The 144,179-nt window shown below is 37.6% G+C and overlaps 7 protein-coding genes, 2 long non-coding RNA genes and 2 pseudogenes across 18 annotated transcripts; 6 read left to right on the top strand and 5 right to left on the bottom strand.

Annotated features, from left to right (window-relative positions):
- Window positions 1–26,972: 26,972 nt before the first annotated feature.
- LOC131793346 (uncharacterized) lies at window positions 26,973–28,321 on the bottom strand (annotated as a pseudogene).
- An 8,027-nt stretch (window positions 28,322–36,348) lies between these two features.
- On the bottom strand, window positions 36,349–57,988 carry LOC131793341 (uncharacterized). 3 transcript variants are annotated; one of them, XM_066161067.1, is made up of 13 exons: window positions 57,882–57,988; window positions 57,182–57,270; window positions 54,233–55,095; window positions 53,867–54,008; window positions 53,485–53,692; window positions 52,653–52,855; window positions 51,346–51,566; window positions 50,786–50,941; window positions 49,559–49,742; window positions 44,968–45,208; window positions 44,576–44,824; window positions 43,979–44,112; window positions 36,349–42,715 (listed from the first exon to the last, which is right to left on the bottom strand). In XM_066161067.1, the coding sequence occupies exons 2-13, from the start codon at window positions 57,212–57,214 to the stop codon at window positions 41,927–41,929; spliced, it is 3,423 nt and encodes a 1,140-aa protein (XP_066017164.1). In that variant the 5' UTR covers window positions 57,215–57,270; window positions 57,882–57,988; the 3' UTR covers window positions 36,349–41,926. The 3 variants fall into 3 exon arrangements, with proteins under 3 accessions (XP_066017164.1, XP_058966732.2, XP_066017163.1); XM_059110749.2 differs by lacking the exon at window positions 57,882–57,988 and adding an exon at window positions 57,481–57,604; XM_066161066.1 differs by lacking the exon at window positions 57,882–57,988 and adding an exon at window positions 57,405–57,532.
- Window positions 46,577–49,243, top strand: LOC131793340 (arfaptin-2-like). The gene is made up of 3 exons (XM_066161224.1): window positions 46,577–46,581; window positions 47,316–48,057; window positions 48,745–49,243. The coding sequence occupies exons 1-3, from the start codon at window positions 46,577–46,579 to the stop codon at window positions 48,895–48,897; spliced, it is 900 nt and encodes a 299-aa protein (XP_066017321.1). The 3' UTR covers window positions 48,898–49,243.
- On the top strand, window positions 56,085–57,554 carry LOC136278001 (uncharacterized). Its single transcript, XR_010716146.1, has 3 exons — window positions 56,085–56,543; window positions 56,862–57,019; window positions 57,423–57,554. It is a non-coding gene; the product is annotated as an uncharacterized lncRNA (long non-coding RNA).
- Window positions 57,989–61,949: 3,961 nt separating the features above from the next.
- LOC131780777 (uncharacterized) lies at window positions 61,950–63,058 on the top strand. Its single transcript, XM_059097374.2, has one exon. It carries the CDS (start codon window positions 61,995–61,997, stop codon window positions 62,820–62,822), a length of 828 nt encoding a protein of 275 aa, XP_058953357.2. The 5' UTR covers window positions 61,950–61,994; the 3' UTR covers window positions 62,823–63,058.
- Window positions 63,059–66,861: 3,803 nt separating this feature from the next.
- Window positions 66,862–91,129, top strand: LOC131780776 (CUB domain-containing protein 2-like; annotated as a pseudogene).
- Window positions 77,480–79,159, top strand: LOC131793339 (uncharacterized). 2 transcript variants are annotated; one of them, XR_009340906.2, is made up of 3 exons: window positions 77,480–77,751; window positions 77,960–78,202; window positions 78,796–79,159. It is a non-coding gene; the product is annotated as an uncharacterized lncRNA (long non-coding RNA). The 2 variants fall into 2 exon arrangements; XR_010716231.1 differs by having other exon boundaries at window positions 77,480–77,840.
- Window positions 91,130–92,185: 1,056 nt separating the features above from the next.
- On the top strand, window positions 92,186–99,745 carry LOC131780775 (bone morphogenetic protein 1-like). The gene is made up of 5 exons (XM_059097372.2): window positions 92,186–92,354; window positions 93,071–93,103; window positions 93,447–93,821; window positions 95,546–95,890; window positions 97,305–99,745. Exons 1-5 carry the CDS (start codon window positions 92,333–92,335, stop codon window positions 97,553–97,555), a joined length of 1,026 nt encoding a protein of 341 aa, XP_058953355.2. The 5' UTR covers window positions 92,186–92,332; the 3' UTR covers window positions 97,556–99,745.
- Window positions 99,746–100,726: 981 nt separating this feature from the next.
- LOC131793343 (plasma membrane calcium-transporting ATPase 2) lies at window positions 100,727–113,282 on the bottom strand. 3 transcript variants are annotated; one of them, XM_059110753.2, is made up of 13 exons: window positions 113,134–113,282; window positions 110,969–112,374; window positions 109,944–110,325; window positions 109,545–109,633; window positions 108,641–108,811; window positions 107,864–108,263; window positions 107,467–107,552; window positions 106,685–106,861; window positions 105,511–105,708; window positions 104,832–105,023; window positions 103,879–104,319; window positions 103,078–103,317; window positions 100,727–102,074 (listed from the first exon to the last, which is right to left on the bottom strand). In XM_059110753.2, exons 2-13 carry the CDS (start codon window positions 112,325–112,327, stop codon window positions 101,970–101,972), a joined length of 3,840 nt encoding a protein of 1,279 aa, XP_058966736.2. In that variant the 5' UTR covers window positions 112,328–112,374; window positions 113,134–113,282; the 3' UTR covers window positions 100,727–101,969. The 3 variants fall into 3 exon arrangements, with proteins under 3 accessions (XP_058966736.2, XP_058966735.2, XP_058966734.2); XM_059110752.2 differs by lacking the exon at window positions 113,134–113,282 and adding an exon at window positions 112,467–112,624; XM_059110751.2 differs by lacking the exon at window positions 113,134–113,282 and having other exon boundaries at window positions 110,969–112,622.
- A 400-nt stretch (window positions 113,283–113,682) lies between these two features.
- Window positions 113,683–125,673, bottom strand: LOC131793344 (plasma membrane calcium-transporting ATPase 1-like). 3 transcript variants are annotated; one of them, XM_059110756.2, is made up of 10 exons: window positions 125,655–125,673; window positions 123,660–125,147; window positions 121,971–122,355; window positions 119,429–119,523; window positions 119,007–119,189; window positions 117,895–118,089; window positions 116,926–117,117; window positions 115,896–116,318; window positions 115,390–115,614; window positions 113,683–114,797 (listed from the first exon to the last, which is right to left on the bottom strand). In XM_059110756.2, exons 2-10 carry the CDS (start codon window positions 125,058–125,060, stop codon window positions 114,717–114,719), a joined length of 3,180 nt encoding a protein of 1,059 aa, XP_058966739.2. In that variant the 5' UTR covers window positions 125,061–125,147; window positions 125,655–125,673; the 3' UTR covers window positions 113,683–114,716. The 3 variants fall into 3 exon arrangements, with proteins under 3 accessions (XP_058966739.2, XP_058966737.2, XP_058966738.2); XM_059110754.2 differs by lacking the exon at window positions 125,655–125,673 and adding an exon at window positions 125,487–125,597; XM_059110755.2 differs by lacking the exon at window positions 125,655–125,673 and adding an exon at window positions 125,523–125,585.
- Window positions 125,674–126,269: 596 nt separating this feature from the next.
- On the bottom strand, window positions 126,270–142,587 carry LOC131793363 (plasma membrane calcium-transporting ATPase 3-like). 3 transcript variants are annotated; one of them, XR_010716119.1, is made up of 10 exons: window positions 140,374–142,587; window positions 137,422–137,827; window positions 136,708–136,817; window positions 136,089–136,268; window positions 132,107–132,301; window positions 131,018–131,209; window positions 129,939–130,364; window positions 129,270–129,530; window positions 128,077–128,517; window positions 126,270–128,027 (listed from the first exon to the last, which is right to left on the bottom strand). XR_010716119.1 is itself a non-coding variant. In XM_066160904.1 (10 exons), exons 1-10 carry the CDS (start codon window positions 141,877–141,879, stop codon window positions 127,916–127,918), a joined length of 3,456 nt encoding a protein of 1,151 aa, XP_066017001.1. In that variant the 5' UTR covers window positions 141,880–142,587; the 3' UTR covers window positions 126,270–127,915. The 3 variants fall into 3 exon arrangements, 2 of the variants coding, with proteins under 2 accessions (XP_066017001.1, XP_066017000.1); XM_066160904.1 differs by having other exon boundaries at window positions 126,270–127,919; window positions 128,342–128,517; XM_066160903.1 differs by having other exon boundaries at window positions 126,270–128,517.
- Window positions 142,588–144,179: the final 1,592 nt, after the last annotated feature.

Genomic DNA, 144,179 nt, shown 5'->3' with positions numbered 1-144,179 from the left:
TATTAACTTGGGCTGTGTTGAATATTGAAATAAACTACCAAGTCTCTTTTTGGATCATACGTGTATGTGCAGAAATAATTGTGTAATCTAGTTTAATGTTATATTGGTGGAAATTAAATGACACTTTGTTTAGATACTGCACCATAGTGGAAGAAAGGTTGTATAACCTACATCTAATTCTAAAAAAATTGTTTGAGTTCTGGACTAATTTTTTTCCACCAGAAACACTTTGCTTAAAGGCCTTCATGACATCACTTGAGCAAATCTCACCCTTCATTATCAACAGTTAACATTGAAAGTCCACAATAGCAAAACCTGTGGTCACAATCTCAAACTCTCCTAGGAATGTAAGAATCCCTGATATTCCTCTTTTTGACACAATAGGCAATGCTGTTGGGGTCCCTTTCTCTCAGGCACATCATGTAGACAAATTTGTGTTTAAACACTCTTCACCACTGTAAGCTCTTTTTGGCATTGTATTTGTTTTCCACATACTAAGCCAGCTTAACATGCTTTGCCTCTCTACCCTGCATTGAATTGAGGCCTAATCCATAGCAAAGCCTCAGATGTTAAACTTCCTGTCCAGATGTTAACCTTCGTGTCCAACTGTCCTCACAGTAGAAGTGACACCATTAAGCAACAAACAGTTGGCATTGAGAAAGTGTTGGCATGAGGTCTTTAGCTTTTCCACTTGCTCAATGTGCACCTCGACTGTAAAGTAAATAGAAACTGCGTCTCTGAATTCGACGACAACAAATGCCAGTTTGCAGTTTCACAACTGACCCCTTTGAAAGAGAGTTGATCTTCAGAAGTTCCTATATCAAAGAGGCAAAATGCCAACAAAAGTACTTTGATTCAAGCCTTGTGAATCCATATGAGAATGTAATACTTTTCTTTTGCTTCTCGGTGAACCACCGAAGAAAGGCCTTGTGTAATCTCCCATACGTGACCTTGTCTTTCAGGTACTTCAAAACTGCTAGCAGAGGTGAACTGTCTGGAAGATCGGAGACTATTGTTTCTGCCTTGAGGTGACTCTGGTTTGTGTACTGCATTACAACAGAGAGTGCAGCTGAAAACCAGTTCTGCCAAGCATTGTTTGTGCTATGTAGAGGCTCCACCTTGAGTAAATCAACATACTTCCCCGACAGAGGAACAGATTCTTGTCTCAACTTGTTTTGAGCAATAAATTTGTAATATGACTTCTTTATTTGCCCTATCTTTCCTCTGACTTTTGTACTTTCTTTGCGATGGCCAGTCTCTCGGTGTACTGCCATGATTACCATGTTGCTCTAGAGCCACCAATAAAACCATGGCTCCCCTGTGTGTTTGATTAACATTGGCAAAAGGTGGAAAGTAGGTTGCACAATTGTTTAGTTGTCGTAAGTGGGATGACATCCATTTCATGTCAGATGGTATCAGTTCAAATTTGAACCCAACCTGCTCTCCTATCTCAGTGGTCAATGTCTTCTCTTCAATCTGTTCCATTTCTTCCCTCGGGTGATTTGAGTAAGATTTCATGAATGGATGATCTTCTTCACAGTTGGCACCAAGGAGTAAATTATTATCATCACAACTTTGTACTCTGTTCAGCAGGGTTGAGAAAGCTAACTAAGTATGCAGTGACTGTGTCATCCTTGCCAAATGGCGCACCATTTGCCTCCACTGCCACATACAGTACTCCTCACTCAACCTAACCAAAAGATCACATCCATCAGAATATTTTATTTTAATCACTATCTACTTACAAAAGACCTTTATAAGGAGTTCTGTTAGTTTTTGAGGGAAACTTTTCAGAATTTGCAAAATTGCCTCTTTTTCTTTTAATAGCGTCTTCTCACTTAACATAATCCTTTATCAACCCATTAACTAGCCAGGTACTGAGAGGTTCACAATACAACGAAAGAAAGATGGTATTTTACGTGACTTATCCAGGTGCTGGGGATGCAAGAGTTGTGCCCACTTACCTACAATTTTCCTCCAGAGAATAATGGTGATTAACCTTAGAATACTCTGTCAATCTCAATCCTAAGTGACAGCCACATTGGCAACTAAACACTGGTTGATAAAGAAGAGCAGAAGATGCATTTTACATGTGCATCTTCTTAGCAATTATAGATTGCTCACTTTAGAACAAATGTGAGGGAGTTTTACCTCACTGTTATTGATACATTTCATAAGCAGACAGATACGCCCTTCATCTGCTTAACCCTCTAGAAATTCGAACAGTAAATGTGTATCAACACAATGCTTTAAAGGCTTTTAATCTACAGCACAAAGGCCCGCTTAAGTGGATGCCTTCCAAAACCATTTTCAATATTCAGGTTGAATGTAACACCAGATATACTCCCAAAAAAATTTTTTGTAAGCCTTAAGTGTGCAATAACTCTGGAAAACAAACAGTTTTCTATTCAGGAACTAATCTTTATGACTAAATCCCTCTAGACTTATTATAACTTAAAATCTTCAATTTCTCTGAGCAATACTCTGAACATTTGCCTTATAATATCTGCCTTATCATCATTATCATTATCATGATTACTATTTTCTTTTACTATACTTCGTTTCTCCCTCGTTTGTTTAATTCAAACAACTCCTGGCTCTTCATTTGTAATATTTCTCAGTATTCTAAGCAATTTGTATTTTACATTGTAATGTATGACAGTGTATTTAGTATTACACATCATGAATAAAAAGATGGTCACTGAGCCACCAGGAACTGAGACCATCAATTTCAAACCATAAACACAACTACCAGTCAGAAAAAGGAAACAAAAATTTTCTTCATAGGTAATTAAGGCAGCTATCAACAAAAGTTAGTTAATTAAAAAATTAAAAAAATTGAAATAATTAAGTGAAAAATAACTTTGTAAAAGTGAACAAAGAGAAGTAGATGCTGTGTGTCATACACTGTCAGTCATGTATATGCCCTTTGCAGATTTAAGAGATGGATATATTTGTACTATTGATAAACAAATTTGATGAAAGGGTTTTGCATCCATGACACAAAGGCCTGCTTAAGTGGATCCCTTCCAAAACCATTTTCAATATGCAAGTAGTATTCACGGATACAACAGATATGCTTCCCAGAAAAATTTATGTAAACCTTAACTTAACTCTGGAAAACAAGAAGTTGTCTATATAGGAACTATATCTTTATGACAAAATCCCTCTAAACTCATTATAACTTAAAATCTTCAATTTCTCTGAGCAACACTCTGAACATTTGCTTTAATATCTACCTCATCATTATCATCATTATCATCATTACTATTTTCTTTAAGTATGGTTCTTTTCTCCCTCATTTGATAAATTTACACAACTTAAGTGAAATGGAAGCTGACTTGAAAACTTAGCAGCTAATTAGCCTCCTGGCTCTTCATTTGTACTATTTCCCAGTGTTCTAAGTACTTTAGTATTTTAAATTTGTAATGTATGACAGTGTATAAAGTATTACACATCATGAATTTAAAAAAAATGGTCACTGAGTTACTAGGAACTGAGACCAACAATTTCAAACCTTGAATACAACTACCAGTCAGAAAAAGGAAACAAAAATTTGCTACATATGAAATTTAGCCAGCTATCTATAAAATTTAGTTAGTTAAAATAACTAAGCGAAAAAAACTTTGTAAAAGTGAAAAAGAGAACTAGATGCTGTGTGCCATACATTGTCAATCATGTATGTGCTCTTTTCAGATTTAAGAGATGGATATAGTTGTACTATTGATAAACACAATAGATGAAAAGTTTTTGTATCCATGACACAAAGGCCTGCCAGAGTGGATCCCTTCAAAAACCATTTTCAATATGCAGGTAGTTTTCATAGATACAACACCAGATTTGCTTCCCGAAAAAAATTTATGAAAACTTTAAGTGTGCAATAACTCTGGAAAACAAGCAGTTGTCTATTTAGGAACTAATTTCTATGACAAAATCCTTCTAAACTCATTATAATTTAAAATCTTCAATTTCTCTAGGCAATACTCTGAACATTTGCCTTAATATCTACCTTATTGTTATCATCATTATCATTATCATTATCATGATTACTATTTTCTTTAAGTAAATTTCTTTTCTCCCTCATTTGTTTAATTTAAGCTACTTAAGTGAACTGGAAGCTGACTTGAAAACTTAGCAGCTAATTAGCCTCCTGGCTCTTCATTTGTACTATTTCTCAGTGTTCTAAGTAATTTAATATTTTCAATTTGTAATGTACGACAATGCATAAAGTATTACACATCATGAATTTAAAAAAATGGTCATTGAGTCACTAGGAACTGACACCAACAATTTCAAACCTTAAATTTAACTACCAGTCAGAAAAGGAGAACAAAAATTTGCTTCATACGCAATTTAGGCAGCTACCTATAAAAGTTAGTAAATTGAAATAACTAAGTGAAAAAACTGACCTTAATGAAATGATAGAGAATCCTAATGAGGGACTTCAGGTTCCAGAGAACTACTTGGAAGTCTTTACTGAAAGTCCCACCACAAAACCAGAAAGGCGAGCGCCCACACAAGCAGAAATAGAAAAGTTTTATTTTACCAAAGCAAATGCAAAGCAAAGCCTGTTTTCCTAAGCATGGTACCTCTGTTTGCTGACCATTACTTGTTGCCCAGTCGCAAAATACCAATTCGCATCTTATCAAAACTTTGGGGCCAGACCACCCCTTCTGTGTTACATTATAAGGGTGGGTAGTTTTTTTCGAAATGGCGCGGAAAAAGTTGGCAAAGGCTTCTGGGTTCTGCCTTATTAGGATTTAGTCTATATATTAGCTTTTTGTTGATATATGATAAAGGCAATTGAAACTTGCATAGCTGAAAACAAAATGGCATGATAGGATGCAGAAATGCAGAGCTAAGTAATGGTGGTGAGGGCTTTAAGTAATCATCTTCAAGGACCTTTTTTTGGAGTGTAACGAGTAAGAACAATCTTATTTAGAATGTAGAATAAAATGTTTACTTCTTTATACACAGGAATCATACAGTATTTCTTTCAGCACACTGTTACTATTTGATCCCCAAGTGGTGAAACTATAGACTTCCCATACCTGCTGGCTTGTGTTCATTGGCATCAAAGTTGAATGTGTGGGAGCACTCATGCTAGTGTCAAGGATTGAAAGCATTTGTGTTGTGGCTGATTTGTACTATGATCTTAAAACTCCAAATGGTAACGAGAAAGTCATTGTAGCTGTTCCATTTGATGTTAAATTGCATGTTTAAAGATATTCTTTTCTATTTTTGGGAACTTCTCATTTGATACCCTGGTCTTAAACTTTGCACATACTTATAGGGTAAGACCTTGCTCCTCGATGATTGACTGTTTCAGTATAATTTAAGCCCAATGAGTGGTTAGCTTCGACTTTCTCTTCAAAATATCTGTCCATTATCAGTAGGTGTAGACTATTGGGCTCAAAGGGTTGAAATCTTAAGTTTTCAGTTTGTAGGTTTGACAAGTCAGCGAGTGTAGGATACCCCTTCTATCGTCCAATGTCTAATTGCACAAATTTCAGATTACAGGTCCTTAAATTTAAGGGGTCCGTCGAGGTTGTTTAATGAAAGAAGTATGAATACATCTGACTTTCTCGTCCTAAAATTACCTTATCATACTGTATGCTTTGGTCATAGCCCAACAATTTGTATTAACTCATTGTCATTGGCTGTTTATTGTTAGACGCATGTCAAGGTATTAAGGACAATAATACATTTTTTTGGTTATCGCAAGGTATTCACTCATTTTTGCCTTCTGGTACATGTGATCAGACAAATAAGGCAATCATAAAAATACCTAACTATCAGTAGCCATGCAATCGTGGATATTCTCAAATAGTTTAATTATACCCACTTCTAAAATGCCTCAAACTCTGGCAGACGTAAATGATACATCTGCTCTGCTCTGGAGCAAATGACCCAATCAACATAATGGAGCCATTTGGCACAAATGATCAAACAGGTGAAAGGGAGTCAAGTGATGTAAATTAGCATCCAGTAGTCCAAATTACCTATTTGAAGTAACAAATGACCTATTTGGCTCAAATATTCCAACCAGCATGAATAACACAAATAGCCTAGCCGATACAAAGTACCTAAATGGTCTAAATAAACCGATGACCTAACCAACAAAGATAATCCAAATGGCTGAAATTGATGAAGTGGAGAGAATGAACCAAGTGACCAAACAGCCATAATTTGCTACTGGAATGTGTAACCAACACATACACAAAAGAAAAAACAGTCAATGATGGAGATTATGGCCAGTTTGAAATATATACTGCCCAAAGTAACGTCTATGGGTTTTAAGATCTTATGTCATACCAAGTGTATCCTGTTGAGAGCTTCTTTCTAAATTTGTGAAATTACTTGTACGACAAACCTTTCACGTTGTGTATGGTCAAATATAATTTTAATTACACGCAAGGATAAGGACAAGTATGTCAAGTATAGCCTTAACCATCTAAAGCGTTATATATCAGTATATCGTTCCATATACTTTGTGTATACTGCCTCATTCTACCACCTTATATTTGACATGTCATACAATGCAATTTGCCAAATACATTGTCATAAGTAACTTCTTTGGCTATAAAAGATTATATCATACCAAATATGTCCAGTTCAGAGCTTCTCTCCAGGTATGTTAAATTACTTGTACAATTAACCTTACACTTTGTGTTACGAAAGTTTAATTTTCAGTACACACTTGGATAAGAAGGAGAGCTATACTGAAACGTATATAATCCTTATACAACAAAATCATTATACACCAGTATATTGTGTCGTCCACATATGTATCTAACTTAAATAGAATTTATTATTTGCAAAAGCCAGCTGTGTGAGAGTAAACACAAAATCGAGTACTGGAGAAAGGCGTGCAAAGCATCATTGGAAAACTATTATCAAGAACCACGCGACGTCATAGATGGCTGAAGAATGTCTCATGGTGAAGCCCGAAGAATTTCAACAACTCGTTCAATATTACAAAGGACAAATTACGGACAGTGCCTTACTAAGCAAAGCAGGTCGTGTTGCTGCCAAAGAGCATATTATTGTAAACAATCCAAAGGTGCCGGATGCCATAGCGAATCAACAGAGTAGAGAATTGTTACAAGAGCGTAGATAATTGACGAAACGATTAAGAGATATTCCATGTGTACCCACGGCCGATTTGGCAGATGTAGAGTCTGAAGAAAGTGCCATGACAGAAGAAATTGTGGAAAATTTACTCAAACGCAAGGCAAAGAAACAGAAGAAGAAACTGCAAGATGACATTGCGCCACTCAAGACACCCAAGAAAGAAATTCCCACTCCTGGAACCCCTAAAACACCAGTGTGCATGAAGAAACGAGCAAAGAAATAAGGGTTGGTCACAGGTACGGTTCTTCATTCTTCATCCAAAGGATCTGTGATTTCCTCCAAGACATTTTGTTTCATAACTTTGTAATTCAGGTACCCACTTCCGTGATAATTCAGAGTAAATCGACGTACTTTACAGCAATACAAGCCCGATACAAAGTCAGTTATGTAATCATCATCGTTCAATTCACTGGTCATATCACCAAGATAATCGCCCAATGTGATCGTGGTTTGGCCGGGTTTACATGAGAAGATGACAGAATCTGTGTCATAGTAGAGGACTTGATCTCGTAAGGGATCTAGATAACGGTATAATTTCAAGCGGGCTTGAGTGGTCGTAAAGGCGGCGATGAAAATATTGGTTTACTTACCTTTCGAAGCGTCTTCGTCCACTTCGAAGACATCTTCTGAAAAGATGCGAATCGCATGAATGACCACCAATAAATTGTATAAATATTCAAACAATTCGTGAGGCGCTGTGACTGATTCCACTACATGTTTATTGGTGGTACAATATCCACTTTGGCGATGCCATAATAATCTGATAGATCAGTGGTCTGAGGACTTGTTGGATGGATGTCCCACGGGATAAGTTCTGTATTTGTTCACCCACGGATATTCAGAAGTGACATCGATGTAATGTACTTTTTCTCCTTGGGCTTCATTGGTCTTGTGGTACAAACATGTAGCGCCGGTCCTTCCACCGTAAAATGCATGAGGCAGATCTAGGGGTTCTACAATTTCCAAGGTGTGAAGAAACTGTATCAATCGCGGGTCGTGTTTGGAGAGGTCATCCCAAAAACATTCCCACATTTTCACCTCGGTGAAACCCATCGAGTGTAACAAAGTGGTTTTGGCACAGGTCACGTCATACACTTTTTCCATGGAATGGTCTAGATGCACTTTAGAAACTAATCTGCGGTTTACACGGCAGCAAGGACAACCATGCCATACACAGCCAAGAAACTCGTACACGGTCTAGGTCACAGAGTCGAAACCATCCACGTAACACACACGCGTGGGTGTCACGATCGTGTGTTCCCCGCAATTCCCTGCATGTGTCACGCGATCTTCCCTTCTGGTGGGTAAACCACTGTCGCATTCTTCTTCTCGAAGTGTATGCTCCACCCATTTCAACCATTTCAGAGCTTTCGACAATTAATTATTACGAGCACCTCGCCATCCACCTGCTGGTTTCACAGCAATACAATTAGCACTCAGATGATGTCTTTGCCAATACAAATTACAGGCACTTGCAATCGTGATACATTGCTCCATAGGATCAAATTGCGCCTCTTGAGAAAATTCTTCTCGAAATTTTTGGCAACCCGCTTTGGATAATTTGACATCAGAAATGCAGTACTCTTCATTGCAACTGGTCTTGATACCAACCTAGAAATTCTTGGCGTTTGTCATGATTCATACTGTCAGGATCGTAAGTGTTGCTGGGTGGGATCGGTCCGACATAAGATTGGTTCTCGGGTTTGTTAAACAGATGTGGAAAAAATCCTTTTTTGAGGTCTACCAATTCAAAAGCTTTGGGAAATGAAACAAAAAGAGTCCTTGAAGGTGATAGGGCCAGTCGTGATGGACTTTGATGCCGAAACAGACTTGATTTTCCACCAGACGATGTTGATTGTACAGTTCTTGTAGGATAAACATACTTTCATAACCTTGTAGGTTTTGAAACATGACAATGACAGGTGGTTCGAATTCGTCTTCATTGATAGCCAATTGATCTAGAAATGCTAGGAAGTCTTGAGAACAGTTTTCGCCGTAAAATACATGTGTATGGTCCTCCTGACCGGTTTCGTAACATACCATAATATGTCGATGTTCACCATCAGCTGAATGCATCGCTTCGTAATCAGCATAGACAAAGATGGGTGGATCTTTAAAATCTATTTCATCAGGGTCCATCGCTGACATAGGGATGCCTTGACGCTGTAATCGTTTGATGCGAGCATTTCGTTCTTCTTTATAGTGTCGAGGTCATTCCTCTTCTTTGGCAGGTTGAATGAAACATTTGTGGGTTCTGATATCTGCGTTTTCTTGGCATACGGGACATTGAGTGACAACGCATTTGTGTTTTTTTTCCTCCTTTGTTTTTCTTCTTCCGGGGGTATTCAATGGTTTTGCAGCATTCTGTACATTTGGTGAAAATGTCACACGTGGTTTTCTTGTCTTTGTCGGATGACTTTTTGTAATGTCAATAACAATCTGCTCCGAAGAAGTCACGATGACATTTATCACAACTGAGTTCCGTTGAATTAATCTTTTCGATGATATGCATTACATTTTCGGCCTTGACAGGGATGACGTGCCAAGTCGTCATGATCAAATCCTTTTTCATAATCAAAACAGAAATAGGATTTGTTTAAAAATCCTCCATACGAAATACAGCCATGATAATGCTGATCGACCTGAATGAGTAGAATTTTCTTTTCCTTTGTAAGTGTTCATGTGTGGTTTATCTACAATTAAGACAACAATCTGGTACTCGGGACTCAAAGCTTTCTGAAACATTTCCAATTCTTGTAATCCACACGGTCCTTCGGGAACACCAGCCAAGCGATGGAGTTCTTTGGCTTGAACACCTTGCCACCTTGATAACCATCACGCAAATTTTCATACAGGTGTCTTCCATCCACATTGTCACCTTTATACAAACATGCTTTCATTGTGACGATTGCTTGCGCGCAGCATAATTCGTTTGTGTTCTTGATTTGTATGACACTATGTTTAGCTTTCAAAAACGCTTCCACATTTCTTCTCCCTACGGATCTTTCTTTTCCTCTGCCACTACCGGAGGGTGGGGTACAGATCAAAGTCAGTTCGTTTTCAAAATTGGTGTTGATGTTAAACTTTTCTCCAGAGTTTAGTTTATTTGCTAAACTTTGCAAATACGTTTGCATTCATTTACTGCCTTGCTGAAGCTCTTTCACGGAAAATGTAGTAGATTGGAATACGTGCGTGTAGCCTTCGGCCTGCATGTTAAAATGAAGTGTATGATGTGGCTGAGTATCTGGTTGGTTTTGGATTTGCTGAGCTATTGCACGTTCTAATACATGAGTGATCGAAACGCCAACATTATCATCTGGTGAAGGTTGGCGTTTTTCTTTCAAGCGTGCTGTAAACCGTTGTTTCGCTACCACATTTTTCTTCCAACGTTTTCACGGCCCCACGGTCTGAACTTGAATTCAAAGAGTGGTGATTTGATACGTTTCACAGCCTTCAACAATTCCTCATCACTCATCTCATTAACCATTTTCAACTCAATGTCTTCTACAACCTTTGATAACTCTTCATCACTCAACTCTTCAACACATTTTCTTTTTGATGATGTTCTCTAACACGCGTGTTCAAAATAAGTCGTGTGTTTAGAATGTAATGTTCTCTGTGGAGATCAAAAGTGAATACTCAGGGGGAATGGAGGGTTTCTTTTGTATTAGTTGGGCAAGTTTAAGCAAGGTAGGGCATGTCTGGATAGGATTGCGAAAATGTTTTCACTTGGAAAAATGGTTGCGAGGGGTTTACATACACAGGCATAAATGCACTCACACTCACTCAGATATTTAATCAACAATCATATTATGCACAACAAAATATTTAGCAGAGTCCAAACGTGACTGACGCTTCATACAGCTTTCTTGTTCGTTTCTTTATCAAAATAAAACTTACTTTTGAATAGCATGGACCTTTTCTTTAATCGAGTAAAAGAGGCAATATTGTTACCTTTGAATAGCATGGACCTTTGATTAAGCAAAGAGTCCGAACGTGACCGACGCTTCCTACAGCTTTTTTGCTTGTTTGTTTATCAAAATAAAACTTACCTTTGAATAGCATGGACCTTTTCCTTAATTGAGTAAAAGAGGCAATATTGTTACCTTTGAATAGCATGGACTCTTTCTTTAATTGAGTAAAAGAGGCTGTATTGATTAAGCAAAGAGTTGTTCGTTCCTTCCTCCATTACAACTTGTTGCAATGTTGAAGAAAAGAATTGTGAAAATGAATGGTACCGGTGAACTTTCAGATGGCAAGTATCTTATAGTATGTGTATCATTTTGAAGTAAGTAAAAAAGCACCAAAAAAACAAGTTTTGTTATAACAATTTCAAATATTTCTTAGTTTGTATACTGTAATGCGCTGTTCGTTTCTTCATTAACTTACCTTTGAATAGCATGGACTCTTTCTTTAACTGAGCAATCTTTCTTTAATTGAGCGAAAGACGCTGTATCGATTAAGCAGAGTTGTCCGTTCCCTCATTGTAAAGTGTATTCAAAGAACCTTACTTTTGAATAGCATGGACCTTTTCTTTAATTGAGCAAAAGAGGCTGTATTGATTAAGCAGCGTTGTTCTTTCCTTCATTGTAAAGTGTATTCAAAGCAGCAGCAGCAAAGGCACCTACGGCCTTCTTGTCCATTCTGCAGAGTAGAACCCCCGATGACAGTCTTAGAAGACTTGGCTAACAGGCCTGAAAGAGTCCCGCCACCAGAAAGGAGGTAGTTCAATTGGGTGGCAGCCCATCGCCACAATGCCTATCTCCACTACGCGTGGAATGAAAGAATCCCCGCAGAAAGAGACGCTTTCTTCCTTCAATTTATCCATGAAAGAATGCTGGAGAACGTTTTGTTGATACAAGCTTATAGTAGAATGTATCTGGTCACGAATCATCAGGATGAGAATCGTAGAGTCTCGAGATTCTTGGCCCATAACAAACGTGAAGCCATTCAAAGGTTTCGATTTGTCTTAGAAAATTTACTGGCCGTTGCTTGGGTTTTTTTTTACTTCGTTGCTCGTTGTAAATTTTGCTTTGGGTTTTTCTTTCGCCCTTGCCTTTTTCCTTACTTCTTGTAGATTTCGCTTAGGTTTTTTTTTTTCACCTTTGCCTTTTTCCTTGCAGTTTGTAAGTTTCGCTTAGGTTTTTTCTTTCGCCCTTGCTTTTTGTAATAAACTTCTTGTAATTATAAACTTCTTTGGCAATAATAAAGTTTTTGTAATAAACATGTTGAAAGTTTATTTTTTGTGTGAGAATTTATTGTTCATGTGCTTAAATGGAAAAAAAACTCTTATGGATTAGAACAAATTTTTTTAATGCGCTTTAAGGTTTTTTATTGCGCTTTAGGGTTGAAAAATTCTCTCACGACTTAAATTTTCCTTCAATTGAAAAACATACGGTTTTTTACGAATAAGATCTTTTAAATCGTACTTACATTTTCTGCACATGCGCCTTGTTTGAAAAAGACTCCCACATGGATGAAAAAATCCCTCTCAATTATATTGTATTTTCTTGGTTGCAAGACGCACCCTGAATTTCTGAACTCGTTTCATTTAAGTTGTTAAACCGAAAATTTCGCCTAAATACCTGGTTATAAGGCGTAACCTCAACCATGAGCATTGTCACTATCTTCACTTTGAAAACAATAGCGTTTTCAAAGTTCCAAGAAGATCAATATATGTTATTTGCGGGCTGGGAGGTCCGTATGTGAAAAACTGTGACCGAGGTCTTGAAAATGCAGCCCGAGGTCACAGTTTTTCACCATACGGACCTACCCTTTGCCGGTAAATAACATTTCTTTTTTTAACTGAACGAAATACATTCTGAAAGAAACCGAATGATTTAGGGATATAGATACGGCAAGATCTTCCATAAACTGAACAAATTTTGAGCAAGTAAGTGGTAGTTTAAGTAGAGGTGATACAAATTAAAGAAAGATGCTTCACTGAAACATTTTCACCTGCGTAATGATAAAGGTGATTTAAAAGGCTTCCAAACAAAGTTTGAAACATTCTTTTTACAAGTATCTGTCACAATCTGACACCTGTCAATTAGAGAGCGCGTAAGAAAAAAAAAGCGCAAGGAGATTTGAAAAACAACGGAACTAGTTTGGCAAGGACTGTCGCGACAATGTTTTCTTCAAAAACAATCAATGATATAACGGAAAGTATTATTCGCTCTCATCGACGATTCATTCATGTACGAAGATTTACCTCTATTCATTAAGTAAACGGCCAGGAAAGTAATTGTGAGTAAATTCAAATTTTTTATTTTGAAGTTGTGAGAGTTTGCTTGTTTGTTTGCTGAAACGGCGTATTTAAATCTGGTCTTTCCTCCACAAAAACTAAATTCGAACGGCACACTCCAACTAGACACAAGGGGATTTAATGCGGCCTTTTCTCAATAAATTCCTTCAGTTTCTGTTGTGCAATTTATGGTCCAAATGTCCAAATTGAACGGACTTTGAAAGACTCACCGAGAGCGTATATTTATTGTCGAACTGAAATTAAAACTTCGCTCGCTCTTTCACTACGAACAAATTGTTCGAGAAAATTCAGACATTAAATGAATGAAAGTTCCATTGTTCAGTTTACCTGTAACCAAATACCTCACGTTTTAACTTTCTGGGTACTTTTTATGAATGATTAAAATCAATTGCAGACGGTTTTTAGGCCGCTTGTCAACTAACGTAATGACACTATTGCCTATACAAATTCATTCTGAAACCAATATTTCTTTGTCAACAAAAGTGATTTGAGAGATAGAAAAGAGAGGATTCATAAGTCGCCTTGAGGTAGTGACCGATTTGTTTGCTTAAAAATACTGCCCAGCGGGAAAAACGAGGTATATTTATGAAAAATGGCAACGAAAGTTGAGATGTACTCGTCGACTCACGAGAGCGTTACCGTGGCCCGTGGGCAGAGATAGGAAAATACTGACCGGGTAAAGAACCAATCAGATTACAGGATTCGTTACCGTGCCCTCTAAAAAAAAAAATAAATGTTAACATGCAACACCTGAACGTAAAATACCTTGTGCTTTAACACTGTACTGTTCTATTTTTTGCAGGTCTCTCAGTTAATAGCGGAATGCTCCGGTTAAAGGCGAAGGAATTCAGCTCCAATCCGGAGTTCAAGGCATCTATAGGGTGGTACAGCAACTGTAAACGTCGCTACACTGTATCTATGAGAGCAAAAACAACTTTGGCGCAGCGTCTACCAGCAGACATGGAGGAGAAGATCGTCGAATTCCATCGGTTTGTGTTGAGGGCCCAGAGACGTCATGACTACCAGTTAAGCCACATCTTAGACATGGACGAAACTCCCACGCGATTTGAGCTGCCAGCCACAAGAACCCTCGAATTCACGGGCAACCGAATAGTGCCGATCTTGTCGTGCGGTGGAGACAAGCAGTTTCACAGTTGTCCTAGCAGTTAAAGCCAACGGAGAAAAACTACCGCCGAAAGTTATTTTCAAAGGCGTTCGTCAGCATGTATAATCAACCACATAATTGCATATAATTGTCATCTAATGTGATGTCAGTCCCTGGGGAATCGAAAACAATATATCTATTGTTCCATTGTCGTACTTTCTAAATTTGCCGACAACCTGCAACAATTTGAACCATTTCGCTCAAATAATTCAAGCGGTTTAAAAGTCAAACTGAGGTCAACTAAGAAAAATTGCACAATCTATCTCAGTTGCACAGAGTGCATAATATTTGTTAATTGGTTGAAGTAGTTCAAGTGGTCAAACTAGCTGATATGGCTCAACCAGATAAAAAGCATAACTATCTTAATCGGTTCAACTGCACAAACTGCACAATCTAGCCTCAATGGCTCAACTCTCAAGTAGCTAAGATGGTAATACAGCTTAGGGTTAGGATTTCATCAGATTAAAAGCATAACCAGCTTAAATAGCTTAAGTGGCGGAATAGTCAAACTAAAAAATTGCAAACGGCGGAAACAGTCAGACGGCACAAAACTCAGAAAATAGCTGAGTTGGTTTAATTGGCTCATATGGACCAAATCCATCAACAACCTAAATTGGGTCAAATGATTAAAGCAATCGAACAAGCAAAAACAGTGATGCCCAAAAAACCTGGACGAACTGACTTGTTTGCCACCGAATTACGCTTTTCTTAGTTGGATCACATCAAAGAAGTTTTTTTGCCTGTTTGCAGCTAATCACGGTGATTTTAACTGTATCTCACTAAATACAACGTTTTGGTGACTTTTGTGGCCAAGTTTTGCTTTTGTCAGCTTTTTGGCACCGAAAACATGTATTTGTTTGTTTGCAGCTAATTGGGCTGTTCTGGGCTTGATCTCATGGAAAGCACCGTTTTTCTTTTTTTATTGCTAAGTTACGCTGTTTTTAGCTTTATGACACCGAAAATATGTTTTTGTTTGTTTGTCGCTAAATTAACGCTGTTTACAGTTCGAGATCCTACTAAAGACTGAGTCTTAAGCTCCCATGCGACTTAATTACGTCTTTTTCACATTTATCTCACCAGAAACATTTTTCCACTTGTTTGCCGCTGAATTGAGTTGTTTTTAGCTTTATCACAGCCAAAAAGGTTTTCAGCCAATCACCCTAATGTTAGCCAAACAACGGTTTTTCCTTTTTCGCAGCTAAATCAAGCGGTTTTCAGCTTTCTAGAACTGAAAACGTGTTTTTTTGCTTCTTTGCTCTTGAGTTAGCTGTTTTAGCTTAAGAGAACTGAAAAGAGGTTGTGGTATCTTGCTAGCCAATCACGCTGTTTTTACATTTATCTCAATGTTAGCAACGGTTTTGCTTTTTTGTGGCTAAACTACACTGGGAAAAGCTTATCTGCCCGTTTGCAGCTAATCAAGCTAACTTCAACTTTATCTCACTCGAAATGCGAGTAAGATAAAGTGGGTGAGATGGATATAGCTAGAATCACGAAACTTTGGCTACAAAAAGGCAAAGACGCTGTGTTCCATGAGATGAGGCTCCAAGCTCTTGTTGAGATAAAGCTAAAAACTGCTTGATTCAGAGCAAACCAGGGAAAAAAACCTTTTCGGTGCGATAACGCCGACAAAAGCGTAATTTAGCAAGAAAAGAGCAAAACCGTCGTTTTCACTGAGATATAGCGACAATCAGCGTGACTAGCTGCAAACAGGCAGAAAACTTTTTTCGGTGTGATAAAGCTAAAAACAGCTTAATTCAGCGGCAAACAAGTGCAACAATGTTTTACGCGCGATAAAGCTTAAAATGGCCTAATTTAGTTGCAAACAAACGAGGACATGTTTCTGGTGCTATGGAGCTGAAAACAGGGTAATTTAGCGAGACCAAAGTAAAAACGTTTGTTTGAGTAAGATATAGCTACAATCAACGTGATTAGCTGCAACAGGCAGAAAACATTTTCCCGATGCAAAAAAAAAAGCCATAAACAGCGACAAAAGAGCAAAAACGTTGTTTTTAATGAAATAAAGCTAGAATCAGCGTGATTCGCTGCAAACAGGCAGATAAGCTTTTACCAGTGTAAAAAAGCTGGAAACAGCGTAGTTTAGCCACAAAAACACAAAACCATTGTTTGCACTAAGATAAAGCTAAATATAGTGTGATTAGCTAGCAAGATGCAAGAACCTCTTTTTAGTGCACTTAATCTGAAGACAGTGTAACTTAAGAGCAAACTAACAAAAAAGACCTTTTCGGTTTTAGAAAGCTAAAAACAGCTTGATTTAGCAGTGAAAAATGAAAAATTGTGGATGGGCTAGATATTGGGGTGATTGGCTGAAAACAGGCTTTATCACAGCCTTTTTTGGCTGTGATAAAGCTAGAAACAGCTCAATTCAGCGGCAAACAAGCGGAAAAACGTTTTCAGTGAGATAAATCTAAGAGATGTAATTTAGCTGCGTAGAAGCTTAAAACTTAGTCTTCAGTGAGATAAAACCGAAAACAGCGTAAATTTAGCGACAAACAAAGGGAAACATCTTTTTGGTGTCGTAAATCATGGTAATAGGAATAGTGGAATCCAATTAGGTCTGTAATTATAGGAGTGATTTACAAAATCGGACGACCGCAAAGAGGGAGTCCGATTTGTTTATCATGAGTATGATTACAGACAGAACTGGACGACAAGAAATCCTGTCACCAATTAATCATAACCATTTCAATTTTCGAAAAAACAAATACACCTACAACAAATATCTTCAGTGGAGAAAAAATTCCTCTATTTGAAATTGCCTAGTTTTTCTTTAGTTATTGTTATTTTCTTTGGTTAATTCGGTGATTGGTGGATTTAGCTGAGTGGACCTAGTACGATTGGCTGCTTCAACTGTCTGATTACAGGTGTCCGATTACAGCCAACTCTTTGATTACGCTGTCCAATTACAACTGCACAGGATGATAAGTAAAAAATTAAGTTGCGAAGGCACCAATAAGAATTGAAGAATTAGTAATGGTTATGATTAAGCTAAAAACAGGATAGTTTAGCGACAAAAAAGGGAAAACGTTGCTTTTCGTGAGATAAAGCCCAGAACAGCCCAATTTAGCTGCAAACAAACAAGTACATGTTTTCGGTGCGAAAAAGCTGAGAAAAGCGTAATTTGGCCACATAAATCATTAGTGAAATAAAGCTAAAATCAGCGTGGTTAGTTTCAAACAGGCAAAAGAAATTGTTTGATGCGACACAGCTAAAAAGAGCGTAATTCAGTGGCAAACAAGTCAATTCAGCTAGTTTGTTCAGTTATTTTTCCTTTCACTGTTTTCGCCTGTTTGATCACTTTCACCATTTGAACCAATTTAGCTTGTTGGTGAATTTTGTCCATGTGAGCCGATTGAACCAACTCAGTTACTTTCTGCATTTTGTGTCATTTGACTGTTTCTGCCGTTTGCAATTTTTTCAGTTTCACTGTTTCCCTGCTAGTTTGACTATTTAGCCACTTAAGTTATTTAAGCTGGTTATGCTTTTTGTTCGATAAAACCCTAACTCTAAGCGAAGTTTGACCATCACAGCTACTTGACAGTTGAACCATTGGGGCTGGATTGTGCAGTTTGTACAGTTGATGCTATCTAGCTATTTATGCATTTTCTCCAGTTAAAGCATTTAAGATAGTTTAACCATGTGAACTACTTCCACCAAAAATATAGATTGTGCAATTTGTACAGTTCAATTGAAATTAAGCTGGTTGAGCCATTTAAGCTACTTAGGTGTTTTGTCTAGTTTAACCATTTCAGCTAGCTCTGAATTTTGTCCACTCGAATAATTTCAGCTTGATTGACCATTTGAACTAGTCTAACCTGTTGACATAGATTCCGTAGACTGTGCAGGTACACTGTTTGCGATAGTTTGACTATTTTACTGTTTGAACTATTTAACCTAGTTATGCATTTTGTCCAGTTGAACCTTTTATGTTAGTTTGATCATTTGAACTGCTGCAATCAACGGAGATAGAATTGTTAAGTCTGTGTACTTAGCTATCTTTGCTGGTTTAACTATTTCATCACATAGTAAAACTTTCAAAAAGAGGTAACCTGCACAAATTGCACAATCTATCTTAACTGGTTGAACTAGTTCACATGCGCAAACTAGCTTGTATTGTTCAAGGGGACAAAATGCATAACTATGCACTTTGTCTACTTGAACAATTTAAGCTTGATTGACTATTTGAACCAGTCTAACCTGTTGAGTAAATTGTGCAGCTATACTGTTTTCCATAGTTTGATTATTTCACTGTTTGAACTATTTAACCTAGTTATGCATTTTGTCCGGTTAAGCTCCTTAAACTACTTGTGTATTTAACTATCTTCGCTGGTTTTACTATTTAAGCAGTTAGTCAAACTATCCAAATCTCTTTTCACTGATTAAAATTGTTCGAATGGTTAAACTACCTAAAATTGTTCAAAAGGACAAAATGCATAAACTACTTAATAGGTTCAACTGGACAAACTCTTCAATCAAGCTTAGTTGGTTCACTTGGTTAAGTAATCAAACTTTCAACAGTGAAACTGCAGAAATTGCACAATCTATATCGAATGGTTTAAGTCGTTAATATGGTCAAAGTAGCTGAAAATATTTAACTTGACAAAATGCACACCTAGCTTAAATAGTTTAACTGCACAACTTACCTTAGTTAGTTCAGATAGTGAAACAGTCAAAGAGGCTTACTGGGTTGTAGAACTTAATTTAATTGGTTTTAACAGTCAAACTAGTTTGAGCATTTTAACTATTTCAAGCAATTCAGCTAGATTCTGCAGTTTGTGCCGTTTATTGCGTGACGTTAATTTGACCATTTTAAGAACTTCAACCAGTGAAGACAGATTGTACAATTTTTCTCAGTTGACCTTAGTTCAACTGTTAGACCGTATTTGAGCTAAATTGTTCAAATTGTGCAGTTGAATGGATTAGGCTGGTTATGCACTTTGTTCAATAGAAAACAGTCGAACCGGACAAAGTGCATATCATAGTTACACATTTTTAGTTAAACCATTTAAGCTAGTTTGACTGTATGAACCACTTCCATAATTAAGATAGATTTTGCAATTTGTGCAGTTTTGCTCAGGTTTAATTGGTTTAGCTAGTTAAGATAATCAAACTAGATGGATTGGTTCATATGATTAAGTAGTGGTACTAGCAAAAACATTTCAACTTCACAAATAGCACAATGCATCTTTACTGGTTGAAGTAGTTTAAAATGGTCAAACTGTAATCGCTCGATTGACATTTAGCCAGTCAAACCATTAAGGCTACTTATTGATTTTGTCCAGTTTAATCAAATCACTTAGTTCTGAAATTTCTCTTGTTGACCCGTTTAAGTTAGGTGGACCATCGAATTTTTTTTAACCAATTAAGATAGATTGTGCAATTGGTTTGACCGCTTTTCCTAGTTTGCCTATTTGACCAGTGAAACCATTTCAGCTAGATTGTGCAGTTTGTGCAGTAACACCGATTTGTGCATATAACTGTCTTCGCCGGTTGGACTATTTGCTTGGTTTAACTAATTAAGCTACTTTGATCATTTAAATTCTTAAACAAATTTGGCTACATTTTGCCGTTTGTGCACTTCAAGAATTGAAGGTAGTTCGACCATTGCACTACTTCAAACAGTTTGGCTGTCTTCCCTAGTTTGACTTTTTAACCAATTCAACTATTTAAGCCAGTAATGCATTTTGTTCAGTTAAACCATTGAACCTGGTATAGCCATTCGAACAACGTTAACCAATTAAGATAGACTGTGCAATTTGTACGATTTAACTGTCTCAGCTAGTTTGACTATTTAACGAGTATATCCAATTAGGCTTGAGCTATCAAGTTAGTTATGAATCTTTTGTGGTTTAACCAATTAACGTACTTTGAGAATTTGAACTACATCGACCATTTGAGTTAGATAGTGCAATTTGTCCACTCTTACTGTTTTCGCTAGTTTAAATATTTAACCACTTTAACCAGTTCAACTAGACTGAGACGTTTGTGCAGTTCAACCTATCAAACTGGTTATGCATTTTGTCCTCTGCAACAATTGAAGCTAATCTTACCATTTAAATTAGTTCAACCAGCTGAGAAAGATAGTGAAATTTATCGACTTTAGCGGTTTAGCAGTCTTACTAACTAGTAAGAAAGTCGAACCTGCAAATATAGCAAAATACACAAATTCAACAATCTATCTCAGTTGGTTGAAGTACATCAAATGATCAAACTACCTTAATTGGTTCTACTGAAAAAAAATGCATAACTAACTGCACAATCCAGCTGAAATGGTTTAACTCGTTCAACAGTCAAAAGTCAACTGAGACAAAAATCGCACAATCTTTCTTAACTGGTTGGCGTACTTTAAATTGTCATTGAAACTAATTAGGAATGACTACAACAAAATATTTAATGAATAATTCATCACAAGTAAACTACTTGTGCTGTTGCTCGAAAACATCAACCATTGAACACATATCTATGATAATATAATCTACAGTTTTCAATTGGTCCAAATAACTCTCGTTATCAAATGACACTCCTCTCTTTTTGAAGCTCACATATAATATTTTTATATCAGTCAGATATTTTTTTATCGTCAATTGTGCATAAAGCTCAGCATTGAGAGTGTCATTATCTACACCGAGTTATATGGAATGACCGGTAAATGTTCCAAATATTCCAAAAAATGTAACATCTATCTATTTATTGTGTGTTTTGTGTAATTACATTGTATCGCTTACTAATGGATCCAGAAGTATCATATGCTTTGTAGTAGAAATGTGTTGCAGGCCCCCTTGCAACCATATCTTTAATGAAATTCATATGTTCCAACCACATCAAACGTTAATTTCTCACTGTATAGTGTGAAATGTAAATCATTGGAAACTGCATATTTTGATCTTGACTATTAGAATTTGGTTTCATTTTCATTATCATGACCCATTTCATAATTAAACAAGTATACAGGTACGAACCCAATGTTGCTGCTTATTTAACACCATCCACATATGATTTAATTGCACTATCATTACTATTCGTTGGCGTAATTAAATTGATTTTTTTATTGGACATATTAAAATCAGCGCACATTGGTTTTATTCAATCAGTTTGCAATAAATTGTTTGTTGGTGTGTCCACATATGATTTATTTAGAGCATCATTGGCATCAATTGGTGTGGCTAAATGGAGTATTTTACTATTGGCCATAATGAGATCAGTGGCCATTGCAGTCTTTCCATCAGACCAAATATCTATTCAGAGTGTTATTTCAAACTTTTTATCCCAGACACTAAATGATTAACTTGGGGAATCTGCAAATATGGACTTACTCCTTAAACTTCTCTTCTTTTTGCATCCTCTGCAGTATCTTTCGGTTGAGGTCTGTTTTCGGTTTTTTTAATATTTCAATTGACAACTGATAATCTTCTATATCAGAAATATTTTAACTGTAAAACTTACCACTGATATCCGTCGACGTGATCTTCGTTTCGAGCAGAAATAACCATATCCAGTTTGTAATTTCCACAACGAAGCGGATTGGCAGCGATCCACGCCCTTGCAACCAAGTTATCAACTCTCTTACGTCGCCGTCTGCCAGTGCTGAGATTTGCAGTAAATTCATAGCTGCCGATTGTGATCACAATATTACCGTGTAGAATGAAATTTTTGCGAGACTTTTTCAGGGGAGTGGCGTTTTCCTGAGGTTTGGGGGAACAAATTTTTGCGGTTTTCTTTTCAATTCAAGCAACACGACACCAACAAGAAAGGAAATCTAATATCTTTAGAATTTGTTCGTCACCTTGCCTGTAGCAGTCAACCTAGAAGACCTCAAAACATTTTGTCCTGAAACGGCTTCCCTCTTCGAAATGTTAGCTATCACATAAATGATGCCATCAAGAAACATCAAAGTGCGTCAAAACGAGTCAACTATATTTTTCATCATTATTTATATTATTATTTATGAGAGAAATGTTTCAAGGATAGTACGCTGGCAAGACAAGAAGATAAATGCAATAAAATACGCAGTGACATTGCAGCTGACACGGGCATTCTGCACTGGCTGGTCGATTTTATAACCACATGCAGAAAAACGTTTTGATAATGGAAAAATGTGGTATCCTTGGGGCCTTGAAATATGGTGTCCCCTTGGGTTGATGCGTTCTTGCTATATTTCTGCGAAGAAGACCGAGTTTCTTTCAGAGGATGCAGTCGATGTTTCTACAGTTGAGGGGGACGCGACGAAATGTTGTAATCAGGTTGATTATTAAGAGGTGTCTCTCCCCAGTCTGTATTCGTTTTTTTCTCCTCGCTGTTAGTGGCTTGCGTCGCAAAGGGACACCATTAACTGAGCTCATCAATTTTTGCATTTGCATGGGTAAGGTGCCTATGGCCAGGTAACACCTGTCTTCCAAGCTCACGAACACCCAGCTAAAAGAAATTATTGACCCATTTTGGTGTTACCCATCTTTGACGCAGTTTTTGGTAATTGTCTCTACCACAAACTATGGCAATAGTTTGAGGAAGACTGCTTGTAAGCCATCAAATTGCCTTACATGAGCGTCATGGAAGTGATACAGCTCTGATCGGCAATTTGAAACATTGAAAATAAAATCTTGATGGGAAGGGTTTAGTAGGTGTTGTATTGTTAGATCTCGGTGGGGCTTTCGACAGCCAACCACACGACCTTCTTCTTCTCGGTATCTCGTTGTATAGTATTTGCAAGATAAGGACCTTTTTAGATGGGTACAGACAGCGTGGTAATATTTATGATAGTTTTTCTGTCTTTGGTATCTAGAAGAGATCCGCCCAAGTCTGTTTTAGGTCCTTCCCTTCTCAAATACATCATACAACAAAGGCCCCTCCAGGTCCTTATATTTGTACCGTTTTCGGTGGACTTTAATGATGTTTCTGTCTGACGGTTTTGCCATGTCAATGAATTCACAAGTCCTCGTGTTGTGGTAAGTAAACACTACCATATCTGCTCATTCGTTGGGTGTTCTTTGTGTATTTGATGATTGCTACATCTGCTAGTTTGCCTAGGATTGATATAATTATTAATATAAATTATTGATATTATTATCATTATTATTACTTTTATTATCATTATTTGTGGCCTTTCTTCTAGGGTTTTTCACTCGAAAGAGCCGAGACGTTTCCAGTTTCCTTAAAACGTTGGGGGAGGGTGTGGTAGAAGAGGCTTCTTCTACTACTCCTCAACGCTTTTGCATCGGGCCAAGTTTTTATTTAAGTGCAATACATTTTTTATGCCAAAAGCAAAACCTGCCATAATCCGTGAGCCATTAGAGTTGATATGTATATACATATCTTATTATATATACATATAAATACAGATATATATATAGAAAGAGAGAGAGAGAGAGAGAGAGAGAGAGAGTAAAAAAATGCAAGGATGGACAACTTCTAACGTAAAAAAGATAGAAAATTTAATAAAAACGTTTCGGTCATAGACCTTCTTCATTTATTAGTAACTGGAGGAGGTCTCTGACCGAAACGTTCTTATTAAATTTTCTATCTTTTTTACATCAGAAGTTGTCCATCGTCGCATTTTCTTTTTAACTCTCGACGTTCGTGTTTGCTGTGAGATTTGGACTGCAAATCTTTATTGATCCTCCTGGTGCGGTGCACCTTTGAAGAGAACATTGTAGTGAAAGTCTTTGCCAAACTAGTCCCGTTGTTTTTTCAAAAGTGTACTTGTGCTTTTTTTTCGCACGCGCTCTCTAACTGACAGGTCTCAGATTGTAACAGATACCTGTAAAAATTATATTTCAAATTGTGTTGGAAGCCTTTTAAATCATCTTTATCATTACGCAAATGAAAATGTGAGGCATCTTTCTTTAATTTTCATTACCTTCACTTTAGCTACCATTTACTCGCTCAAAAACTGTTCAGTTTATGGAGGATCTTGCCTTAATTACAGCCGTAAATCATTGGGTTCTTTTGGAAGGAATTTCGTTAAGTTTATTGGAAAAAATTAAAATGTTATTCACCAGCCTAGGTCTGTCCGTATTGGAAAAAACTGTGCCCTCTGTCTTGAGTGCGGTACTCAAGACCTCGGGCACAGTTTTTCCAACACGGACCGATAAGTGGTTCCTTCTGCTGATCTTTCTGGTACGTAGCACACACATCACACTTGGCTATGTAGTCGTGAAGGTCAGCATTCATGCCAGGCCAGTAGACTGTTTCACGTGCACGTCGCAGGCAGCCTTTAACTCCTGTGTGGGCACCATGAAGTTGTTCGCGTATTTTGGGCCTCAAGGTAAGAGGTATTACACATCGTAAACCTTTGAAGAGGATTTCACCCTGTGCAGTAAGCTCATCTCTTACAATGAGGTAGGGATGTAATTTTGAGGGTAGGACTTCTTTCTGATCTGGCCAGCCTTGCAATATTACTTGACGTGAATGAAAGTGATCCTCGCAGTAATGTGCACTACTTATGCAGTAGTGAAAATAAGGCCTGAAAAAAATTCAGGCCTGTACGGGATTTGAACCCATGACCTTTGCGATACCGGTGCAGCGCTCTACCAACTGAGCTAACAAGCCAACTGGTAGATGGTCATGAAGTTGGTTCTAAATAAACCCGTGATGTGATGAATAAATGGTTAAGAATATATGAGTCATATATTTGAACTGCGGATAAAGACGTGAATGAAAGTGATCACTTTCATTCACGTCTTATTCACATTCATTCACGTCTTTACCCGCAGCCGTTTTTTTTTCAGGCCTTATTTTCACTACTGCCTAAGTAGTGCACATTACTGCGAGGATCACTTTCATTTACGTCTTTATCCGCAGTTCAAATATATGACTTTCATATATTCTTAACCATTTAATATTACTTGAGTAAGGCATTGTAATACTGAGTCTGCCGCGGTTTCACGCTGGATCTCAGCCAATTGTGGTTCTGAAATGGGCAAGAATTCAACTGCACGAATTCGGTCCGTCTCTTCTTGGAGAGCGGGCAGTTGTTGGTAGGTAGGCACGGGACAAAGTGTCTGCCAGATATATGTCAGGACCAGGTTTGTAACGGACCTCAACATCATATTGCTGTAATCGTAGAAGCAACCTTTGCAGACGTTTAGGGGCTGTTGCTAAGGGTTTCTTACAGATAGTTTCCAAGGGCTTATGGTCTGACCACAGCATGACTTTCTGACCATAAACATACTGATGATGACGCTCAACGCCAAAGACTTGGGCCAACAGTTCTTTTTCAATTTGGGAATAGTTCCTTTCACTTGTGGTGAGGGCTCTAGTTAAATAGGATACTGGTTAGCCATTCTGCATAAGTACAAATCCTATACCATTGGCAGAAGCATCTCCCTGGCCTTCAAAAGGTTCACTGGAGTTGAAATATCGCAGAATTGGAGCTGAAGTAACAGCTTGCTTCACGCTTCCAAAGGCTTTCTCTTGCTCTGTTGACCAGCTCCACTCAACGCCCTTGTGGGTGAGTCGTCTTAGTGGTTCACACAGCTCCGGAAGTTTGTTTAGAAACTTTGACAAACTTTTGACTGCTGCCAGATTACTGGGTCTTTCCATCTTTAGTACAGCTTCTACCTTTCTAGAGTCAGGCTTTATTCCTTCAGGTGTCAGCACGTCTGTACACTTCAGTTGTATTTTCTCTCGTTTTAGCTTCAAATTCCTCTCTTGGCGTCTCTCTAACAGCTTCAGTAAATTGGCATCATCACTTTTTACGGCTTCATCCTTGGTTGTACCACGACCTGTGATTAAGATGTCATCTACGACCTTGTAGATTCCTTTGAGACCTTCATGATTTTGATCCAACTTCCGCTGAAAACATGGAGCAGGAGAGATTCCGAAGGGCATCCGCAGATATCTGTACCGGCCCCAGGGGGTCTGGAACGTTGCTAGCTTGCCGGATCCCTGGTCTAGCTGTATCTGTAGAAATCCATCTTTGAGGTATGCTTTTGAGAATACTTTGACATCGGCTAATTCTGGGAGTGTGTCCTCGATTACTGGCAGCGGATAGTGACTTCTCTGAAGGGCCTTGTCAAGATGTTGGGGGTCGATGCACACTCTTAATTTGCCGTTCGGTTTTTCTGTTACAACAAGGCTAGACACCCAGTCTGTTGGTTCTTCTTCTCTCGTTATCACATTGGCTCTTTCTAGGTGGGCTAGCTCCTCTTTCAGCCGTTTTCTCGGGGCGAGAGGGACACGACGAGAGGGCATGATTGAAGGTGAGGCGCTCTCATCAACTTCTAGGCGAAGAACTCCTTCCATACAACCAAGACCTTGAAAGACATCGGGGTAAGTCGCAACAATTCGCTCCGTATCCAGTTCCTGATAACTATCCTTGACTTGCAAGATGTTCTCTTGTTGGACAGTTATTAGTCTCATTTGCTGTGCTGCTGAAGAGCCAAGAAGGGGAGTTTAATCTTCATCAATAACCGCAAATTCAGCACGATACTTCTTCTTGTTCTTTGGGTTTCGCAGGGATAGTTTCGCCACTCCCAGCACCTTCAAATTCGTTTTAGATTACATGCTTAGCTTCCACTTGGTCTTTTTAATTTCGGTGTCTCTTGGAAGAAACTTGAAGGGAAACACATGGCAAGAAGCTCCTGAATCGACTTGCATCTTTACTAACTCATTTCCTATATCCATGTGAGCGAAAATTTTGTTCTTGAGCTTTGACATGTCCACGGCGTTAGCGGTGTGAGCCAAAGACACAGACAAGATCTCTCCTTCTGAAGAAGAATCTGAGATGTCATCGAGCTGGTTCACTTTCTTGCGTTTAGACTTCTGTGAACACTTCTTCTTGAATTCGCGGGAATTCTTGAAACACTTTGCTGCAAAGTGGTTGGGTTTTCCACATGAAGAGCAGGTTTTTCCATATGCAGGGCACTTATCTCTTTTCCGTTCGTGCCTTTTACCGCAGTATTTGCATTCGGCACTTGGCTGATCTTTTGGACCTTTACCATTTTGTCTAGGTGCCTTCGGCGTCTTGTAATCTTCTTTTTGGCTGACCGCGTTTGCTTCTTGTTTAGTGAATTGGCTCGGCGCAAGGCCTTTAGCTGTGCTGCGGTAGCTTCATTCGCCCGACAGATGTCAACACATTTCGACAGCGTTAATCCGGACTCTTGGAGTAGTTTTCTACGTATGCCATTTTCACGGACACCACATACGATTCTATCGCGGATAAGGTCATCTTTCAAAGTTCCAAAGTCGCAAGTTTCGGCGAGCGCTCTGAGTGTAGTGATGTAAGTGTCGATTGATTCTGCCTGTTCCTGCATGCGGTTGTTAAATTTGTATCTTTCAAAGATGATGTTTGTTTTCCCGATGCAATGATTTGCCCATAACTCCAGCACTTTGTTTATGTCTGCTTTTTCTTCATCGCTTTGAAACGGCAGGCCATTGTGGACTTTGAGAGCCTCCTTGCCAATACAAGTAATTAACGTTGCTACGCGAAGGCGGCTTGTTTTCTTTCGTAATTCGGTGACTTCTTCATAGGCATCCCATACCTGTCGCCACTGTTTTCATTCTTTTGAGAGATTTACACAGCGTACCTCTAGTTTCGGGGGTAAGGAGACGTTACACGAGAATGTAGTTGTTATGTTCGTACTACTTGTCGATGGCGGAGTGGCATTTTCACCGTCGGCTGGCATTTTGACTACATGTCTTCGCTGAACAAGGCGCCTGAACGTATCGAGCTGCACGTCTCCTAACTGGAACGAAGACCGTCTTTACCAGTCGCTGCTTGAGCCGTTCACTCCTGACACCATGTATAAATCAGGACTCGTTACTTGATAAACAGTAAACTCAACGGAACTTTAATCTGGAACAAAGCAATGCCATATTGTCAAAAACGGACAACAACAACTCGAGCACATGGTCGAGCTAAATGTTGATTGGCTGATCTAGACAATTGACATATCGTCACAGTCCTGTCTCTAGTTATTTATCCTTCAGGCTGCAACTTTGAAAGTCCGGGTAATGAGTGTTTCCAAGAAAACTTCCTTCTGTATCTTTCGCAGTACTTCTGTGCCCTTGTTCCATACAATATTGTGCATCGTGACGTCTAATTTTCGCGACCCGGCCCCCGCGGACAAATCTTATGGCTGTTACACCTCATAGCCTGGAAGCTTTGTTTCAATATTTGATAGCCTTCTATTTATCTTTCTTCTCTCAGCTGTTGATCCTTGGGCAGCTCATCTCAGGTATGTAGATTTATTTGCTTTTGTGGTTGACGATGAGAGCATCCGCTCAATTGGATCTCACCTCTTGATGTTATGCATAAACGGGCACATCCCGATATGCTTTAACGCCACCCGACTCCTTCAAGGGTTCATCATCATCATTATCTTTATCGTCTTCATCTCTGTACGCACCACTTTTTATTGGTTTGCTTGTGTGTTCCTCTGAAATTGATATTGAGCGACCCTTGGGTTACTAATACTGTGGGAACGAATCTGATTTTTCACGTCAGATGTCCCCCCAACCCGTAATACCAGTATTTTCCTTCGTTTTTTTCTTGCGTTGCCATGCTGATACCCTTGCCTTCTGCTGAGTTATCCCAGAACTGGCCATGAGGGAGAAATAAGGCACAATTTCTCCATCCAAGTTCACAGTGTTAAATGAGTACCGCCAGTTGAGGCCGTCAGCAAACGAAAACAACTAAAACAAACGAGAACAACTAAAACAAACGAAAACAACTAACACAAACGAAAACAACTAAAACAAACGAAAACAACTAAAACAAACGAAAACAACTAATGAATTTACGTAACTAACAATAAACGATTACGTAACGCGACGCCGAGAACAAAAAACTACGAATAATTTAAAAAACAAACTAAACATGATAAAATAACCAGAATTTAGAAAAAATATGCGGAAAAATTTACTTCTTGTGGCTACACAGAGTTGAAAAAACAGAAGTTCCTTGGATACTAAAGAGATCAAACCAAATTTTTTTGCCCCATAAAAATTTTACTTAGGCACATGATAAAGTTGAGGCTTTGGATGCATCTCAAATGGTTTACGATAAAAGAAAAATGAAAGTATTTTTAAGTTGCTTTGGGGTAACAAGGGTGAACAAATTCAACGAACTGAAACGATAACAGATTACCAAGACTTTCGGGAATCTAAGAAAGCTTTGAAAATTACATGGATACTTAAACATATTTCTGATTGTAAATCTAAATGGAAATCCTTCTGCACTTTTTACCTATCTAAGGTCAGAGGAATACTAGTTTTTACTTGTTACTCAGCAAAAAAACATAAATCGCGACTCCTCTTCTTCACTGTCAAATATGGCTGTTTATAAATTTTGTCCAACTCATTCCTTTTGTGTATATTACGGTATGACATCGGCCATTAAATGGGCTACAAAGGCCCCAAAAATCGAGATATTGCTAGCAGAGCTAAATTCAACCAACAAACCGAGCCAACAAGATATTTATTAGTAAGAAATGTACCATTTCTGAGAAAAACCAAGAAAAATGGATTATTGACTGTGTCTGAAGATGTCGGGAGCATTGATTGGAGGTCGATTTATTTTAGTACCTAAGAAAGCGTGAAAGTCGGGTTCTTTTAGTTTAAGTTCTTTCACAAAAGAGTTGCTTCAAACTCTTCTGTTAAAAATTCATGTTTAGGACAAAGATCTTTGTTGCTTTTGTAAAAACGCCTAGGAAACGCTTATCCACCAGTTCTGGGGTTGGCCGGTAACAAATCATTTTAGGAATAGCGTGCGTCATTTCTTAATTTAGGTTAATCTGATACAAGCCTTTCATATTAAAAAAAAACTAACGGTACCGCAAACCGTGTGTGTATTGTATCGTTTTTTGTATTGTTTTTTTTCAGTGTGTGTGTCTTGCGCTTTCTAGTATCATTGATATTTAAAAAATCGTACCAGTTTATCCCATTTATTGTTTGCTGTTAAGTAACCTTTCTTGTTGAGCTGCAAGATGCTGTGTGTGTAAGAGCCTTTGACATGTTTTGAACCACAGCAATCCCGCTACGCCGGGTACATTACAAGTCGAACTCTCAATCTTTATTCCTTTTTTTTAGTGAATGCGACGTGAATTTCGAGAAACCTCGAAAAGATGAAGTTGATTTGCTTAAAGTTAAGAAACGAACTGAATGTCAAAGTAGTACGTTCAATCAATCAGTAGCGGGTGTTTTAGCGATCATCCAATCGGGAGCGAGTAATTTTGACCTCTTCAGAAACAACATTACAAAAAAAAGACCCGGCTCTTTATCGACCAGTCAGCATACAGTAGCTTTGCTCTCTTTGTCAGGTATAACCTAGGCTTCGTTTAAATGATCGGCTGACACGAGGCTGACAACGATTGAGTAAGTATACATTTTAAGACGTTTTCCATAGATTTTTAACACCCATAGGTGCGCCAAAATGAAATTTTTTTTTGTGATGAGGGTTGACATTCCTTCCCTCAGATCTGGGTAGAGCAACATGGGGGACTATGATAATAGATAGGAGGAACGGGTATCCCTTGCTTTATTAATCGGCTTGAATATCTCAGATAATCTTAATCAGAAAAGTTTCCTTACTAGCTGGAAATGTCTTCTCCATCATGGCCTTTTCGTCATATTGAAAGTTAGCATAAAAAGGAAGTTTATTGGCCAAACACAACAGAAATAATGGAAAAATATGGTAAACTTTAACACACCGAAAGAATTCAATAAAATAGCACATAATAACATGACACAAACTTTTAATATACCTTGAAGAAACTTGAAAAGACATGAAAAGTGAGTGATGGCGCGATAATAAAATTGATCAAGCAAGCGATTCAACAGTTAGTAAAGACTTGTTTTTTAGGATAGCGGCTAATTCAACTATGCGGCAATTCACTCAAAATTCTGTTCCCTCCACAAATTCTGAGGGTAATACAAAGCCATGGCCTCTTCGTTCCTTCAACTTTATGTGTCCCCGACTGATGATAACTTTCTTAGCATCGTCGCCTTTCTTTTCAATGAAAAACCTTGAAGAGATAAAAGATAAGTTTAGGCTGATGTGAGTGATTCAAATATTTGACTTGCAAATGAAACTACGGTCTATAGAAACCAGAGAGGAATCGGATGTTATTGAATGGCCTTGAACTATACTCACGCGAAAGCAATTCGTATAATTTTGATCCCTCTGTAATATTGGAGCCAAAGCTTTCCTCTTGTCAGAACAAGTCTCCATTTCCTATCAAATGCCTGCATCAGAGGAGAAGCGATGGGCCATTTCCAATCATTCGGCACCAACCAAGTCAGAACGACGGCACTTTCACTCTCTATTTCCACGTAGACTGTGGCCTATAAAAAAAATGAATAGAGAGAGTCAAGTCGATATGCGATATAGCCAAAGAAATAAATTCTTAAAATTTAAAGCCAAGCAATAGTATTGCGATTGCTTGGAAATTTGCGTGCGTCTCAACACTATTTGGGGAGCTGGCAAAGGGATATATTTCACTGTTTTAAAGTGCGCCAATTGGCTGCCAAAGAATATTCGTAGCTTGCACTGAACATCGAAGTTTTTTCCTAGCAAATTCGTTAACCATATGGTGTTACGCCAACGACAATAGAAGTTTTTATTTGTATTTTTGACTCCACAAAATTGTTAAGCTTTGGAAAAGTAACCATGCAAAAAAAATTATTTTCTTTCTAGAACGTTCGTAGCAACGAATCCGTCCTATACACTGTATGATATGTAAATTAGTTTACTATCGTTAGAAGCAATATTCTTACTTCCTTTAGAGACCATGCCTTTGTCTGCTCGTCAATGGCATATAAGTCCAAGTGTTTTCTTGCGTTGTCTCTGTTATGTACCACCATTTCTGATTGTCGGATCACATCAAGGCAACCAGGAACACCACACTGGACAATACGCTTTGGACAAGTAACTATATGAAATGGAATATCTTTTCTGTCAAAAGTCAATGGGACAATTATTTCTTCAGTTTGCCATGCTTCGGTTAGATCATACATTGAAAGTAATTACACATAGCATTGTGGTAAAACTGCATAATACTCCGCCTATTTAACTGCGTTTTCGTGAATCCTGGCACGAAATATGCATTAATAAGTCAAATGTTTAAAAGGTGTCTCAGTAGCTTCCCAAGAAGTGAAACTGTGGCGTGCGGTTCTCAGATCGAATTTTAAAAATTAACTTTTTTGGGTTCGAAATGTTAACAGGGTTTATAATAGACGAGAAACGAATATTTTACAATTTTGAAATGACGTAGTATACTATCTCACTGTCATCTGACACTCGCCAACGTCTTTTTTAAACTTTGATAAGATGACGTACGTAATATTTTTAAACAACAAGGAAATCAAGTGCCACCGATCGAGGAGTTACATGAAAATGCTGCAAAGAGACAGGAACAATTAACCTGAAAGGCTTTCCCTATAATACTTTTTAATCATCCGATGAGAGCGGCTACCATGTAGCCGCTACTTTTCAACACTGAACGTATATTAGCACCACTGGCGAGAACATTTAGTGGGGAAAACTTTCACAAAAACTTACTAACCGAGGTGGAGGTCTATTGATGCCTTACATCGGCCTAAGTGTAAAATACCGAAAAAAAAAGGACATGCAAAGTACCTCCCAAGTTCTAATCCACATGTTTAGGGACAAGAAGCGGGAAGGCAAGGACAGAGCTGTGTTCGGTGGCGATGCATTTCCACCCTCCTTGCTCTGGCTCCACACGCGCAATTAGACGTTTCCTTTGGACAGAGGTGTAAGCTTAGTTGATTCCTCGCAATCTTTTCAGGGCATGTATTGCACTGCACAGGAATTTCGCCACACCCCTTCCGGTGGGTTAAGATTTCCTCTGCTATCAGCGAACTTTTGCAATATTTACAAGTACAATTTAAAGCTCTTGCTGCATTTCTGAGAGCGATGTTCGGAATTTAACATAACAGAATAGTATTGCACACTGTACATCTTGTCGCAACTTGTTCCTCTTATCTGCTATGGCACGAACTGCAAATTGAATGGCCACACTTTGACACCAAGTAGCAAGTTATCATCAGCTCGTAACTAAAACAGTTTTTAAAACATAAGTGCGTTTGGCTGATGGATAGTGGACATGTACACTCAACTGTATCCAAACCTTATTGTGTCGCAGAGGTGTATAACCTTAACTCAAACATAAAATTTTAGAGACGGTTTTCAATAGGTCATTTACAAAGTGTGTATGGCATATTGCCCTTAATAAACACAATTCACGACAAATATTTTAAACGTAGTGGAGAAATGCCCGGAAGCTGGGAAGGTTGTAATAGAGACTAATTGCCCGGCGGTCAGAAATTTCTCTAAAATATCTACGAAATGCTCAAGTCTAATTAGTTGAAAGCATTGTAACTTCGTTTAGAATTTTCAAGCGATTCATAAAAGGAAGAGGACTTCGCAGCTGACTTTTTTGCGAGCTTGGACATAACATGAAATAACCATGTGCTCGTCACTTAAAAAAATGTTATGGCTCCGCTCACGGGGACAGTTTTAACAAGACTATAACAGTGTCACTGCCGAGAATGTCCTTGTGAGTCAAATCATCGCTTGTTGGAGCTCAACAATTCCATTAAACTTTTTGAAATCGCTCAAAAATTCTAAAAGAACATAATATGTACAGAGGTCAACACGATACTTCCCGTTTAACTTTGTTAAAAATTTGAGACTGCAGGGCACTTATGTTTCTTAAAACCGAGCATGTGAATTGACACCGCAAGATTTCACTTAAGTGTTGAGAATGATGGTGATTTCATTCTATACTAATTGGACTCGCGAATATGGTCAGCCACAAAGTAAATCGCTTGACAATTCTAAACGAAGACACAACACTCGCAAGCGATTGGAACTAAGCATTTAGTACGAATTTTATAGACATTTCTGACCACAAGCGATACATTAGGTCATATAAACCACCGCGAAATTTAAAATTAGAACAATAAAATTGAACACAACGTTAAAAAAAAACCATAAAACGTTATTTATCCAAGTAATGAATACACGTTTGGTGCTCCACTTAATGAAAATTTCAATCGTGAGGTTGAATAACTCGTTTCATCTCTGCCTGGACATTTTCTAGTATTAAGATAGCGAACCTTACCAAACTGGACATTGCAACTGATCAGGAATCGGGTTATTGAAATCGAGAATGTTGTCCATTAAAAATTTTCCGCAGGCGGTCTAGAAGCTCAAGTAGCGTATTTTTTTTTTTTTTGTAGAACAGCTGACGTGTGTTCACGGTTTCCATGAAAAAGCACCGCACATTCAATTTGACAGTATTTGACGAGTTAACTTTGCCCATTGTTTTAATTAAGATCAGAAGAACCGACCAGATCACACTTCAAAGTGAGATGAAATGTAGCATAGTATAATAGCTGTACCCCATTGTAACAATCGATCTTTCACCGTTTGCTTTCGGTCGAACTCAATAATAATTGTCTGTACGATAGCGAAATTTCTCTGATTTCGGTTGGATAACACCGGAAGTACGACAGCTAGTTCTGTGGTTAGCGAGTTAAAAATGCCAACTGTTTTGACGACAAAAAATGGAGTTTCTCGTCTTCGTGGCTGGAAATTCACTCAAAGTTTCCACTGAGTCCTTGATAGTAGCAAGCAACACTTCTTTCGCGCAACAGGAGGAGTTGAAACATCGCATTAAAAATGAAAAACAAAACGGAACAACGCTAATTAAAATAAGACGAACCGAACTACTTTCAACGTCTAAATTGGTGCCGTTCATATAACCTTTCTGATGAGCGTTCTAACACCAAAAAACCCTTGCTCTGCAGGCTATCATCTCAGCATACTCCCTTATTCAAGTGTCACCTTTGATCTATAAAAAAAGCTTGCTTTCTCTTCCAATCGCTTGCGTGAATTTCCAATTACTCTATTCCCTGGCCACACTTACCAAAAACGCTGTCAAGGTAATTAAAGTACACGCCCAAATTTAGAGCCAGTTGACATTAAATCAAACGTTCCCCGTCTCCTCATCTAATCAGTGCAAAAAGTCAGAAAAGCCGAGATTTGCTCAAAAGAAATCGAACATGTCTGAAGACCACCTCTCTGCTCCACTCGATCAATCTGAAGTAGACACACAGGCCTCAACCATGCTACAAAGGTGGCAAGATAATGTAGACAGAAACACATCTGTCACAAGAACGTTTGTTCACTTGCGGCAAGAAGCCGCAAGAAGCAGGAAAGGAGAGTAAGGAACATTCAATTTTCTACAAGACACACCTCTGGTCAAATTGCAAATCTACTGGCGACGAATATTCCAACTCTGGCGGGAGTAAACCCCACAAGGTATTTTCTTTCAGAGCGTTTTCAATGTTCACGCTTCCTATACAGGAACATTTTGATCAATACATTGAAATTGTTACAATTTTTGTCTAGTCATTTTCTGTCTCTGGATATGACAACTTTGCAAAATTGCCAGGTATCTTTCAAAGGAGCTAGATAAAGGCACGCATATTGGGTGAATCTAATTACTCGCTATGAACGTGCCGTGCTACACAGCAGCAGCACGACTTGGTTTCAAACGAAGGGAAACGAAAGGTGATTGAAATTTGGAAGCAGAAGAAGGAGAAACAAGTCAGTATTTCACAGAGTGCTCAAAGACTTCAAAACAAGACGCTGAGCCTAAAGCTTTAAAAACGTTTTGAGAATGATCTCTTTAATTTTTATTCAAAACCAGAACTAACCTGCATGCGTCTTTTATTAATGTTCACAGCATTTCTTTAGCGATGATCTACAGAATATTAACGTAACCCAGTGCCTTTTATGTTTTTGATTCTAGGATGTTATTGACTGAGAAATGTAATAATATTGATTGCTTTGCAGCATGACAATACTGAAATCTACTAGCCGGGGTTCAGAGATGGTGTATTACTTAAAGCAGCATTCAAAGTAGTCGAATTTTATTGTTTTTGACCATTTCACTTGAAATAAAGATAAACTTTGTTGAAGAGTGAATTTTTTTTTTGCAAGAACCTGATTTTTTTAAAATGTACATCCTTGAGTTGAACTGAAAAATAGTTGCCTGCTTTTTTGGGGGGCAGGTGTATGCTTCATTGTTCAGCTTAGTTTTTGTTAATTTGATGTTGCTTTTGTCTTAGTTGTAAAGGCTTTTGTTGTTTCAGCACACCTGAATCTTTTGAAAATGAAGGCTGTTTTCTTCTTTAGCTTGTTCTACCAGGGCTGTAGGTTTAGAAGGTTTGAATTTACTAAGAATCAATTATGCATCTGAAGTTAGAAATCTGTTTACTTATAATTATACCTTTATAGATATAATCTCAACCAAAGGCACAACCCTGGAAATAAGTGGGAACATCCAGTCTGTTATGGATACAAATTCACTTGATGAAAAATATTTCCCTCTATTGACACAATATACAGTACTTTCCCTTTCTTAAGTCGCTTTAAGTTTTGGAACTTTCAATAACAACATTGAAGGGTCTGTTTGGCAAGGTAGAATCTGAGCAACTTCCTATTTTGATTGGTCTCTCCCAGAAAATCTGTATTCAGACCAATCGGCAAAGATTTATCACTAAATTTTAAAAGTTATATTCAGAAAGCGAGAAAGGCTACAAGCCGCAAATGCATGAGACCCCTCAAGATAGTAGCAAATACACATTAATACTGTTCACTTGTGAACCGTGAGTGCTACAAGCTGTTGTAAGAATGCTTGTTATACATTCCTATATGGCTATTTCAATTATTTTTCTATGGCAATGTTTTTGCAACTTATATGATTTGATCCTAGATTATTACAAGATGAAGGTGATTACAATTATTGCCTTGGTTGATATCTGTTTTTCAATCTTGATAGGAGGAGAAGCAAGTTGTCAAAAAGCCATAGAGGGTGCTGAAGTCTTTGGTGAGGACATTTTAAATTTTTTTTAGTATTATAAGCTTTCTTAAAACAAATGTCACAGATGTAATTTGATCTCTTATTCGGCACTTTTTGGCATTCTATGAAACGTAGAAGCTAATTTATACCAAGTTGTCCAGCTAGCAACAATTAAATGAAACACTAGAATGGGTGTTCAGTCTGGATTTCATACACTAGTTTATCCCTCTATGAAATGGTTAGGCAATGGAGACAGGCAAGAAAGTTATCTCTATATTAGTACTAACTCTGTTAAATTATACCTTCAGAGTAATAATTGAATGTCACCATAGATCATGATTAGAGGTTGTACTCATTTGTAAAGGTCCCTGATTGACAGGTTGAAAAATTGTTTTCAGATATTGAAGAACCCTTACAGCAGGTCCAACTGCTGTAACTCCTTCTTGAGAGAAGATTAATGTGGCCCCCAGGTCCATTTACATTTGACCAGGCACGTTTTCTAGGCAACCTTTAAATTTCAATTAGAAATTATTGAAAGTGTTGATCTGTGCATGGTTGTATTTATCTTGCAGCATTCCTTTTAACCACCTTTCTTTGATTTGTTTAGGCGGTTGTACAGAGCCACCAAGACCTGACACCAATTGTGGTGGTCTTGTTTGATGAGAGTGTCAATGTCATCAGGTGGGCTAAAAAATATCAAACAAAGTAAAAAATTGTTATCAAAAGTGCCCTAAACAGAACATGCCAGAAGTACAGAAGTAAACGTAGTTATTTTTAGCTTAAATTATCAGAAAAATACTCCACCTCTTGTGAAAATTTCTATTCACAGATGAATGATGTTGATGTTTCTTTTTTTTTTCCTGCTTAAAACGCAAATTTTAGTGAGGGCTGGGCCCTTAACTGTCTCGTAATTTTCCAAATATTAATATGTACATCTCTAGTCTCGTATTGTCTCTTAGTATGGATTGAAGGATATTCCTTTTATTCCAAAGGACACTTAACGAGGATACACAACCAACAAATATGTTAGACAGCTGTTTGGTCTTTGTGGCACACAACAGATCACCCAGTCTGTCACATATGCTCGAACGTGTTGGTGAAGATCCACGTCCCCTGAGTGGTGCCCATGTCTTGATTCTGCAACAAGTTGGTGTTACCAAACGCCAAGTCATTGCTGCGTGGTTGTCTGGTATAGGTGCATGCCTCCATGTTTCGTTAGAGGAAAGTGACCAGCCTTGATACATTAATAGTCTAATTTTCTTATCACTAGGTTATAAATTAAAAGCAGAGGAGGTAATCAGACACACCACAGTGAACCTCCACCATGTAAAGGCCATCTCTCTACAAAGGTATACCTACAGTAAACTTTATATATTCTATACTTTCTTCTATGTAATTTGTTAACAAAGGAAAACAACGGGTCAAGCCTTTTCTATGCAGTAAAGTAAATGGTAGTTGTTTCTTACATAATCCTAAATATGCAGGTTGTTCTCTCATTATGGTATTTGACAGTTACAGCATTGGGTAGGGCATGCTTGCGGCAGCAGCAGCAGCAGAAGTAGAAGCAGAGGATGCGCTTTTTCCGAATGCAATCGTTCTTTTCCGCAGGTACTTAATTAAGACTAATTTATTGTCAGAGTATCACATATTTTGCATGTAAGCGTAAACTGCTGTATCTGGGTAAGATTTAAGCTTAAGGCGAGTTATGTATGGCAAAAGTTTCTTTTTTTCTGGTTTTTTTTTTTTAATTCGTGATATTATACTAAACGAAGTTTTGGATAAAACAGGACCAGACGAAGGCTAAATTGGAGTATTCGTACCAAAGTCAAATTGAGGTGGCTGCTTTAAGTTTCCAGCATTTGCGAAGTTTAAAAATTTGTCAAGAAAATTAATTAAGCGACCTGCTTGTAACAATCTAATGCTCACTGAACAATACTTTCTTTCAGAGACAAGAACACCATATCTCCGTGAAGTTGGTCAAACCCTCCGTTTGTTATACTCGATCTTGTGTATAACGAGCACGTTGTTTTTAATGTACTCGTTATACTCGATCGACCCAAAGCTGTAATTTTTATGAGTAAGGGGGGAGGGAGTAAGCAGATCCAACTCAATATATGACATCACAAAAGTAAATGAATAACATTATATATTGAAGGGAAGAAAAGACAAAAAGAGTCTATATTTCTCCCTTCTAAGCTAGCTAGGACGATATAGAGCCTTATGTGAGAAGAGAAGGGAAGTGGGAGGTGTAGGGGCGGTTAAAAGAGGGGGGAGGGGGTTGAGAGGATGACTTCTGGAAGTCTTAAAACATAGCCGGAGGTTGTCGGTCTGTCCATGAAGATCTATGTGGCCAAGCAGCTGGTCGTTTCTGCCCACTTTCCTCGCGACTTTGTTGTGCAGTTCTGTCATTTATAGGATATAGGGAATTTTGGGTAACAGATCCGCGCGAATGAGCGGCGAAGTAACGGAGGGAATGTAAAGGAATAAACTACCGCTCGGCCGCACAAATCTTCGTTGAACGACCAAAAACCTTCAGCCACGCAAGCTATAGACATACAGAAGTCCTTTTCAATTCAAGAAGTCATCCTTTCAAACCCTCTTCCCTTTACCCGCCTGGTATTTGCCCGTTTGGTATTTGGAAACAAAACATTCAATGAAGTTGGCTTATCATGTATTAACCGTTAGTTGAGTTTAACCGTCAGGGAAGTTTCTGATGACCTCTGTCGGATTGCAGGATGCCAGACATATAAACAGGCAATTGTAAGAAAAAAAAATATGACTTGATAACCTTTGACAATTTGAACTATTTGCTTAAAAGGACCAAATAAACCTCACTTTTCTGTTGTAGATATTACATCGTATTGTTGCTAACTGTAATCTCCCTAGACTATTGATTGAAAATACAGCTTTATTACTCGACAAAGGTTATGATTAGCAAGGTCAGCTGGTTGAGTGTTAATTTTTGTCAACAAACAATTTTTTTTGAAAATGTAACAGTCCAAATAATCCTGGCTTCAGATAAAACAAAGTTGATTTACCTATTATCTTGTAGCAAAATTTTTATGTAATTCTTACTGATTAAATTTGTTCAGTTAATAAAGGAAAAACATTTGAACATTGTTTTTTTTTGTTTTTGTTCTTTTACAGACTAGCGATTACTTTATACATGTACTTAGCCTTGAACACGTGGCAACACTAATGCTTTAAGGAGCCTAAGAAACAGAACGAACTTCCTTCAATGTATAGGCTACATTAACGAATAGAGCAAAATTATTTTCTTGTAAAAAAATAATGATGATAATACATGTGTAAAAATAGAAATATAACCAACCAACTCAGATGATTAATAAGTATTTGCAAGAGAATATATACCGTTTATATTCTCTTGGCCAATGACCAAAATTAAATATTCAGTTATGGTAACGCAAAACAGCCCTAACTCTTTCTTAACCCTTTCACTTCCATGAGTGACCAAGACAGAATCTCTTCTTACAACATTGATACAATATCAAGGAGACAAGTAATGAGAATAGACCAAAATTACAATTAGGGGATTATAAGTTAATCCAATAACAAATTCTCTGAAGGAACATCGAAAGAATTGCATGGCAGACAGTAGCGAGAATTTCAAATGAGATCTTGGGAGTGAAAGGATTAAATGTAGGAACGGATTCACTTTTCCTAATTAATAACAATAACTTGTTCCATAAGCATGCAACTTAAAAACGAATACCAAAATAGATTCGTTTCCGCAAAGATACCCTTCATACTTTTTTTTTTTTACATAAAAAGCTATATCTCGATTCAAGGATAATGCTAGTCTAACTAGAAATCCTGGAAAGTCTAAAAACTCCTAGAAGGGTCAAAAAGTACAATTAAGTAAAATTAAGTAGTTGTTGACATAACCAGTTAACTTACAGCAACTAGTCAGAGAACAGTTAACAATATATTACAAAAAACAAAATGTTTTAATTTTGTACTTTAAAGAAGTTTCCAGATGAAACCGTTTATCAATAGTAGCACACAGTGATGAAGATCGTAGTTAAATTGGTTAGTAAAGATTGGCCGTACATGGGAGTAGAGAAACGACGTATGATTTTACGTAATGTTTATTCCTGATAACCAGGAGACTGTCTTGCCCCCACCCCTCCCACTTCTTTTCCACCACAAGAATTCACGATCATCGTGATTTTCTCATTTCATAAATGCTCAAAAAGAGTATATTCTATTGGAATGAAATCTATGATAAAACAACCTGCCGCCTCCCCTAAACATATTTGCAAGTTGGGTTCATCTCTATCACTGGACATAAAAGCATAATGTGAGGCAGCCATGACATGAGAAAGTGGCCTTAATAGTCGTTTCATCAATGAAATAAACGAAAGAGCAGAACTATCGTTACATCAGTAATTGGTGAATAGAAAGGGAATCGTTTTCAGGCTCTATAAACTGCTGTAAACTGTTGTTGAAATGTTCTTGTCTTCTTTTTTCTTTGGTGGAGTGTCTTTACTCAGCTCACCAAGCACCTTGATTGCGCGTTAACCTTTTATGAAGCGACTTCTGTCGTTTAAGAATAGGGTGTCGCTCAAAACTGTAGTTTTTGAGAAAATCTCTTTGGATACCGGCAAGCTGCTGCTCCAAGTTACTTTTAAGGACTTCACAAGCTTTGTGACTTGCTTCAAAATATTTATGGGCTTCGTTCATGCCAGTGTTACTTTTGTGCTCGAAATCCAAATGTAGAGAACACTGCTTTTGCAAAGTGACTGCAACCATTGGATGGTCGTCACCAAAAATATTTCGATAAATATTTTCAGCTGTTTCCAAAGACACCTTTGATCTATTAACCATATTTAGGCCTCTTTCAGCATCACTCCTTATCAACGAAAAATCTGCCTTCAAATAATCGCAATACCGCGGGAGAATGTTTAGAGCTGAACGAATGTCCTTATACGCGTTGCCGTAGTTTCCCATTAGTACGCTTAACCGCGCTTTTTCCTTCTTTGTTAATGCGATTTGTTGTGTAAATCGAAATGGATAGCTCAAAATTTCTTCTGCTTGGAGTAAATCCTTGTTTGCCTGTGAAAGTATTTCTTGGACGCTCACCTCGTTCAAAGGCCAGTTGAATTCGAAGCTATCTAAAATAATTTCGGTTTTCTTCCGGAGAAGTGCGGCAAATTCGGGGTGGGACCTAATTTCTTGGCCCATGGGAAAACCAAGTTCTACCTCTTTGAGATATTCTTCAGCCATGTCAGACAAACCAAGCTTAGAGCAGGCGTAAGCCACCCGAACTGTACCCCTCCGCACCTAAAATAGACAATACAATAGAATTGTAGTGTCGCCTCCTAATTGTCAACATAAAGTCGTGATAATTTTTATCTTTATGTAGACAAGTTTAATTAAACTTTCCAGTTAAATTTGCTGGTGTGTGGCCCTTGTGCGTCTGTATGCACTCGTTACCTTACAGAGAATTCCACTTCGAAGGATATTTGGTACGAGGGGGAATCAGGTGTTCGTTTTCATTTGTTTCTCCTTGCCAGGGCTGAATATTATCATTTCCTCGATATTTAATCCGAGTCTCTATTTTCTTTCTGAAGATCGATCATTTTTTTTCCTAATGTTAGAAGTTTTTATTTTTTTTAGGGAAACGAATCAATGTCACGAACTTGAAGAACTTGGTTCCCCCATTGTGTATCAAGGCATCAAATATGTTCAGTCCTCGCTCATGTTTTGATTCCAGTTTTTATCGATATTTATTAATAACTATTGTTACACTGGTTTGAAAGCCTAACTTACAGTCTTAGTAAGAAATTCCTGATGCTGTGGCTATTTTCTCTTGATGCCGCAATCGACTTCGGCCAAATGTCTATGTGACCTTTTTATTGTAGGAAATCTGTAAGGCTTCGACATCTTTTTACTCAATACTGCTTCAGCCATAGTCACTTTGAACAAACTTTTTGCTGGCTTAAATAGATGCATGCGTCTGACCGTCTTAATGGTCGATAGACAACGGCTTTCTTATGATAAGCTGAATTCGACATGCAGGAGTACAGACACAGATGACCTCACCATTTTCAAGAGTTTGCTTTCTGTCATGTAAAACCAATAGATTCCATATTGCCGCGGGTCTGTACAGGAACAGTTCACTAAGAGACGTCAAAATGTGGCGGTAACATTAGTGACACAGTCGGCTTTGCCTTGTTTGCCACTGTTTTGTTCGTACCACATTATGAACGTCAGCTGTGATCTATTACTGAACAGAGGCACGGCAACGTGAAACTTATTTGTTAAATTGAGCAAGTTATATAGAAAAAACAATAGCTGATAAGGGTCCTTTACCCGGCAGAAAATTCAAGAGAAATCAACAAATTGTTCGATAGGCAGACTATGTATACTGTAAGATAAGTTTTCGTTTTTAATATACCTAGACATGAGCAAAAGTTGTGACTCCTTAACTTCAGTACTCCTGAAAAGGGCTCCTTCCAAACAAAAAGGAAAATTCACAGGCCAGTGTACTTGTACCTATCATAAAAATCTAACTCACCAACTATGCAGTGTCTTTTGGCTTACCTCTCTATGTTCCATGGTATCTCCATGCGTTTGTTTGTAGATTTGGAGAGCACTGTCAGCTAAATCTGCGCTTTTGACGGTTTCCCCGAGGATTAAGCAGACCTTGCTCAGCCTCTTTTGAGAATTAGCTCTCTCTTAAAGGAAAAAAAACAGCTGTAAGCGTTAATACGTCATCTTTGATTTTGGGGTCTACTATGCATTGATCGAAATTATTACAATCGTTGGGGAATCTCTCGCTATCGTGGTGATTTGCCGGCAAGAAGACCCTGATTTTAATTTGTAACAAAAACAATTGCACCGGAGACAAAAACAATTGCACTGGATCCTAAGGGCTTCCTTACATGTCCTCGATTTAGCTTCCTATCTTAGTCGAATCTAATCCTGGTCCAAGGGAGACCCCTCTCTAGTCAATTTTATTAATGGTCGTTTACACAAAAAAGCCGTTAGAATGAGACGGGTCGTTATAAAAGAAAAAAAAATGTCCTCTTACTCGTCATCTTAAAGTACGAAAGAGGCCCTAAACTTAATCCATTTCTACGATTCGAGAGTAAGTTTCGAGCTGTTTCTGCCATTGAAAGTAACAATGTCGCTTATTACCTGGGTGAGAGCGAGAGTAATGGTGCATGACCTTTATAGCGTGTAGTAGCTCTTTCTTGGCTTGTTGAATCATTCCCATCTGTAGGTAGCCATACGATAAATAATTATAGTTGGCGGCCACAATGCGATGGATACTGCCGTGGATTTTCTTGTTGATATCTAAGGCCTCTGTAAGACTTCTCACTGCATCGTCTACATCTCCCACATCACTCAGCGCATGTCCAAGATTTAACAATGCTGTAGCTCTAGCTGTAACGAAAAAAGATCCTCTCGAGTTCAAAAGTTCTCAAGGATTAACGTAGCTAATGTAATGAATAGTTCAACCTCTTCGTTTTATTAATAACAAAACGATAACATTGTGGAGAATACGATGAGAATTAACAATAACTTACCGGGATGACTTTTTGTGCCATATTGGTCATCTGCAATTTTTTTAGCTTTCAACGCAAACTGGAGACTTCTTTTAAAATCCGCCTTGTAGCGGTACACCACGCTCAGCTTTGATAAAATAACAGCACTGTATATGTCGTTGTATCCAAACTTTTTAAGTGCCATGTCCAAGGAAGCAATGCTTTCATCTAATTTGTCCATATTTCTTTGCACAGAGGCCAAACGGCTGAGTGTCGCGCCAATCTGAAAGGTAAGGTTTTTTAGGTTGAGACCATTTAGTTTGTTCAGGCCAGATAATTGCAGTCAGTTAGATATATCCTTACCGATTGCGTTTGACATTCACAACAGTGAATTAGAACAACCTAATGAAAATAAACCAGGTGGTTGAAGGTGGCCGTTGACATAACACTCTCAAGATTTTTTTTCTCTTCTCGTTATACTTTTATCACTTAATGCCATTTTATTCTGATATCACCCATAGGTTGCGTGTTCAAAATTTTCTTCGATAGATACATGAAAAAAATATTGCAAGTTCTCTCGCAATAGAGATTTCTTCTGGATACAGGTTTCTTGCCCTCCAAACGACTGCGGTGAGAAAAATTAGACAAGACAATACTTGTTTACTAAGAAAGCATACTTCAAAAGCTCGGTTCAAATTTATTTTAACAAACATGAAAAACAAACTTCACAATTCTCGTGGAAAACATGATATAGAGTTCAGTTTGTGTATTACGAGTCTTGTTTGAAATATTCGTGAATTGTTTTCTATGCTGATAAATAGGTTCTCCATTCTCTTTTTCAATTTATTTGTCCCTGTTCATATTGTAAAATTTGTACACGCGAGGCTATTTACTAAAGTTTCGTTTCGATCATGGTCATTCTTTCCCACCATAATTTACATCATGACTAAGTTGCAACTCTTACATTAAATTTTCTTAAGCTGAGCCACTGTACTTGTACCCGTGGACCCGTGGGAGTTGACAACTCCTTTTCGAATAGACTTGCCATTCTATTACCGGATGTGCTACAGGTAATTGCGGGTACCGGTGCCCATGCTTGTTCTAGCCGCTCACTTAGTCACATTCACTGCGCGCCTGTGATTTTTAATTTCGTAGCTTGGTGAAGGAAACTAGTCCGTGTTTTTAGGATGATATCAATGAAGGATACCAACAAAGCCTCTCGAGGTAAGCTGTTGCAACCGGAGATCAACCAGTGAAAAGATATGAAAATATGAAGTTTTAGGGGGCTAATAATGAGAAACATAATAAGTTATTTATTCTATCTTATGAGATCTAAATCAACATCTTTATCGAAGAGCGGTTTTCTACTAATGTTGGAGGCACGTTTTACATTGATGAATAAGAAAAACTAGTATCATTCTGTGAGTCAAGATTTCTTGGTCGTACGATCTCGGAAAAGATGTTCCAACGCTCAATATTTCAAACAAGTTTACCTTTGAAAATTAACCGGGCTCCGTTGACATGCACATTTGAAAACTAGAGCAAATTAATCGGCAGCTACTGTGTCAACATCGTATTCATCGGTTTTTTGGTACATTCAACCACATATTTAGAGGCGGATCCAGAGGCGTTTAATTACGACATATAGGCCATGAAGTAAACATAGGGAATACGCCCACTCAGTAGTAATTATCGTCTATGAAAGTCTTCAAACTCCATTAGTCGTAAAGTTTTCCTCATTTCGTTGGGAAGAAAACAAATGGAGATCCTTTGTACGTGCGCAACAAATCACTGAGCTATTGAGGCCAAAGCCAATTCCCTGTCTAGGACATGCTTACCGGTATTATCTCTAGAGAGTAGCTCTACACCTACCGATTGATATACAATAAAGGAAGGATAACGATAGCGAAAAAAAAAAATGATAGTTAAATGCTATATATTACATCAATCATAAAAATTGGAAGGAACTAGTTGAGGAGGTTCAAGTTAGCATGTTCTAACGGCATTAGTTTGGCTAAGTAGGAAGCGCTTAACCTCTGCTAAAAACGCCATGGTTTGCTGTGTTTAAAAAATGTCTCAAGAAGAGCTTATTCAAAAGAGTCACAGCATGATCTTGAAATATATTTGTCATTGCTGGGATTTGTACTTGAGCACCACCGGTAGATCTTAAGTTGCTGGGTGGCTTTTGTACGTCTAAGCGCATAAACTCAGGCCAAAACGGGATATACAAAGCTTTTTTTGCTAGTCTCAGTAGGTTTGTGTCTTTGTTCTTGTACTGATAACCAACTGAGGGACAAAACGCCATCTGAGGTAGTGCATCTCCTCAGAGATATTGACGCAACAAATATTTTATAGTTCGCTTTACCTAAAGTCGAGCCTTAAAGCTGTAGCTGTTTGCTTAAATCTTTAACGTTTATCACTGACCAAATCTCAGCAGGGCCCGCCACATCACCAACGCCTTGGCAGTCATCTGAAGGTACGACTTCAGGTAGTCATCCCACCTCCCAAGCTCTAATTCGAGCAAATGCGTCTCAGAAAATAGATCACTTAAAGAAATGGAGTATTTCAACTTATAAATTTACCAGGCAGTATCTTTCTGAACGTTTTGGTAAAGGCACAAGGACCGTGGACAAAGAACTTGAAGGACAGATTCTTCTGTTAAAAGAAACCCAAGTAAAGTATGTTAATGTTCTGAAACTGGCAAAACAGATGACGAACCATTTACAGAATATGGTTCAAAGTCAAAGAGGTCTTGCCGATGCCTTTGCAGATTTAGGGGTAAAATCTCCAGAACTTCAGGCTGACTTTAACTACAATGCTGAGTACCAAAGATTACTGGTTAAGAATGGAGAAGTTCTTCTTGGGGCACTTAAGCTTTTTACATCTAACTTGACGACTCTGGTGCACAAGACCATAGAGGATTCCATCATGACAGTGAAAGCTTATGAATCCGCCAGAATAGAATATGATGCTTACAGGACAGACCTAGAATCCATCCAAGTTGGACCAAGAACAGCAGCGACAGTTCATAAAGCTGAAGCGGCAAAGCAGAAGTATGATGTCCAAAAAGACAAATTTGATCGACTTCGGGGTGATTTAGCGATCAAACTCAGATTTTTAGAAGAAAACAAGGTATTTTTGCAGTTCACGTCTCATGTGACCCACTTGCAGTAATCATGGCGAAATGTTATCTTTTACACTACCGCTATGGGCTTTACTCGGGTGGACATGAAAAAAAATGATAGAATTCCCTTTTGAAAATAAAAGCATTTGAGCATTCATGCGGGGTTTCGACCGAAGCACTTAAAAAATCTGAATTTCCTTGACGATGCCACTTATTTTCATCTGATTACGGTATTTTAACAGAAATTTTCAATAATCAACAGACATAACTTTTAGTGAAATTATGATGACAAATTTTGGGCATTTAAAAAGTGGAAAATCCTAAAGAAAGACATTATATATGATATCTTGTTTGAGGTCACAAATACATTGCGAAGTCTAAGCCAGAACTGTTTATTTTGTGTGAGCGTGCAATTTATATCACCTGTTTAAAACTGATGTGACTATATCCAAGATGAAATGTTAGTCTTGCTTGGAGGGGGGGAGAGGTATCTTGGGTTAGTGACATAGATATCTATGAGAACTCATCGTAGGTTTTAAGTATCAATGTTTCATTAATATGAGCAAACAATTGTTGTGAGGAGTGCCCTATTAGACGTTGCATGTAGACACCTTAAACGTTTATTCCACGCAATGCGCCCGAGTAGAAGTTGGATCAGTTTTGCCATCTGTTTCTTTTATCTACTTCCTCAACAGGTGAAAGTTTTGCATAAACAATTGTCACTCTTCCAAAATGCAACTACAGCTTACTTTGCTGGAAACAAAGGGGCCCTGGATGACAGTATGAAGGAATTTCATAACAAATACAAGAACAATGATGGCAAAAAGCCATTTATCCTGGAACATTGAAGGCATGCCACCATAGCATCGGAATCAAACTAAGAGCATTGTGGTGTTGCCAGAAAGTTTATATATTGGTAAAATCAGTATTATTATAGAGGATTAGTGCAGACAACTATCTTACATCTTAGATAACATAACTCATGTCGTGAATGGGAATAATCCCCACTCACAACAATTTATGTTGGAATAACAATTCATCATCCGTCTGTAAGTCGAGATCCGTTTAGTTTCCCAAAACGTGAAGCTTGAAGACATAATTATCTAGTGTAAAGATATAATATTTAAGCTTAATCTAGTTTTGTGTCCCTGTTTAACAAAAAGTCACAGCGTGTAATTGGATATCCGGAGTAACCTTTGGGGCTTCAAGAATGAAATGAAGAATGAAATGAAACACGGAGTCTTTGCAAGAGTTTCCAGGCAGAATTCTGCTCCACTGGTTCATGAATGCTATAAGATCCGGTGCATATGAGCTACAGGATGATATTATGAATGCTATCTACAGACATATAGATCAACAAGGTCCAATACCGCACTCTCAAATTAACTATTAGACTGGAGCCCAATAAGTAATAATGTTAGGGAAGGGATATTGTGAAGAGGCTGAAAACAAGCTTCAACTAGAACGTAAAGGTAAAATTATCGCTGTGACCTCTAAGTATAACATTACCCTCAGTTCGCTTGGTGATGCGACGGATTCAAAGATTTTGAGAGCCATCTTTAAGTAGTCTTCTGCTTCAACATACTGACCGAGGTAGCGGTACGAAGATCCCAATGCACTCAGGGTGTAACCATATTCCTGTTTGAAGTTTTCTTTACCGACATAAATCTTCAGGGCTCTTTGGATTAAGTTACTGAGACAAAAGTGAATTTTTTTAATACATGAGAAAGAATTACCCTCGCATATTAATCTAAAACTTAATCTGATCTAACCCTTAATCTAACCCTCGCATATTAATCTAAAACTTAATCTGATCATCGATGTTAAACCCCTCACAGATCTCCCGCCGGCTTGCTTCGCTCAAGGCCTCAAACTTTCTGGCAGTCTAAAGTCGTTCGTAAACTTTTGTGAGAATATATCGAGTTTGCTGCGAATGTGATTTTTGAAGTAAATTAAGCAGAAGCAATATTTCGCTTCCTGTCTGAACCCTCCAAAGTCTAAAGTATCTTCCTGAATACTGAAAGTAAAAATTTGGGAAATATTTATTGTGGTTATTGACAAGCCAGTGGTTTTCTTGGTGCCTTGCTTTTCATCACAAGCTATACATTCTATCCACACAGGCACATGCTATAAAATATTTCAACAGGAAGGAGAAGAGATTTTCTCTCTAGAATTGATCAAGTTTTAGATTTTCATTGAGGCTAACTGAAGTTGATGAACAAGGCAATTACTGTCAAGAGTGAGTTTCTTTGATTTCTGTTCAAAGAATTTGAGTTTTTGATAGTGATGTTTCCTGAGCTGCAGTGTCAGAAGGAAATCCTCAGTCTGGCGTTTTACTGCTTTGAAGGGAAAAAAGATTTAGGTACCGGGAACATTATTCTGATTTTAAACATTGCTTACATTTTTTCGCGGTTATCATTTGTTGTCGTTGAAGTTTTGGATAAAGCTGGATCGAAATTTCGCGTCATGATCATTTTATTATGAACGTGTAAAGATTGTAGATCCGGTTGTCTAATGAAACTTTGTGGAACGTCTGACGTTAGCATAGGTAATTTTAGCGTAAGTGGTGCTTCGTCTAGTGGCTTGTTTTGGACATTCAGTCGAGAGTAACACCCCGGTTTGACTGCTTTTTCAAATTTCTCGTTATTTTCTTAAAATTGAGTCGCTGGATCTTTTGAAAATTAATTTTGAAAATAACTTACTGAAGGGCTATAATTAACTTTCTTCGATACTTACATAGCTTTAGTATGTCTTCCCAGTTCGTTCAATACATTTCCAAGACTTCGTAGAGTCAAAGCAATCTGTGGGTGATCCTCTCCTTTGTAGAACCGCTTTTTCTCTTGCAAGGCTATTTCTAAATACATTTTTCTTTCCCACGGGCTCGCGAGGTGACTATAAATTCATAAATTAACCCATAAGACTTATGATATAGCAAGAATCTGTACCTTTAATTCGAACCCTCGGTCGAAATGCAACTAACATTCTAAACTTGTGATAACGTATCCTTACTGCCCAAGCTCTCAAAACTTAGTTGCTTTCTTAGACGTGGATACTGCTTATTAGAGGTGGTTTGGAGGAGAAATTCTCTTTTCGTATCAAAATGAAGTTAACTGGATTTTTAAAATTTAAAATGAAAGCAAAACAACGGGCATTTTCCAAAAATGATGTAATTATGCGAAATATGTTCGTAAAATAATTATCAATTTTAATGGAAATATGTTTGTTAAATCTGTGATTTCGATGTTGAAACTATGCCTTAACTGGTTGTGCGCAGAATATGAGGATTCAACTTATACCTGTTGCTGTGGGCTTCTCCCAGGAAGTGCCACACGTTAGCCAGGTCAAGTTGCACATTCTCTTGGCCTTCATAGTTCTTGAAGAGGTCTAGAGCAATCTTGAGGTTCTCCCTTGCTTCTTCAGGCCTTCCAAAGATGAGCAAACCTTCCCCAAGACAGGCATGTCCATTAGCCATGACGAGGGGGTCGAATTCTCCTTCTAGTTTCAACTTTTCCTTGAGCTTTAAGGAAAAAACTTGTTTTTCAATGTGATTTACACATTAAATGCATCATTCACCCCCACTCATCTGCAGTTGTCCTTGTTCACGCAAGGCCACACCTGACTCGATTTAAAGTTAGTTCAGAAAAGATGTCCTAGCTATGCATTTGCTACAATCGCCCCGATCGAATATAGCAGATATTAATTAGCAAAACAGCTGGCTCATAAGAGGCCATATTAACAATTTTGTTTGAACTATTAAAAAATAGGACATCATCACGAGCGGGAGACAACTACGAAGACGTTTGTACAGTAAAATCCTGTCCTTCATTTCCTTGCAATGTAACACGCCAAATTCCTTGAAAAACGCGGTTTATTGTGTCATTTGTGGTTTTCGTTACATTTCCTTTTCCCGGTAAATGTTCAAAAAATGAAGCTGGGTTATCGAAATTTGAATCGGAAAAGTCTTTAGCGGCAGCAAAATCTATCAGTTGTAAAGTATTTGTTGGCAAAGCTTACTGGAAATCCGATCGAAAACTGAAATTAAGGCGTAAAAAATTCCCAAAAAACCATCAGAACTAGGTGAGTGACAAAAAGTGTATTTCTTTGGGGAGAAGTCTTGCCTTTAATCCATAATGATATTTCTTAATCATTCGGTATCAAACATTTTCGTCTCCAGACTGTTTCCATATTTCAAAAGTTCATCATAGGACAAGTAAACCGAATGGTTAAACTCACTTTCACTGAGTTCAATGCTCTCATTAATTTTTTTACACAACCATATTATTGTCACGAATATTTTTTTTGTAAAAATGCCATACAAGCGCCGGCGATGCTGGACGACTTTTCCCCGATCACTTCACTTCACTTTTGTGCATGAAAAAAACCCAGCTCTTCTTGACCTAGTTTACATCTGCGTCCAAAAGTATACGACTGGAAATACCAAGATTTTTTGCCAGTAACACAACCACATATCTAGAGATCACTGTCTTTTAAGCCTTAGACTTTGGAAAAAGATTGAAAAATGCGAATTTTTTATGCTTTTTTTTCTTCCGGCCAGATCAGATCAGAAGTTAGTCATTACAAGAACAGCTGTTTTAGTGCATACCTTCACAGCTTCTTTCAGATGTGGTAAAACGAAGCGCATCAATTTGAAGTCTTTATTCCTGTTGTTTTGTAAAGCATCTTTGCATACCTCACTCAGGCATTTAATCACGTGAGAGACATCGAGACACGACAGAGTAGGAGTGTTTATGTTTCGTGGTTTGTTTTGCAAGAAGGGAATGTTCAATACGTAAGTCCATGTCTTTTCTACGAAAATAAAGAAGGGGAAAAATAAATGAGTAAAATATTCCTACAAAGGAAAATACGACTCACGAACAGCAAGAGAGGACTAAGTGGGAAACCAAGTCTTGAGTAAAATTTGAAATTATAAAGTCGTTGTCAAAAGGAGTAGAACAATTGGAACGTTAGAACAATACAGCACCGTAGGGAAATAGAGGGAGTGATCTATATTTAGAATCTAAAAATATATTGGGAATAATCTCTTTGAGGAGGATGTGCCCCACTATAATCATTCCAAATATGAAATATTTTCGCTAAAAAAAGATCCGGTGATTGCCTTTATTCTCGTGTCCGATCGAAAGTGTTAATGAAGTTAGAATTTGTTTACTCCAAGGGAACCCTTACTCACAAAAGCGAAAGGTAATGAAGTTCCTTTGAAATGCAGGCGAGATTAGCGGCTTTCATTGCCTTCTAGGTTACCTTTGCTGAAACATATAACGTTATTTTATTAACGAAACTTCCGTTATTTCTTTAGATCATGGACGTTAGGTTTTACGGCCATCACAAATAGAAATTACGTTTCCAAGTCATCTTTGCATATTCTGACAGCTGTTGCTTACATTATGTGACAGAGCTAATATTAGCTTGCAACTAACCAGTAACACTTCGGCTTTGCCCACTGAGTATATCTCTGAGCATGGTGTGTTCTCTTGGATGTATGGTTACTACTTTAATTTCCTCTCTCGTAGAACATTCGACAAATTCTCTGAAATTTGCTCGTTCCAATGGACCTGTAATACCTCTATCTAGAATTTCAAGGGGCAAGTAGTTCTCACTAGAACAGCAGGCCAAGAATTTTAACAGCTAAGGATAAACGAGAGAACCAAAGATGTTAGTGATTAGAACACTGCCTAACCGAAATATAGAAGGCAGACCGGTTCAACCATTAATCTAAGTATACCTCTCTAACATCGTAATTCTGGAACCTGGTTGTCGCCTCTCCGTACTGCAAGATAAACTAAAATATTTTAAGCTTACCTGCGTTTGATTTTCACGTGTTAGTTCCATCATCATTATCATATACTGAGGGAATGTGACTTCTTCCGGTGGTACTGGTAAATTTCCAAAAGTTAGTTTTTTATTCGTTTCTTCTTGGTATTCCCTCATAAAAGCTCCTAACCTGTTATAAGAAAAATTAAATTACAGATCTACAACCTTTAAGATGTTTATAAAGGGATGGCCTCTGATGAGTTACCGTCTAACGTGAATTGATAATTCATGATTTTTACGGATTAGTTGATTCATAAGTTGATGCTTGATTGTGGAGAAGATTATAAAGAAACTTTCAAGGTTCTCAACTCGATCACCTTAGCTTAAGCCTTTTTTTTATGTAAAAGAACTCACTTTGCTATATCTTGGGGAATGCAATGTGCCAGATTTGCGAAGCATGCAGCATCAGTTAAAGGGATACCACTTTTTTTCGCAAGAAATGTAACTGCATCTTCTTTCATCATTTTACCGATGAACACCTTCGCCAATGGATAGTCATCACCTTCCTCTTGCAGTAACTTAGAATCTTCAGTAGTCATGATCACCAGACCATTTCCAAGGCTCGGATCACCTGGCGCAGGCCAAAATTGTTGTTGACTTGACCTATCTTCTTTAACACCTTCTATCAATAGCACCCAGGAACCTTGCCTTCTCAGGGTCTTCATAACTTCTTCGTAAATTTGTTTCAAAGGTTTGTCGTAGGCATTTTCTTGGCATTGATTTTGAAGACTCATGTGGTATTGTCTTCCTTCTGATGTTCTGCTGAAAAGTGGTAGTTCCTGATTTGCAACCTTGGCCTGTTCAGTCAGACCGATTTCTTTGGCAAGACTACAGAAACTCTCGAGTATCGTTGCTTTATTTGTTGCTTTGATTGTCCACAGGATTGTTGGTCTGTTTCGAAAATTCCATGGTTTGTTCCAGAAGAATCGCGAGCGTACAGGTTTAGTGTAAAGTTGATCCATCAGATTTGCCGCGCAGTGCACTTTACCGTGTCCTGCTGGCCCATGTAAAATCAGGGTCTTCACGCGCGAGGAATTACCATTTTTGTAGAGGCGTTTCAACGTATTCATAACTTCTTTATCTTCTTTTCGCTGATAAAATCCACGACGAGGTGGAATCCTGACAGCATCAACTTTTCTTGGAAATCGGTGTCTGATTAGTTCAACGAATTTGTAACCCTCTTTTAACAGCTCGAGCATCGTCCTCATCTTGTTTTCCTGAAAGTCAAGTTTTATTTAGTCTACTTTTATTAACGCAATTCATTCGAGAGCAAGGCTAAAGTATAGCTGCTAATGTGATCCTACTCTACTTCCACCAAGTATTATGGTGTATGAATCATTTTCAAAGTGAATTTAATCGAGTTCTCCACTCCTGCTGAAAGGGTCTCTCTCGGTTATTCTTTTAGTTTCTGTCTTGATTTTGTTTTTGTTCTTTGTGACTTACTTGAAAACTCGGTTCGCTGTAAACTTCACAAGTATTGTGAAAAAAGAAAATCGAATGTTTTAGATCGTGCATGTGTAATGACCATTTAGAACAGAATGCAGACTTATAGGGTTCCTCTAGACCGTTACCGACACAATGTTCCATTCTTTGGAATGATGCAGGATGTATTCCTTTATTTTCGCAGCCATTTAGTTATTTTTCAACCACTTTCTATATTTGTCTCTCGTCGACCGCTTTTACTTTCTTTTTGTTTCAATTTTTTTAGACTGAAATAACCACTTGTTTCTAAATATTTCAGACATTCAATTTGTGACTATGGTGTGTGGTAAATATTGTCACAACAGCTAATGAGTTTCATTAATGATGTCCCTTCCAATTTCATTTTTCTACTTTCATCTGGAGCATTTATGGAATCATTTTCTTCGCCAAATTATAAAATCCAAAGGGATGCGTAGACGTAGCGAATGGAAAACTAGCTTCGGTATTCATGGAAGGATTGCATTTACATGCATATCGAAAGAAATAACCATGATGCAATCGCTCTATATCAGTGTTGATCAAAACATGAGCTAATTTCAAAGAGGAGTTTTCCATAGATTCCTCTTTGGTAATCTCAATCTCCGTGAATATCTACGTTACATCATTGATGTATTCGACAAGCCAATAGCATAAAATGACGTGACGTTGGCTGCTGCTCCAACCTTTCTTCTGTTTATATGTTTATAACATCTTTCGTAAAAATTATGATCTAACAGTCAGAGAAAACTGAAAGATAATGAATATCGCAGATGGAAACTTAAAGTAATCATTGCGCGGGAAAAACCCGAACGCCTCGTTGTGTGATTTTATTATCTCTAATCTGTTGAATTGATCTTAAAGATTATGGTTTTTGAACAAGATATTCGATTCTTGGTAGTATCTATCTAAGTTTCTGTGAGATGGCGATGTAGTGAGTCAGTCCGATGGTATTTAAATCTCTTTTATGTATATGTTGGACAACATTGCACTCTTGATGTCGACAAAGAATCATTATGCAAACTTTGGCAAAGTATGCAAATTTGGGGCTATATCTTGCATATTTCATGTAAGCGGTCGCCGGTAGAAATGGCCGTTCTGTATATTCATAAGTACCTCACACATGGCACTACAACGGAAAAAGAAGTGGAAAGAGCGTACAATCACCCTTACAGCACATTTGAAATGTGCAAACACTTTTGTTGAGGTAAGAATATTTTAATTTTAGGTATGGCGTAATGATCCTGATTTCTAGTGATTACGACCCCGCTAAGGTAGTGTACTAACGAAAAGCTCGAGTTCGAAAAACAATTGAAACATTCCAAAATTTAGCAAACGCTGCCGACGGTTGAAATGTGTACATTAATTCCAAGTCGCTACCATGTTTTTAAAGTTGACTCCGAAGTGCTTGAAATTCCCTGTCTAAAGTTATGGGAACCGATAATCTTTCCTGTAATTTGAATCTTCATGTGCGGTGTTTTTAAAAAAATTTGTCTCTAGCCAACAATCCTCTTATTCTCCGTAGGGCAGACGAGGAACATTTGCTGGTTTGACAAAGTCGGTTGGATCAGAAGTATGACATCATTGCGGAAGCGGGAAAAACCCCAGATTGAGTCTCACTTTCGATATATGTTCTGTTTCCCTTATTATCAGAGGCCAAGCAAAGGGGATTTGAATTTTCGTGTAAGTTTGAAAGATTTGCCATCATGCTTTAAACTGACATTTGGTATACCACGACCAAATGTTTTATGCCTAATGGAAATAGACATAAAGATGTATGTGTTTGATCCCTAATTAGTCCGTAATAACTTTGTAAATATCTTATTTAACTTTCGTTTTCACTACCTTTCTCTTCTTATTGCGGAAATTAATGAGCATCCAGTAGTCCCTCGTCCAAATTGAAGTTTTTTTTCCAGTTAGATACAAGGGGAAACCTATATGAGAGGAGAGAAAATATCGCAAATTAAGCAAGCATGAGAAACAGACAGACGGACATTCATGTATTAAGTCCTTGATCCGTCGATCGAAATGTTAAGTTCATTACAGTTTAGTGAATATTCAAAGATACCTTGTTTCTTCTTCTCAGTTTCCAGCTGTTCACGAGTTTTAACAGAGAAGAAATATCTCACGAACCGTTCACTCACCTTGCCACACTACATCCTTTGTGTAATCAAAAATTGCTCCAGTCAGCAAAACATGTCAAAAGAAACTCATTGTGCACGGAAAGTGATTATTTAACCAAACTGTTCTCATGTGACTTTATGACCTCTAATCCGTTAAGATCCTTTTGTTAAACCGAGAATATTCGGAATCGATGAACGCGTCATCACGTCGCTGATCAACAAATGGAATGAACTATGAAACGTCAACATTGTTATATTTTGTTAAGTATAACTTTATTTAGTGTCCCCAATTAGCAAAAATTAATGCTTAATCACTTTGACACTCAAATTAAGTTGATGAGTGAAAGTTTAGCAGAACAACAGAAGAAAAAATTCACACGGAAATATGAGGAAACGTAACCAAAATAGTAACTGAGACTTACCTTAATGATTAATACTGCTTCAAAAGAAGTGATGTATGAAACAAAAAAGGATTTAACATTAAAAGAAGGAAAATTAGTTGAGCTCCGTAGAATAAGTAAGCCAATGATCAGGTTCCCGCAGTGTTTCAGTTCCGCGACTTCTCCTTTCCACTTCCTCCTTTCTGATGTATTACAACAGCCACGCTAATAATAAACTATTTGTTCCATGGCAATAGTGCCGCTGCAATATTAAAAGGAATTAATCGTGCTCGAAAACGTCATCAAATTAGAGGAATGAGTTCTTAATATCCTCATGTCGAAATCTTTGTTTATTTGTCACGCACTAGTACTCAAACCCATGCACGGTATGCAAATTTAGGTGAGGTGGCTAACAACACCTTTCTTGACGTTATAAGTAGCCTCTCTGCGTTCCTTTTTTCCTTGAGTTGCGGAAAAATATGGTTTAGTTCTGTGACATAATGAGCCTCCAACCTGGCACCTCAAGAAGGAAACCGAAATGTTATCTTGTATTGCTGTCAGGTGGTCAAGTATCGTCAAGCGTAACTCTCTGAACAATAGAATTTAGCATTATCATGATATGATGTGCAAATGAAATGCCTATTTGTAAACTTTAAGTTAATGAAGAAATGTAAAATGGTTTCCGTGTTTACATAGCCTGATGTAAACACGCGGGAGGTGGGGAGAACACTCGATAAGCGTAGGAAACCACGACACGAAGCGGAGCGCATTACTTTTATGAATGTTGCTATTGCACAAAGTAAACGATTCCAATATAGTCATGAATTTTCCCCTAAAAATTCCGTTTTCTGTTAGTAACTCACAACTGCGGCAGAGGTGCTTTTTCAACTACTCTTTGAGACATTTCACGTTAACCATGATAAGGACGATGCTCGAGCGTCATCGTATATCATCCGTAAGGATGAAAAGGATAAATTTCCAATAAATTCTCTCTCTAACCTGTATTAAGCGAAGCTTAAAGCTCTGACAAAGGGCTAACGCTCGAAACGTCAGCTTTGAAACTCTTTATGGTGGCCAATTCACGTTATCAACTTAGTCAATATTACTAAATTACCCTGTTATACTCTCCCACCGAAGCAGACCACAGTTTTCAGAAACTTACCCCCTTTGTAATGGTACCTTGCGAGTCGTTTCAGGCTTATGATACGGATGCAAAGGGAAATCTAATCTTCACTGGAAAGAGGAAACAAAGATCTGATCCTAAAAAAAATACCAAAAATAAGGTGATTACTAACTTTTCCGCTCAAGTGGCAACAGTACGACAAAGATTGCTGTGATCCTCCACCATGTTCATCTGCAGTAGAAGCCCATCCTTCATTTAGATAAGAAATAGGAAAATGACAAAGGTTTCGACTACGGCACAATAAATGGTTGTTAAGGCAAATCTCTCTTGTGAACAGGAAGATACCGTAGCTGAAGGCGTGGTTCAACTGTCGAAAGAGTTGAAGCCCGGCAACTCCCACTCACTTAGGAAAATAAAAGCATGGTCAACATCTGATAAGAAAATGGTATTTCTGACGAATGAGTCATCAAAAGTACCCTCGTGTTCAAGAAAAAACTGATGCCCCTTTTCCTTGCTGATGAACACGAAGTAAATTTTTCCGGTATGTGATAATCTATGTGATCAAACGCGTCTGTCCTGTGAAATTTCTTCCTGTCCTCAGAAGAGCTCAACGTTGTTCTAGCAGTAGTCTCACTTGCAACAGTCACCTGTAGCGTGCTTCAACTGAACTGAACTAATTCACACAATCGGAGAAATAACTTTGTCGTAATAAAAGCAATAGACGTAATGGCACGCATATGACTGGAGGCGGATCGTCGTCTTAATCTTGTTTTAATCTGCTGACATTGCTTACAAGTTCTCTATCGTCCTCCTGAGATATGATTTTTGTGCTTACTGGCACAAGGCAGGACACATTATGTCATCATGTTGTAAGATCCTTGTTGTCAAGTCAACAAAGATTGTGTCACAATTCTTCTAGAGGTTTTTGTAGTTGATTGTAATCAAAAGGAGTTTATAAATTTGAAAAAAATGCTTCTTCAACACTGATCAAATAACATTTCATAAAAGTTTAATATTTTGAGGTATGGAAAATGATATGATTGAAAACAAATAGCTTGTGGATTTGTTCAATGACGAGATTAAAGGGCCTTGTTAATATTGGGCTTGGTCAAGATCCTTGCCAATTCTTGTCGGTGTTCATGTTCTAGTTATGGAGTATCATTCAACTGAAAGCATAGAGCTAGTTGATATATCGAGTGATATAAGAAAATTTGTTGCATTTGGATTAAGATTCCATTTATAAAAGTACAATATTTTGTTGAGTTATGAAGTATGATGTCTTATCATCAAGTCTTGTAGACAATTCAGCAAATTGTTACAATTATTGTAAATGTTCATTATCATGGAACGGAATCATAGCGGAAATCTTAACTTTGAAAGAAATTTTCTAGTAAGGTAAAGATTGAATAACATTCTAATAAACGTTTTATGTGTTGAAGTATCGATTATCATTATTTCTGGATTAAATTCGCACAATAATGTTATTTGACTACAACTACCGGAATACATTTGATTTTCCTTCCCCTACTCAAAGTTTTGAACCACAGTTGGATTCAAATAAGATTTATAAAGAAACTCGTCCAAAAATTTCTTAACTGGCCTGCAAATTTCCCCTCCCTGCCTACGCTTGATGAGGAGCTGTAAATCCCCGAGCACGGGGTGGCCGAGACAACGTGTTGGTTGAATTCATAATCGAGTTGGTACTTTCAATGGAACTAATGGGTCTTTGCTGCCTACAAACCCAAAGGCCGTGTCTGATGATTAGTTAAATGAGACGCCGGAGTTTGACCATTTGGATCTCTTCTGCATTCAATTTTTTTTCTTAGCGCTTCTCGAAACTACAAGTTAAAACTAATTTCCAAAGTACCAATAACACATCCATCCTATACGCTGTTTCACCCCGAACGTTACCACACCATCAAACCCTGCGCCATCTTGTTTTGATAGATTCTAAATACAATGACACCATTTAATTGACAATATCGTGGACAAGTTTACCGATAACAATTTCGCAGTCACATGCACAATGTAACTAGGTTTGCTATGCAATACCAGTAAGCACATGACCTCACGGAGGGCCATTTTTCTAAAAACTATTTTGTCTTTTTCGGAACAAATTCTTTTTGAAAGTTCATCATGACAGTATTTTTTTAAAATATTTTTAAAGATAGTTTCTGATCTCAGAATCGTCGAGGATCGAGAGTGTACAGACATTTTAGCGGACATTTTTGTGACAAATCACCTTACGAGTATGGTGAATGAGGAAATTACATATAACACGAATTTCCAATTTACAAAGGAACGCACATAGGAAAATTTATTGAATAGGGATACCAATAAGATTGACATACGATTTGAAACTTTGTTCCAAAGTAATTGCTCTTTACAAAGCTTTTGATTCTCGATTTTTCTATAGATACAAAGTTTATGTCGTTGCTTACATCCAAAAATTATAACACAAAAATCAATAATTTGTTTAGTATTAACGTCCTTTATCATCTCTTTTAAAAGACTTCAACTAAATAGTCTTGTGGTAAAACAACATTGTGGACCAACTTTCCAACTTACGATCTACTTCTCATGCATTCTGTCACGTTTCGCAGTGGAATAAAAATTCCAATTTTTTTCTTCAAGCGGAAAAACTCTTGACCTTAAACCTGAAATTATTAGTCTTGATATTGAACGTTGAAAATGAAAACGTGATCGTGGTCATACTGCCATCTTGTAAAAAATGTAACGCTTCTGTAACTTAAATTATAATTTTAATTACCAGATTGTCTGGCAACAGTCTTACACTCTCGTCTTTCTACTTCAATATAGAGTTGAATAAAGCTTTCACGTTTTTTAGCAATGAGTAAACCTCGGAACGGTGTTGATAGACGTCATGTGATCCCTGTATGACGCAATCGCAGCCTCTTGCAAAATGTTTGAAGAGAGAACGTGACGTCACGCATACCTGATCGCACGAGATGTAGGTAATATATACTGGAAGCAATCGGTGTCTCTTACGAAGCGAGTTTTATTTTACTCTAATGCAAGCTCCAGCTGTCCTGGAAAATACTGTCATGGATATGGAAGCGTCAACGGAAAAAAACCGACCCGACCACAACACTGAGAGCGGGCTATGTTTCGTAACTGTCCTTGAACGCTTCGTGAAATTAGCAACAGTTTTGGAAGAAACAGTTTTTTTTCCAAGCGTCTTGATGGATTTATCTGTGAACGCACTTGAAGCAAAAATAAATCCGAATGAAATATATTTATATAAAGAAATGGACTTGAGGACGTTTTGCCGTATGGTGAAATCGTTGAGAATTCAACTTTTGCAAGATTGTAGCTTCATTGAAGAAGGATTGGAGGGAAATAAGCAAATAAGAAACAAAGTGGAAGAACTGTGCTTGCAATTGAAATCCTTAACTCAACATGCTAAGTATCTCAGATATGCTTCAAAGGAAATAGCTTTCTCAAAAAAACCAGTTTCTTTCCAGGAATACAATGTGCAAACGTGTGAACGTATGCTGCTTTGCGAGGATCACTCCACTTGTAACTTGCGTGACACTCTACAAATGTTTCTAAACGCGGTTGAAGAAATGGAGAAGGAAACATTGTTTCCGTGCCTTTTGAAATCCTTCAGAACACTTGATTACGGTTGTAGCATGAACTCTGAACAGAATTTAAACGATTTATTTGTTAGGTTACTTCAGGTAAGAAGCGTGTTGCTGGCGGCTTCTTATTGTGAGAATTTTGATGAATCCGCTTTCTGTCAAATTGTGACCAAGCTGAAAAACATTTTTAACTTCTATGCCATTATGGTGGAGGAAATTATTGTCATGTATCGGCGGAAAGTCCACGAAGATTATTGAAAAGGGTATTAAGGGACGCAACATTGCTTTCTTTAGATGTGCGCTACTCCTCCATAATAACATATTTTAGACAAAACTACCTTTTACATAATCATATATGTAATTAATGGAGAAAATGGAGAAGTAAATAAATGATAAATAACAGAAGGGTAGATATTATGTAAAGAAAGGAAAACAGTCATACCAGAAAAGATAAGTTCATGAGCCTACTTCCGAGGGACACTCACTCAATTGTTTTTCGGGGTCTTGCTCATCGAACAAGTGCACAAGTTTAGTGACTAGAAGGCTATGGTGTCCTTGTGGACTGGAAGCTGTTAACAACTTGTAAACTTGACGATGCACACTCAAAATGTGTGTTAGTGACAATGTGTAGTTTTATAAATTTTGACTCATTATCTTTTATTTTTGGCTACCTGAGATCGATACGCTACAATTAACACAATTTTTTTATTTTTAATCGGATCAGGGATTTTAGGTTTTAACGGCACATCCCACCCAAACTTTCCTCAAGTTCCCCAACCTTCTCCTTCGAGCTCACTCAGAAAACAGAAAACTTGAAAACATGCTATTGTTCAACTGACTTTCTCTTGATCACAATACTGTCGGATTCAATGGGATTAGACTATGTTTTTCTCAGGTTCAGAGCGGGGTAACTATCAGTAGGACGCATTGATACTAGATATAATGCGCGGTATATGCACGGTTACTGCTTCAGTATCAAAGGGATTTTCCAAAGCTTTTTTAGGTCTTAGGGTGTTTTAAGGTCCTTTCTATGAGTGGTTCTTCATCTCTCGCATCCTTTAGAATATCCATGAAATTATCAATAACTACTAATTGTACAACAGACTACGGACTATTATATGGCTTCTCAACACATTATTTTTCTAAATATTATATCTATATTTTTGTACTTTTTGGGTGGGCTTTCCTCGCTATTAATCTGTTTTTTTTTTGCATCAATTATTGTAAATTGTAATAATACTATATACAAAGGAATATAACATATATGATAAAAAATGAAAAATTTAGAGATATCGCGTGACAGCCAACCGGTAAAATCTTGATTGATTGTTGACGATTTTTTCGTATTTGCATCTGACTTTTAATGTCATAATGTGTACAGTGTTGAAGATAAATATTTTCAGAATAGATTAAGTAATTCAGGAATGCGGCATATCTTAGGAAGAGAAACATCTAGGTTTTCCACTCGAAACAAAAGCACAAATCCTTATTGACATTGCGTGACATCGTCGAGTGGGCCTTTCGCAAGCAGAAATTTTTTTTGGGATCACTTTCTGAAGGAGCTTAGATACCAGGCTCAATTAGGTAACCAAGCCTTCTGATGATTTGTTTACAATTCTATACTCACCTCCCCCAACTGGTTGAAGTGCGATTGGATGGGGACAGGGAAGGGAACATTTTTGTTACTTGCGCGAGAAAAAACAAATGGAGAGTTATCTGTTAACCCTATTTTTTTTGTCATTTTCGCGTGAAAGAATATTACCTTATCTGGCTGCGCTCCGTTCAAATACGAATCTTCTGCCTTTGGCTAAAATACGCTTTCTTCGAGAATTCTAAACTCTACTCACGGTCAAATGGAACCGAAGGGAATTTCAAACCTAGAAAATACTTGCTTCTGAATAGTGTCTTAGCTCTGCTCTCGGTGACGTTTTTCCGAAGGACTCCCTAGGTTGCAGAACAATCGCAAGAAGTGCACCTCGTCGAGTACAGGTCTTGAAAATGTATTCAATGTTAAAAGAAATCCTAGCAGGCAAAAAAAATTAACCTTTCGGTGAACTACGTAACTGAACCAAGAACTTTTTTTAACGGACCACAAAATTCGTCGTAAGTGTAGTAATCCACTTATTTATTCTTGACATTAAGCTTATTTCGACTTAATAAAGCAATTGGTATCAATCATATGAAAATAAGTATTTGACAACTTGATAATCTTGTTAAAACGTCATAGGAAGTTGTACCTTTAAAGAAGCTACGTGTAAAATCTGTTAGGCCTTTTCACTCTTTATAGCGGTAAATTTATATTAACCGTGGAAGCTTTGCACGTCTTAGTCATTTGCTTGATAATTTTTTGACGCTGTTGTGTTGAGCATCCATCTGAAGTGTGCGTGTATGAGTGCTCAGGGTGCAAAGAGTGAAAACGGTACGCAAACCTAATAATTTCGACCCCTCCACCCCTCCCAGCTCCACCCTCTACAAAAATGAGAAGTTTCTGGACCATATTGACTTGAAATTTTACACTTGGTAATTCCTAAATTGACTGATGCCTCACACAAGAGAAAATTATTTTCATATCATATCTGTGCACCACTGAGGCCTTGCATTAATAAAAAGGCTATTCTGGTATGTTCCAATAATGACTTTGGGTCAGATGTATTTGCAACAAAGGATGGAAAAAATTAATTATTATTAATATTATTATCATTATTATTATTGTGTTACATACACTTAACCAAATTTGAAACTTTACTACTCCCCTCCCCCAAAGAAGCTACATGTAAACAATATAGGGCCTTTTTTAAAGTCCTCACAGTTTAATTCCTCAAGGCTTGCTGGTTTGGCAGTCAGAGGAAAAGTTATGAAAGAAATACATTCAGTTGGATTTAAAGGATTATAATTAAGATTTAAATATCAATTCCAACTGAGCAATGACTCACGATACAGAAAACAAGACATTGATTGCATTATATTAGGTGGCTTGATCCAAATGAGCCAAGAAAGCTTTTTTTTGTTTTGTTTTGTACCTAATCATAAAAAAGCCCCATATTCTGTAATTGTAAGTCATAAAGTGAAATTCAGTACTCTAACTATATTCAATAGACCTTACTGCAGTTTTCAACACCACCTTGATGGGTTGGTAGGCAGGCATGACCTTGCAGTATTTGTATGAGAATCCAGTGTCAAATAATCTTTGTGAATTATATTAGGTGGCTTGATGCAAATGAGCCAAGACAGCATTTTTTTTTTTGGTTTGGTACCTAATCATAAAAAAAGCCCTATATTCTGTAGTAGTAAGTCATGGAGTGAAATTCAGTACTTTAACTATATTCAATAGACCTTACTGCAGTTTTCAACATCACCTTGATGGGTTGGTGGGCAGGCTTGACCTTGCAGTATTTGTATAAGAATTCAATGTCAAATAATTTTTGTGAAAAATTCTGTTATGATAAAAATATCAGAAATATGGCAAACGTAACCAAAAGTTGCAAACGTTACAGGAAAAGGATTCTTCTGTAAAAGAATTTTCTTCTTGCAGACTAAAATTTCCTGAAAAAATAACAGACAATGCATGGAAAATCTATTACAAACAACAGGGCAAATTCAAGGACAGGTGCAGCCATAGCCACTATGAAGTAAGCATCCCTACCACTCCCAAAATGCATTATCAGTTGCCTCAGATGTCCAGGCAGTCCAGGGAACAATTTAAACATTGACTCAGCTTTGTGTAATCAGATTAATTGTTGCTAAGTGCATCATTTCATGACAACGTACTTCAACAAGTAAGGTATACAAATAATATATACCACAAAAGCAAATTACTTCTGATGTTATCGCTAATTGAGATATCAGATCAAGAAAGTATAAGGTTATTAATAAAGAGTTAAATTTTAGCTGTAAGCTTTTCGAGTTATTGATTTGCCAATTTACTGTACGTTGTAAAATTACGAAAGGAAACACTAAATTTAGGTTGTAAAACACTAAAATACTTACTTACTTACCTTCCAGTCTCAAAAAGTTTTCTTCTTTGCTGCTTTAAAAATTTGAGCTTGTGTTTACTACTCGCCGAAGTTCCTTTGTATTCTCTAACGTGACAAAAAAGGTCACGCAAGCAAGAAAAGGCTTGGGCACAAATTCAGTAGGCTTGGCTACTGAGTTGAGCCTGGTTTCTAAGCTCCTTCAGAAAGTGATCCCAAAAAAAATTTCTGCCTTTCGCAATGCCCTATGGGCCGTGAAGGGTTCACCTGCAGAGCCTCTTTTTAGGTATGACGATCAAGCCCCCCTTTTTAAGGGCCCCCCTTTTTAAGGGCCTGTGAGGTTCTACTTTACCGCGACTACGTTTCTACGCAAACATCAACGCCTGTTATTGTATTGCTTTCACAACGTTGAGATTCTGGCAAGATGTCATCGATAGCCAGCTTGATGCTCACCACTTTGGGTAAGTAAGTTCTACTCTCTGTTCGCCGCCAAGCCTGTAGTGCAGTTTCGTATTTTGACAAACCAGGAATGCACTCGAGACTCATGAAGACCCTGCTTGCGTATGAATATTTCACCCAGGTGAAGCAAGGCGGAGTATTCTTCGATCAAAATTATTGCTGAGACGTCGGGTAAAATTTCCGCACAGTCCCATACTACATTATGCATTCAGTTCTTGGATAGAGAAATCAAAGACAAAAACAATAGATTGCCATTGGGAAAACAGATTTGTTTTGCAATAGTATGGGGCTGTGCGGAAATTTTACCGCACAGCCCCATACAACATTATGCATTCAGTTCTTGGATAGAGAAAACAAAGACAAAAAAAATAGATTGCCATTGGGAAAACAGATTTGTTTTACAATAGTATGGGGCTGTGCGGAAATTTTACCAGACGTCGTAACCCTTGAACGCTGTGAACTTTCTCGTTTTGTAAATGGCGACTCGCAGATGAAAGCCTCATATCATCCGTTTGTTTGCACAGGGTAAAATACAAATGATTTAGATATTGTCGTTTATTAAGTGAAGTGCTCTGAAGGAAATTGTCGATATCGATGTGAATATGCTATCAAAACCACCTCACATGTTTTGTTGCGTTAGATGCGAAGACGAACCTCTAATTAACATTTTCATGTAGAGAGCATTTGTGAATGCAGAAATACGTGTGTAAAGCCAAATTGAAAATATCTGTTATGTGCTTTATTGTAAAATAGAACCAAATAGAGAATTCCACCTAATCTGCATAATTTTACACCTCATAAATAGTCAGGTTTTCCTTCTCTAAGATGAAGTAGTAAGAGGACAATGATGTTCAGTGCTGTCTGAAGTCCACTCGTTTATGCAAATAATGCTTATTATTGTTTTTTTAGAGGGCACGGTAACGAATCCTGCAATCTGATTAGTTTTTTACCTGGTCAGTATTTTCCTATCTCTGCCCACAGGCCACGGTAACGCTTTCGTGAGTTGCCGAGTACATCCCAACTTTCATTGTCATTTTTTCATAAATATACCTCGTTTTCTGGCTGGGCAGTATTTTTAAACAAACACGTCGGTCACTACCTCAAGCCGATAAATAACTTATGAATCCTCTCTTTTCTCTCTATCAAATCACTTTGGTTGACAGAAAAATATTGGTTTCAGAATTAATTTGAATAAAAAATAGTGTCGTTATGTTGGTTGACAAGCGGCCTGAAAACCGTCTGCAATTAATTTAATTGTTCACAAAAAGTGCCCAGAAAGTTGAAACATGAAGTATTTGGTTACAGTTAAACTGAACGATGGAACTTTCATTCATTTAATATCTGAATTTTCTTGAGCAATTTGTTAGTAGTGAAAGAGCGAGCACAGTTTTAATTTAAGTTCTACAACAAATATACGCTCCTGGTGAGTCTTTCCAATTCCATTCAATTTAGACATTTGTACCGTAAATTGCACAACAGAAATTGAAGGAATTTTTGAGAAAAGGCCGCATTAAATTCCCTTGTGTCTCGTTGGAGTGTGCCAGACCAGATTCACACACGCCATTGCAGCAAACAAATGGGCAAACTCTCACAACTTCAAAATAAAAAATTTGAATTTACTCACAATTACTTTCCTGGCCGTTTACTTAGTGAACAGAGGTAAATCTTCATACGTGAATGAATCGTCGATGAGCGTGAATAATACTTTCCATTAGATCATTGACTGTTTTTTAAGAAAACATTGTCGTGACAGACCTTGCCAAACTAGTTCCGTTGTCTTTCAAATCTTCTTGCACTTTTTTTTCTTATGCGCTCTCTAATTGACAGATTGTGACAGATACTTGTAAAAATATTGTTTCAAACTTTGTTTGGAAGCCTTTTAAATCACCTTTATCATTACGCAAGTGAAAATGTTTCAGTGAAGCATCTCCCTTTAATTTGTATCACCTCTACTTTAACTACCATTTACTTGCTCAAAATTTGTTCAGTTTATGGAAGATCTTGCCGTATTTATAGCCCTAAATCATTTGGGTTCTTTCAGAGTGTATTTCGTTAAGTTTAAAAAAAAATATATGTTATTTACCGGCTAAGGGTTGGTCCATATGGTGAAATACTGTGACCTCGGCCTTGAAAATGAAAGACCTCGGTCACAGTTTTTCACTATATGGACCTCACAGCTGGCAAATAGCATATATGTATTTAGTTCATTGCTGTCATCAAATCTTTGTTGCGCAGTATTGATTTCGTTTTAGTCACAGGATGATTTGACCAACAATTGCAATAGCACCAGAAAAACTTAGATTACAGCTAATTAGATCACAGGAATAATTCTTTGTGGAAAGTGTTCAATGTGGACAATGTACTTATGTGAATTTGAGTCTTAATTGATCAGTACCCAGATTTAACACTTGAATTCAGGTTCTTGATTTATCTATGATGATTCATATAATGATGTGGTTGTCTTCTTTGTATCATAACTAATTATATCAAGATTTAAGCAATGCAGAGAACATGTTATGATTGAAATTTGTGTCTGCATCATTACTATGATGTCAGCTCTCATGTTAAAGTCATTTGTCTATTTCTGATAAGGAAATAAAATTGTATGAATCATAGTCATTATTATATCTCTCAGTCAGTATGTGCACTATGATTGGTCAATTTAGTGTGATATTTCACTTTATTTTTTTCTCAGAGGGTACAGTAATGAATCTTGCAATCTGATTGGTTCTTAGCACACACACTATTTTCCTATCTCTGTCCATGGGCAATGGTAAAGCTTTCATGGAAATGTGGAGTGCATCCCTACTTTCACTGCCATTTTTCATAAAAATATCTCATTCTTCCAGCTGGGCAGTATTTTTAAGCAAAGATGTTGGTCACTACCTCAAGCCGATAAATAACTTATTAATCTTCTCTTTTCTCCCTCTCAAATCACTTTGGTTAGCAGAAAAACATTGGTTTCGAAATGAATGTGTATAAGCAAAAGTGTCATTAAATAGTTGACAAGTGGCCTAAAACCTGTCTGTAATTAATTTTAATCCTTCACAAAAAGTACCTGGAAAGTTAAAACGCGAGGAATTTGGTTACAATTGGATTAATATATGGAACTTTCATTCATTTAGTATCTGAATTCTCTCAAACAATTGTCCATAGATAAAAGGTGAGCGAAGTTTTAAGTTCTTCTACAGAGACGCTTTCAGTGGGTCTTTCCAAGTCTGTTCAATTTAGACATTTAGGAATTCAATGAGAAAAAGCCGCATTAAATCCCCTTGTGTCTAATTGAAGTGTCCCATTCAAATTTTGTTTTTTTCGGAGAAAAGACCAGATTTACACGCGCCATTGCAGTAAACAAACAAGCAAACTTTCACAACTTCAAAATCAAAAATTTGAATTTACTTACAATTACTTTCCCTGCCATTTACTTACTGAACAGAAGTAAATCTTTGTACATTAATCAATGATGAGAGTGAATAATACTCTCTGTAAGATCATTGACTGCTTTTGAAGAAAACATTGTTGTGACAGTCCTTGCCAAACTTTCATTGTTTCAAAGTTTGTTGGAAGCCTTTTAAATCACCTTTATCTGTACGTAAATGAAAATGTTTCAGTGAAGCATCTCTCTTTAATTTAAATTACCTCTATTTTAACTACCATTTACTTGCTTGAAAATTGTTAAGTTAATGGTAGATCTTGCTGTAATTACAGCCTGAACTCATTCAGGTTCCATTTGTGAAGAATTTCATTAGGTTTAAGGAAAAAAACAAAAATGTCATTTACCATCCTAGGTCAGTCCGTATTGGGAAAAACTGTGCCCTCTGTCTTGGGTACAGTTTTTCCCAATACGGACCTCCCGGTTGGTGAATATCATATATGTACAGCCTGCTACGTTTAATGGGTTGTTTGAATTGAAATCTTCACTGTTTATGTGAACCAGAAATATATAAACTTTTATGTATCTCATTTTCTTGGTCCCTGCTGTAAGTTACCGAAACCCCTTCTTTTTGGCTTTATGGCCTGGGTGCTTTGTGCTTGGGCCTTAAATCTAAGAGGACAAAAACTTGGTCAGTTACTTGCAGAATGGACCTTGAACTGGGCAGGTTAGAGGGTTGGATGTTTATAATTCGTGAATTAACCATGTTGATTTGGACTGCACTCGTGTGTCAGAAACAGATAATGGTACTTTTTTACCCCAAAATAAGGTTACCTGTAACTTCAGCAGGGACCGTAAGATCTTTTATGGCATTATGAGAAATTCTATGATGTTGTCTTTAACTTGGCCACAGATGTCTGCTGACATTTTTCCTGCTCTGCAAAGACTCAGTTAGTGTCATAATTTTAAAATATAGAATGCAGGTCACCTTGACAATTTACAAGGATATCACAATTTATGCAACTGTCAAGCCTCGGACTGTAGTGAAAGCTAGCATTTTCTCAATAACCATGTAGGAATTATATGCAATAAGGATGCCTACTACAAGAGTTGGTGAGAACCTCAGAATCGTCTTTGGAATATTAATGGTAAATATCATTGACCTGATTAATGCTTCTTATATTATTTGAAAAACTAACTGGCTAAAAATTTTGTTTCAAGTTGTGGAAAATGTGATCGAAAGTCCATTACTTGATAATCTACTTTTTGATTTCAGATCAGATACACTAGTCAATGATAAAATATTTAGGAAATTGTTCAGATGTTAATTAGAAGTCCAATTTAGTCAGTGGTCACGAGCAATTAAACATAATAAGACAGTGGTGTGGTCAAATGTAATACATGTATGTCATGAAGAATATTAATTCTGTGTTTAAAACTGTAAAAAAAAAAATGCAAAAAGATAATGTAATTAGCTATCAATCTTTCTGATAGATAAGAATGAAGGCATAACAGGCATTACTTTAAAAAAATTTTGCTTTACAAATTTTCCTCAATAAGTTGTCCCCTAATAATTTTGCAATGACAGTGTCAATGGAAAAGGTGCTGATTTTTCACTTGACAGGCACTTGTAGCCATAAACCAGTACTTGAAGCAAGTAAGTAATTTTCCTCTTTAAAGAAAAACTCTCAGACTGAGTTTTGCAATTTTATTATGATGGATACTCAACAAGGACACTTTGAAACAAAAATTGTACTACTACAACTATTGTCTATAAGTTGCTTAGGGTTAGGGTTGTACACGTATGGTAAGCTACTGTATTTATTTGCCTACAAGCTGAGTGATCTTTGCATGAAAATCAACTGAGAACTAGTCAAACTCAAAGAAGAAAAGAGTAGTTGGGCTTATAGCCAAGTATTTCTGTCAAAAAAAAATTGTCTATGAGAGAATATGGTAAATTAAATATATATTCAGTCATTAGCCACATGATCATCAACAAACACAAATTACTAGTCTTACCCAAAATCATTGTTGGTCAATGATTTATATATTTAGGTGGTGGCTCCTAAAGGAGCTGGTTTATCTTTGTGTATGTCATCTTAGGAATCATCTTTGCAAAGGTATGCTGCATCTTTTGAACTACTCTGCTACCTTTGCTTAACTGGAAGAATCTATTATGAAGAAATACACTCCTCGTTGCTTGACACAATTTTAATTATCTTACAACGATGAAGGAGTCCTACAATACAAATAACAACCGAACTATACTAAAATACAGTCCTTATAAGCTCACAAGAAAAACGATGCATATACCTGGAGATGATGTGCAATGTAAGATGGCTAACTTACAATAATAAAGTGGTAGGTAGAGTTCCGATCCAACGTAGATAGAGAAATACACATTTCCTCAAACGTTACAAGAACCTAAACTCAAAATGTCTGACTCCCTTGAGCCGGTCAGTGGTTGTGATAGTTCCTAGGCCCTAGCAGCCTGGTCAAGTCTCTTCACATTAAGGGTCTGAACACACTGGGCTTTCAAAATTTGTTTTGATCCACCAAAAATCTCACCAAAATTTGAAAAGCAAGATCAAATTTTCTCAATTGTGGCATTCTTTCAAATCATGGCTTGTAAATTGGAAAATCTGCCAGATTTCACACCTGAAAAAAATTTGTCCTACTCATAGACAGGATGATGATGCCTTTGGAGATTGGTAAGGCTCAACAAAATTTGGTAGGATAAAAAATCAGTGGGTCCACAAGAATCTCACTGAACTGATGACAGATTTTTCACAAAATAAACAAAAATTTGCCTATTGCACCAGGGCCCTTATTTTTAACATCCCAGAAGTACCAAACTCATCAACCACTCAATTTCAAACAGCTAGTGAAATTGTAGTTAATACATTTGGATGTCTTCAGCATTTCATGTAATTATTCTGTCATTCTAAAAACATTGTACACAATCTGTACGTGGTAAAGAGGTAGACATCAGCATCTTCAGTCATTAGGTAACTGTCATGTGATAAGCAATTGGTTTTATGATTGATAACTTGCATGGTTTTCAAAAATTAACTCGTATATCTACTGAGTAAGTTTAGTCTGATATTGAAGAAATGTAAAATGGTTTCCGTGTTTACAAAGCCTGATGTGAACACGTGGGAGGTTGGGAGAACACTCGATAAGCATAGGAAACCATGACGCGAAGCGGAGGAAACCATGACGCGTAGTGGAGTGGTTTCCAGCTTATCAAGTGTTCTCCCAATCTCCCAAGTGTTTACATCAGGCTATGTAAACATGGAAACCACTTTACATTTCTTTTATAAAATAACTAATGAAAGAGGAATGAAAGCCATGTTTACATATGCTCATGTGAAATGGTTTTATGGCCAATCAGAGCATGCATACTATTTGAATTATTTTATAAAATTATATTATGCACATATTTTGTAATTCAAGTGTCTGTTCAATTTTTACATCTATGTAATTTAGAAAGGTCAAAAGTGTATTTAGCATAAGAAATCACAAAATATCAAAGGGAATTGTGTTACAATGCTAACAAAGTTGCAAATGTAGAGTACATCCATGTTCATGTAGGTTTGTCACTTGTATAATCTAATATATAGCTTCTGAAAAATTATAGATGCTGTTAGAGGGTTTTGTCTTGATTTCATTCCAATTCTGTCAATATCCAATGTGAATCCCCATACCTAACAAATTAAATGAAGAAAGAGGTGAAACTACCATGGCAAGCTGCATCTTATTTTCTCATTCATTTTCTGTGATCATGTGGTAGTTGTAAGCAACTCAAAATTCATCTTTTTCTTACAACTAAATGTAGTCACAAAAGCTTCACTGGCAATTATGTCATCATATGATTCCAGTGCTGTACCCACTTGAATCATTTGATGATTCAGAGAGAAATGTGTTTGGTGCTGACAATCAATCATCATATGCCTCCGTCAATGATGTTTTTTGGCTCACATAAAATTATTCCTGTGTTGATCTTTGTGATTAATGTTATTGTTTTGGTTTGTGTTGAAGTAGGCTTGGCCAAAATTTTAGGTCATCTTGAATTTTTACCCTGTAGGTTCTAAATAGTTGTTACTTAACTTAAAATTTTTCTACTTGGAGCAAATTATAGGTTCTTCCACTTACCTCTTAGTAATAGTTATAGGACTGAGTGGAATGCATGTCAACAGTGGGTGCATAGGACAGTTAGTGTCTAATTACTGAGGCATAACATGTACACTGTTAAATTAGTGCTCAAATCAGGCTGGTGATATTCATGTACAAGAATTTTAGTTTTCAATTGTGCATGTTACTGCAACACAGATGATGGATGCAATGCATTTCTTACTTATTTAGGATGAAGTTTGTATGCGTCTACAAATTTTCTCACCTAAGTCCTGTGTGGGGCTTTTGCAAGTTGCAATCTAAAGAACTTAACAAGGAGCAAGACTGTTGTGGTCAGGGTGTGCATGCTTGTTGTCCAAAATGCAAACATGCATAGAAAAGAATGCATGTTAGTTTGTGCACTCTGACCTACTAATGTTCATAAAACTATCTGTTTGGGTGCACTTTGTTTTTGATTGAATCCTATGAAGGGTGCAGGTGCTCTCATGTTTTCATGCTTTTCATTAAGTTCTATATTAGAATTACCTTTATTAGAACATTTCATGAATGGGACAATTTTTAATTTGTATTTCAAATATTTTCAGTTTTTCTCACCATCAAGCATCAAGTTGTCCAAGGTAAGTTCTTGTTTGAATTTGAATACTTTGTGTTGTGAGTGAGGTGATATATGAGAAAACAGTTTAAGATTGACCCAGTTTCAACGAATATTGTCAGTGAAGTTTGACACCATCTGCAAGACTGGTTCAAGCAAGATACACTTAATACTAACCTGTTTACTTGTCAGTGTCATATAATAATAACTTTACTTCTGTTGCAATAAATATTAGTGACCCACTAATTAAAGGACACCTATTTAAGGACTGAAACAAAACTGAAAAATAGGTAAATGAATTCGTGGTACGTTTCTAAAGAAACTGGTGATGCATTGGTGGGAGAGTATAACAGGGTAATTTAGTGTTATCAACTGAGTTGAAAACATAAATTGGCCATGGTAAAGAGTTTAAAGGCTGATGTTTTGAGTGTTAGCCCTTTGTCTATCACTCTGATGAAGGGCTAAGGCTTGAAACATCAGCCTTTAAACTCTTTACGGTGGCCAATTTACGTTTTAATAAATTCACATAGACGTATTATTTGTAACTCGTTTATTGTATCTATTGAAGTAAGGTGTGGATCACTAATCTTAAATGTACATGAAATATGAGAAAATCAATCAATCAAAATGTCACTGTACAAACAAAAGCGAATAGTGTCAGGTTTCAATGTGTCAATGTGTCATGTCCTTGAGCAAACGTAAATGTTTTCATCATACATTTTTAACCTAGTTGATAACACCGAAAATAGGCAGTTAAGACTACATATGGCTACTGATATAGCAAAATTTTGTATTGCATTGAAAAGAATTAGAGGTTGTTTGATAATGCCATAAGGAAGCTTTCCTAAGGATTTGTCTTGCATGCAAAACAGAAAACCTGCCACATCCCACATACTTATGAGAGCCCTTTTCAACAGGAGAAAGATGATTCAAGAATATAGTGAATAATTGACACTCGCCCACTTATTCAATGATAAAAAATAATCATCCTTATAATAACAATAAAAATGATGATGATAACAAAAGTAATAGTAATGATAACTTATACGGTTAGCTCTAGAACCTCACTGTTTCTCTGTCAGTTTATCCCCAGACTCCAATAATGATTAAACTAGACTTCTTTTAATTTTGATGTGCCTGTTAACTATAAATCATTTTCTAATTTCATTGCAATTCCACCATTTAACCATTCCACCATTCAACCATTCCAACATTCAACCATTCCAACATTCAACCATTCCAACATTCAACCATTCTAATATTCAACCATTCCAACATTTAACCATTCCACCATTCTCCCATTCCACCATTCTCCCATTCCACCATTCTCCCATTCCACCATTCTCCCATTCCACCATTCTCCCATTCCACCATTCTCCCATTCCACCATTCTCCCATTCCAACATTCACTCATTCCATCGTTCAACCATTCAACCATTCCACCATTCAACCATTCCACTATTCGTCCATTCCACCTTTCAACCATTCCACTATTCTTCCATTCCACCTTTCAACCATTCCACTATTCTTCCATTCCACTATTCTTCTATTCCACCATTCCACCTTTCCACCCATTCAACCATTCCACCATTTAACCATCCAACCAATTCAACCATTCCACCATTCCACTATTCAACCATTCCACTATTCAACCATTCCACTATTCAACCATTCAACCATTCCACCATCCTCTCATTCCACCATTCAACCATTCCACCATCCTCTCATTCCACCATTCAACCATTCCACCATCCTCTCATTCCACCATTCAACCATTCCACCATTCAACCATTCCACCATCCTCTCATTCCACCATTCAACCATTCCACCATCCTCTCATTCCACCATTCAACCATCCTCTCATTCCACCATTCAACCATTCCACCATTCAACCATTCCACCATCCTCTCATTCCACCATTCAACCATTCCACCATTCCACCATCCTCTCATCCCACCATTCAACCATTCCACCATCCTCTCATTCAACCATTCCACCATCCTCTCATTCCACCATCCTCTCATTCCACCATCCTCTCATTCCACCATCCTCTCATTCCACCATCCTCTCATTCCACCATCCTCTCATTCCACCGTCCTCTCATTCCACCGTCCTCTCATTCCACCGTCCTCTCATTCCACCGTCCTCTCATTCCACCGTCCTCTCATTCCACCGTCCTCTCATTCCACCGTCCTCTCATTCCACCGTCCTCTCATTCCACCGTCCTCTCATTCCACCGTCCTCTCATTCCACCGTCCTCTCATTCCACCGTCCTCTCATTCCACCGTCCTCTCATTCCACCGTCCTCTCATTCCACCATCCTCTCATTCCAAGCAGAGGGGCATTTTGTTGCGCATGCGCCAAGAAAGTTTGTTCGGCGCGTTCGGCGCCATTTCAATATTTTCAGCGCGCTTTTGCCGGTTTTCGACTGAGCGATCGACACCTTTCTGTGATACTTTTTGGAAAGGGATGAAAGAGTATGACAAGTTTACCACCATTTCTAACTCTGTGGATACTCGTGGAGTTTGCTGGCTCTTCGGATGAGGATATTTTAATGATCAAAGTGCGAACAAAACGCGAAAATAGACCGAAAACTTGAAGTTTGAAATTTGATTTGCTGACGATCAAGATGTGCCCATGAGACTACAAACCTTGAAGGTTAGTCTTAAGATGTTGATTTCTTACTTCTATGAATCACGAAGTGGTGTGTGGAGGCGATCGTGAGAAATTCGTTACGATAATAGAAGGTAAGTTTGCAATTTGATCTTATTTTACTTCAACTTTGAAATAAAATTACGTTAAGTTCGAGGTGGCCCCCAAGCTTCAAATCACTTCAAATAACATCTTCTATTCTTTCTCTTTGTAGTCCCATAGGATACAAGGCTTAAAAAAGTGTTCCAGCTTCAGGATTGAGTTGCACTTTCTACAACCTTCGGCGAATTCGTTTTTGGGAGGTTGAGGGGGAATCTCTAAGTCATGGCTCACAACTGTCTTTGGCCTTTTTGCTCTCCAAGTTTGTTGTACTTGGTATGTAGGCATGTGTCTTAACAACGTTTATAGTCTTGCCTCGATCATCTCCGGTTTTATCTTATTTTTTTGCTGTGTTTTGGTGAGAATTTTTCTGATTGTCCTTTTAGGCTTGAAGTGCTAACTAGAGGATAAACTTCGGTAGAACTTGTTTTATCACATGGCCCCCAAATCTCTCACCACTGTCAGTTCATTGTTTATTTATTTAGCTTTCGGTCTAACCAGTTCATTTACCTCAAAAAAATGCGTGGGCTTTGTATCATGAGTTTAAACTGGTGCCGTTTTCTTCATGTTCATGTGTTATTCGAAACGGATGGCGTCAGCCTCATTCTATCTTGTTTATTTCAGTAGAATACTTCTGCCATACAAAATGAATTTTGAGTCGAAGTGTACTATAAAACTCGCAGATCAAAATTATCTAACTTTCTCTGGTTCTTAAAACATGAGATGAGCGATACAACAAATGGATAATTACTCAAGGGGCTGGAACTCCTTGTTTCTTTAGAATGTGAACTACAGTATTTCTGTCATATTTAAAAACGAATTTCGGGTTCAAATGTCTTCAAACTAGTTCGACTTGCATTTCACTTTGCCAGATAAGTCTTGATCCTTCAATTTTTATTTCTTAATTGAGACTGATGATTGGAATTAACTGTTATGTTCTCTGCTGTTTAGGGAGATGTGAAGAGACCCCACTACATATGGTCGGTGCAATTGACAGAAAAGATAGGTGTGACATTTGCTGTGGCAAGCTGGCATTCAAGAGAATGTAATTAGTACCAGAAGCTTACTACTGGTATAAATTATTGATCTTTTGTTCTCTCCACACAACTTGCCTCAACTAGCTTATGCTATATGCAACTTGTGTCTATACCTTTTTTGCAACTATAAATTACCAATAAAGTTTTTTGAAAGTTTTGTCTAAATTTCATGGGAAAAGAATATGAGGAGTGATCAGGTGAAATATTTTCCTGTTCCTTAAGAGTGTTTGAGCTTCCAGTCTGAGCTATAAAATTTCTTAAGTGACTGATTTATGATTTTTCTGCCTTAAAATTAGCACAGCCAAACCCCTGGCTTGAAAACTATTAATTTCCACAAATAGGCATCCAAGCCAACACCTATTACTGCAGAATATGCAATGTCCCCTTTTGACATGTCTCATTTCTCTCAAATCTAATAGATGTAAATCATCCATTTTCATAAAGAGATCAACAAACCTATCCACATTAGTTTAATCTGACCTCATTTAGTCTTATTCCTGAAAAGAAAAGGCTTTTGGAAATATTTTGTTTTTTATCCTCACTGTTAAATATCAGCCTTACTGGTTCTCTGTTGTTTGGCATGTATAAGAGTCTTTTCAGACCATCAAGTTGTCACACAACTCTTATATTTTAATAGGTTGGAGAATAAGGTTGCAAAGAGTGTATATGATTTTGTTGTGCAGTTGAAATGATAAATGAAAGTAATTTTTACTGGGTAATAATTGATTTATTTAACTATTCATCTTACAACTGGAAGCCCAAACTAGTACTTGTTTTCATTCACAATTTCCCAACATCATCGATCATATCTGATGATATTTCTGAGACTAATGATTGAAAAGACTTCATCTTACTCTGATAAAATCCATAATTATTCCTCCTTTTCTGACCAGATGGAGCTACCATTGCATTAGCATTGACTTTCTTTTCTTTACTCGACATTGACCTTTTTTATTTTGGTAATTGGCCCTGCCGGTTGTGATTCATGTCAAAAAAAAACTTTTGAAACAAAACATAAACTTTTGTAAACTTTAAATTTTTGCCAAAATTGGAGGTACGCTGCACTTGCAGTACGGTTGAAGCTCTAAAAAACGCTTACAGGAAGGCAAGTACTTCAAATGATCACCGATAACTTGAGATAGCAATGATACGATAGAAGTATACTATCCAATTCTTTTGTGCGCTTCGACAGGTTAGTTGCATCCTTCAAAAATAACATTATCCTCATCGATCGCCCAGACAATCACAAGCCAAGACTCAAACAATCTTTTGTATTTTTTAAATAACTTCCTTCCACACATCACACAATAATTTCAAGACTTTACCGCTTCCATCTAAGTTACAGAAGAAAAAATGAGAAGAAAGGTTGTCTCAAATACTCGAACCATTGTTTTTTCCGACGTATTTTACTGCTTCTTTTCTTACGCGATTCTCGAGTGGGAAAACGACGCGGGCGCATAGCAGCGGTTTCTCGTATCAAACTAAAATTTACAGAACATGCGCAACAAAATGCCCCTCTGCTCTCATTCCACCATTCAAACACTCTTCCATTCAGCCATTCAACCATTCCACCATTCTCACATTCCACCATTTGCCCATTCCACCGTTCTACCATTCCACTATTCGCCCATTTCGCCCATTCCACCATTCTCCCATTCCACCATTCTCCCATTCCACCATTCTCCCATTCCACCATTCTCCCATTCCACCATTCTCCCATTCCACCATTCTCCCATTCCACCATTCTCCCATTCCACCATTCTCCCATTCCACCATTCTCCCACTCCACCATTTTCTCATTGCACCATTCTGTCATTTCGCCATTCTGTCATTCCATCAAATAGCGTCACCTTGTTCAACTCAACGTATCGTATTTCAGACCTTTGAGCATTTGTCGTGGATTGAATTGGTAAATTGATCTCTTTTCGAATAAAATTCTTCAAAGTTTCCACGATGTGCAGATCAAACCTTTTTAGATATGTTTGCAAGGAAAAATTGCTTTTTTTTCAATTACGCACCGGAGACGCTATTGTGAAATTATTTTGAGATGTTTATAATCTAGTGCAGTGTCACGGTTAGAACTGAAAAAGTTATATCTTCGGATATACTGGGAATAATTCGCTGATTCAAATGGTAAAATGCTCTCTCTTCTGAGAAAACTTTTCCCTCTAAATTTTCTAGATACGCGGATCACTTCTTTAAAGACTTTTCTAAAGATGCGAACAGGCTCTCTGGGGGAGTCCACTTAGACTTTCGAATCTGAATTGTTTCGAAAGTGTCTTTGTTCGAAGTGTTAGAATCATCCTCTTTGTCATGAAAAAAGGCTTTCAACTGAACGCGTTGAAAGAATTTTTCAACGTCTTGCCTTACTGCAGTACTCGGAAGAAATTAAATACAAGATAGCGATGTATCTTAAGTAGCTGGCTACGCGGTACACGGAAACAGTCAATTCAAGATGGCGATGTATCTTAAGTAGCTGGAAAATTTCTTGCGACACTCGCTACTGATAAATTTTGTGCCTATAATTTGCGCGTTTTTATATAGAACGAGGTTTACACAAAATGAATAAAGGGGTAAGTTTCTAAAGAAACTGTGGTGCTGCGTCGGTGGGAGAGTATAGCAGGTAATTTAGTGTTAACAACTGAGTTGAAAACGTAAATTAGCCACCGTAAAGGGTAAAAAAGCTGACGTTGTGAGCGTTAGCCCTTCGTCAGAGCAATACGACGAATCGCTCTGGCGAAGGGCTAACGCTCGAAACGTCAGCTTTTTTACCCTTTACGGCGGCTTATTTACGTTTCCAACTCAGTTGTTAACACTCAATTACCTGCTTTACACAAAATGGCCAAATATTGAGGTGCTACTTTTTTTTTTAACACCAGAAATAAAAATCACTAATATGGTTTAAAATGTAAGTGTTTAGGCTGTGGAATCACTTACTCATTGACGCTGAAAGAACAAGGAATACACGATAATCTGTCTTGAATTATTTATTCATCACGGCGTACGAATAAATATCAGAAGGTGGAATTACTTAAAGACGTTGAAAAATTCCTTCGCCGCGTTCAGTTAAAGCCTTTTTTCATGACAAAGAGGATGATTCTAACACCTTGAACACAGATACTCTCGAAACACTTCATATTCGGAAGTCTAAATGGACTCCCCTAAAGGGCCAGTTTAACATGCAATAAGTTAGACATTGGTGAAAAAGGAAGACAACTAGGTAACCAATTCTGAGAACACCTTCGCGACGTAGAAGGAAAAGATAAGGAAGCATCCAAACCAGGCGCAAGACGCTTTAATGTCCCTAATCACTCTAAACAACATATGACAGATTGCGGCCTTTCCTTAGATCTAGGCAGTTCGCTAGTGTTTACTACAAACATACAGATTCACATAGTTACCTATTGTATTCATCTTCGCATTAATCACACCTCAAGAATTCCATACCTAAAATATATTAAATTCACACGGCAACCAGGTGGACAATCAGACATGGTTTGATACTACTCTGGTTTACAGATTTAATGAATGTAACCGAAGAAGTTACAATTCATAGACCCAACGTTTCGACGCTCCTGTCCAGTGCCTTCATCAGGGGTGATCTAAACGCTGCAACAAGAGGTCCTTTTATATGATCGCTAATTTTTTCGCAGTTTCTCAGACTTCGTCGTTTATGTAGTGACGACTCTGATTTTTCCGAAAAATCAGAGGCAATGTACTAGTTTTTCGATAAACATGACTATCCTGTTTCTGTCGTTCAAGCGGGCCACCACCGTGCCCAAAAAATTGATTTACAGTCAGCACCATAAACGGCTGAGAAGGAAATCACTAACCGCATTCCATTCACTCACACATCTCACCCTCACAACCACGCAGTTAAACCTATCATTCTTTAAAACATTGGTGAAACAGGAAGACGACTACCTTCGCGACGTAGAAAGAAATGTCAAGGACGCATCCAAACCAGGCGGTAGACAATATAATCTCCCTAGTTATTCTAAACAACATAAGGCAGATTGCGGCCTTTCCTTACATCTAGGCAGTTCGGAAAGCCGCAAAACACTAGAACAAAAATATACCTTCCAAATCGGCACTCTTAATCCCCACGGTACCAACGAGCGCTTTTCATTCAACTAATTTGTTCTTGTTTTCTCGTCACTATATTCCCACTAATAGCGTAGCTCCATTTTCTGCATATAAATCCCCGCATAACCCACAATTTCGTCAAGGGCTAACGCTCGAAACGTCAGCCTTTAACTCTTTACGGTGACCAATTTACGTTTTCAGGCTTCGTTGTGAACAAAGAGGTCGTTCGTATTCCATTGTTACCCTCACTCACTCAACAGAACAGCATTATGGCTTTGCCTCCCTAGGAGGCAGTAGTCATAAAAAGAGTAATTCTAATAAATCAATTAAAATTGGAACAAATTTCTATCGCATAAAATCCTATAATACGTAAATATATCCAATTATAGCATATATATAAAAACCAAGAGTTGCACGAAGCGCAATTTTTGCAGTCAGTAATAGCTATATCTTGTTTTCTGATTAATTTCTTAAACATTTGGACAAAAGTGGTGATCCCAGATACCTCACCGAATCCTTCCCAAAATGCGTACTGTTTACTCAAGGGATTACAATGTCCTTCGTTCTCAGGTTGTAGATAGTACTATCGTAAAAAATAATAATAATCTGATGTTTCAATCTGGGTACAGGTAGCTTTTACCTTTAAACTTAGATATTGCCATATCTTGTGGTCTCCTGTTATGTAAAGTTGGTAATTTAGTCCTTCCCAGGAGTGCCTCATGAGATGACTTACTATCACCGACAATCAATGGCCCTGATGTATAGCTAGCTGTTACAAGTTGCAGGTAAACTACTGTAACAAAACTGAATCGATTTGGGTTTTTTTTTTAGCGTCAGCTTGTGACGGTGGAGTGCAAAGAGTGTATGCAGAATACAGTAGAAATGACTCCATTTTCAGTCCTGGATACCCTAGGAGTTATTATGATTCACAGTCTTGTCAGTGGCGGATCATTGCTTCCTCCGGCCATAGGATCCTCATCTACTTTACAGTATTCGATGTGGAAAGTTGTGAATCGTGTAACTGTGACAAAGTGGAAATTTATGATGGACAAAACCAATACTACAATATTTTGTCAAAAAGTTGTGGAAACAGTCTTCCTGACCCAGTGTATTCTACTGGTACTGATATCTTCATGAAATTCACTTCTGACTCTATGGTATCACGGAGAGGCTTTGTGGCACACTACAGAGTGCTGAATGATTCATCAGGTTGGTCTTGAATAGTTTGATTAAAAGAGGATCATCAATTTATTCTCGTGCATTCGTTAATGAGATCCGATGCAGATAAGGTGAAATAATCAATATAACAAAATTTGGAAGGAATATGTAGGTGGACTCAAAGTTAAACTAAGTGAGAGATTTGCAAATAAATCAACAGAGGTTGTTACATAACAACAAGATGAACAGAAATGTTGGAGAAGAAAGGTAACGCCTTTCCCATGAATTAAGAAGAAGGCCAATTACAATTTCAGTGCGGTAAATTAAGTAAAACGTTTTCACAGGCATAGCCATACAGACCGAGAGAGAGAGAGAGAGAGAGGATAGCAACGAGTGGTCAATTAGTCAATATTTTCAAATCAACAAACTCTTTTCCAAAGGTTAATTCGACGTAAAATAGACCTAACGAAACGATTGAAAATACAGGAATGAAATTACTAGGAAGACTTTCAAGGAAATCAACGTGTGCCAAAGCAACCACTTATGGTGTCAACATAGAAAAGTAAACATAGTTTGCTAAAAAAACATAAACTGAACAACTGTGCTACACTGTGCTGTATTAGTGTGAATGTATGTGAACAGATGTGTTTGTCTACATGTTGGCACTCCTGCGGGTAAGGTTTAAATGTTACGTTGATGTGTGCTATAGACACTTTGTTCGTCACAATATTTCTGTTCAGGAGCAGAAATGCCGATGTAGACCTTCACATGCATCCCTTGTGAAAAAATTGTCAATTGTGGTCGAGCGAAGGTTGCTATAACCACGAGACTTTATCTGTTTCAGCGACATTTTTTCGCCTTCCATTCACAGTCTATTTTTTTTACGAAGACTGATATCAGAGATCTTCGCGTGCAACTGGAATCAGGAGAAGTTTAGAAAGTTCTGCGACGGAAAACATTTCGGGAGTCATATATGTTGACACCTTATAATTGGCTGTTCACTCATTTCAGGTTGTCCCTCAATCATTCCTGGCGCCTCAGCAGGCGTAATTTATAGTCCCAATTTTCCTTGGAGTTATCCGCTCTCCAGATCATGTGAGTGGCGCATTAGAGCACCTTGGGGGCAAAGGGTTCATTTGAAGTTCATAAAATTCAACTTGGAGACTTCTAGTTTTTCGTGCGAATTCGACTACGGTGGAGGTGCTGGATAATTACAACACTCAGCGTTGGAAAGTACTGCGGGTCTGGATATTCCATCTTCCATCTCCTCATCCTCCTCTTTAACTGTTAGTTCAACTCTGATTACTCCAACAAATTCTCGGGATTCCTGTTACTGTACCCCAACGGGATCCAGCTTCCCAACAGGACGCCAGTCCTGGACTACTTACAGTGACCTTACACCTCAACAACGGTACAATATCACAGTTGTAGTAGTTTTACAGCTCTTAAACAAGTAGAAGGGGGTAGTTCATCTTTGTTCTCTAGCTTACCGAGAGAGAGAGTTGTGCAGTAAGGAGAGGTTGTCTTTACATTTATTATTCCACTACTACGGTCATTTTACCATATTAGGGCATATGAAACACGCAGTATGCCAGCTTTTACACTCTCACGGTTGCACACCTTAAATTCGACTTCAGTTGATAGTACCGAATTACCTTGTTATACTCGACGACTGACGCAGCACTAAAGTTTCTTTAGAAACTTACCCCTTTATTTATTTGACAACTTAGACAGTACGGAATGAATAAATACACAGTTTCCTTAAACATGGTCATTTTTATTTCCTTGACGTTTCATGAGCTTTTTCCTTCAAATTATGACACACGAGAAATTTTAAAACAGATTTTATAGAATAAATCAAAGAATAACTATGGCCAACTCGTTCGAAAAGTACTTAATCTCGAGATGAACATGGTTGTGAACTTTTGATTTGGTTTTGCAGCATGCAAGGTTGCTCTTGTCTCAAAGCCAAGCTTCTGGAAAATCATAGAGAGATCCATATTATATTAACGATCCAACTCTGCAGAATGATAAACGCATATATAGTCTACAAATTCTTCAAATTTAGACATTGCAAACCAAATCGTTCTTCGTCTGCACAAGCCAAATTCCACCATTTTCTATTCGTATGTCGACTTCGTCACGTTTCGTCTCACAGTTGCTCAATACATATTACATAGTAAAGCAATAATCTTTGTTTACAGGGTTTTCTCCCGCTTGCATCCGATGACAAACTTTTGGGTATTCTACCTTGGAACGAAATTACCTCAGAATGCATTTTTTTTTTAAATTTTATTTAAAACACGGGTCAATTCATCAGCCTAAAAAATACATATCACATACGCTAGAATATTTAAAACTCAAACTATATACTATAACACTAAAAGCTGTTTTCCGTGAGTGCCGTGCGTTGACTTAAAGAAGTCATTGATCTTACGTTTAAATACCCCCAGAGACTCTGTGTTCCTTATATCGCATGGTAGACTGTTCCATAATTTGGCGCCATTGTAGCTAAAACTTTTTCGGTAATAATTAGTGCGCGGTAAGGGAACATTGAGCTTATTTTCAGAGTCCCTGAGGTCATAAGCAGAGTCACGCCACGTAAACTTTGAACACAGATACTCTGGAGCTGCATGTTTATGTGACTGCAAGTTTTTCTGACCAATTGAAACTAAAGATATGTGGCAATGAATTCCCCAAGTTTTCTTTTATGAGAAAAGCACACGATTATTGTCGTCCGCTTCTGACCGATCCAGTCGCCAATGTTTACATAAGATCACAGGCAGACCACACTATGTGATCGTAGTTAACCCTTTAAACCCTGAGAGTGACCAACATCTAATTTCTTCTAACGCTAATACAGCTGAATCATTCATTGAGATCACGAGAATAAAGGAAATGATCGCTAACCAACGAAGCTTTGATTGTTAAACAAATTCTCCTTGTGGGTACTAAAGGAAATGTGCAGAGAAGAGTATGAGACTATGGATACTGATGTCAGGGTGTAAGGGGTCAATATTGTTGACATGAGACGAACAAAATCTATGAGGGTTATGAATAATGCTGTGGCTAAATGCCCGGCAGTCAGAAATTTTCGCAGAATTTCAACTGTGAGGTTCTTTCAAACTTGAATATCAGAGGTTTGTTTGGAAAGTCAAGCGATTCCAAAAATTAATCTATTGTTTCAAATGGACAAATTCTCCGAGCTTGTGAAGCTTATAATATCGCTCATTTATCGACACTTAAAATTCTATGCTTCTGATCAGATTGCTAAGCACGGTCTCGAGTAGACTTAATGCTTGGCAGTTAGAATTTAATATTCACCAGAATGCCGTTGAAAGATTTCGAAGCGTTTTACGTCGGATATGGCACTTTTATCACTTCTTTTCTTAAAAAGTTCTTTCTGGAAGACAGTAATTCAACGTGTTCCCTTATGCTGTATTTTGGTTTACTTGATGTAAAGATTTCCGACAGTAGCTTTTCATCTTTTACCATAGTACCCCCAAAGGCCCTGGTACATTGGTAAAACGAGAAAACCTCCTTAAATCTATACTCTGTGAAAAAGAGTTTTCTCGGAATTCGGTGGATATTTCCGACCGTCGGGTATTAAGTCCCGGTAGTCTGTTCAAGCGTCGACAACCAAGCGATTTTGTGGTTGGAGCTTGGAAAATTTGCCCACTCAAAAACAAAATACTTCCAGAATCGCTTGGGATATTTGAACAAACATTGAATTTAAATAAATTTCATTTGAGGTTTTCTACATTGTTTCCCTCCATGGTTACTGAATTTGAAGCTGTTCTGACCTAGGTGACCCTTAACCTTTGCACCCTAAAATCAGTATGCATATTCTCCATACTTCACTTCATATATTTCGTAAGGTGCTAACAGGGAGAATTTGTTTACCAATCAAGAGCTTCTTTCGTTGCTAATCATTTCCTTCATTCTCATGACCTTAACGTGTGATTCAGGGGTGATATTGTAGAGAGAAATTTGATGCTAGTCACTCCTGGAGTTTAAAGGGTTAAGAAACCAGCTTGACCTCCAAAGCGTTATAACATGTCTATTTTGTTTCAGTATGGTACGTATAAGCTTGACCACTGAAAAAAAACCAAGGCAATTCTTAGAATCGCATGAAATTTCTAAACAAACATCGAATATACTCAATAGGTTTGTATGGAGTTTTCAGTGGCATCTTGGTGAAAACTTCTAAACTGCTGGTCATTTAATCCATTCGAGACCGTGCCGGGCAGTCTTACCAAGCGATATTCTAGAATGCTCAAGCTCGGAGAATTTGTCCACTAAAAAACAAATTCATTTTCTTAATCGCTTGACATTTCTAAACTAACTAGATTAATGGAAATGTTATTTTTAAGGTGTTTACGTTGAAAGCACAAGCTCGACATCCATCCGTTCTGATTATGACGACTACTTGAAAACCAGGGCTCCCTATTCAAGCTGCACATTCAAAATTTCTACAAGAAGGGTTACAACCTGAAGTTTAGTCTTGAGACAATGTATATGCCAGGCTGTTATAGCTGTTCATGTGGATATCTGAAAGTTAGAGATGGAAGTTCATCAAGTGATCCGCTTCTCGGCGAATACTGTGGCAGTGTAAGCTCTGGCACAGTAACATCGACAGGAAACCATTTATTCATTGTTTTTAACAGTGATTACAGCAGTGCCCGCTTTCGCGCAACAGTCAGTTCCATCAAAGGTAACTTTTCTTTCGAATTGTACGCGAGCAATGATTTCCTTCAAACCACCATACTTTGAAGCAACTACTCTTCTCCCTATTTCATTTGTTGTTTGATCCAGGTTCTAATGTGAAAGTTGCGGCCATCGTCGTGCCAATTGTTATCGCAGTTGTCCTGTTTTCCGTCATCTTTGTTGTCATAAAGTGCACTAAGATAAATCGTTCTGCTGGACCGGCTGGATCATCTCGTGTGAACGACGTTCCCCTGCAGCCCCTCTCAGATACCATGGTGGTACAGACGATTGCGCCGTCTCTGTCTCCTGGTACACTGCAAGTTGATGTTCCGCCACCTCATTCCATACCCCTGACAGCCCCTGTTCAACTGCCTCCCTCCACTGATCATTCACAGGGTTTTACTAACTTCACAGTAGAAGGAGAATATGTTCAAGGATGAACATTTCTCGGCCTATTTCCAGGGTTCGTTGGTTTGATGCGTGTGTAATTTTCTATGCGGATAAACTGGATATTTACTAAATTAGTTATTAATGCATTTTATTATCCAATCACACAAAGTAGAATACAAATAACGCGCGAATAGGGTACAAATATCCTGCGACATAGTACAGTTGGTTATTTCCTACCATTAAAAAAAAAACCTTCTTTAACCGGTCGGCTGCTCGCGTTACGCTTCTCTTTCCGCTTTGCTTTTCCCGTCCTATGAGAAATGAGCAGAAACACTTGACAGAGAAAAAAAAAAGTTGGATAATAAATGACTTATTAGACGTTTTGGAATTTAGTATTGCGTACTACTTTTGTATTTTGACTCGCCCATCGGGCTTTTCAAAATACGGCACAACTCGTACTCAGCGATACTTCACACCAAAACATCTAATGAGATATCTAAGCTAGGGGACTATAAATGCAGCAGTGACATGGATTTACTGGTTGTAAACGTGTCACGAGGTTATTTTACCGTGTATCTAGTAGGAACTTAGCGTGAAGGACTTTGAGGGCTCTTCATATTTTATATTGAATTAGAACATGTAGAATACTTGTACGTTGATTTTAGTTCAGGTTATGTTGACAAGTACAACTGATCGTCAACACAGCCTCGATACGCGCGTAAGTGGTTAAAGAATGTAGAGTGCTGTTCTTTCATCCCCGTGGTAGGGTGGTTAATAGTTTAGTTCACACATTTTTAGCTTGGAAAAATTTTTCTCTAAGCCGACATAGATTTTTAGCTTGTGAAAATCATGATAATCCTGTTTGAAGAGTGTTATAGGGTGCGGCATGGTTAGTAGTTTTGTTTCAGATTCCTTGTTTCGTACATTTGAAAGGTCATGAATATGAAATGCCTGTTTGAAATTCATAGTTATTACCGTTCATAATGATAGCAATATCAGACGAAAGTTTATCAAAACAGATGATTTTGCTTGATGTACTCTGCGATTGTGGGTATTATCTCTTGCCATTATCAACTGCCTGAGGTAGAATTTAAACTACATAGTGCATTTCATGCCGATGAAAGAGAAGTGGCAGAACAAGGAGGAATAGGCTACTATGTTTAGTTATTATGAAAGCATCAAATTAAGTCACAACAATTTTAGTTTTAATTAGTTTATTTCATAGTTTTGTGAAAGGCTTCTCTTTAAAATAACGTATAGTAGAGCGAAATGCTTTTATGAAGTAGTTTTATCTTCTAACGACCCTCTGCAATCAGACTTTTTATAATAAAAATTATATTCTTTTGGAACTTGATTTGAATTAGAGCAGTAGTCAATTTCATTTTAGTCAGTCAGTCAATCATGATGGGTATTAGAATGTATGAGAAGCTTAAATCGCATTTTAATATAGAATTTGATTACCAGCTTAATAATAATTAATAAATAATAAATACGTGACTGGAATCCGTTAGAGGAAGTAGCCCTAGTAAGTCTGTGCTGTAATGACGTGGTAACTCAGAAATGACCTCACCTCTTAGAGGTGAGTGTTAGTGTTTAAGAGTCAAAGAGCGCTCTTCGATTGAGTGTCGTTAAACCAAAAATAAAAAAAGAAACAAAAAAATAAGAATATTGAGAAAGTAAAACAAGCAAAGTACCTGTAAAGAAGGTAAACGTAGTGACGAAGATGCCGCTGGTTTAATTTCTGAATCAATCACAGAGTGAGATAAAGTAAAACCATGCAGTCCTTGGTTACTTCTGACACGTAATTTAAAAAAGCTCTATAAAAGTATTAACGTATAATTCATTTAGCTTGTAGATATAAATGTTGCCTTAAAAAGGAGGATGATAATAAATAGAGTGAAGAGAAACCTGCTCGAATCTTTTTTCTAATGATATCTCAATACATAGGATCATTAAACTGTACGAAGTCAGCCTAATGATGGGTGAGGTACAATATCATAATAGTTTTGATATCGTTTGTGGGATGCTAAGGAAGCTAAAAATATTTATCTACAATGGCAATGGAAGCTTCAAAAGTGAGAGGGGAAAAAGCTGATATCCATTTTGGTTTAGAGAACGCTCGCAATCAATGATAATCGGCATCTTCATTTTAAACAGCATAGTTTCCGGGCCATTCATGGAATTACAGAGAACAATCAAAAGTAGACATGAAAAACTCTTCGTTGTCACCAACTTATGAGGCTGGCACGAACGAAAGGCTTTGATTTAGAGAGAATATTTAAGCATCGACAAGTTCTAGACACCTTATCGATAAAGGAAAGGATCTTGACGAAAGGGAGTGGAAAGAAGGGGAAGTTTAGGGAATAGCCCTTGTCTTATTGTAAGAAGACGACCGAACTCCTCTACATGGCTAGTGCTGGGCTGTGCCGGTAGAGTTCTTTTGACGCATTCTACTAAGACTTATCACAGCTAACTCCCTGCCATCCTTTTCGAGAGAGGAGAGGCATATTTGTTTGTTCATGAAGTTCCGCGGAAATTTAACCTGTGTGTGTGTGTGCTGGCAGAAAAAAAAAAAGGATAGGTTAACACAATTCCTGCGTTTGGCTTTAAAGTATGCTCCTTGGAAATTGGTTTCAAATGATCGCCTTGGGCCTTTGAGGGCTTTTGTTGATATGCACGAATTTAAAAAAATCCATATTTATGATCCAATTTTGCAAATAAACAAACATGAAGACTCTCCTTCCAGACTTACTTTCTACAAGAGAATATAAACAGTTTATATTCTCTTGTTTCCCACATTGCTATTTTCTCCTGAAAACGTCTGATTCCACTAATTTGTCAGCTCTCTTCATGTTCATTATGATTAACAATGTTGCAATAGTGTTTCTACCTGACCAGCATGCATCAGGGGATGAGAACAGGGAAACGACGAGCTCTAATTATTCTCGGTGAGCACTATGGGATATAGTTAGTCATCCATATATTTCTTCTCCGCACTTTGGTCTGCAATATCTCCCCACGCAAGAGTTGATAAGACTGCTTTTAATTCACGGTCACACTGTTCACGGTTCACAGAAGGAGGCTTGAGTTTAGACGCTGTATCACCAACAATGCTTGTGGTTGTAGCAACCGGTAAGTCAATGTTTTGACATACCAAACGAATGGCAGTATTTTGAAATAACGAACCACAACAGGCGTACTCAAGGGGTTTTGCAAGATACAATTTTTGTTGATCATGCGATCATGGATTACGAACGATTTTGTGTGGATACTTTTGTATACAAAATACGGTTCAGGTTAGTTAAAACAAGGTTAAAAAGCTTGATTGTGTCGTTACCGTTTCATCTGACATTTTCGTTAAGTGCGAGCAATCTAAATCACCTGCATAGTAAAAGTATTAATAATGTCTGCGACGGCAGATTACAACAGACAGACGAAAACATCATATCTATGTTTTTGTTTCAACTTTGTCTATCAGGCGCTAACTCGATTATTTCAGTCCATGTAGTCTAAATTTTGTTTTGTTCGCATGAAAGTTGCGTGACCGAGCAGAAGGCTAATAAACAACAAGGGTTTATCAGTATTTTGAAGGCAAACTGTTTGTTTGCTCAGTTCAAAGGCAGGTCACTTATCCATATTATTATCTTGCTCTCAGTCCTCTTAATAAGAAGTGTTGAGGTAGGCAAAAAGGTTTCTAACAATATGTTTTTTCGATTTTAAACCTGCGATTGGAGTTTCAGCAGTGTTTAATTTGCATACGAGAGAACTGTCGACCAGATGATGCGTGACGGAAGCTGAGCAGCTATGTTTGCCGTGACATTTATCATTTGTACGCATTTCTCTTTCAGTTCTTCTCTTGGTAACTGAAACACACTCAACAAGTAAGAAGTTATTTCTTTAAATCGTGTTCATTGCGAGTTGATATAAATAGCGAAGAATCATTTGTGAGCCGCTTAATCGATTATTGTCATGGACAAAAGCAGTATAGCTCTTGACTAAATTATTTCCAGACATAGCACGATAATCAACATTTGATCCAAATTTCAGAGAGGATAGGGTTTTTTTTGTGGTAGTAAGGTGATTTTGGTTTTGCTACGTTCGAGCAAGCTACAGATTTCCAGCAGCGGTAATTGAAGTAATTGTACGTTTTATATGATTGTTGGGTGGACTATCTTGGATTTGGTTTAGCCGTTTACATTCCTTTTTTTTTTTCGTTCTCGCTAGTCTGCCAAAGGGGAAAAATTATTCTTACAGGAGCCAACGGTCAGCTAAGCAGTCCAGATCCGGGTAAATCTGGAATTTGTTCTTGGGAAGTTAAGATCCCCGAAGATTCACGGATAGTTTTTTACTTCAACTTCTACGAGATTGAGCATTGCGGTAACAGTTACTCGAATGAAAACAGGTGCGCTGGCTGCACTCGCATAGAACTGAGGAACAGCTCTAATAAACCACCATGGTACACATTCTGTGATTTCAAAGCAAGCATACCCGAACCTTTGTCCACCGACACAAGCACCCTTCTCGTGAATTTCCAGTTGGAAGCAGATGACAAAGAGAGCCGGTTCACTGCTGAATACGAATCTTGGCCATCTCATGATAGTAATAATTTCAAATGCTTTTTTTATTCATTATTATTACTAACTGAATTATTTTGAAGTTGTTCTTGGTTCAACTATAATTTTTTATTTCAGTGAAAGTTTTGGTGTATTGAACAATACATGCACGTTGTTGCATTTCGTTTTTGTTCTGTTTTGATTTTCAAAGGGGGGTGGGTGGGAGTCTCTCTTGTGTCACAGAGGAGGCTCCGCAGTCATGTTTAATACCTTCAACGGTTTCGAAAATCAGTTTATCAAATGGCACATTACTTTTTTTAAGCAAAATCGAGTTATATGTTTAAGGGTAATTAAGACAAACTCAACCATACCGAGGACATTCGCTATTTAAAGAACGATTACTCTGTGAGGGGTATTAAGGTCCTTCTAAAACTGGAAAAGTGGCAAAATGTTACATCAAAACTGAAAAACGAATTTACCTCAGGACTTCTTTGCCGTATAACAAACTGATTTATTTCGGTCATACATGATGAGATTCCTTAGGGGATAACAGAGAAATCACTAAATTTGCCTCTTTTCCAACATGTGGCTCCGTATCTTTGTTAGTGTATAGCCCCCAATAGCGAGGATCTGGGACGCACAGGTTCGCACCCCGTCGAAGCTGGAATTTTCTGTACGCTTTCTTTTCTTCCAATTTTTCTATTACACCTCACCAGTTAAGATCATTTCGGTATTTAAAACATCCACAGATAAAGAGAAATGAAATAGTTCATTTACTTTTTAGAGAAGAATTGACTAACAAAAGTAGTCCTCCAAAATCATTCCGTTATAGCGAAACAACTTTTGATGTACCATAAACATGAAAGACAGCTAAGTAAAGAAAAAGAAGAGCATTAAGTTGTGAAAATAAAATCTCAAAAATACATTTAGGCTTCGTTCAAGCTCGTATGATATTTAGGGTTTATTTTCACAACTACTTTTACAGGAATCATTGCACGTAACCGCATCGATATTACTTCTTAGGTAAATCTTTGTTCGTGAGTCCAACTAAATAATTTTCATACCATCACCGTACAATTTTTTTTCGAGCTTTGTTTTCACAACTTCGTAAGTTGTGTTTAAAAATGAGATTATTGTTCCTCGCACTATTTTACTTCTGTTCGATCAGGTTGATATGATGTTTTTTAATCAAAGAAACCAAGCTTTATGATGTATAACTTGTTTTTCTTTACGAAAGAATTCCCGCTGGCCATTCAAGGAGAGGGAGCACAAACGAAAAACCCGGCAACAAGGGTCCAGGTTTAAAATTCACGACTTCGTTTCAAGTGTCACTATTTGATCGACACATACGAAATTTAAATGGCTGATTTCGCGGCGAATCTCGGGAATTTCAAACGAACTTCCATAACCGCTGGTAAAAATGGTTTTTAGTGTGAAAAATAACTAAAAAAAATCTGTAAGGAGAATGTCCAAACAAAACCATTTTTCAAAGGTTACTTAATCTCAGTCAATGACGGAGACCATGACTGGTTAAGTCTCAGTACTCCCGTCAAATAAAATTGTCTCAGTAAGGCGCGGTAGTTGTACAAAAACAGAAGTGAAAAGAGAAGTTTTTGAATCAGAGTGCACGGTATGTAGAGATCATTCTGGTTAGGACTTTGCATATCGCCTCATGCCAAGACTACGACTTGGCATTCATCATCCTTAAGTGTACATGTGAATGTTTATTTATTAAGTCCTTTTTGATATCCTTTCTCCTTCTTTTTGTAGGGGTCGACCTGGTAACAACATCAACCGCACATATTTCAAGTCCACTATTTCCTGGCAGATATCCGAGGAATTCGCATTTTCGGTGGTCAGTGGTTTCTCCCTCGGGATATCGCGTGAAAATTGAATTCTCTAAGTTCGACTTGCGCTATTGTGCTAGATGTCAGGAATGTGATTTCCTAAGAGTGCATGATGGTGCTTCGCCTGAAAGCCAAGTGTTAGGGACATACTGCTCAAATCCTGGCACCCTATACACTTCAGGAAATAACGTTTGGATAGAGTTTGTAGCATCAAAGGACCTCAACCAAGTACATGACAGCATTGGGTTCAAAGCAACACTTTCAAGGGGTAGGCGTTTCACGATATTGAATAATTGTTTAGAAATGACGGGAAATACTCTGAAAAATATCAAACAAACTTTTGGCGCTGTTTCCGCTTTAAAGAGGTCAATAAACCTTCGTTATTCGATCCTTAAATTCACTGCTACTACAATGAAATTTCCCGTACTTTAGATGATGTAATGATTTTGTTTATCTATAGTTACCCCAAAGGTGTACAAACGATGTCAGGGACCCAGTGATAATCGATATCGTATTACCGAAATTCCTTTTTCTGTTATCATTACTGTCCGAAAATTTTCAAAAAAATAATGTTATGTCAAAAAAGAATATTGATCTGTTCTTTGTTTATGACTCTCTAATATTGTCAAATTGTTTACTTGCTTCACGATTACTGTTGAGCGAAACCAAAGGTCAGTGGAAACCGATCGTTTACTGAATGCAGGTGTTTTCGAGTTTACCAACTCGACCATCAACCTCGCAGTTTGTTTAGGAATCGCCTTTCCAGTTAAATCCAGTCATCGATTCAGATCTAAATGATAAAACACACAATTACCAAGAGACCACTAGCCTCATCCTCTATTGAAAAAAATCATTTCGTTGGGAGAAATTTTTGCCGAAGAAAGCCATCTGTGGGACTCACATATGTAGAACCATGACGTTGAAATTGAATAATTATTTTTAAATAACTGTCTCACGTGTGTGTAAGTCAAGTGTGCTTTTATTTTGCCAATGGCAACGAAACTTAATTCCAAATCGAGAGGTTGGTCGCACAGTCACATTACATTTGAAAGCATTGCAGAAAAACAAGCCTTATAGTAAAAAAAATTGGGCTGCGATGGGATGCGAATTTCTGCCTTTCAGGTACTTAAGCTACGTTATATTAGACATAGTAGCTGATGAAAGTTGACGGAAGTGTACATTAGTGCCCGTTCTAAAACGCAATATAGTTGTGACTAACATCAATGATCATGATCGTTGAAACGGGGCTTAAACTTATCGAAGCCCGAAATTTTTGTGATCTTATTCAATTTTGTTTTTTGTTTTACAGCGTAATATTTGAAGGAAGGGATGAGGGGGGTGGGGGGGCTGAAGCCGCCTCAACCCCTCCCCTTCACGCGCGTTCCATTTGTAGAAGTCTACATCGCACATACGTCATTCAAATCCGAGATGATCTTTATTAAAAATCACAACTTTTATGGGACAATCCAGTTGACTGTTTGCACGTGCCGAGAAAATTTGGTAAACTTTACTGAAGTAGGCTCTAAAATTTGAATGCCCCGGGAGCAAAATCAAGAACCGATCTAAATACAATAAGCTCAGAATTCTCACACTTCAGAGCGGGAGCATACTATTTTATTTATTTAATTATTATCTCTGTTTCCAAATGATGAGACTTGACTCTAATTCCCTTTTTTCCATAGAAATCAGGCTCTATGTGATTGTGGTACCGTGCATTCTTGGAATCTTTTTGGTAAGCCTCGTGGTCGCTATCCTTGTTGTTATGTGTCGCCGTCGCCGTCTCTCCCCATCGGGAAATGGAGCCCCTGTTGTACAGATGTCCTTACTGAACGAAGACGACAATTTTAGTAATGCTCATTTGTCCGATGCTGGACCACACATTGAAGCCAGCTTACCTGTGTATCGTCCAACAACACAGAAAATAAGGAGATGACGAACCGCCTTACATCAGCCAGAGAAGGAACGCTTTACACTGTTGTGTAATATGTTTAGTTGTGGTCATTATATAGTCGTTGTACAATTTTGTTTGTCATAAGATTCCCTTAACATTTATTTACAAATATGGTAATGAGGTCAGGCTATGAAGCGGTGAAAAGAATTGGAAAACGGAAACGTCACCATCATATGATTTCCTGAATCAGTTTTACTTCTCTTCTTGTCATCATGACCAAGTTACAGTATGTGCAATTGGAACCTGTAGAGAGGGAGATTTTTCTCCAAGCCTTGATTGAAAATTCCAACATTAACAGCTTTATTAAGGCCGAGTTTTCTTCAAGGTTCGGACGAGTATTAGTTTACGTTACTACAACTATTTACAATAGCTCATTACGATTCTTTATTGTAATCAACATAACATTTTAAGTTAGAAAAGGTGTGATTTTCTACCCAAGTTGTGTGTGTTTAAAACACAGTAAGAAGTCGGAAATGTGAGTAGATGTAGCTGTGCGTCGAAAATAGGAACATCAGACAGATAGTCATAATCATTAGTCAGGCGGAGAGCTACCATAGTTGAATCAACTATCAACTATAATCTTTTTTATATCCCTAACTGCCGGATTCGCTCGCTCGGTGTTCGCTCATTGAGGCGCGTGGTCCTGAATCGGCCAAACCATCTGATGGTCAGAGCTCGAATAATTCGCCGATGCGTGGTGAAAACTTTATTTGAAAATGTTTTTTCCTTTTATAACGAAATTTGCCTTTACCTTTATTTTTTTCTTTGTTTGTTTTGTTGTTGTTGTCGTTGTTTTTTTTTTTGAAGACAAACTTTTTTTTTGAAAGTGAGAGAGTTAAGATCTGAGTAGATTTTAATCAACTGATTCACTCATTCACTCAGTGTTAGTTACCAGTGTTATTATGACTATTGAGTGGCTAGTCCACTGTGATTACTAAAACGGTAGTAAGCAAACAATTACGATTATAGAAATAGTGATAATAATTAATGATAATCATGAAAATAGTGACTACTTAGTCGTGTCAAGTCCTGTATCATAGAACAGTGATTAACAGTTTGAATCTCAGATGGAGGCTACAGTGAACAACCATTCTAGGTGCTGTGTATCCTGAACTCATATCCAATGACAGTGTGATGATAATGTCGCGGCGGTAAAGGCCTGAGACTGCTTGGTCAATTGGGATAGAAAACTTAAAAATAAGAAGGATTTCAAAGACTCAGTGTAAAAGAGAGTCTAGGCCAAAGTATAGGCTAAGGTAACAGGCTAATGAATTGACCAGTTTAATGTCTATTAAACAACGAAGAAAACAGACAACCGATCAAAACTAATCCAAAAAAATCAGAGAAACATTGTAAGCTTGTTGTTATCAATTATTCCCAACTATTTTCTGGTATAAAAATTGTAGATCTCTTAATACTTAGGAGTACAGAGATTGATTAGGACTAATGGACATAACTGTCCTCTTCGGGTAAAACCATTACGATGTTGTTGCTTTTCTTGCAAAGAAATGACACTCCAATATTTTATGTTAAATTCGTTTTTCTCTAAACATTATTTTGTACCTCGCATTGTTGATTTGTCACAAAGAAAAGTTTTCTCTGCTCAAACCAAGAAAAAACCGTTTATCGGGAGATATTAAGGATAAATTGTTATTTCCCTTTTTTGGTGACTCAATGCAATCGTGTCACGAATGTAACAGGCCTTATTTCTTGAAAAATAATGATCATACCGTCTGCAGTGCTGTGATTCGCCTAACTGACAAACATAGCAAATTGCAATGAGGTGGTAATGTAAACTAGCCACCCTACTGATGTTTCGAGCGTTAGCCCTTTGTTTTGCTCTAACGAAGGTCTAGCTCTCGAAACGTCACCTTTAGAAACCTTTAACGGTAGCCAGTGTACATTATCAACTCAAATGATACAATCAACTTATCTTGTTATACTCCTCACCAGCCTAGCACTGCAGTTTCTTTAAAAACTTACCCCTGTAACAAAAATGCAAGTTTGATTCGTTCATCCTGTAAGAATGTTTCCTTTGGTGTTTGCACTAAGTCTTATAGCTACCTAATGGTAGCTAGATTTTTAGAACTTACCATTGGATATTGCTGTGTCAACCAGCAAGATGCTGTAAGAGTATTTTAAAACAAAGAAGAAAAGAACGCCACAACCAACAAATGAAAAGAACAACATTTCTATAAGGGTGTCGTAAAGTATGGCGTATTTGCGCCCTTGCCGCGAAAAGAAAACGTAAATCACTAAATTGTTCATGAGACAGTGTTCACATGAGTGTCGCTGCGATTGACTGCAAAGGTCTCGTCCATTTTGGCTGTACGTTTTGAGATTTTCAAGATGGTTTTTCAGTTCCATTCCGACTGAAATAGACATTTAGGACCTCAAAATGAAAAGGAAATATGCTAAAAATTTAAGTGATAATGACGAAATGAGCTTTTGATTAATAAATACTTTGATTCCCAAACGCGATTCGAATCATGGATGGAAAACGAATGATGAAATCGCCACCGTCAGTCGGGCTTCGCCACTTCCGCGCCACTCCTTGGACTTATAAGTAGTTCAGTCGAACCTGTGTTAAGCAGTCACCGTCATGGGGAATGGTGCGGTGAGCCCTTGATATAGGTTGACCAGGAAATGAATTGCGTGATTTTCAGAATTAATATTCGTCCTAACAGTCTAAAGAGGGAAAATAATCTGCTATGTGTTGAAGACATTTGAATTAACATTAACATGAAATTAATTTTACGTGAGAGTTTATTCTTGGTTTTATGTAGGTAGTTTCTGTTTAGACAAACAGGCTGTTGAGACTCAGTCAAGGGTGACCATAACCGCTCAATAGGGGTGAAAATTACAGTTCTTAAGGGGGAAAAATTTCGGGACTTCGAAAACCGACCGCTTAGTACGTTTAGAAGGTGCCTGCAGAGCTGCTGCGCCTTTTCAGGTTCGACCATGTCTCAGGGTTTTGTTCAGGGGGATCCGTATCAAATTGACTTATTTCTGTTGATCTGAACTAAGGTCCTTCCTACCTCCCGCGAAAAAAGACAGTCCTGGAAATTGTGAAATGCTTTCTTTCAAAAGAAGAAGAGTAAGCAATGACAGGTGTTTTACCAAATTTAGCAAAGAAGTGTCTTGGATACGCAATCATTTAAAACCTCTTTAATAAGAAAACGTTTTTGTATTAAAAGTCACTTTAAGTGCTGAATACTATACCTTGTTAATTGCTTAATATGTATAAGTAGTTTACGGGGCGTAGGAGATTTGCAAATATGCGCTCTCATTCACGACATAAGCCCACTTTAAAAACAGAACGGAACAACCTCATCTTTCTTGTTGTTTGCTTGATATGTATAAGTTGTTTGTAGGGCGTAGGAGCAAAAGTGAAAAGTGTTACGCCAAACTTAGCATTTTCTTTTAACGCGTAGATCACTTCCGCGGTAACATTGACAAAACGCGAGACAGCCATTTACAAATTCAGTGCCCCTGCTATAATCACCTCGCGCGAGGTGATTATAGCGACGCTATTCTCGACCAATCAGAGCGCGCACATCTCTATAATGGGCAATCATACAAAGTAATGATAATAAGACTGAGAGGAGTCCAGGTCGTGATAAACAAATCGGATTTTGTTATCACTCGTATGATTACAGATCGAATTGGACGACACGAAGTCTTCTCACCAATTTATCATAAAAATTACAATTTCCGAGAGAAGAAGAATGGCCAAGTTACCAAAGAAAGGGAAAATTTCCATTAACTTATTTAAACTACAACTTTAACGTGATTGGATTATTGATCTGTCCGATTACAACTTGGCAAGTAATTGGAAGAAAATATAATTTTTGTAAACCAATTACAATCGGTTAAATTGTAATTTTTATGATAAATGTGACTATCGTCTAGTTATTTAGACCCATTCAAGAGTAAGCCGCTGATTAACAAAATCTGCCATGAATAACTTGGCCTCAAATGTCCTGGTGAATATATACAAAATACAATAACCCTTTAAGGCCTGGTTCCCAATAATGAAATGCTGATCATAACCATTATTATGTCAACTGATGTCATGATGGTGATACCACGATCCTTCGTTTCACCCGTTCACACCACAAACATGATGACAAAAGAACTTGCTATGTAACTCTCAAGTAAACGAAATGATTCTGGAAGTTGACCCCAGAAAAAAAAAGGCCCGAATAAAACTTAGGCCCTCAAGATATTCGAACCCACGCCTCTTGGACACTTGTGTGGCGGAACTTCCAACTGAATTACGTCCTGAATCGTTATTTCACTTGCGTAAATCAGGCTTCACGTGGCTGTATTAGTTGCGAGATTATGAATGGTCAGTTAAACAAATTCTGAATTATGTTAAATTGTCCTTGTTTTCTCAGTTTATAGTAGTCATTCTGTATTCCTCTGTAGCAGGAGACACTCTCCCGTTGTCAAAAAACCTTGCACTCCCATTATTGTCGTATGTGTACATCGTCAGGTTCTGAAACGAAAAAAAACCTTGCAAAACATACCCCATGACAATATGGTGATTCAACACCTAGCACATTACTAGTGGACCTCACCACACTGTAGGTTAATTCGTTGTTAGAAGAAAAAGGTAATCTGCTGTAATATCTAATGGTACTACGTCTCCATTTTACTATTAACCATGCTACTATTTCCGCCATATTCTTGGAGGATATTAGAGGAGGACTTAGGAACTGGATCTACCGTGAAATTAGTGGTATAGCCATTCTCGAGAAAGATGTTTTTCGTCTTGTCACGAGCGTGGTACAAAGAAAAAATTCTGAGTCCCCATATGGAATCGAACCTTTGCCTTTCTCACTTTGACAAAATATGACGATAACTCAAGATACGAATGTTGCCTTTGACCATGTATCAGATCTTACAATCTAGTAACGTTTTTGCACCCATGAAATTACTCTAAATTCGTCACGTGACCAATATGTCCCAGCTAAAACTGGGAATAAGGGAATAACCGGTGACATTCCCTTCTTAACACTCTGATTTTCATGTAAAATGTAATTCAAGATGAAAGAGCTGAAGAACGGACATATTTGTTTGCTCGTAAATTCGCACTAAGGAATAGTGAAAAGTGAATATCCTACACAGAAAAAGGTAGGCTGCTCGTGAACACTTTGTCCCGAGCGATGCAAAAATATCTCATGGATAATAAACATAGCCTCTATTTGGTGCGAATATTTCCGCGGATGTTTGTCATTTGACAGTATCTGTTCCTAGAAGCTCACAGTTTTCCTCGAACTTCACTCTCGTTAAACTTCTTTCCTCTCAGAACAAATAATGTCTAAGGACAAATGGAGGCAATTTTTCTACAGCATCGTCATATTATTGGAGAAGGAGAAACCTGATAAAATAATCAATTCACCAGGGAAGTCAACGGTAAAGCAACACTTTCCCCAAAAGCCTTGATTTTGGATTACATCCATAGCCCCCTGCTCAATTCTTAGTCATTCAAACCTCACCTGTTTTCGAACCTTAGAGACTCCTCGCATTAGGGCCAGCTTCTCGCAGCAACCTTCTCTGTTTCTGGTGATTCCATTCGCACAGCACCGAATCTGACGAGGAATAATCTCCTTGGGAATAGTGAACACAAGCTGGGCCCAGATCAGCTCAGAAAAGCCGAAAAACAAGCTCCACATCCACTGGTCCCACTCCATATCAATCACACGAAATGCATTTGTGAAGAATTGCACGATAATGATCTAAAAGAATGAACAGAACATGAGCTTGTCCGGTAAAAGCCGTCTTACCCCGCACTCGTACGGCTCTGTTGCTTTGGAAAATTGTGGTCGCAAACTTAAAATAAAACAGAACTGAAAATCTGTCGTTTTTTTGATAAACTGCGAGTCCCTTGTTCTGGCGTAAAGAAATAAAGCGAATGTCGTTACTCTAAAATTTGTTTTGAAGTTGTCGACCGCACCCCTCTTAAGTATTTAATTAAGGCCCGGCTAAATGTACGTAACATTTCAACGAACATCTTGCAACATTGTTGCACGCAATGTGTTGCATACGTTTGGTCACCCTGTAGCAACGTGTTATAAGATGTTGTTAGATGTTGGATGGTGTTGAATCAATTTTGAAAATGGTCAAATTTTAATTGCAACATTTTGGATGTTGCAAGATGTCGCGCGCGTTTGGCCAGCTCCTTTTCAACACGATCCGACAACATTGCAGAAAGGTAAAAGCCATACTGATAATGATAATCCTACACTGCATAGCAAGACAAAAATAAGTTGTGAAAATAAGTAGCAATTTGAGCTTACCTGAATTCCCATAGAAGCAATCCAGACTATGATAAAAACAAAGTTGATATCTCTGAGCTTGCCATACAACAATCCAGAAAACACGTTCCTGTCCTGTAACCGCCTGCAGTTAATTTCATTAAAAAGTTGCATGAAAACGAAGGTCGTGAAAACCATGGTCTTGTGCTGAGTTGGTCGGCACACACTGGATTCCTCGTATCCATTTCTCATGTCCAAGAAATCAGGAAAAACAAACATTAACAAGAACATAACGGCCAGTTGGTATATAGAATGACCGATCACGTTCCTCAGCAAAGCGCGGGATATAAGAGGCTTGCTTCGACCGTAAGGCTTGTGTTTGAATATGTCGTCCGATGGCTGATCACGAGTAAGAGCGAACGATGCCAGTGAATCCATGATAAGGTTTATCCATAGCAGCTGAGTAGCTGACAGAGGACTTCGCTGTGAGATAAAAATAGGTAACATGGTATACTTTTAAAGACTTTTCTCAAACAAAACCGACTAAAAAGGTAACAAAACCAATAAGTCATCGATATGAATCTCAAGTCCTGTGAAGAAAGCGAGATTACGATATGTTGCCTCACTCGTTTTTCTATATTTTTTCGGGTTTTACCTTTGAAACTGTTTACATTGTTACAATTCCGACACTGACACTAGAGCTGTAATCAACTTTGGCAGCGTTCGTCAAAATTTTGACCAAAGACTTCATTGGTCCAGCTTTAAACGCTGTTCTTCTCATGCGAAGAACTAAACCAATGAATTAGGTGCAAATAATCAATTTTTTTCGGTAGTTTACTTTGTCGTGGCCCGCAATGTTTAGTGTAGAGGGCCTGTTAAATATTTCAATTCTTTAATCCTCATGAAAGTGGCAAGAAATTTGTATCGGCCTTAGGCCCAGGCTATCTACATATTGCAAATTCTCCTTATTAGAACAACTGAATTAATGACCTAACCTTTGTGACACACGCTCCAACAATCACAACGATGATGGCAACCCACGCGACGGTCAACTGAAACTGGAGGAACTTGAGAATGGTCTCGTACAAGTTACGTCCCCATTTGACTGCCTCAACAATGCTGGTGAAGTCGTCATTTTCTAACACAATATCAGCGGATTCCTTCGCAACGTCTGTTCCAGACACGCCCTGTGGAAACAAATCAATTCTTAAGTTGTTTGTTAATGAAGGCTGGCTCCTGACATAAAGTTTCAAAGTAAAAAATGTACCAGAGAAGGTTGTTAGCCAAACCAGCATGGCTGATTATCATCCGGATGATGTGCGCCAGGAGCGCACGCAGCAACTAGATCAAGATTAATTAGACACAAAAACTAAACAAAAGTTTTTCGAAGCGTCAGCCTTTCTATATTCGCGACGAAATAAATATTTACTACCTGCCTTTGGACTAAAAATGTTCATTTAAACAATAATTAGTTTATTGTAGTTTAGATGTAAAGCTTTACAGCAGTTGTTTCAGTACAACTGTCCGAACTTGACGGATTCATTCAAAAACAATTTAAGATGTGTTTGTACCATACTTACGGACGTAATGCAAAAAATAGAATTAACTAAAAAGCCTGCGTGTTTATCCAAGGAATCTGGGTTCCAAGTTGTTATAGTTGATTGCCATAGTTACCATGGTGAGTCCTACGTCAGCACTCCTCAATACTTTGTCATCATTCACTCCAGAAGCAGTCACAGCCACTATCTCACCATGCGGAGAAGACTGGCTCCTCCGAATGTGCTCAACGAATTTTAGTCTGTCTGCCGCTCCAGCAGAGGCCAGGATACGAAGTTCGTTTGGCCACCATTCGTCGAACTTTTCTTTAGTGATCTGTGCACGATACAAATTGACTTAACTAAGAATGGACTGTGTGAGAAAAAATTCTATGATTGTTGAGTTGAACGAGATCAGGTTGAATTATGTTAATGAAGTTGATAATATAAATTTTTTCTGTTGTCTCACGACAAAGTCACCAGTAATTGTGTTATCCAATAAAGTCATTGTTATTATTACTGCAAGCCTTCTTCAGGCGATGGGGTCGACTGGTGCATTTCGATCCGGTTATTGTTTCCGTGTAACATGGTTTCCTCAGGCGTTAGCTGATTTGCCGTGCATCGCCGGCTTTGATGTTTCAGTTTCTAATTGTCGGCATCCACGCTTGCGGTATTTCGGCTCCGTTGTCCCTGTTTATGTTGTTTGGGTTAAGTCTTATGTGAATTGCCTCTTTCACTTTCCTTGTCTACCAATGGTTGTCTCGGTCAATCGCAGCAGACTACCGTGATACATATTGCTGTGCCGGAACCAGTCGACCCCATCGCCTAAAGAAGACTTGCAGTAAGCTGTCGAAACGTCGCGATCTACATCTAGTGACTTTATCGTGAGACAACGGAACAAATTTATATTATCATCCAGCTACCACGGTGAACAACAACCTATTTCATGACGTTAATGAAGTTTTTTTTACAATTCCTAGAGTTGCATGTTCAGATGAACCAAAATAACGTTCATTCACGCATACTCACTGAATCTGTTTGTTTACCAAAAACATTCGATTCGTGAATCGCTTCATACCACAGTCATCCTTTTTTCATGTGGCTCACAATGATCTGCCTTAACACGTATCTTGGGCTGATCATTCATCATTCCTCGCCAGTCTGTTTGTTTAGTGAGTTTTGTGGAAAAACAATCTTTCAGGGTAGTATTTAGCTGATTAGGTATCATTTGGTCCAACCAATCAAGTTATGTCAACGACTTTCAGTAAACCGCTTAATTATATGAAATATTTATGTAATATATGCCTACTCACGCTGCTGAAAACTTTGCTGTCGCATCCAAAATAGGAAAATTCTTTGAGAGGCCAATCCCTAGATGGTGACAGGATTCCGCTCTTTGAGCCGAATCTTCCTGCAGCACTCAAGTTGTCCCCTGTCACCATGCACACTTTAATACCTGATTGGTGGAGATCCCATATGGCATCCGGGACCTACATCAGAGCAAAACGATTTAGGAATAACATCTCATTATTATATGACAAGGTAGTCCTGAGGTAAATCCAAACGCTCTGGTTCTGACTTGCTCCGTATTTTGTTACAGATTGTTTCCACGGAAACAGTCTAAAGCCGTGTATTATAGGTTGCGAAAGGCGGCATCTTTAAAGTAAACGAGTTTGATCCGTGTGCCATACAATTAACTGTTTATTAAACTCGCTAGTTTGAGCCGTACTGGGGAATCTTGGCCCTCGGCCAAGACGTACACACCTATAAAGCCCCGAAACAGAGACATACAAAAGGCTGTGAAGCCGAGATTTTCGTAGTCTACCAAGTTTCCGCTGCTTCATGACAAATAAGATTTTTGTCGATAACTAGAATAGTTTTAACTAGTACCTCAAGGAGAATTTTATTTGATTTAAATATGTGTAAATTTGTCTTTCTCTTAAATTTTTCGTCGCCTCTAACCGTGCGTCTGTCTCACTTCACCAATTAATCGTTTGCTACGCTTTGCTGAGTTATAAAACATGATAATTCAAGATATCTTAACTCAATATCACATTGTGTTGAACTATCTTACGGTAGGTTTTTTTTTAGTTACCCGTGTTCGGACATTTTCGTCAATGCCAATATAACCCAGGAACGTAAGGTTTGACATGGAGTCATCGTTGTCCCAGTCATAGTTTTCTACGAGAAGAAAAAGGTGACATTTTAAAAGGTATATGAGGTATTTTCCATGATTCATATCAAGAGAAAAAAAAGGACAAACTTGTCCGATTATTTTCTATTGTACTCAAAAAAATGCCCTTAAGTGTCAGTGCGCAAGACTTTATAAGACTCTTCCTACCGAACCTCAGAACAATGAAATGAGAGCTGTAGAATTAAGATGGTTGAGCTTTTCTACTCTAAACTTCAGACACACTATCCGTGTTTTTCCTTTTTACAGAAGAGGTTTCATCCAAGCAACTGTCTCGAAGGACCACGGGCAATCAACTTACCTGGAAAGTATTTCAACGCTAAACATATAACTTCAAATTGTTTTCTTGTTTGCAGATTATCGATTTCCTGCCATATGTTCCTTTTGTCCTGATCGTCGAATGCAATATTCTCAAGTGTCGGAAGTGCCATTTGGGTGCAGCGGGGCAGCACATACCCAGGAGCCCCCTTGCAGTACAGCTTGTATCCTCCACTGCCACTGTCCCTCATGTGAATAACAACAGCAGTGTGCTGAAGACTTGGAGGTGCTTCTCTAGGACTAGCACGTCTATGCACGAGCATATCCTCAGGATATTCATCTCTCCAGATCTGATAGGTCTCACCCATTTCAAGGACAAGCTGTAGAAGAGCGCCATCATTGCTGTCGCCAATGTGTTTAGGAAGGTTGTCATCGTCTTCATCCTGGAAACGAAGATTAAAGGTATTGAGCGTTTACATCAGTGAATATGTCGGATCTTGTCAGATCAGTCTCTTTGGGGTCTGTGTGACGGGAGTACACGGTGAGAAAATAGGGAAGGTGAAAATCCTGAAGGACCAGGGAGGGTAAAGGAAAAGAAGCACTGGAAAAGGAATGCCTACTATGAACGTTCGCATTGCAGGAATAAACTTTTAACTTGTAAAAAATTTTACGGAAAAAATTGTGAAAATTTTGGAAAAAAATATGTCGGTGTGCTCACCAATCAAAGAGTAACCCACAGTTCTTCCCATGGGCGTGAATGTACTTTTGTTTGCATAGTTTTGTATGTAAAGTCAGCATTTCTGAGCTTTCCCCACTTTACCTCAATATTTGATGAGTATTTTGTACTAACAGCGATTCCTCGGCAGATCTCCTCGGGAAAATCTGGATGTTTGAAGTTGTCATCTTTAAATTTCTTCAGGTCCTGAAACCTTCGAAATGTCTTGCCACCTAATTTTCCTTCCATTGCTCTTTTTCTACTTTCAACAGTCACCTAAAGATAATTGTTAAAGTAAATTTAAAAACAAGTGTGGAACATTTTACAATGTTCTTATGGAAGCTTTCCATAGACTTATTTGAAAGAATCCACGTTCTATTACTCGTTAGCTGAACCCATACAATTCGATAGATCTTTAGAAGCAACGTAACGATATTTACAGAGGAACTATAATTTTGAAAAGAAGCCTGAGGAGCGTCAGAGCGTAAAAAGTCAGAACTAACTTTAAAGGACATGTTTTTATCGTACCTTCCAAAACGAATTGACGTAAATGTTTGCACAGGAAGGGAGGAGGGGGAAAGGGGTGGCGGGTTGGTCCGTCTGATAATAATTTTTTTTAGACTTTTAGCTGATCTGATAGACAGGCAGTAATAAACTGTCGTATTCAATAAAGGTCGAACTGTGGCTTTGTTAGGCTATTTGATCGTTAAGTAACAGAACAGGCTTAGTCTGGCCCTCAGGGTGAAAAATCTTGTGCTACTCGTGGCTAATTGACTCCAGCCAGGAATGTCTATGCTCCCGCGTTGAACCCAGATACTCAAACAAGCAGATTTCTTCAAGTTCTGGGTACATTATTTCACAGATGTAAATAAACGCACTTGAACCTCATGGCTGTACTAAATAAGTGCATGGAAATATCTAAAGCATAGAAATAACGAAGACCAGTCCTTAAAAATCTCCTATCTAGCGTAATTTAAGTAAGCTATGGCTAACAGCTAGAGGTACTTACGTACTCATCCACTGTGTCGATACCTACAAGTCCAATCAACGTCATGTCTGATATTATTTCCTCTTCTCTTTCCCACTGTGGCTCTCCCGCTTCGGTCAGCAATAGTAATAATAACAATAAAAAGTCTTAGCGTCTGCCATGTAACAACCGCTGTATAAACACTTAAGACCAAATCAGTGTCGATAAGATAAATACACTCAGTCAGCTGAGAGTGGGTCCAAGTCGTCAAAGTGCGTTTTATTTTTCCAGAAATTCATGTACGGAAAATGTGGTAAAGATCTTTATTCTGTGATGAAATTCATGTGAATTTCATACATATTCTCTTTTTATGAGAAATGTTTACGGGTAAACTAATGACACCACTGCCAATCATAAAAAATGTGACTTGGCACAACTCACCTGAGGGGTATAGAGGTCTTTGAGCAATGCACATCACTTTTAAATGACTGCTCTCTTGCATGTTTTTGATGACTCGGTCTATCTCGCCTCTATCCTCGAGAGTAAACATAGCAACCTTTCCTCCTTCCTTAAAAATCCCCGTGCACCTTGGAAGAATGGCCTCGGGTGCTCCTTTGATATAAATTTTATACTCATTTCCATCCCTAATGACTGTGCCCATAAATCTACGTTCTGGAGAGAATCCAAACACCTTAACAAATGTTTCCTCTGGATGTTCTTTCCTTATGAACGGGTAGTAGACGCCTAAATCAAGCACAAACTGGAGAAGAGCACATTCTGTCCTGTCACCGGTTTGTTTTGGGAGACATTCAGGGCCTGACGACTGAACACATCACACGAGTCAGTACTTTGACTGGGTGGGGTCAACCATGAAAAAAAAGTTGACCAAATGAACTTTATCTGAATGCCGAGAATGACATTATTTACGAAGGAAACAAAGGCCAAGTTTTACTCTGAGTTGTTTTGTTCATGCCATCATTAATCGATTTTTCAGTCTTAAGTTTAACGTCATGTACTGATTAAGCTGTCGGACTGGAAAGTTCTGCGACAAACAACCGAAGGAGTGGTGTATTACGAGCCAGAAATTTGCATGAAAAAAACTACAGCTCAACCATGGTTATTCCACGAGCATTTGAAATTAGAGACGTAATCTATTGGGTTTTTTTTTAAATTTTCAGCATTTATAACAACAAATACGTCATGATCCACTGTGGACTTTTTGTTTTGAATGATCGTAATTACGTCACGGCTGAAAGCGCATTTGAATACCATTTTACAAATGCGCCAATTGTTATTATCCTAACTCAGCCTAAGGAACAATGAATAGCTTAAGTAGGTTATTTTTCAGGATTAACATCTTGTGAATAACAGTATCTCTGGACCGGTCCTTGACCTACTTTACATTCTAACATCAGTAAATGGAAATCGCAAGGGTTTCCGCGTTTAATTATTTATTTTAAGCTCACCGTGATATTAGAGGAGTAACTGGTGTTGATTGATATCGCATCACACAAGGATTTAAGTACGTTCGTGGGCAACTTGTCGCCGTAAAAACGCGGATGTCCAGTGAATTTCTTGTCGGCCATGTAACACTCCACTACTTGCTCTGAGACAGTCAGCTCACTCAGTTCAGTCAACACACCTGTTTTACCACAACATATCGTTGTTAGGTTCCCCATCTTTTCCACCACATCAACATTGCGGACCAATATTCGACTCGAGTGCATCTTCTCTATGCAGTAGGAGAGTGTGATTGTGACAGCTAGTGACAGCGCTTCTGGTTCAGCGATGATGATGATGACTATTCCCATTATTATAGCTTGAACGAACTCAATCCAGTGACTAACATCGTAACTTTTACCATCAACTGAGTATGTTTGAAAGCTAAATCTAATGATAATAATGAACGTCACTAGTGCACCAACAATGATGCCAGTGAGACCTAAGACAGCCGAGGCCTTGTTAAGCTTTCCCTGCAAGGTTGTGCGTTCGTCATCCGGGTTAAACTCTTGATCAGAAGCCTTTAGGTTGTTCTCTTGATTTTTGCAAGCTTGAGTGTCCTTACCGACAGCAATGACTAAAAATCTACCACTTCCTTCTCTCACGTAACTTCCAGCGAACACTAAAGGGTCTGCATCGCCTTTGGAAGCCTTTATCTGTCCACCGTCAACAATACGATCATTTGTGAGTAACTCGTTCGACTGAACGAGAACACCATCCGCTGGAACAATTGAACCGACTTGTAGAACGCATAGATCACCAACTTTGAGATCCTTACAACAGATTGTCATTTCTTTTCCGCTTCTTATGACAGTGCATTTTCGGCTGTTCTCCATTCTAACTTGCATCTTATAAAACTCACGGTCTCGAAAGAAGTCACTCAGAGCTGAACTAAAAATGATTACTACCACAGTGCCCAGAATTCCGCAGCCTTCCATCCAAGCTGTTTTTGTCTGTTCTATTCCATCGCAGATTTCAGGATGATACCAGCCAAGAATAAGAGCAGCAATGGCTCCCAGTACTAAAATAATCAAGACCGAGTCTGTGAGCGAGTAAATAAACGATCGAAAAAAGCTCTGAGGCGGCTTAACCGGTATATGATTGCTTCCAAAAACTTCTCTTCTCGCGAGCCCGTCTTTAATACCAATTACACCCTTTCTGGTGGAAGAATGAAGCTTCCGCACGATTGCTTTAACACCGCCAAGCTCTCGTTCAAGACGATCTACTGCTGTGCGCCCTCGAGTTTCCATCAGATCGACGAAATTGCGTTTAAGCTCCTGATGATCGGGGAAATCCGGAGCGCAGTTCGGACTGTCAAGTGCCATGTTTTTGCCGCCTGAGTGCTGAGCAGGACAAAGTTGTCAGAGTTGTGCTGATGACGAAAAATTAAATGTTACGAACTCGCCGCAAGGAATTCTGTTTAATTAACGAGTAATCCGGGAATCACGAACCACTAAATCTTACCGACGTTCGCAGTTTCATGTGTCACGAAAAAACTTACGAAGTTTTTTTCATGAAACAGTATTAAGCAGGAAACTTTGGAATCGAGGTAGATTACAAATTTCCCTTTCTCCTTGCCTATGCTGTTTTTACGAAGAGGAACGCAAAAATGTCTCGAGATTGGTCCAGCAAATCATTTGAACGACAAATGAAAAACAAAGGGAACTGTCGCTATAGCAGCGCAACAATAACGTTTTGATTGTCATAAATTCTACGATACGGGTAAACAATAGCTACACGGAAAACAACTTGATGAAGCTTGAATTCTCGCTCAAGGAACAGATAAATTATCACCGTGTGAATTAGTGCTGTAACAGCTTCATTTTCTATCTCCAACGCAAATCCAGAAACGGAGCTATGTAATCGTGCCCCCCCCTCAGATTGTACTTTGTAGGTTAAAGGTTGTTACACATTGAAATATTTTGGTCGATAGCCTGATTGCTGGTTGAAATCCTTCAGTGAATGCCTGCAGTACCGGTAGCCGACTTGAGGTTTTTTTTTATGCTTTTCGAAGGAACCAGAAAAAACAAAACAAAACAAAACAAAGCAAAACGAAACAAAACAAAAGACAATTGCGATGGAATTGTTAACCACATATCTTCAATCGAGTAAGGGATAAGAAGCTGAATACCTGGTAAGTTACTGTTTCAGTACTTTGAAGTGATCGCGAAACCACGTAAAGACTTCCGAAGCTGTAACTTCGGAACAAAGACGTTTGGAAAAAAAGGGGAAACTAAGAAGATTAAGAGAACAGCATCTAACTCTCCGACGAAAACATGTATCGGCAAAGGCCCGTGACGGGCCCTCAGGGCAATCACAAACTTGTTAAGTTTATCTTCTAGAAAGGTCACTGACGAAGGTTGTTTGTGGTAAACAAAACCGCAATTATTTTTCGGCAGGGGCAGAAACAGAAAAACAGAAGTTTAGGTTAGAAAAAGATATAGATAACAGCGTAGTGGTTAAATACTAAATGTCCGATCATCTACTTCATAATTGGTAATTGAGAAAATGCAGTTGTCATTATATTCATTTTGCTGCTATTTTCATACTTGGCATTAAAATGACGTACATGTTCTTTCATCGGTGATTTGATTGGTAGATAACGTGGTGTTTTGAAAAGCGAAAAAAAGTTTCGCAAAGGAGAGTAAGGATAGAAAAACCCTGACTTTGCTACACAAAGTTAGTATGCAGATGTTTATTTAGATGCTTCGATAAATACATCATGGAACTTACATCAGTTTAATTTTCATGAAGCAGCATCTTTGACTGGAGAAGTTTAATTCTCAACATAGCAGTCAAGTCTTTATTGGCCTTATAAAATTTACCCCACAATGTACTCTACATGTTACATAAATAAGTTGACCTTCTTGAACAAAGCAAATATGGCCTCAAATACTGAAAATGCGGTACATCTTAAAAGTTGGTAAGCTTTAGAAGCTGATTACATTACGTAACTGTTTTTAATGTGTGTATAACAACGGTGCTTGGCATCTATAAGATTGATAAGACGTTTATGGTACTATACTACAAACTTACAATTTTGGGATCTGAATCGTACCACGATTTTTAAACTTCAAAGGTACTTAGTTGGAAAAGCTTCTTAAAACTGTTGTTTACTAAATCTGTAATAAAAGTCATCAACTACAGCTCAACTCTTTTCTTATGAATCTTGTTTAACGCTCGATTGAAATAGGAATGGGTCGGGGCAGCATGTTATGTAGTCGAAAAAAGGAAAGCGGAAAATAAGAGAAGAAACCATTCTTCCTTCCTCTCTCTATTCAAGCCCTAGGGATGGGTAGGAGTCGAGCCTTTTTTCCACAGCACACCAAAGCTGTCAGGGCTACTTACAAAGTTACGAAGGAAACAAAGCTAACATGCAAAAGGACGATAAGCTCGCCAATTAATTTTGATCGATTGATCAGCTCATTGATTTCATGTCTCTTTGGCTACATACAAGAAAAAAAATTTTATGGCAACAGTTTTTACGGGGTGCCAGCTTACTTCAGTCTTTCTAGGTAATGAATGTTTGTTACCATGATGACTCGGTAACCAATGTACCATCGCCATCAAACAACAGCGGCACACACCATTTAAACTAACTCCAATCCTGATCGGTTTTTTCTATAATTACTTTAGTTTTAATTTCCCTACTATCAAGCTTTACTCCACTTATACGAAACACAGCATTCTGTTCCATGAGTAGATGCAAGGTAGCTATTCCATGGGCGGGCATTCTTCCACAATCTCAAGAAAATCATCCACTGGACTCAACAGTGAGTTGACTATACCACTGTCCTGTAGTGTAAAACATTCAACATTAACACCAGTATCCAAAGACGGAACCATGATAGTGCCAGATGTTCCCTACCACACTTTTCGAAAAAAAAAACTATTATTATGAGATTAATGGAATGCTCGAAGAAAGTAAAAAAATCTTGCAAGTCATATAAACCCCTCATACTTAAAAAGATAACCTACATCAGAATGGATTTCAGAAAAACCTTCTTACGAACTAAGTACCCCCACCTCCGATTCCTGTGCCATTTTTCTTTATCTGATAAGTGCTTTCGATACTGCCGCTGTTTGAAGTATGAAGTAACACATGAACCTAGTATATCTCGGTGGACTTTGCTTATTATCGAGCTCTCTGTAGATCAGAGGTGGCGTATATGAAATCCTCATATAGAGAAAGTGAGAACGGCAAAAAAAAAACAAAACAAAACAAAACAAAACAAAACATAACAAACAAACAAAAACCTAATTAGCTTAATAAACTAAATCAAACATGAGTTCTTCCAGTCAATTCTGACAATTAAGTTGGTTTTACTCCCGGACCTCTACCAAACAAAACACTTTATGTCATTTGTAACAACACATGACTTAATACCTGCTGTTCAACACGGGAGCTGCTCCTATAGTAAGCAATGCCTCGGCCTTTTGGAGCACCTACAGCAATACAGCGGAATGCTTCGGGAAGAACATCCTTGGGAATGGTAAAGATAATCTGAGCCCAGATGAGCTCTGAGAAGCCAAGAAAGAAGCACCACATCCACTGATACAGGTCCATGCCTTCCACATGAAAGGCTGTGTGGAAGAACTCAACTATTACGATCTGTTGGAAAAGAAAATCAATGAGAAGAAAAAAGACTTTGGAATAGAGCTGAGGGCTGCTTTCATTTCTTTGCACAAAAGTAATAATAATAATAATAATAATAATAATAATAATAATAATAATAATAATAATAATAATAATAACAACAATAATATTGATAACCAAAAACTTAAGGTAATAATTATCATCACATTTAACTTTATTTAAGAGAAGGTAACAAGTAACTGTTTGACTGATAAACCTAGGTCATGAAAGTAAAGTTACAAAAATTGTAAAGTTACCTGCATTGCCAACTGTCCCAACCATATGTTGAGGAAAGCGAAGTTCTTGTAGATTCCAAGGAAGACATTTCTTTCCTGCAGCATTCGAGCATTGATCTCATTAAACAGCTGCATGAGCACAAATGTTGTGAACACCATGGAGGCATGTTGAGTTGGCATGCACAACGTCTCTGAATGGAAACCATCTGTAATGTCAAACCAGTCACTTCCTTTGAAGATCAATAAAAATATGACAACCAGCTGATAGATGCTGTGACCAATCACATTGCGGAGCAAAGTGCGAGAAATCAGCGGTTTGTGACGACCATACGGTTTGTAATTCATGAGTCTGTCAATGGGAGTGTCTCTTGTTAAGGCAAAGCAGGCCAGTGTGTCCATTATCAGATTGATCCAAAGCAGCTGTGTAGCTACCAGTGGACTCCTCTGAAAAAGTAAGTCATTGGGTTAAAAAAAAAAAACATCATACTTGGTGATACTAAGCTATCACCTAGCTGAAAAGGAAAGTAGGAAGCAGTTTCTGAAACCAACCAATCACTTTTTACAGTCCTTAACCCTTTAGCTCCCAGATCAAAATTTGTAATTCTCCTTACTGTCAACCATACAATTCCTATAATGTTAGTTCAGAGAATCTAGTATTGAATCTACCAATTATCTCCAAACTTGTATTTTTCTATACTCTCATAACTTATCTGATTGATATTGTATTGATATTTTAGTGAGAAATTTAGTTTTGGTCACTCATGGCAGTTAGAGGATTAAGTTTCATTGCCATAAAGAACACCATTACTTGCACCTGGAATAAGAAGCTCCTGGGTCACCTCACATATAGAATGGCGCGAGACGAGTAGTACTACAAGAAGGCATTGAGAAAATATATTTATACCAAAACAAAGAGCAAGCAAGTTTGAAACCCTTTTAATCCCTTTCATTGAGAAGGGGAATGCAGAGATGACTAATCACCAAGGTGAATTTATTCATTGATAATCATGATGAGCAATCCTCTTTATCATGAACAGTACAGTAAACTTACCCCCACAAAGCCTGCTCCAAAGATCACCACAATAACAGCCACCCAGCAGGCAGTAAAATGAAATTGCAGGAATTTGAGGATAGTGTGGTAGATATGACGTCCCCACTTAATGGCATTCACAATGCTGCTGAAGTCATCATTTAACAAGATAACATCAGAGGCTTCCTTGGCAATGTCTGTTCCTGCCACTCCCTGAAACATAAAGATGACTGTTAGAATACCAAGATTGTAATGGTAAATGGAAATTATGAAAAAGGAAAGGATAAGTAAGCACTTGCCCACTCCTGTTAATTTTCTGGCAATGTTTTAATGTATAGCCATAAACGACATTTTTTAATTCAACCACAACATTGAGAAGGCAAGTCAGAGGGGAATTCAGTGGCCTTAGGGTTGAACTTGAAGAAACCATAAATCTAGTGAGCTCTTAGCGTAAGACTAGTTAGTGCTGATTTCAAAGGTGAAAAATGTTATTTTCCTTGTTTTGAAAGCAGCCAAATTCTGAGATGAATTGAAATTTTTTTAACTTCTTTAAAGGAATCCTTGGCAAAGTTTGCTTTTGTCAGATGAAATGTGTAGGAGAATAAAACAAGTGTTAACAATTTGTGTTTGTGCAGGGCTGCTCACTAGTTAAACATTTTCAAATAAGTGTTACAAATTTCATTTCAAACCTAGGGAGACAATTCTCACAGCAAGAATTTGGTGGATGGAAACCTCTACTGGCTCTCTTATTTAGGGACTAACAAGAGGGCTGATAACCCATCCATTAACTAGGAAAGCCTTATTAAGATACAGATGTTGATTTAATCAGATTACATGGTCGACTGCTCCAAACTAAAGCCATAACTTGTGGATAGTTAAAATGCGTAATGATAATAATAGGTTAGGTGACTCACATGGTAAGGTAAGTGATACTAATAAAAATAATCAGTGATGTATACAGTAAAACAGAAAGATTCCTGGTACTCTTACCATAGTGAAACCAACATCTGCCATTCTTAAGACTGGCCCATCATTAGCTCCTGATCCAGTCACAGCCACAATCTCCCCAGCACGGTTTACATGACTCTCCATTATTCCTTTCACTAAAATGTACTTATCTAGGGGCGTTGCTCTTGCCAGGACACATAGCTTGGGCAACATGGTATTAAACCGGTCAATGTTAATCTGAAGATGAAAACTCAAATTAGTTGTTTCTAAATTCTGCATTACCATAATGCCTACTCCAATATACTTTTGCAGTCCTTTGGACCAGTACAATTATGTTGCATGCAACTTCACCAGAACATGTGGAACAGTAGTATGCCTTAATGGTGGCAAAGAGGGGTCTCATGAAAAAATTTTGAAGGGAACCCTAACCCTAGCCCTAAGCAAATTCATGCATCATGTGTACTGTAAACAGTATTTCATGTATCGCAAATTTAAAGGGAAAACTTTAAGTCTCACCTTACCTCGCCTTTCTGCTTTCTGTGAACATGAGGGGATGCAAATCGTCTGCACTGTAAGTACATATCAAGCTCTGTAGGTGATTTAATCCCATTTTAATCCCATCTGATCTCACAATTTACGAAAACTTCATTATTCTTGTGAAAAATGATAGCCGTCTTATTGAAACTTGATGACAAGTATAAGCCGGCAAAGAAAACAGTGCAAAAGCAATTATCTGTCACATCGATGTCAGCAGCAACAGGATTATGACACCTTACAGTCCCCATACATTTTCTTAGACTAAAAGTCTAAGAAAATGTAGGGGACTCTCCGGGATACTTACAGTACAGACTATTTGCGTCCCCTCATGTCATGTGTCATATATTAATTTTGAGCTTAATCATGCACCAATTGCATTCCAGTGTTGGTTGCCTTTTGGCAAACCAAGCCAGGCTGCCTCTAATTACATTCATACACCATGAAAAATTAAAATTCTCAACCATGTAACTGTACTTAACAAAGGTAAGTTAAGTCAAAATTAGGCCCTTTTTCAAAACTTGTGAAGAAAGACAAATAATTGGAAAACCTTCTATCGCTCCTGTTACTAGCAGCTTTTTAGTTGCACATTACAATCCAATGCTTTCAAAACCAATTACCTTTTTGTCAGGGTCGTGGATGTATGAGTTGAACTCTTTCCCATTATACACAAGACTCTCTTCATCAGATTTATTGATGATACCACATTTAACAGCTATAGATGTAGCAGTGATAATATTATCACCAGTCACCATACGCACAGTTATACCAGCTCTCTGACATTGCCCTATTGCATATGGCACCTTGGAATAAAGATATTATATTTGAAAACAAATTGATGTCACAAAAAATTTTTTGAACCAACTACCTTAAATAAAATATATCTCTTAACTTAATGCAAATACTACACTGTAGGTGAAAAAACTCTGAAGTACTATTAGTTTTAGGACAAAATGAACAATTATTACAGTTTCATGGCTGCAAAAGTAAATGCAGATTAAACAGCAAAATAGCACAAAGCATCTGCTGATAACCACCAAACCTGTTCTCTCACTGGATCTTCAATGCCAACAATCCCCTGGAGTGTCAAGCCTGACAGAATTTCACTTTCTCTTTTCTTCAATAGACCCTCACCATCTTGGAAAAAGAAATATAGTTTGTCAGTTATTGAAACTGAAACTCTACACCACTGATACTGTCTTTGAGTGAAATGGTAAAAAACATTTTACATATTAACAAAGAACAGAAGTTGTAACTAATTATAAGTTCAACAAAGTGGTCAGACTGATGACTGGTCAGATTGATGACTGGTCAGACTGATGACTGGTCAGATTGATGACTGGTCAGACTGATGACTGGTCAGACTGATGACTGGTCAGACTGATGACTGGTCAGACTGATGACTGGTCAGACTGATGACTGGTCAGACTGATGACTTCAAATTGCAGCATTTGAGCTAAGAACTTACAAGAGTTGTTCTTGAACATTTCTTAGATTGTCTAACCTTTTATGTGTGACTCAAAGCCAGTAGCAAAAGATGCTAAATATAATTAAATCTAATTCTTTGATCTTTGGTCAGACCTCTTAGGAAACTGCCCCTTGATAACTCTTGATCCCATATTTTGGTACCTTTTACTAAATGTCTGAACAAAATTAAAATATTCTCCTGGTCTAAATCAAAATTCTGCTTCAAATATTATTTCAAGCTGTTCCTCATGCTCTTTAAAATTCAACACTTTATCTACATCCAGTAAAAAATGTCCCTTTTCACAATTTGCTGAAACTTGCAATTTTAACATAGAAAAATACTTACAAATATGCCAAACAAGACTCCTTGAATGAAACAAGAGCCTAAAATTAGGCATTGGTTGTATACTAACTTTCAAAATATGTGATCTATCACTGGTCTGCTACTGATTGAAACAAATGTTATTTCAAGCCAACAAATTAATGCTGACACATTCATTAGTCTCCACTGTTTTGAACACTTTCTTTAATACATTTGTGCCCGATAAAAAGAAAAATAAAATGAAGAGGAAAAATTTCAAAATATTTCCTTCTTTTTCAAATGTGTATTATTTAGCCAGACTGAAGATGTTTAATTTGGGGTATTACTCAAACAAAGAAGAGGAGGGTCTGGAACAATCCAAGTCTCACTCCGAAGACCAAACTGTGTGTGTACCAGGCCTGTGTACTCAGCACTCTCCTCTACAGCAGTGAAGCCTGGACCACTTATGCAAGGCATGATAGGAAACTCAACACATTCCACCTGAGATGCCTGCTACATATCTTGTGCATCAAGTGGTAGGACAAAGTGTCAAACACAGAAGTCCAAGAACGTGTCAATGGGAATGGCATTTACTTCATCCTTTGCAAACCCAGGCCCCATCTCCAAGGATCTTTTGTATGGTGAGCTAGTAGAAGGCTCAAGACTGACAGGGTGCCCATGCCTACACTACAAAGATGTGTGCAAACGAGACTTGAAAGCCTGCAACATCAACACAGACATGTGGGAAACAAGTGCAGAAGATCTTTCCACTTGGTGTATCACTGTCGCAGGGGTATACATGAAGCTGAGAAGACAAGGACTGAACATCTCATTGAAACGAGATGTGGGAGAAAGAATTTTGTCAGCAGCCTCGGCACGCGTCTGTTTTTACAGGCAACACCTGCATCAGGGAGTGTCATTCGTATGTTGGATTCCACACCCTCTCGCAAAGATGCCAAAAAAAATTCAACCGACACTACCTCGTCATCTTTCAGAGACAGACAGATGACAGCTACTATACTCAAACAAAGAAAGCAAAAGAAACTAGTTGAAAGCAAGGACTGTTTCTGTAGAGGTCAGTGAAGTTAAAGCTCTCTGAAATTCAGTAGCAGTTACCTTGTTCAAAGTGTTTTGTTGAAACTTTAGAGAATTTAAAAAAACTGAAACCACTCACAAAAAGTGTTACTGGATAACTCTCTTGTGAGTTGTGAGTTGTTTTTAAAATAAGTAGTGGTTGAGATAAGAATAAGGATGATAACATAATGTGTTAGTTGCTATAACCCAGAAATCACAAAAGGAGAGAATTCAGCTGTGGATTGGAGTGAAAATGTCAAACTACTTAGATACTCTGAAACAAACAATAAGTAGCCCTGGGAAACAATCAGCTCAAAATTGGGTCAAGATCAGAATTCTATTTTACCACCACTCACTCCCTCACTCACCTCAATGACATATGTGGCTTTGCCTCCTATAGGAGCCAGTAGCCACAAAAAATTGAATTGTTTTTACGGGAAAACATATTTCAATAACTTGCTTATTTTCAATGAAAACATAACAGCTTTAAGTTTCTTTAATTTACACATCTAACAAAATGTCATCTTGTTGACCACAATTTCCAATGTGACCCTTTCTGTAAATCGCTTGCCCAAAATACTGTGGTGAACCATGTCATCTTCCTCAGCCAACATTCTGTACAATTTAAATCTAAATGTATCACAGAGCAAGGATGTGCATTATCCAACAAATATAAATAAAAGATACATGAATAAGTGTGGATATATAAGTAAGTTAGGCTAAAAAAACTTATTAATTTTACCTTCAGGAGATATACTTTTTGTTGTTAGACAAAGAATACGCAAGCCCTCTTGCTGCCAAGGGTCAATCACATCTCTTGATAGATTCTCCACACTTTCCTTGGTTAATTCTTTCAGGTCCCCATTGATTCCAACAATATGAGTGCAATGTTCAAGCAGTACCTCAGCAGCTCCCTTGGAATAAAGCTGATAGCCTCCTTGATTACCACTGATAATAGTACTCATACATTTGCGGTCAGGTGTGAACTCAAAAACCTTAATTAACTTGCTCTCAGGATAGTCATCTCTCCAGGACTGGTAGTACTCTCCAAACTGGAACAGAAACTGCAACAGTGCAGCGTCAATCCTGTCACCACTCTGCTTAGGAATGTTGTCCTTTCCTCCCTCCTACAGGCAAAAGGATAAGAGGGTACAGTTTAAGATTCATGTATACTTTTAAACAATGTAAAATCCATTTTATATCTCTCAAGAAACAAAATATGTTATTGTATATTAGCCAACCCTTCCTTAAGATCTTGAGGCATGTGATACCTTCTCAATTTAAGCTAATACAGAACCATCTATAACTGGTTGGAGCTAAAGTCAAAGAAAGGCTCTTTGTTAGTGAGTCCAAACAGAGTTTGCACTGTGAAGTGTACTGTTGTGTGCTTGCAATTCATAAATTCTGAACCCAATAATCCTTCTCATATTGGAGAATTGAGTGGTTGATCTCCACATCCCACTCTTCAAAACAGAGTGAAAACTGGCAAATGAAAGTTCAGACACTTGTTTACCTTGACACTGATTATCAATTAAAAGCTCACCTGCTAAAATTCAGATGACTCTAGACCACTTTCAAAATTAACAATCAGGAGTAAATGTATTTTGCCTGAAACTTTAAATTTGTTTACAGGCAATTTCTCAATTTCTATAAATGTTATCTTTAATTTGTTTCCTCAAAAAGAATTCCATACTTCATAATTGTGATCAGTGTGTCTTACTTATAGTCTTAGACCAAATAATATATTTTATTGCAAAATCATTAAAAAATTAAAATTTTTAAAGATGAAAACAGTTTTCAACCATATCTGAGTAGAGGACTTCAATTCTGACCAACTACTCTCCTCAGGTAATAGTAATTCATTGCTGTATATATTTGTCAGGAGCAAGAAACTTAAGTTATTAACATAGCAATAACATTGTGGAATTCTATTGAGCTAAATTGATAGACTGATAATACGTAATTGTTTGTGCCATGTATTTCTGAGATATTTCATTATTTCACTTTCTAACCCACATTTGAATCAAAGACAAAACAGGTTCTATTTGTGGAAATTTTCCGAAGCATCAAGTCAAATAAATGATTGTCTTTTGGAGTTCTTAACTACTGACATGTTTTGAAAAAACAAGGCTACCATGGACAAAGTGGTTTTAATTAGTAAAACAAATTTCATAAGTAATTGGTGAGCATTTTTTTTCTCTGTGCCATTCCTATTTTGTTGGACCTGTCTTTGTTTTGTTTCATGAAGCTTCATAACATTATATGTATGTGATTAGTCTTTGAGTTATTCTGAGATTGGATCAATGAAAAACCTCTAAGAGCACATTCACATCCCTTACGAAATCTAATATATTTAACCATATACCAATACAAATAAAAGGTTTGACAGACAAAAAGATGTCACTGCACCTAGAAATAATTATATACAAACCAGGATCTGTGCTGAATAACTTGTGTTGATGGATATTGCCTTGCACAGATCTTCAAACAGGTTTTTTGGGATGTTGCTTCTGAACCCTCGTAAGTCCTCCTGAAAAAGATAGACTTGTTCTCCAATGTAGCTCTTTTGTACTACCATGCGATTCTGGGTAAGAACCCCTGTCTTGTTACAGCAGATGTTTGTAATATTTCCCATTGTTTCTATCATGTTTACATGTCGCACCAATGCTTTGTCATTGTACATCTCCTTGACACAGAATGCCAGACAGGATGACACCACTAGAGAGAGGGCTTCTGGGACAGCAATGATAAGCACAACAACACCAATGATTAGGGACTTGATGTATTCATTAATGAGACCAGGCTCAAAGGACTGTCCTTGTGTAGAGAAAGTGTGCACACTAAAGCGGATGACTATAACTAAGATGGCAACTACTGCCAGGATGATGCCGATATGACCAAGAGCAACTTCAACCCTATTAACTTTTTGTTGAAGCATAGCATTATCTTCCTTGTGGTCAAAAGAAACTGAATTGATATTCAAAACTGCTTCATTGGGGAAAACTGCCTTAAATGTAATAGCAGTGGGTGATGAAGCAAACTGATTGTTGCTCTTGTAGATCTGGGTATTGGGACCAACAACCAACACAATCATTTTGCCACTTCCATTGACAACATGGGTGCCAGCAAATACCAGGGGGTCTATTGCTTTGGAGACCATACTCTTCTCGCCTGTCAAAGTTGATTCATTGACAAGAAGATCATTTTCCTGAACAACCACTCCATCAGCTGGGATAAGAGTTCCTTTATTCAACAGGCACAGATCACCCACAACCACCTCTGAAGCAAGAAGATCTAATACAATACCTCCACGGATAATCTTAACTTTACGTTCTCTGTTGATCTTGGACTGCAAACTGTGGAAATGACTTTCTTTAAGATAGTCACTAAAAGCCACCAACAGAATCATTATCATTACGGTACTCATGATTCCGATACCCTCGTACATTGCTACAGCCAAACCATTTCGACCTTCACATCTTTCAGGAAAGACAGCCCCCAGAATTACAGAGAGCAAAGCTCCTATAAACAAAATCAGTATCACCCTGTCCTTCAAAGCACAAAAAAGATATTGTAAAGGAGGTCTAGTAGGTTCCAGAGGCATACAGTTGTTTCCAAACTCTGCTCGCCTGTGCATCACATCCTCGTGTATTCCAATTATTCCCCTGTTCATCGAGGTTTGAAGCTTGTGTGTCAAGTGCTTAACATCTCCAAACTTTTCTTCAATAACAGCAGCGGCTTCAACTCCCCTACTTTTCATGACCTCCACTAGCTTCTCCTTTGTAGTGTTTGTGAGATTAGGCCTAAACCCCGAGTCTGTTTCGTCCGTCATTTTGAAATATGACGGTCACAGACTGTGCGCGAGTCAAGACTGATGATAATAATAGGTATGATGAAAATGATCGTTATAGCTGTTCACCTAGGTACAAAACAAATTATATTCAGTCTGGATGTTCGAGACAATGGCAATATTTTCAGCCCTTTGAAAACCCTCGTGACTGAGCGAGTGGTTTATAGCGAGAGACGTGATCGAGTTTCGATAAAAATCGCACAGATAAAATTGAACTACGAGGTCTAAATGTGTTTGATATATATCTCACACGAAAATCTATTATGAAAGACGGGAAAAAAAATTTAGCACCTTTGTAAGAAGTAGTGTGCGAAGAAGTACAAAGTCTCCTTAAGCTAATATACTCGCTGAAAAGATGGTTAGTGAGTCACTACCTTCATTACCTTAATTTTTATGTAATTTCCTTACCTGTGTGCAGTTAACTGAGGAAAAAACTACACTCACCCGAAACAAATGGCCAATGAAGCACTTACTATGTTTTTCTCGCTAACATTTCCCAGAAATTTCCTAACCCTCCCGGGACTACACGGCCAAATTGTTCTCTCTATTGTAGGGGAGGGGTGAGGTGTATCCTACCGTTAGTTTTCCTCTCGCTTTCATGGCACTGTCTCTGCACTGAATCTTCAGTCCAATTTTTCGCGATTAATTACTGATCTAACACTGAATAATAACTTCACAATATAATAAGATAATAATAAATGCACACAACTTACTTTCTAGGGAGGGGGCGGATCCAATATTGCTAATTGCATGCACCCACGTTTGAAGTTGTTTCGAATTTTCAAGATTTACCAGTTATATATAATTTTTATCGCTCCGGGGGGGCGGGAAGATGAGAGACCCTGGGAACGAGGTTGGAAAAAGCAAAGGTTCTTACTAATCATCGTTTTAGGACAGCCCCGATTTTAGCGGCAACGACTTGTTTTTGTGTCTCTTTGTACTTCGTACCCTGATATGATCACCCATCATGTGATCTCTGTCTGGACCTTAGTAACACACGCGGTGAGATTAAAATTCGTGTATCATCACAACAGCGTGTCTAAAAATATTCATATAACACTGTGTAATTCATGGACCTGATCCAATCAACACTTGTACATACAGGAACAGAAATTATTATTCTTGCAGCCTCTCATTAAACAAAACATTAGCTGAAGAAAAATTCTGTACAATCAAACTAAGCCGAAAGCGTAAGATTATATCCTTTATTACGCATGTTACACGGGAGTTCCCTATAATATCTTTATCATAATAATAATGCAAAGGATCCTATTGGTAATACTACAGTACCTTCAGTACGCTATGGCGAGACTCTCCATTGAATCCCGCCTTGAATCATGGTACAGCAAATAAATAATTAATTAAAAATAGACAACTCGTTCATCTTAACTTCCAAATATTGAAATGCCGTTTGGAGCAATCAATTTTAAAAAAATAGAAATACAGACAGCTATAAGGAATACACTGTTGCTATAGTAAGATCTAGAAAAGACCTCAACTCCACTATTGTTTATAACTGAAATTTAAACTAATTATATCTAAAACTACCACCTTAGCGCCATCTTAACTAGATTTTGGTTTGACATCAGCATATTTATCTAGAAAGCTTCTGAAGTCGGGTAAGTTACACAGGTAACTATTAGTAGCTCTCAGTTACCTTTGTAACAAGAAACTTTCTAAATACATAAAGGAGTTTAACCTTTGTCACCTGAAAATGATTGGCTCATGTTTCGAAAAAACTGCTTCCTCCACATTTCATTGGTAAAGAGAGGAAGAATTGACCTGTCATTTCTCCCTTAGTAGATGATTCTTTTGAACCATCCATAGTTTACCACTTGGCCCCAATAGAGAAACAAAATTAACACTTAAACTGTATGTCTAAATTTCCTGGTGTGAAAGTGCCAGTCTGAGAAAACAATTAAAAAAATATAAAATGCAAGGTGCAAAAGTAACAAATGGGTTCAATTCCTAAAATTTCTGGTAGAATCCTTGAGATTTTGTGAATGGTAAAGTTCTGACCAACCCTTGAAACAATACAATGCAAAAATGGCATTGTAATTGCAGTCTCAATATATAATTACATAAATATCACCAAAATTATACATTTTAGATAAACAGTTGATCACTTGCCAAATGATTTCAAATGGTTTTGAACAGATTAAAATATCATTCTGTCCTTAAGGAACCTACTAAGAATTCTCTACATATAAATGAAATATTCAATCCCTTAGTAATTGCAGCATGTTGACTTATTTTGTTCTGAAAACTCTTCCAACACTCAATGAAAATAGGGAAATACTTTCTGACAATTAACTAAGGATCCAGAAAACTCAATCATAGCTATAGTGAAGTTTAAGGAAGGTTACCTTAAAGGATACAGAGAAAAGTAAGAGGAAAAAATTAAAAAGCCAATGTACTAATTTAATCACTGTTTTTTGACACTTCAAGTGAGGAAGTACAACAGCAATGGAAAAAGCACCTTTAGCATAGAGGAGATGTTAAGAGTAAAGCTGGTAAAAAAATTCCTGACAAATTAATTTTCTGATATCAATGCATACTGATCCTATTAACCACTGAATTTCAAACCACTGTCATAAGCAATCTGTGAGACATTCAACGGCTTTCCTGAGCAAGAGATAAAGTATAAAAGGAAAGGGCTACTTAATCATTTTGTACTCTTTACTATGACTCAGTTGACTTGAACTGCTTGCAAATTAGATTTAAACATCTGTCAGTTAAAATTTTATACTTGGTTCTATCTACTCTGGAGACCAAAAGGATTAAGACAGAGGAGGAGAATTTTAATCTGTCCACACAGACTTCCACAGCAATCATGATCACCTGCATAGATTAAGAAAATGTTATATCAAAGATAGTTTAATTCATAAAAGAGTATGGTTAGTTCTCAAGTTAGTGTTATTTCTCTACTTTTGATTTTCAATACAGAGGCTGATAAGAGTGATCAGTAGCAACATAGAGCATAGAGCACATTAAGTGCCTCAATGTCCTGTGAATTAGCTTTACTGTGTTTCAGTGTAGAGTTACTTAAGTCCAACAGAAAAGTGGCCTGTTGAATTTCATGAAAGAACCAGCAATGCCAAGTGACCTTAATGATAGTGATCAAGCACTAATCTAATGGTAATGAACATGTAAGACATTTAAAGTGATAAACCCTTTCACTAGTATTTACTGACAATAATTTCAATCATGTTATAACAACACTAAATTTGGCATCTTAGACAGAGCTTTCCACACTTGCATACCGCTGTATTGCTTCAGCTCCAGGCTCAGTGCTATCCAAGGCAGATGGATACTGTGAATCATCATAAACCATTGCTGTTCGCACAGGGGCTAACAAAGAATTAAATACTGCTGGAGATGCAATGGCTCTTTGACTTCGTCCATCAATAACACTTCTGAATGCATTTACCACTCGGATCTAAGTAAAATAAATAGTCATTAAGGAACCACACACTACAATGGATTGAACAAGAAAGAAATAAGTGTACATCATGCTTTGCTGCAGAGAGTACTCATTGCTTGATGAATAATCAAGAGATTTCGTATACTGTATATTGTATATTGCAGAGGCAAGTGAACAAAAATACACGATAAGTCTTGGATTCTAATTGAAAAAGCAGTCCAAGCGCAGACAAGTGTATATCACCATTTAATGATGTAGCACAAGATTTGCTTTTCAAGTTTGGTGAAACTTTGCTATCTTCTAAAACCTTGCCAAAGAAGAGAAATCAATTAGTCAACTAAGGGTTGTTTCCAATCCTGCCTTAAGTCTTGTATAAAGCAAACCAGCTCAGGACCATACTGGAAGAATGTTTGTCCATAGCATTTTTTTTTTAGCATAAAGTAATTGCATTGAGGTGGTACACAAAAAGGACAGAGAGCTGATATTCTACTACTGTGGCCACATAACTTGATTAATAGTAGATATATACATGCAGTTTAAACAAAGGAAGACACACTCAAGGTATAAATGGGAATTTTAGAGTCCAACTTTGAGTTGGAAAAAAAAAGAGAAATTTTTTTAATTAACAGAACATCAGATCTCAAAAATATTTGTTGATAAAGAGATTCTGAGTAGTTTTTTTGACATGCGAGTTACCATATCAAAGAATTTTCAGACACTCAAAACAAAGAAAAAAGAATTGGTTTGGTATTATAACAATTACTTACTTGGTGTTGCAATCTCGTCAGCCCACGTATCCACAACAGACGAGCCTTGCTGTCCTTTGGTCCATCAGGTTCCACTATTGTCGCAAGGGGAAGTTCTTTTGTACCAAATCGACAAAGCTTTGGGAATGATGTCTTGGGAATTGTAAGGACAAGCTGTCCCCATAGCAACTCAGAAAATCCAAGAAAGACACACCAAAGCCATTCCTCCCAGCCCAGTCCTGTTACATGGAAGGCTTTACCAGTCAGCTCAATTATTAGAATCTGAAAAATCAACAAAGGCTGTTAAAACATTCTAAATCATATGAACTTATACCAAATGGATGTTCAAAATGTTGATTTTCAAATTAACCCTTGAACTCCTAAGAGTGACCAAGACAGAATTTCTTCTCCCAATATCAATATAATATCAACCAGAAAAGTGATGAAAATAAAGAAAGATATCAATTTGGGGATAATTAATTGATCCAATACTAAATTCTCTGAACTAACATTATAAGAATTGTATGGTTGACAGTAAGGAGAATTACAAATTAGATCTAGGAGTTAAAGGGTTAATTAAGTTCAACAATCACTGTATCCAAAATAGAACAAAGAATTCATAGAACATTTACATCCTTAATCACTCTTCAAAATAGATTAAAATTGAACAACTCAACTCTTGACCCTTACCTGCACTACAAATGTTCCTGCCATGATAATAAGAAACACTGGGTTATGGGTAATACCAGAGAACACATTTCTCTCTCCATGAACTTTACGTGAATTAATTTCATTAAAGAGTTGCATCATAACAAATGTATTAAAAACCATGCTAGAGTGAGCTGTTGGTTTACAGCGTGTTGTTTCCAAGTAACCGTCTTCTATATCAAATAAATCATCTGCCAGGAATACCAGGACAAACATGACAATCAGCTGGAATATTGAATGACCAAGAATGTTTCTAATCATTGTTCGCGAGATAAGTGGTTTGGTGCGTCCATAGGGTTTGCGTTGTAAGAGGTCTTCTGTTGGTGGCTCTGTAGCTAAGGCCAGTGATGCAAAGGAGTCCATAATTAGGTTCACCCAAAGAAGCTGTGTGCCAGTCAGAGGACTTACCTTTAAAAAAAAAGAGACTAAATAGAAAGAACCTGAGAAGGAAGGTATTTTAAAAGCAAGCTTGCTGTTGATTAGTATGAACCTATGGAGACTTTCCATTGTCAAAGTTTACTTACACTTCTTCAACAAATTAAAAGTCCAAGTAGATGCTATTGAAGGTTTGACTCAAACTTGCTTGTGGATTTGTTTACGGTTTGTAGCATTTTTTAAAACAAATTTCAAGGACTCTGTGCGTGTAACATATATAGTCATATGGCAGCCAAATAGAAGAGGAAAAATCAACTTGAAGACACAAAGTAAAATAGCTACAGCAGTGCAACAAAATATTCCCATCTTTGATCAAGAATGGAGCAAAAAGAAGGGAACCCAGTTATCTGCATCTCCCTTGAGAACACCTGAGACTATGATGCTGAATTGAGGACCAAAAGAGAAAAAAAATGGCTTGCACTTTGAGACTGGTGCTTTCCTAAGGACGCTCCAGTAATAAGGATAATTTTCTTATGTCACATATCTGTGCATTAACTCATTCCATTCTTGAAGCATTTGTTTTCTAATGAATAAAATGGGGTTTTAATGTTACTTCATACATGGTTTGTCACTGGCTAACTAATTAAATTAGCCCACATTAATGAGCACTCGTACATGTACCTTACCTGAACAACACAAGCACCAATAAAGGCAACAACAATAGCAACCAAGTTCACAGTCAACTGAAACTGCAGAAACTTTGAGATGCTGTCATAGACATTGCGCCCCCACATAACAGCTTTAACAATGCTCCTAAAGTTATCATCAGTTAGAATGATGTCAGATGCCTCTTTAGCAACATCTGTTCCAGCAATACCCTAAAATATAGACAGGATCATGTTCAAGTTTGAACTGCTACCTGGACATCAAGAATAGTCACTATGTAAATTAGTAATGAAGTAGGGGAGTGACCCATGTAATTATGTAATGTTGTGTTAATATTAGTTAATATTGTGGTGTACAGTTTAGCTGAGTATTTTAATGATTTGTGCTGTACTTTGACAAGCTAGTGAGGCAAGCCAAAAGACAAACAATGAGTAAAAATAATATATAGCTTTAGCCAAGCCTAAAAGCAGAGCTCACATTTTTTTCCCCTACACATCCCAAGGGCACAACACCTTGCCCCAGCCAGGACTAGAACCCAGGTCTCCTGACTCAGAGCCCAGTGTACTGACCACTGGACTACTGGACAAAGCCATGGTGTTGGCATGCCCTCAGTACAGTTGACCACACACATTAAAAGTAGCACCTTGTATGATCAGTCGTACGGTCGTATAGTCATAAGTCCAAATTTTTTCAGCTTGATGGGTTGCTACTACCATTTTTTATAATTATGGGGCTACGCTCTGTGAGCTCTGCTATTAAGCATTACTACACACCAAAATGTCTAATAAGAAAAGCAGATAGAGAGCATAATATGTGCAGATGACCAGTTGAACAGGTTTTTCTACAATACAAAATAACCAATTGTTCAATATGGCAGGATATTTGTACTCTATCCACATGTCATTTGTACCTTACAATGTGCAAATTTATGGAGAATAATGCTAGTTTTGTAGTATTGTAATCCATATATCATTGATATCTGGCTCTTAGACTCTTAAAAATGCTGACAGTGTGATTTGAAAATATTATTCATACTTGGATGAAGTTTTAGTTTGCAATATCTGTAAGCCACTGTGATGTTTAAGAAATTCAGGAAATAGAAATCTTACCATGGCAAAGCCAACATCAGCTTTCTTCAGTGCTGGACCGTCATTGGTACCATCACCAGTCACAGCCACAATTTCCCGTGTTGGATTAAGCTTGCTGTCAATGATGCCCTTGACAAGAGTGTACTTGTCCTGGGGTGAGGATCGAGCTAATACACGTAAGTTGGGCCACACTTCATCAAACTTCTTCTGGCTAACCTGTACAGTAAAACATGTTCATATGTACAAGCTTTGTTTCAAAAACTTGGATGGCAGTAGACCTTTTAGCATCATACATCATATATTGGTTGCACTGTCCAAGATGGGAAAAACAACAGTTGCAGACAAAAAAATTAACTGCAAAGTATAAGGAAAGGTTGACTATCACTGCAATTGTAACTGCTAAAATATTTGATTTGTATTTCCTTGTAAATGAAAAGGATCCTAAACTTCAGAAGTCAAGTAGCTATACTTCCTCAACTACTGGTCGCAAAAATTGCTTTACAATCTGCATGAGTAAATGGTCAGAAATATGACTTTGTTTTGCCTTGATTTTAAATTGTTCTGGTAGTTTTTCAGTTTCTTTTAAAAACAGATATGGACTTGTGAAACAACAAAGTTTTTCATCATGTCTTGGCCATTTTAATGATGAAAGACAGTGACATTTTCCTTTCTGATGTTAATAATGTACATATTTATAATAGTTGACAGATTCCTGACCACTTTATCCCCACCTTTTTTAATGCAAGAAATCATACATTTCTTTCTCTCCTGTACATTTCATGGAAATGAAAGATATATTGGATTTGTAAAATAAGCTGATGTTGGGTTTTCAAGAAAATCAATCCTTTTCCCATGTTACCTTGAGGAATTATCAGTTCATGTACACCATTTGTGACTTTCTGAAAGTTTTAATTAACTGGTGGAAAGGATGGCTACGAGGGGGGTTAATATTTGAATATTTGCTTGTGAAATTGTTGCTTTAATGTGCCAACTATTTTGGTGTTTTTGTCTCAACCTGTCTACTGCTTTGTTTCTTTCCATGCACCTCCTTTAACATGTACAGAACCCCAGCATAACCTGAATATTAGACATAAGATTTATAAATCTCCTAAGGATAGCTTATCAGTTCCTTGTCGATATCTACTAGTTTGGATTATATAGGTTGTCTTGATTTATGAAATTTTGACAAAAATTTACAATTGCCTGTCATTTAGTAATTTGAGAGCCATGGCCAGCAGTCCACATCACAGAATTTCTAAGTATTCTGAGCCTACAAAAATCATGTAACTGACATGAGATTTATGAATTTCCTTGAGATTGGTTAGCAGTTTCTTATAAAAACATAATATTTTGGACTACATGGATTCTCTTGATTTTTGAAATTTTTTAAAAAATTTGCAACTGCAGGTCATCTAGTTATGTAGGAACCATAACCTGAAATGGACCCCACATAATTTCTGAAGTGTCAATGTCCATGGCTCTGTATTTCTGAAAAAGCATTAACCAAGTGTTCAAGATCAGATTAAAAATCTAAAAAGCATTCTGAGCCAACAAAAACCATGCAACTGACATGAGATTTATGAATTTCCCTGAGATTGCTTAGCAGTTCCTTATTAAAACATAGTATTTTGGACTATATGGATTCTCTTGATTTCTGAATTTAAAAAAAAAAAATTTGCAACTGCTGATCATCTAGTTATTAAGGAACCATAACCTGAAGTGGACTTCACATAATTTCTGAAGTGTCAATGTCCATGGCTCTGTATTCTAAGAAAGCTTTAACCAAGTGTTTGACATTAGATTTAAAAATCCCCTCAAGATCACTTTGCAGTTCCTTATCATCATATGATAGTTTAGATTGTATAAGATCCCTTGATTTGTCAAATTTTCAGAAAAATTTCAGACTGCTGGTCATTTACCATATTTACCTGTGTATAAGTTGACCCCCCATTTTCAAAGTCAAAAATCAGATTTTTCATCATTTCTTGTCAAAGAAGAAAAATTCAGATAGAAATTCCCAAAAAGTTAATCCCTTAATTCTGATAATGTACTGAAAACACGGAGAATTAAAAAAACTGCAGAGCAAAATGTAACCATGCACTATGAATTTTATTAGCACCTGTTTATACCACCACAATTTCAGCATACTTGAACACTTTGATTTACTGGAGAAGTAATTTACCATATTTTGTGAGTCACATTGAAAATGAAATCTTCCTGCATTTAACCAACCCTTATCTTAAAGTTGAGTTTGAAAGGAGATTACGTAGACTGAAGGAATACCTAAGAGCTTTGAAGGATCTCACGTAACAAACAAGACTGTCTGAGACAACAGCATTTGCCAGGTCACTAAGCTACTGAAATCGTTTGATGAAAACAAAAGTTCAGCTCCATAACTAGCAGTAAAGCAGTAAGGAAAGATGTCTGCTCTACAGTCTGAAGACACAATAGAAATTAGCTCCAGTAGCTTTGAATCAAGCCACTTAAAATTTATTATTTCAACCTTTTTTTGGTGACAAAGAATGTGCTGAAAAGTGACGAAACTCAAACACAATTATAACTAGTTTTATAAACGTAGTTTTCCTAACAGACTTCAGACAATTGTTATGCTAATTTCTTGGATTGCTTGGGACAGGTCTTTGTGTATGACTCATGTATAAGTTGAGGGTGATTGTTTGGGATGATTTTTTGGTCATAAAAGGTTGACTTATACACGAGTAAATATGTTAGTTGTTTGAAAAGTTTGACCAGCTCTTGGATATATGACCACTATAAGATGCTGTTTGAAGCAAATACTTGAGAAGAATTACGGTCAAACTCGCCGACGGACCAACTCGCCGACGCCAACTCGCCAACGTATAAAATCGAGTAGAGACGTCGGTGAGTTGGTTGTCAATCCAATACAACTAATTAGAAGTTAAACTCATTAGAAGTTAAACATACAGAAAATTAAACGATATTTAGTAAAAAAACACTGGTGAACATTGGTGAACAACAAACAGAAGCTTAAACATTGGTGAACATTGGTGAACATCACCAATGACTAGAACAGCTTAAGACGCAAACGAGTTATTGTGCGACAACAACACCATAAAGACTCATCATGTCAATCGCTCAGATTTTTTAACGAAAACTTGGCTTTCTAGACAAGATCTTTAGTAAAAAGCATTTCTTTTTATTTGCAACAAAGTTTATAAGGATCTCAAGGCGAATAAAGCGAAGTAAACATCACCAATGACTCTAACAGCTTCAGACGCGAACGAGTTATTGTGACAACAACACCGTAAAGACTCATCATGTCAATCGCTCAGATTTTTTAACGAAAACTTGGCTTTCTAGACAAGATCTTTAGTATGAAGCATTTCTTTTTATTTGCAACAAAGTTTATAAGGATCTTAAGGCAAATAAAGCAAAGTAAACCTCACCAATGACTCTAACAGCTTCAGATGCGAACGAGTTATTGTGTGACAACAACACTGTAAAGACTCATCATGACAATCGGTCAGATTTTTTAAGAAAACTTGGCTTTCTAGATAAGATCTTTAGTAAAAAGCATTTATTTTTATTTGAAACAAAGTTTATAAGGATCTCAAGGCGAATAAAGTAAAGTAAACATCACCAATTACTATATCCGCTTCAGACGCGAACAAGTTATTGTGTGACAACAACACAGTAAAGACTCATCATGTCAATCACTCAGATTTTTTAAGAAAACATGTTCACCAATGTTTAAGCTTCTGTTTGATGTTCACCAATGTTCACCAGTGTTTTTTTACTAAATATCGTTTAATTTTCTGTATGTTTAACTTCTAATGAGTTGTATTGGATTGACGACCAACTCGCCGACGTCTCTACTCGATTTTATATGTCGGCGAGTTGGCGTCGGCGAGTTGGTCCGTCGGCGAGTTGACTGGTTACCCTTGAGAAGCCATTTTGAATTCTTGTTCACCATAGAAACCAATAGAAACAAAATTACAAGGTACATATTTGTACAGCTGCCCACCTTTCCTGAAGAGTCACGGATGAGTTTGTTGAACTCCTTGCCTTCCAGTACAAGAAATTCACTGTTAGGTTGCAGGATGCCACATTTGAAAGCAATGGATCTGGCAGTGTTTACATTATCACCTGTAACCATGCGCACAACAATTCCTGCACGCTGGCATTTTAAAATTGCATCTGGTACCTGAAAATATTCCACAATGGGTCAGTTTCTCTGGAGGTTACATGCTAAAAGAACCAGGAACTTAATAAAAACTACAGTAGTGATGAAAAAAGATTTCACAATAGCAAACCATTCCAAACAAAATTAAGTACAACCCAAAAACTTGTATCTACACTACCATGTAACAATATTTGTGCAAATGTAATAAAGTGAAATTATCCATATAATCAAAGACCACAATTAACATAGAAAACCTAGCAAAAACGATAAAGGAACCAAAACAAAGTAAATTTTAAAGCCTGTGGTAAATACTTATGAATATGACACTTAGGTAGCACCTAAAATCTACCTTCTTCAGTGTTCAAGTTATAAGAAGACAACACAAAACTCCAAACTCTGAACACTTGCCTCCTTTTTCACCTTTAGTCTTAACAAGATGTTAGCATGTTGTATAATTTACCTCAGGTCGCACAGGATCTTCAATTCCAACAACTCCAATGCATGTCATGTTAGACAACACTTCACCTTCATTTTCCCAGTCTGGCTCTATTTCTGCACTAGCTTCTCCAACTAAACAACACATCAAAATGCAGTGAGTCTCACATTATTAGAAAGGCCACTTCAATATTTCTGGGTAATGAATTGATGTTATGATTTGTGTATGTGGAGTAGATCAGGAACAAACGAGTCAAAAAAAAAATCCTAAATTTAGACTAAAAAATGAATGACTGCTGCTGAATGCACCCTAAATGCAGCTAAATTTGTTCCAAATTTCAAACATCCTTAAATAAAATTATGTCACCTAAGGTACTACATTTAGTCTGGTTTGCAACAAGTCATTATATCCTTGTTAATCTCAACCAGTCCAAGGAGTAAGAAAGCTTATGTTGAACCCTTTCACTTGCCTTCATTCCCCAGGTCTCATGAGTAACTCTCCTCATGGTCTGCCATACAAATCTTATAATGTCATCTCAAAAAACTTGGTATTGGATCAACTAATAATTCCTTATTGATAATTGTCTTTCTTCTTATCACTTGTCTGTTTAATTTTGTATTAATATTGTTAGGAGAAATTCTTTCCTGGTCACATAAATGTTAAAGGGTTAATTCATATGCATTGTGATTAGGATAAGATTGTTGTGAACCAAGTTTTCATAACTCAATATTTTCCAACCTTTCTCAGGAGGAACTCCATTGGCTGGGAAATCTCTGTAAGCCAGGGTGATGGTCCTCAAACCATCAGAGGCCATTGGCTCAATTACGTCTTTCACCATCTTTTCAGTATCAGCAGCTGTAAAGGGTTTGATTTCACCATCTTTACAAATGACAGATGTACAGCGACTCAACATTATCTCAGATGCACCCTTGGAATATATTCGAAATCCTCCACCAGGGAGACGTACAGCTGTTGTCATGGATTTCCTTGCAGAGTTAAAAGTGTAGACCTTGACAAAACTAGACTCTGGGTTATTATCTCGGTAATCTTGATAAGTTTCACCAATTTCAAGCACAAAGCCCAGCAATGCACATTCAGTTTTATTTCCAACTTGTGTTGGGAGACCATCAGGAAGTTCTGAAGGCTAAAACCAGAGATAAAAAATTCAATTCACTGCAAAAGAATAAAATCCTAAGCAAAATCAACATCTCTTTTCTTGGGGAAAAAAAAGAACAAAAACATTGTCTTAACTTCAATTGCAATGGTAATGCCAGCAGCTGGCCACTGATGAATACTTTCAAGTTAGACTTTGCTTTATGTCACAGATATAGACGCAATGTTTCCAAACAAATTATCATGGCAACAAATCCAACAAAATTTTGCCAGAAACTGGTACTAAAAAAGAGCCCTGTTTATGGACACCATAACATGATCAGTCTAAAAACCAGTCCAACAAGTAAAAAATGGAACTTGCCTCAGCCCATTATGTCATCACCTTTTTTAATATCAAAATCTTCTACAAATTGTTCAGCATTTTCTTAACAGTGCTTTCCTTACCACTTTATTTTGAAAATACACTACAGAATTCAGATTGCTCAACACTAACTTTTGTTAAAGGCCTCAATTTTGCATATTGCAAAAAAAAAAAAAATTTTTTTTGAATAGCAAGTTTTGTGATTGCCCATTTGATCTCAGCTTCTTTCTACAAAGTATTCTAGTTTGAGAGCTTTCATAAAACTTCATGAATAATAGTAACAATAATAATGAAAATGAAAGGTGTCAGACACACCAGCATCAAAATAAAAGAAATTGTATACAATTTTGTTCACTTTGCAAACATATATTATTTATGAAAAAAACAGACAAGTACCTGTGATTTTTGTACAAGGAGATTATTGGACAACTTATGACAAAATAATAAAAATTTACAGGCCACCAAACAAGTGCTATTTCACTAAATCATCATAGCTATGATTTATAAAAAAACTACTTTAAATTTATTTTACATAACACTAAAAAAGAGATACAATAACCATTCCATTTGCATGATGACAACAATTCAAATGCACGAAAAAAGTCCAAAACATTTAATAAACATATCATCTCTGCAAATGACAAGAAAGCCTGCCGTAAAAGGAAAGTATATGGGCAGAAAACATCTGTTTTTCCTTCCTTGAGGAAAGAGGGTTAATTAGTTACACTAGGAAATGGTTTTTGAGGTTTACCATCTGTTCCAGGATTTATCTTGAAAATATAACACAATTCCAAAAAAAAATAATAGCAAATTTTATTTAACCTAAGGAAATAAAATAAGCCCACTTTTTCATGGTTCAAATTTCTGTTTACCAGTTTATCATCTGTTCCAGGATTTAACTAAAAAATAAAACACAGTTCCAAACAAATAATGGCAAATTGTATTAAACTTGAAGAAATAAAACAAGCCCACTATTTCATGGTTCAAAGTAAAACTTTCTGTTTACTAGTAAAAAACTATTGGAAAACAGTGTATTTCAAACAGATTTCTCTATTGTTTTTTCCCCCCATCCTGTGCAAAGGTTGGTGAAATTAACACCTCAGAGATACTGCTATTTTCACTGGGCAAGATGCATAAGGCAACTGACCTTGGCAATACTTCTTGTTTACCTTGTTTTGAAAAATTATTGATGATTAATTTTTCTGTATTTATTTTTGTAGATCAAATTTTAGTCAAAATTACTGAAGCCAAATCTAATATCAGCAGATAACAACTTCAACTGTCTATAGACGTACAATTGGATACTGATGATTTTAGCAGATGTTGCTCTCATTTCTTTTGGTACTTATATTGAAATTCATCCAAATGATTTTGTGGTTATCTGCCAAAAAAAAAAAAAAGAAAAAAAAAAAACCTTACATGTACTTTTCTGGTTCACCTTCAAAAATTTCGAAACCACGCATTTTCTAGGGAGGCTTTTTATGTATTCATGCACATATATGACTTTTTCAAAAGGAAAATGTCAAATTCATTCACAAGCTTTAACTTGGAGAAAGTAATAATTCAGTATCATTTGGAAATGATTAATGTTATGCTTGTAAAGCTACTAATATAATTCAAGAAGGGATTACTATTGACATTGAAGGGAAAGCCAAAAGGGACAACAGGAAACCAAGCTGAAGAGCTACAAGGGAACTGATGTTGTTAGTTCTGTTTGTGATATTAAGATGCAAATGTCATTAATCAATATCAATTACAGAATAAACTCGATAAATTGGATGGAAAACTATTGAGAGATACATATCATCTTTTGATTTGGCTTTCATTAGCATTGAGTTATATACAAAGCCTTTCTATACTAAAACATCGACCAGTCCACTCCCACCCTCCCAACCTCCAGCAATAAATTTCAAACCGACTTTTCCTTCAACAATGTTAACTGTCATGACATGAAAACCTTAATCAGATTTTTGTAGATAGTCTTGTGAACTGTCTGCAATGTGTTCTTCATTATTTGTGAGTACAGACGCACCTTATATATAATAGCTAAACCAACCACACTATTACATGACACATTTCTTTGTTTTGTGATTATTCATTGATGAATCATCTTGTGTAAACATAGATGACTTTTTTTGACCTCTTTTGCCCTTTATTGTCACAACTGACATATAGAAATCTACTAACAAACAACCGGACATAGAATGTTTACTCACCAGTATGTTGGAAGCGTAGCTACTGTTTATCGCAATTCCTTTACAGAGCAACTCAACCAGTGTCTGTGGCAGCTGTCCTTGTTTTGGCACTTCTTTGTTATGATTGTCTGCTAGATAACTCTGAACTACAGTCATGCGATTTGTGGTTAGAGTTCCTGTCTTGTCAGAACAGATGGCTGTTGCATTGCCCATGGTTTCACAGGCATCAAGATGTCTGACTAAATTATTGTCATCCAACATTTTCTTAACAGAGTATGCCAAAGAAATTGTAACAGCCAGTGGCAGACCCTCAGGTACAGCTACAACTAACACTGTCAGACCAGTAATAAAGGCATTGACGTAAGCATTTAAGTGCTCACTTTGCCAAGAAGCTTTCTCGTTGACATACTTTCTGATGCTGAACTGCAAGACCATGACAATAATTGTTAGGAGGGCAGCAGCCACACCAAGCCAACCAATACTGACTGCCAGTTTTGTTAACTTTCCTTGAAGGATGGACTTCTCATCCTTGTCTTTCTTCTCCTTTCCATTTGAATCAGAATCTTTCTCCTCATCCAAGTTGATATCCTCAAAGTCATCCTTACTGGCTTTAATGGATGGTGACTGTGGTGCTTCTTCACCCTTCCCATCTGGCTTTTCTTCTCCTTTATCACCATGTGTTCCAAGCAAAGAAAAGATTATTCCCGTCTGTGAATTCACTCCCACAGCACAAACCACCATCTTGCCACTTCCCTCCATAATGTGGGTTCCAGCAAGTAGCAGTGGGTCTCTCTCTAGTCCTTTCTTAACAAGATCTGATTCTCCTGTCAGAGAGCTCTCATCAACTTTCAAGTCATTACACTGAACAACAACACCATCAGCTGGCAATAAATCACCATATTTGACCTGGCAAAGGTCACCCACCACTATTTCGCTGTTCAGTACTTCAATAGGTTCTCCATGCCTCACAACTGTAAATTTGTGTTCGCTCTCGATTTTATTCTGCAAGCCTCGAAACTGCTGCTCCTTTTGATAATCGTTCACCGCAGTCACTAATGCCACTATTATCACTGCAACAATAATAGCAAAGCCATCGATCCAGCCAGTGTTGTCTTCCGACCCCTCGCACTCCTCTGGCGCAAAAATTCCTAACATTAGGGATACGACCGCTGCAACGGTCAGAATTATAAGGATTATATCCTTGAAAGCATCGATAAGAAACTGGAGAAAGGTTTTGGGAGGTTTTGGTGGAATGAAATTACAACCGAACACTGCCTTGCGATTTTCAAGGTCTTCGGGAAATCCACCAATTCCTCTCTCAGAAGAAGTGTGCAGCTTGTGGATAAGCTTCTGCACGCCTCCAAAGTTTGAATTTAAGTAATCTCTTGCTTCTTGTCCCCTGTGTTCCATCAGCAAGGTAAGATCTCTGATAGAAAGATCTGAAAAATCGGCGACTGCATTGAAATCCAGCGAGTCGAGCGAACGCAAGGACTGCTGCTCTTCCTTTTTAATAGAAGGTTCTGCCATGATTAATCCTAGTTTACAAAATGTTAAGTTATATTTATGTTAAAAATCTTACACAGCTCTCGAATCGAAGCCTCGTGGGATATACCTTTAATTAAACTCACAATGGAGAGTTCGATGGTTCCACCTCACTGTTCAAAAACACTGCAAAACTCTTTTGTCCTTGAGATTTAGGACAAGCCAGAAGATCAGTTTGTCAGCGACCACAGTTACGCCAACAGATACTTTCCAGTTTGGAGGGTAGAAACCGAAACTTTTCTTCACAAGTTTCTTCTCAAACAAATGGACAGAAGGATGCCAGATTCCTGGGCTGTGTGTCACTGCTCTTACCGAAACAAATAAACACGATTTTGTCTAATGCAGGTCCGCTTACTTCCTTGCTCTCTACTACCAACTTCACATTATTCCAGGAGAGAACTTTTAGTTTTGACAACTCCTCAGGTCGACTGAGAAACAATCTTTCACAAGCAAGCAGCTTCTAACAATAACAGAATGGAAGACACCAGCCCAATAGACAGACTCGGGCACGCCAGGTCTTGTACCGGGAAATTAACAATAGAAAACTCTCCAAGGCAGATTCAGGCCGTAATATCGATGTGCTTGTCAAGGTGAACCAGATCGCCCCTTTGACTCTGTACCAAAGAACAAACACAGGTAATTCAAGAAAACAATCCAGTTCACTCCTTTCACGAAAAGCTTCCTATTAGCGAAGCAAGGTAAAATTTTGCCCTGAGGCACGTGATGAACAGCTTGTGATTGGCTATTTTGAATCCTCTTGACATTTGATTGGTCGATGGTCGCTATGTTACAAGGACGTCATTCGCCGGTGAGCCACAGATTTGCCGCGCCCTCCAAATGGTGGCTTGATCAATGTGGCTTTTGCATGCAGTAACGTGTCATACTTCGGCGAAAATATTCTTCTGAAATGGCGAATAGCCTTGCAATAAACGAAGACACAGTCATATTTCATCTATGAGAAAGGTTGGTTAGGTGCTTATGAAAATGGAATGAAGGTGTAATTCTTATTTCTCATGTGAAATTAAAGGAAACAGCTTTTTGGGGGCATACATAGAATTTCCCCGGCTATAATGATAAGTGTAAAAATTAAATTACATGATTTTAGTGGGAGTGTTTGGGCTGTCCGAGAAAAAATTTGCATATCGAAAAATAAATTCGGTGGTTTTCATTTTTTGAGGAAATAATTAGATCTGACGAAAGATGATACAAGACGATTCCACTTTAAAATGGTATTTGTATGGAGATGTTTCCGAGAGAGAGACAGAGACATAGAAAGAAAGACAGAGAGAGACAGAGCGAGAGAAAAAGTTAATATTACAAGGGATCACATTTCCTAAAATAACGATGATTGTCACCCCAATAGTGTTCCTAAGATAAGCTGTTAAAAAATCTATCATAACATTTATTTATATTTTCTTCGAGTATTTTTTTCAGGTCAGAGGAAGTAGGTGCAATTATGATTGCGAATATAAGATTTACGGAAAAGCTTTGATTTGCACTACAGAGGTGTTCCAAGAATTCTCTGAATGGCTGACTGGAAATATACCATTGTAATTGATCCGTTGCCGTTTTCTGATGAATAATTTATTTTGTATTATTAGTTTGAACTTGAATTTCTACAAGACATGCTGTGATTTTCCCACTTCTTTAATTTGCCCTTGCAAAAGGGACATTATTGAATTTGATTGTCTTATCTTTCGGGTCATTATTCGTTATTGTCTGTCGAAGAATACATCTATCGATCCGATGTAAATCAAATTTTATTATTTCAAATCAGGTGCGGGCTGACCGCCTAATTTGCTCCTCATTAATACGGTTATATCTGGTCAGCGGTGGTAATCTTTCTAGAGGAGAGAAAAGATGGCAGGTGAAAAGCTTGTGTTCAAGGAGGTTCTTCCAAAACAAGGACTCCTCTTCACTGAACAGACGCCAATGCCGATTCTTTGCAAACCCAAGATAATGCCAATGAAGTCAGTGACGCTTGAAAAGCTGGAAACCATGCAGAAAGAAGCCCAAGAAGCTGTGAAGCGCCAGGAGCAGGAACAGAAGTTACATGGTGGATTTACCTAGCAACGTCAAGGCCAAACAAAGATTAAGGTTTTGTGGTCTTTGTCCATAGCAGAGCTGCTTGACGACCCAGTACTGACTTAGTTCTGTACGTGACTAAAATTTTCTTCATCCAATATCAAAATAAAACAACTAGATGACAAGCAGAGCTATTTTTTGTTTCGTTGGTTTGTCTACAAACATATTTAGGAATAACAGTTACAGTCCCTACAAATGAC

The sequence above is a fragment of the Pocillopora verrucosa genome, chromosome 14 (assembly GCF_036669915.1).
Source record: "Pocillopora verrucosa isolate sample1 chromosome 14, ASM3666991v2, whole genome shotgun sequence".
Classification (NCBI taxonomy): domain Eukaryota; kingdom Metazoa; phylum Cnidaria; class Anthozoa; order Scleractinia; family Pocilloporidae; genus Pocillopora; species Pocillopora verrucosa.
Note: the sequence above shows the minus strand (reverse complement) of the source record. Positions and strands in the feature narration are given on the sequence as shown.

Coding starts and splice junctions, on each gene's coding strand:
- LOC131793344 (XM_059110756.2), bottom strand. CDS start 125,060: ATGACGGACGAAACAGACTCGGGGTTTAGGCCTAATCTCACAAACACT. Junction 119,524..121,970: donor AAAAAGTATATCTCCTGAAG/GTAAAATTAATA, acceptor TCTTTTTCCAAG/ATGGTGAGGGTCTATTGAAG. Junction 116,319..116,925: donor TTGGAGCAGGCTTTGTGGGG/GTAAGTTTACTG, acceptor TTACTTTTTCAG/AGGAGTCCACTGGTAGCTAC.
- LOC131780775 (XM_059097372.2), top strand. CDS start 92,333: ATGCTTGTGGTTGTAGCAACCG. Junction 92,355..93,070: donor GCTTGTGGTTGTAGCAACCG/GTAAGTCAATGT, acceptor TTTCTCTTTCAG/TTCTTCTCTTGGTAACTGAA. Junction 93,822..95,545: donor ATCTTGGCCATCTCATGATA/GTAATAATTTCA, acceptor TTCTTTTTGTAG/GGGTCGACCTGGTAACAACA.
- LOC131780777 (XM_059097374.2), top strand. CDS start 61,995: ATGCAAGCTCCAGCTGTCCTGGAAAATACTGTCATGGATATGGAAGCG.
- LOC131793343 (XM_059110753.2), bottom strand. CDS start 112,327: ATGGCACTTGACAGTCCGAACTGCGCTCCGGATTTCCCCGATCATCAG. Junction 105,024..105,510: donor CTGACGTAGGACTCACCATG/GTAACTATGGCA, acceptor TTGTTTCCACAG/GGCGTGTCTGGAACAGACGT. Junction 103,318..103,878: donor TTGCTTCTATGGGAATTCAG/GTAAGCTCAAAT, acceptor TCATTCTTTTAG/ATCATTATCGTGCAATTCTT.
- LOC131793340 (XM_066161224.1), top strand. Junction 48,058..48,744: donor GATTTTTAGAAGAAAACAAG/GTATTTTTGCAG, acceptor CTTCCTCAACAG/GTGAAAGTTTTGCATAAACA.
- LOC131793341 (XM_066161067.1), bottom strand. CDS start 57,214: ATGCTCATTAATTTCCGCAATAAGAAGAGAAAG. Junction 50,942..51,345: donor GGAGAAGCCCACAGCAACAG/GTATAAGTTGAA, acceptor ATGAATTTATAG/TCACCTCGCGAGCCCGTGGG. Junction 49,743..50,785: donor GGAAGACATACTAAAGCTAT/GTAAGTATCGAA, acceptor CTTTTGTCTCAG/TAACTTAATCCAAAGAGCCC.
- LOC131793363 (XM_066160903.1), bottom strand. CDS start 141,879: ATGGCAGAACCTTCTATTAAAAAGGAAGAGCAGCAGTCCTTGCGTTCG. Junction 129,531..129,938: donor CAGGAACATTTGTAGTGCAG/GTAAGGGTCAAG, acceptor TTGATTTTTCAG/ATTCTAATAATTGAGCTGAC. Junction 128,518..129,269: donor TGACGAGATTGCAACACCAA/GTAAGTAATTGT, acceptor TATTTTACTTAG/ATCCGAGTGGTAAATGCATT.